Below are 144,179 nucleotides of genomic sequence, written 5' to 3'. Positions count from 1 at the left end.
CCAAACGATACAAATAAAAATCATAATAATAATTAAAGCTGTAAGCAGCATTGATCGGGCCCTCGCAACGTCACACACGTCGAGGGAACTGGCAGGACTCTGGTTGATGCGGCAATGCATTTCTGTGACCATCATACACTGCATGCACAAGTTAGATGATATTTCCTGCGTCAACCAGCAACATAGCAAGACCATGTTGCCAGGTCTTAAGCCTCAAATGTTTTGAGTGTACCTCCGATACAATCATAAATGTAAGCCTGTTAAGATGATTAAGAAAATGAACGCGTGAATGTGCTTCAGTATTTGTAACATAACAGACTGTCAGGTTACTGGGATGGAGTTCAACTCCATGCAGTGTCCTACTGATTGTATTTGGACTTACATGAAAGTTAACAGAACAGCAGTGTCATTTGTTTTTACTTGAACGCTTTAATTTGACACTGTTTTCATTTTAAGCTCTTCTGTAACTTTAGATTGTAGTGTGAAGCATTCATTGTAACATTTAACCTGATTCTCATGTAGAAGCTCTAGACAGATCATTTATACTAATGCCCACTGACATTGATTAACTTTTGTTCTCCAAGCATCTTAGTTTGCACATATTTAGATCAGAGAAGTCTTTTTCTCATGGTGTGCCCACAAACCCTGTTTGGGCCGCTGTTATTATAGAATTCTGTTTACGTCCGTGGTTGCCAGTAGGTGGCGCTATGACTATGAGTTAATATTGGCATGCAGAAGTCCTAAAATCACGACAGCAATTAAGCATGTCAAGTTTGGGGCAGTTTTGACAATGTAAGGTTGAGTTACAAAAGCTTGATGGATGATGGCGAATCATGTAAAATTGCCGCGACACCAAGTCCATGTTATCCGATGAAACATCAAGCTTTTAGTAACTTTTAATCGTTAAGGTCTTTAGGTTGTTCTGACCAAATTCTAAGCTGATCGGATTATTTCCCTAGGAGGAGTTCGTAGTGCAGCACCTGGAAAAGGAAATAAAACCACAAGAAATTCATACAAAATTCAAATTGGCTGACTTCCGGTTGGGTTTAGAGCATGGACCCCTAAGACTTTTTTTTAAGTCTACATGTGATACACCTGCTTACTTAATTTCATACATCTAGGTGAAACATACTGCGAGGGCTGCATCGTCGAAATATTGTAGGGGGCGCTATCGAGCCGAGTTGCCACTCTGAAGCATTAAAATCACATCAGATAACTACATTCAGGATTTTAAATGTGTGTGACAAGTTTGATTTTGTTTTGAGTATTTTTAGCCCCTCAAAAACACCTTTGTTTTTCATGGCGAGGAATGCATCGCCACGGCAACGGCATTTCACGAAACAACAAGCTTTGAGTAACTTTTAATCACAAAGGTCTTTAGATTGTCCTGACCAAATTCTAAGTTGATCTGATTAGTTCCCTGGGAGGAGTTCGTTAAAGTAGAGCGCCTGGAAATTGAAAAGACGACACTAGAAATTCAGACTAAATTCAAAATGGCTGACTTCCGGTTGGGTTTAGGGCATGGCCCCAGGAGACTTTTATTTAAGTCCACATGTGATACATGTGCCTACCAAATTTTGTTAATCTATGTGAAACGTACTGCGAGGGCTGCTTCGTCGAAATTTTGTAGGGGGCGCTATTGAGCCAATTTAACACTCTGATTGAATAAAATCATATTATAGAACTACATTTTGGCCTTGTGATCTGTGTGTCAAGTTTGCTTGTGTTTCAAGCTTTTTTAACCTCTCCAAATGACCATCGTTTTTCACGGCGAAGACTGCATTACCACGGCAACGGCGTTCGACGAAACATCAAAAGCTTAGAGAACTGGCATTATGAACTTCTTACATTTGTGTGGAACAAATTTGATGTTGATCTGATTTTCCAACTAAGAGAAACAAGCCAAAGTATAAAGACTTTAACTTACTGTTGCCAGTAGGTGGCGCTATGACTATGATTCAAAATTGGCTTGCAGATGTCTTCAGGCCTGGAGTTTAATCAAACATGTGAAATCTGGTAAAGATCTGATGATGCGGAGTCGAGTTACATCAGTTTATTCGTTCATGGCGAAGGATCGAAATTCGCAGAGCCACCACGTCGCCACACTTCGACAACTTCCTACAATTTTCACAATGAAGCATTATCAAGGTCTTAAGGCTTTTGTGACAAAATTTGAGAGAGATCCGATTAATCTGTGAGCAGTAGGGTGTCAAAGTACACAACCTATGACTTCCCGTTGCCACTAGGTGGCGCTATTACTATGATTCAACATTGTCATATACATGTGTTCAGGGTCAAGATGTTATGACATCTGAGAAATTTGGAGCAGATTAGGCAATGTACAGCCGAGTTACAACAACTTCCTGTTTCATGGCGAATGGTGTTTTTTTGCCGCCACACCACGGACACATAGTTCGATAACTTTTTGATCTTTGAGTATCGTTTCACTGCCAAGGTCTCAAGAGCATACTGACCAAATCTGAAGGCAATCGGGTTTAATCTCTAGGAGGAGTTCGTTAAAGTACGGTGCCTTGACACGGTCCAAAAACGTCATAAAATTCAAAATGGCCGACTTCCTGTTTGGTTTAGGATATACCTCCTTTTGACTTTTTTGTATGTCCCATCACGTTCCACAAACCTACCAAATTTCATACAGCTAGGTCAAACCCAAAGTTGGGGCTACTCTGTAGGGGGCGCTATCGAGCCAAAATGTCATGCCGCAGCTGGACACCCCAATAATACTGGAATTTTCACCACGATTGAATTTTGTGCCAAATTTCAAAAGATTCCCAGTATCCCAAGCACCTCCTTTTTGCGATGAAACTGGTACGATAATAATAATAATAATAATAATAATAATAATAATAATAATAATAATAATAATTAAAGCTGCAAGCAGCATTGATCGGGCCCTCGCAACTACGCGCACGTCGAGGATACCGGCAGGACTCTGGTTGACGCGGTCATGCATTTCGATGTGCACAAGTTAGATGATATTTCTGCGTCGACCAGCAGCGTAGCAAGATCATGTTGCCAGGCATCATGCCTCAAATGTTTTGAGTTTACTCCGATGCAATCATAAATGTAAGCCTGTTAAGATCATCAAGAAAATGAATGTGTGTGAATGCGCTTCAGTGTTTGTAACATAACAGACTTGTCAGTTTACTGGGTGCAGTGTCCTGCTGATTGTATTTGGACTCACATGAAAGTTAACAGAACAGTAGTGTAATTTGCTTTTACTTGAACACTTTAATTTAACACTGTTTTCATTTTAAGCTCTTCTGTTACTTTAGATTGTAGTGTGAAGCATTCATTGCAACATTTATTCTGATTCTCGAGTAGAAGCTCTGGACTGATCATTTATACTAATGCCCACTGACATAGTTTGAGAACCACTGTTGTCTAACTTTTGCTCTCCAAGCATCTTAGTTTGCACATATTTAGATCAGAGAAGTCTTTTTCTCATGGTGTGTCCACAAACCCTTTTATTAAGTTCAGTGTTCGGGCCGCTGTAATTATAGAATCCTGCTTACGTCCATGGTTGCCAGTAGGTGGCGCTATGACTATGAGTTAATATTGGCATGCAGATGTCCTAAAATCATGACAGTAATCAAGCATGTCAACTTTGGGACAGTTTTGACAAAGTACAGTTGAATTACAACAGATTGATGGATGATGGCGAACCATGTAAAATGGGCGCTACACCAAGTCCATGTTTGATGAATTCTAAACTTTTAATCACAAAGGTCTTTATATTGTTCTGACCAAATTCTAAGCTGATCTCATTAATTACCTAGGACTAGTTCGTAGTACAGCACCTGGAAATGGGAAAAATACAAGAGAAATTCATACAAAATTAAAAATGGCTGACTTCCGGTTGGGTTTAGAGCATGGACCCCTAAGACTTTTTTTTAAGTCTACATGTGATACACCTGCTTACTTAATTTCATACATCTAGGTGAAACGTACTGCGAGGGCTGCATTGTCAAAATATTGTAGGGGGCGCTATCGAGCCGAGTTGCCACTCTAAAGCATTAAAATCACATCAGATAACTACATTCATGATTTTAAATGTGTGTGACAAGTTTGATTTTGTTTTGAGTATTTTTAGCCCCTCAAAAACACCTTTGTTTTTCATGGCGAGGAATGCGTCGCCACGGCAACGGCATTTCACAAAACAACAACCTTTGAGTAACTTTTAATCACAAAGGTCTTTAGATTGTTCTGACCAAATTCTAAGTTGATCTGATTAATTCCCTGGGAGGAGTTCGTTAAAGTAGAGCGCCTGGAAATTGAAAAAACGACACTAGAAATTCAGACTAAATTCAAAATGGCTGACTTCCAGTTGGGTTTAGGGCAACTTTAGATTGTAGTGTGAAGCATTCATTGTAACATTTAACCTGATTCTCATGTAGAAGCTCTGGACAGATCATTTATACTAATGCCCACTGACATGATTTGAAAAACACTGTTGATTAACTTTTGTTCTCCAAGCATCTTAGTTTGCACATATTTAGATCAGAGAAGTCTTTTTCTCATGGTGTGCCCACAAACCCTGTTTGGGCCGCTGTTATGATAGAATTCTGTTTACGTCCGTGGTTGCCAGTAGGTGGCACTATGACTATGAGTTAATATTGGCATGCAGATGTCCTAAACTCACGACAGCAATCAAGCATGTCAAGTTTGGGGCAGTTTTGACAATGTAAGGTTGAGTTACAAAAGCTTGATGGATGATGGTGAATCATGTAAAATTGCCGCGACACCAAGTCCATGTTATCCGATGAAACATCAAGCTTTTAGTAACTTTGAATCGTTAAGGTCTTTAGGTTGTTCTGACCAAATTCTAAGCTGATCGGATTATTTCCCTAGGAGGAGTTCGTAGTGCAGCACCTGGAAAAGGAAATAAAACCACAAGAAATTCATACAAAATTCAAATTGGCTGACTTCCGGTTGGGTTTAGAGCATGGACCCCTAAGACCTTTTTTTAAGTCTACATGTGATACACCTGCTTACTTAATTTCATACATCTAGGTGAAACGTACTGCGAGGGCTGCATCGTCGAAATATTGTAGGGGGTGCTATCAAGCCGAGTTGCCACTCTGAAGCATTAAAATCACATCAGATAACTACATTTAGGATTTTAAATGTGTGTGAGAAGTTTGATTTTGTTTTGAGTATGTTTAGCCCCTCAAAAACACCTTTGTTTTTCATGGCGAGGAATGCATCGCCACGGCAACAGCATTTCACGAAACAACAAGCTTTGAGTAACTTTTAATCACAAAGGTCTTTAGATTGTTCTGACCAAATTCTAAGTTGATCTGATTAGTTTCCTGGGAGGAGTTCATTAAAGTAGAGCACCTGGAAATTGAAAAAACAACACAAGAAATTCAGACTAAATTCAAAATGGCTGACTTCCGGTTGGGTTTAGGGCATGGCCCCAAGAGACTTTTATTTAAGTTCACATGTGATACATGTGCCTACCAAATTTTGTTAATCTATGTGAAACGTACTGCGAGGGCTGCTTCGTCGAAATTTTGTAGGGGGCGCTATTGAGTCGATTTAACACTCTGATTGAATACAATCATATTATAGAACTACATTTTGGCCTTGTGATCTGTGTGTCAAGTTTGCTTGTGTTTCGAGCTTTTTTAACCTCTCCAAATGACCATCGTTTTTCACGGCGAAGACTGCGTTACCACGGCAACGGCGTTCGACGAAACATCAAAAGCTTAGAGAACTGGCATTATGAACTTCTTACATTTGTGTGGAACAAATTTGATGTTGATCTGATTTTCCAACTAAGAGAAACAAGCCAAAGTATAAAGACTTTAACTTACTGTTGCCAGTAGGTGGCGCTATGACTATGATTCAAAATTGGCTTACAGATGTCTTCAGGCCTGGAGTTTAATCAAACATGTGAAATCTGGTAAAGATCTGATGATGCGGAGTCGAGTTACATCAGTTTATTCGTTCATGGCAAAGGATCAAAATTTGCAGAGCCGCCACGTCGCCACGCTTCGACAACTTCTTACAATTTTCACAATGAAGCATTATCATGGTCTTAAGGCTTTTGTGACGAAATTTGAGAGGGATCCCATTAATCTGTGAGCAGTAGGGTGTCAAAGTACACAACCTATGACTTCCTGTTGCCACTAGGTGGCGCTATTACTATGATTCTAAATTGTCATATACATGTTTTCAGGGTCAGGATGTTATGACATATGAGAAATTTGGAGCAGATTAGGCAATGTACAGCCGAGTTACAACAACTTCCTGTTTCATGGCGAATGGTGTTTTTTTGCCGCCACGCCACGGACACATAGTTCGATAACTTTTTGATCTTTGAGTATCGTTTCACTGCCAAGGTCTCAAGAGCATACTGACCAAATCTGAAGGCAATCGGGTTTAATCTCTAGGAGGAGTTTGTTAAAGTACAGCGCCTTGAAACGGTCGAAAAACATCATAAAATTCAAAATGGCCGACTTCCTGTTTGGTTTAGGATATACCTCTTTTTGACTTTTTTGTACGTCCCATCACGTTCCACATACCTACCAAATTTCATACAGCTAGGTGAAACCCAAAGTTGGGGCTACTCTGTAGGGGGCGCTATTGAGCCAAAATGTCATGCAAATATTGGACACCCCAATAATACTGGAATTTTCACCACGATTGAATTTTGTGCCAAATTTCAAAAGATTCCCAGTATCCCAAGCACCTCCTTTTTGCGATGAAACTGGTACGATAATAATAATAATAATAATAATAATAATAAACATTAGAACACAATAGGTCCTCCGCTCCGACTACGTCGGTGCTTGGGCCCTAATAATAATAATAATAATAATAATAATAATAAAAAACATTAGAATAACAATAGGTCCTCCGCTCCGACTACGTCGGTGCTCGGGCCCTAATAATAATTAAAGCTGCAAGCAGCATTGACCGGGCCCTCGCAACGTCACACTCGTCGAGGGTACTGGCAGGACTCTGGTTGATGCGGCAATGCATTTCTGTGACCATCTGTGACTGCATGTACAAGTTAGATGATATTTCCTGCGTCGACCAGCAGCATAGCAAGACCATGTTGCCAGGTCTTAAGCCTCAAATGTTTTGAGTGTACCTCCGATACAATCATAAATGTAAGCCTGTTAAGATCATTAAGAAAATGAAGGTGTGAATGTGCTTCAGTATTTGTAACATAACAGACTGTCAGGTTACTGGGATGGAGTTCAACTCCTTACAGTGTCCTACTGATTGTATTTGGACTTACATGAAAGTTAACAGAACAGCAGTGTCATTTGTTTTTACTTGAACACTTTAATTTGACACTGTTTTCATTTTAAGCTCTTCTGTAACTTTAGATTGTAGTGTGAAGCATTCATTGTAACATTTAACCTGATTCTCATGTAGAAGCTCTAGACAGATCATTTATACTAATGCCCACTGACATGGTTTGAAAAACACTGTTGATTAACTTTTGTTCTCCAAGCATCTTAGTTTGCACATATTTAGATCAGAGAAGTCTTTTTCTCATGGTGTGCCCACAAACCCTGTTTGGGCCGCTGTTATTATAGAATTCTGTTTACGTCCGTGGTTGCCAGTAGGTGGCGCTATGACTATGAGTTAATATTGGCATGCAGAAGTCCTAAAATCACGACAGCAATCAAGCATGTCAAGTTTGGGGCAGTTTTGACAAAGTAAGGTTGAGTTACAAAAGCTTGATGGATGATGGCGAATCATGTAAAATTGCTGCGACACCAAGTCCATGTTATCCGATGAAACATCAAGCTTTTAGTAACTTTCAATCGTTAAGGTCTTTAGGTTGTTCTGACCAAATTCTAAGCTGATCGGATTATTTCCCTAGGAGGAGTTCGTAGTGCAGCACCTGGAAAAGGAAATAAAACCACAAGAAATTCATACAAAATTCAAATTGGCTGACTTCCGGTTGGGTTTAGAGCATGGACCCCTAAGACTTTTTTTAAGTCTACATGTGATACACCTGCTTACTTAATTTCATACATCTAGGTGAAATGTACTGCGAGGGCTGCATCGTCGAAATATTGTAGGGGGCGCTATCGAGCCGAGTTGCCACTCTGAAGCATTAAAATCACCATCAGATAACTACATTCAGGATTTTAAATGTGTGTGACAAGTTTGATTTTGTTTTGAGTATTTTTAGCCCCTCAAAAACACCTTTGTTTTTCATGGCGAGGAATGCATTGCCACGGCAACGGCATTTCATGAAACAACAAGCTTTGAGTAACTTTTAATCACAAAGGTCTTTAGATTGTTTTGACCAAATTCTAAGTTGATCTGATTAGTTCCCTGGGAGGAGTTTGTTAAAGTAGAGCGCCTGGAAATTGAAAAAACGACACAAGAAATTCAGACTCAATTTCAAAATGGCTGACTTCCGGTTGGGTTTAGGGCATGGCCCCAAGAGACTTTTATTTAAGTCCACATGTGATACATGTGCCTACCAAATTTTGTTAATCTATGTGAAACGTACTGCGAGGGCTGCTTCGTCGAAATTTTGTAGGGGGCGCTATTGAGCCGATTTAACACTCTGATTGAATAAAATCATATTATAGAACTACATTTTGGCCTTGTGATCTGTGTGTCAACTTTGCTTGTGTTTTGAGCTTTTTTAACCTCTCCAAATGACCATCGTTTTTCAAGGCGAAGACTGCGTTACCACGGCAACGGCGTTCGACGAAACATCAAAAGCTTAGAGAAGTGGCATTATGAACTTCTTACATTTGTGTGGAACAAATTTGATGTTGATCTGATTTTCCAACTAAGAGAAACAAGCCAAAGTATAAAGACTTTAACTTACTGTTGCCAGTAGGTGGCGCTATGACTATGATTCAAAATTGGCTTACAGATGTCTTCAGGCCTGGAGTTTAATCAAACATGTGAAATCTGGTAAAGATCTGATGATGCAGAGTCGAGTTACATCAGTTTATTCGTTCATGGCGAGGATCGAAATTCGCAGAGTCGCCACGTCGCCACGCTTCGACAACTTCCTACAATTTTCACAATGAAGCATTATCAAGGTCTTAAGGCTTTTGTGACAAAATTTGAGAGGGATCCGATTAATCTGTGAGCAGTAGGGTGTCAAAGTACACAACCTATGACTTCCTGTTGCCACTAGGTGGCGCTATTACTATGATTCAAAATTGTCATATACATGTGTTCAGGGTCAGGATGTTATGACATATGAGACATTTGGAGCAGATTAGGCAATGTACAGCCGAGTTACAACAACTTCCTGTTTCATGGCGAATGGTGTTTTTTTGCCGCCACGCCACGGACACATAGTTCGATAACTTTTTGATCTTTGAGTATCGTTTCACTGCCAAGGTCTCAAGAGCATACTGACCAAATCTGAAGGCAATCAGGTTTAATCTCTAGGAGGAGTTCGTTAAAGTACGGTGCCTTGAAACGGTCCAAAAACATCATAAAATTCAAAATGGCCGACTTCCTGTTTGGTTTAGGATATACCTCTTTTTGACTTTTTTGTACGTCCCATCACGTTCCACATACCTACCAAATTTCATACAGCTAGGTGAAACCCAAAGTTGGGGCTACTCTGTAGGGGGCGCTATCGGGCCAAAATGTCATGCCGCAGCTGGACACCCCAATAATACTGGAATTTTCACCACGATTGAATTTTGTGCCAAATTTCAAAAGATTCCCAGTATCCCAAGCACCTCCTTTTTGCGATGAAACTGGTACGATAATAATAATAATAATAATAATAAAAAACATTAGAATAACAATAGGTCCTCCGCTCCGACTACGTCGGTGCTCGGGCCCTAATAATAATAATAATAATAATAATAAAAAACATTAGAATAACAATAGGTCCTCCGCTCCGACTACGTCGGTGCTCGGGCCCTAATAATTCTTTGAATTACAATAGGGCCTTCGCCCGACTTCGTCGGTGCTCGGGCCCTAAAAACATTCGAATTTCAATAGGGCCTTCGCTGGCCCGACGTTGTCGGTGGCTCGGGCCCTAATAAAAACTCTTAGAATCTCAATAGGGCCTTCGCTAGCCCGACGTTGTCGGTGGCTCGGGCCCTAATAATAATACCCCATACAATTTCAATAGGGCCTTCGCTGGCTCGACGTTGTCGGTGGCTTGGGCCCTAACCAGTACAATTTCAATAGGGCCTTCGCTGGCCCGACGTTGTCGGTGGCTCGGGCCCTAATAAAAACTCTTAGAAACTCAATAGGGCCTTCGCTGGCCCGACGTTGTCGGTGGCTCGGGCCCTAATAATAATAATTCTTTGAATTACAATAGGGCCTTCGCCCGACTTCGTCGGTGCTCGGGCCCTAATAATAATCCTTACAATTTCAATAGGGCCTTCGCTGGCCCGACGTTGTCGGTGGCTCGGGCCCTAATAATAATCTTTAGAATCTCAATAGGGCCTTCGCTGGCCCGACGTTGTCGGTGGCTCGGGCTCTAAAAATGTATTAAATCTTTAGTCATCGTAGGCAATTTAACTTTTACACTTATTTAGTTACATGAACCAACAAGTGATTACCTTACCCTCAGGCACAACAAAAAAAAATGTTTTTTTGTCAAATTAGTATTTATTGACTTCCAAATTTGTATGAACTTCTATGTACTGTAACTGCCCTTTTTCTACTCCATCCTGAATGTGCCAGTTTTCATTGTTTGTGTAAAAAAAGTTTTACGGTAAGTGTGACTCACAGTTAACATCAACATTTAATATCCTGTTTCAGCATGTTGAATAAAGAAACTGCAACTCATTTTGAAATGTTGTCTCCCTCTTTTCTGCACCATAAAGTCACACGTGGTGTAGGAAAAATATAATCTGCTAAAGTCAATGTAGAGCATTGCATTCCTTGATTATTAACACAGTATAAACACCCAAATAACATGACTATATAGTGGGAAGTGAAGTTGCAGCAGGCAGCTGTTTTCAGCAAAATTGCCATCAAAACACACTGTACGCTACCTACAGCCCACAGCTGGCAGCTAAAAAGCCACATATCTTACAGCTAAAAGACAGTGAATATAGCGTGACTACATGCTATCATTAATGATAATGTTGCTGGATGTGCAAATAAGCAACTGTTTGCTAACCAGTCTGCCATATCAACTTACAGTACAAGCTATTATTGATATGTCAATATTGTGCTCACAACTTCACCACAGTTGCAGGTTTAAATGTGCACAAATCAGCTTTTGTTGTTGAAATTTTACGGGATTTATTTTGCACAAACTTCTGTACAATAACAAAAGAACAATGGCTTCATTGGAAACACGTTAAAGAATAGAAACAAAACGTACATCTCATATAAGAAGAACTAAAACTATAAAAAAACAAAGAAGATTTGATTAGAATATAGTTCCCAGAAAAGCCAAAAATGTTTTTTTAAATTTCATGCATGGCAGTAAAGGCGGTGCTAAAAAAGCATTGCTATACTTTTTCAATCCAAAGTCAAACATTTTTACATCACTCAGAGGTAATGAGTGTTTGCGATGTGAAGGTCATATAGGGAGAACTCTGGAGAATGATAAACCTAGTAAGAACTTCAATGCCTGTCAAAAATCCAGGCAGCTGGAGATTTTAGTGTTTCCTTCGTCTGTCTGCCACAGACATGTAGGTCAGATCTCATTGTGAGACTGATCTACAGCTGCCTGCGGCTGCTGGAAGCATGGCCTTTCTTCCCACCCAAAGTTCATAACTCTCTGCTCTGTGAAATCACTGCTTTGACCCGCAACTCATAAAAGTTATTACTTTCATATCTTGTCTAATAATACTGCTGACCTGCTGATTTACTGCTCTGATTGAGAATGTAAAGGAGGTTTAGGCAGCATTGTATTGGAATAGTCACGGTGGTATACACATTATTATGATATCTGGTTACCAAATATGACACATTTATTTAGAAGGGAAAAAAGCCAAATGTTACTCGAGTCTGTATTTGAGTCTAGATATTCTTTTTGAAATAAAGAGGATAATCTAACATTTAATCCCTCTATATGCCTTATTTAGGCTGTTTCATGTAAACGTTAACCTAATACCCTTAATCAATGTGAGACGAAATCCCGCTATAAATGCCCTGAGAGTTAATGTAGGTAAAAGCACAGCTAATCATGGAACCACACGATCAAAACCAGACTGAATCAAGTCTTAGTGACCATAAATCAATTTAGTTTCATGGTATAATAATATATTTTTTTTCCCTGGCTGATAGCAATGTGGAAGCCAAATTGCAGGCATGTGTTTGGCATTGGTGTTGCTCTCTTAACTCCTTTAATTCCAATAATGAATACTCCCTCAAAGAAAAGTGTCAAAATGATGGGATGACACTCATGCATGCAGGCATCCCCTTGGCCTGTCCATGCACATGCATATTCAGGCACACACACATGTAACACACTTCCAGTCATTGATTGTCTGCTGTGGAAAGAGTGCTTCATTATTTGGATATTGAGTGATTTCACTGGCGTAAACAATGAATTACCTTATTCAGTTGTGGGAAAGAAACTCAGGAACTGGAGAATGGAAAGAGCTTTCAGTGAGATCTCCTAGATTAAGATTGAATTTCAAGGGTAAATGAGCCGATTATAGCTTAACCTCTTATTCCAGTGCAACATACAAGATTCACATGTAGTTTGAATGACCTAAAGATGTTGCTCTCTGCATTTATTCAGGCATTGGCATCCTCCAAAGATGATGATAATAAAGACAATGTTGGCCTCAAAAGTGTCCGATCCCGAATCAATCAAAAGCTTATTCAGCATTGCAAACTAACTAATACATTTGTGTAAATGCTGTAAAGGTTTTGTACTGGCGTCAGTGTTGTGTATTCAGCATGTATGTAATCATGTTTGAGAAGGAAATACTACACATTTACTCTTTAGTCAATTTATAGAATAAGGGTTTCCATTCAAACATAAATTCACATAAAATAAGCCAAAACAACATTAACATAGTTTATTAAGAATAAGCTCTCAATGCTGAGGTATATTGATGTCACATTAGGTGATTTGCAAATCCTTTTTGCACTCACTGAGCTACACTTCCCAATGGCCTCTAATTTTTGTGATACAAGGTCTGTTTTTGTCACGTTTGCAAAAAACAAAGATTCTATTGGAAAATCTTCCTCCATTGCTGAATGATCGAAGGTCAGTTTCAAGAAAAAAAGAGTGGAGTCTAGGGATGCACAGATCCAATTTTTTCTCTCCCAATACTGATTCTGATCCCTGAACTCTAGGTCTGATCTGATCTGACACCAGTGCTTTTTCCACAACTTAAAAATTCATCAGCTTGTGATTATCTAATAGTGGAAACAGTGAATTGTATAATGACGAGATAGACAAAGAGATATTAAAAGCAGTGAAGATTTTAAAAAAACTTTATTTAATTATCCCATAATAATATAATCCCGCTGAGATTTTAAATCCTGGTCATGATTGCAGTGTACATAACAAATAAAAATAAAAACGCTGATAACTAACCAGCATATTGCATCAATCAAATAATTTTATATTCCATGTTAGGTAAAGTATTCAAGATGTGAAAAGACTGAGGTGATGTGAACAAGATGACTGAGGAACGTCTTATGGTTCCCTCCCTTAAAAAGTTTGTAAGTAATAGTATCAAGAGGACGCAGCAGTCAGGGAATCTCAGTTGACTCTGCTCCGGCCTGGTTCTCAGGGGCTGACATGTTTTGCACCCTTCTCTTGCATAACCTTGTAGAGTGCGATCCAGTGACAATGAGTGACAGACGGGATGCAAAAACCTAATGCACCCTGGAGGAACAAGAAAATAAGATATCCAAAGCATTTTCTAACTTCAATTGAAAAGCAGGATGCTTTGGCTCTGTTTGTTGCATAAACTCCACTAATCCCCCCAAAGGACACATTTATCTATTTTGGTTGCTCCCGCCACAGAGATCAAGTTCCAGTGCTGGAAAGAGCCACTTTCCTGTTTTAGGACTGTTTGGCAGCATGGAGGTCATTTGTCACAATGACTGTAGGTTTGGAAACTCTGGTCAGCATAAATCCTTTTAAAAATGGAATAGTGAATTCCTGCTGAGCTCAAGGCAGCACTGATTGATCAACTGGGAGCAAAATTCACAGTTGAGATAGGAATTTTTACTATGTGAAACATGACAAAGAAATTATAATTTGGCAAGAAAACCATTATTGACTTGAAGTGATATGATTCATTTTCTCCAGAGCTCTGGTGGAGCTGAAGTCAGGGCTTTTATAATTAATAAACACAGTAAATCACACAGTTTCTTCCCCGATTGACACTTAATTGTTTCTCACAATGGTTTATGTTGGTTTACTGTTTGAAAAAAAGGCACACTGCAAAGTGCAGTCACTAAGACACCCCATGGTGCTTGATGTTGCTGTTGTGGGGTGTCAAAATGAATTATAAGGAGTAATTATGATACTGCTGATAGTGCTTTTGATTGCCATCCAAATAATTAGACACAGCTTTAATTTGAAAAACACGAACTACCACATGCACACACACACACACACACACACACACACACACACACACACACACACACACACACACACACACACACACACACACACTTTCTTCACTTCGTCATTTGAACTCAATGATACTCCATTAACATTCCACCTCTTTCTCTCTCTGAGGTTTGCCAAACATAGATCTGCTCGGGTTTGTGTTTGAGAGGGGGCTGGCTCAGACATGAATGTAACCTGCAGGTGTCTGTGTGTGTTTAGTTTTATGACAGGGAACCTCGCTCTCTTTTTTAAAGTCACGCTTGTGACAAGGAGCAATAGAAAGCATCCTGACTGGAAACATTACAAACTGGCATGGCATGTGCACGGCTCAGGACAGGAGGGCTCCACAGTGGGTGATTAAAACCACCCAGAACATCATTGGTAGCCATCTACCGGGCATCAGTGATATTGGTGAGAAGATGTCCCTGCAAAAAGCCCAAAGGATACCAAAAGACAAAACCCAGCCCAGCAGCAGCCTGTTCAACCTGCTGCCGTCTGGCCAGAGATACAGAAGTATCAGCTGCAGCACCACCAGACTTTCCTGAGGCTGTGAGACTCCTTAATTCACACTCCACCCTCCAAAATTTAATTTAGTTTAGTTTCATTTTTTGTATGATTTTCTTAGCTAACAAAATAGGACCACAAACTGCATTTTGTTGCACAATCCTGTTGTACAATGACAATAAATGAACCTTGTAACCCTTGGTTAACTTTGCACAGGGTTCTTATTCTATTACACATCTGTTTCATAACAGCAATGGCATTTTGATTTTAAAGGAAAAGCAACATTCATAGGCACAGAAGGAGAAGAGAAAATCATAAAAGCAATACAAGTTGTAAACTGATCATTTAAACAAAAATAGAAGAGTTGTTGTGTTAAGCGGGTGTGGATATGTATCTCACATCTGTTTGCTTTGTGTGTGGCACACATCAAACAGGAGAATAGGCTGTAGTAATGAGAAAGCTCTGTTTGCACAATAAATAAACCTTGGACCCCTTATATACACTTTACCTCCGCTGTCACGTAACCTCACTGGCTAAAAATGTCATCACTGTAGCCACACACACTGCCTGCAACAAAACCCAGTGACATGGATGGAGTATGATTTCTGGCATGTGCATATTTCCTCGTAAAGCTCATAAATGGGATGTCAGTTTCAGTGTTTGGTTGGTCAGTGCTAGTATGTCAGAGCTCACCAGGGAAGAAATAAATGTTAGTGAGCATGAACGTACTGAATGAATTGTGGTTTATCAATATGTCATTTTGAAATGGGATGTCATGTTTCAACACGGATTAGCAAAAAAAAATAGAAAGTCTCAATTCGCCCAATGTACATCTAATGGTGTGTATCCATGCTGAAATTTTTTTTCTTCTTAAGTTTCTTTCCACAAATAATTTCTTAATTATATTGGATAATCCCCAGACCTCGCTTTTGACAGTGGTATAAAGTAGTTCCACTGAATACTGTCTCCAATGAGGTGCTGCCCTTTGTCCTAACAAAGACATGTTTCAATGCTGTGAGCACTGCAAAAAAGAATTCCATTAACCTCAGCTGTATTGGGTCGGCATCAGAAATCACCAGATAAGCAGATAAACCAAAATTGTCTGCATTGCTGGAGAGCGGCTGGGGTTAGTGAGACAATATTGTATGCCTTTCTTTGTGGCTATAGTGAAACGACTCTTTCAATCAACATGTATACTCCCCCTACATGTTTGTAACAACATTATGTTTTTAATGAATCACCTTAAGTCTGTAGAGGTGATACTTTAAAACTAATTCTAAAGTTATTTGTGAGCACTGTTGAATCAGAGCCTTTGTGCATATTATACATACCTCACCATTTACACTAACAAATATGACCTTTCACTAAATCCCCCGCACTGTCTTAAGCTTAATATGTGAATCATTTAAAAGTTGTTTTCCCCTTAGGTAAGTTTGAAGTGGATATTCTTACCATAATATGTTGTATCAACTTTGTATAACTGTGCTTTTTTAAAATGAATACTTAAATCAGTAAGTTGAGAACATAACATCAGACCTGGCCACATGCTTTGGTTGTTCTCCAGATGTAAACTTATGGTTCCCCCTTCTGCTTCATCATTCAAAATGAATGAGTAATGATGCTAAGCGGGCCCAGCAGCTGAAGTCTGGTCTGGGCCAGGCTGTTCTGGCCTTGTGTGCTATGACCCGCTTGCCTTACATAACCATCGACAAATGTATCAAATGGGAGCCAATCTTCAAACGAATAACAGACTACATACAGAGCCAGCAATTGCTCAACAGATTCTCAAGAACGGAAGAAAAATCCCGAAAGAAAGTCATTCACGGATATAAGCAGGGAGGCATCACAATGGAGTGTTTTTAATTAGATGTGATGCTTGGATGATGCCCAATTTTAGAGGTTATTCACCAGAGAGTAGTGGTCCCCCCCACTAGCTACAATTGAAACCACAAGTATGTGCAATGTGTTTTGCATTTTGTTACTTCACTTTGAAGCTTGACCTTCTCAATGTTGAACGATGTATGTGTAGAGTATGACACTAGATTTCACATTACAGTTGAAACCAGAAGTTTACATACACTGTGCAAAAAGACATAACACTTTTTTTCTAACTGTCTGAAGTTAAATCAGACTAAACCTCTCCTGTTTCAGGTCCGTTAGGATTACCAAAATTATTTAACTTTTGCTAAATGTCACAATAATGAGAGAGAATTTCTTAGAGAATTTTATATTACTTTCTTTGAGGTCAAAAGTTTACATACACCAAAAGTACTTTGTCTTTAAACAACGTGGGCAAGCCCAGATGATGATGTCATGGCTTTTGAAGCTCCTGATAGGTTAACTGACAACATGTGAGTTAATTAAAGGCACACCTGGGGATGTATTTTAAGGCCACACCTCAAACACTCTGCTTCCTTGTTTGAAATCATGGGAAAGTCAAAAGAAATCAGCCAAGAAATCAGGGAGAGAATCGTGGAGCTCCACAAGTCTGGTTCATCCTTGGGTGCAATTTCCAGATGCTTGAAGGTGTCACGTTCATCTGTGCAAACAATTATACGCAAGTATAAACATCATGGGAATGTCCAGCCATCACACCGCTCAGGAAGGAGACGGGCTCTGTGTCCCAGAGATGAATGTGTTTTGGTCTGACATGGGCAAATCAACCCCAGAACAAAAGCTAAAGACCTTGTGAAGATGATGGCTGAAGCTGGTAAGAAAGTGTCATTATCCACAGTAAAACGAGTCCTGCACCGACATGGGCTGAAAGGCTACTCAGCAAGAAGGAAGCCATTACTCCTAAAGAAACATAAAAAAGCCAGATTACAGTTTGCAAAAAGACACCAAGACAAAGACCTTAACTTCTGGAGACATGTCCTGTGGTCTGATGAAACTAAAGTGGAGCTGTTTGGCCATAATGACCACTGTTACATTTGGAGAAAAAAGGGGGAAGCTTGTAGACCTGAAAACACCATCCCAACTGTGAAGCATGGAGGTGGCAGCATCATGTTGTGGGGCCATTTTGCTGCAGCAGGAACTGGAGCTCTTCATAAAATAGACGGCATCATGAGGAAAGAACATTACCTGGAAATATTAAGGCAACATCTCAGGACATCAGCCAGGAAGCTAAAACTTGGGCGCAAATGGGTCTTCCAAATGGACAATGACCCTAAGCATACTGCCAAAATAGTTAAAAAGTGGCTTGAGGACAACAAAGTCAATGTCTTGGAGTGGCCATCACAAAGCCCTGACCTGAATCCCATCGAAAATTTGTGGGCAGATCTGAAAAGGTGTGTGCGAGCGAGGCGGCCAACAAACCTGACTCAGTTACACCAGTTCTGTCAGGAGGAATGGACCAGAATTCCAGCAGAGTACTGTAAGAAGCTTGTGGAAGGATACCCAAAACGTTTGACCCAAGTCATGCAGTTCAAAGGCAATGCTACTAAATACTAAGGAAATGTATGTAAACTTTTGACCTTGAAGAAAGTAATAAAAAATTCTCTAAAATATTCTCTCTCTCATTATTGTGGCATTTAGCAAAAATAAATAATTTTGGTAATCCTAACTGACCTGAAACAGAAGAGGTTTAGTCTGATTTAGCTTCAGACAGTGAGAAAAAAATTAGTTGTGTGTCTTTTTGCACAGTGTATGTAAACTTCTGGTTTCAACTGTATCTGTTGAAGAAGGAAAGTTTAATACCTGTATGTACGAGCAGTTTTTGTGACGTCCAGTATGCAATTGTGATGTGGAAACTTGAATCATCCACTGCACAAACACTGAGAATGAAATAGCAGACCACTTGGGTCCAGCAATTCAACTTTTTGAACTAAAAAAGTAAAACCTAAATAACCTATTTTAGCAACAAACACATATTTACGTTGATGTTTTATTTTTCTAATTTGAGTGTCACTATATTTCTCTGTGAAAGGGCAGCTTTGAGCTGAAGCTCTGACTTCAACTAGAACAGTCTAAGAATTATGAGCCAAAATCTGTGCATCAAAGGGTTAAAAAGCTGATCTAATTAAGAAGATTAATTGCATTTTTATGTAAATGAGTATTTATGTAAATGAGTTACACAAGCTGCATTTAGGATTCATCAAGCTCTGTCTGGATTGCATCGATTGCATTGATCAAGGAGGCATCCTGATCAGATGCCCACACCACCTCTGCTGGCTCCTTTCAACACGAAGGAGCAGTGACTCTACTCCTTGCTCCCTCCGGATGTCTGAGCTCCTCACCCTATCTCTAAGGCTGAGCCCAGCTACTCCTTGAAGGAAGCTCATTTTGAACAACGCCTGCATCTCATTCACCATCTTTCTGCCACGGATATGGATGGGTCTTTTTCCGAGTCTTCAAACTCTGCCTCCTCCACGGAGGACGTGTTGGTTGGGTTCAGGAGTTCGTTAAAGTGCTCTTTCCACCACTCAACAATGTTCCCAGTATTCTGCAACAGGAAAAAATAAGCTGTCACTGCTTCTAATAACACAGAGGTTTCCTGGTGATACAAATATGCCTGTCATCACAGCAGAGGTGTGTGTGTGTGTGTGTGTGTGTGTGTGTGTGTGTGTGTGTGTGTGTGTGTGTGTGTGTGTGTGTGTGTGTGGGCGGGCCAGTCGCCAGTTGGCAGAATTAGATTGACAGTTACAAGGTGCAGTGAAGGTGGTGTATTAAAGAACACCAACCAGTATAAGCAATAAGGGCAGGGAACTTGTTGCTTTTGGTATCATCACAGGGGATGGTGCTGAGTGTGGGTGTGGGTGTAAGTGGATGCTGCTCTTTAGAGTTTGCACAGTGCCAGGTTTTGGATGTTCAGCGTTTCAAACTAACCCTCTGGAGACACCTAAAGTGCTGTCAATCCGTCGCTTTTATTGCTGCCCCAACACTGATGAGCAGGGATTAATTGGGAATTCCTTTCCTTTAAATCAATCAACAAAACTGTCAAGTAGATGGGATGGTGGAAAAACAGAGAAAAGGGAGGAAGACAGAACAAGGGGAGGGTTGTGCATTAGTGTTTGTGTACATCTGTTCAATGACATCACTGGCAAGCCTGTTCAAATGTCGATGTCTGATTATTCTGTCTGCTGACAGGATAATATTCTAGAAACATCAGATCAGAGGGATGTCATGCTAATTTTTCTGTCTGTTGACTGCTATTCAGACTGACTGACCACAAACTGGCCTTAGTAATTTGATAGATGACTAGAAACCTCAATGAATTCACACAATAATGAAGGCCAGTGCATTAGAACAATGGGCCTGTTTTCTGTCTGACTCTCATTTTGAAGATAATTTATTTGTGTTTTCAAGGACAAATGATAAAAAGCCACAAGTTGTTGAAAGAAACAGCCAGAGGTTAACACAGGCTCAGAGAGCTTCTAGACTTGACGTATGAGGATGAGAACTTTCACTTCAGACTGGTGATTTGTTTTCAGCAAAAGGACATTTATTGACAACAAAAAGAGAGTAGTGCTGCGAGGATAGGAACAACTCTGCTCCTTTATTAGTAATGTTGATGAAAGTTGTTTCAAGTTCAATTCAATTCACTTCAATTTATTTTTGTATAGCCCAAGATCACAAATTACAAATTTGCCTCAAAGGGCTTTACAATATGTACACGCGACATCCTCTTGTCCCGGTGGCCTCCCATCGGAACAGGAAAAACTCCCTAAAAAAAAACCTTTAACGGGGAGAAAAGAGGAAGAAACCTGTGGGAGAACAATAGAGGAGGGATCCCTCTCCCAGGATGGACAGAAATGCAATAAATGTCATGTGTGCAGTTGAGTAAGAGTACTTGAACTTGCTGTGGATAAGATAAGGTGTCACTTCCTCAGTCTGGTCTGTGTCAAGGAAAAAGTCCAACGTGTCAATCCCAGCCCGTAAAACAACGCTTCCCCTCTGGAAACAGATATTTAGCTCAATCCTTTGTCTGTAAGAATGAGTGTCTAAGCTGAACCTCAATGTCATAATTATTGTAAGTGATGGTCTTACACTACAGTATGTGTGCATATTTATGTGTGTGTGTTTGAACGTGAACTGGTTTAGAGGAACGTGAATATTTTATATTTGTTGTGGGTCACTTTTGTAACAAACTTTGTCTCCTGAGCTGTGTGGTGGGCCAAAAAATAAGATAAAAAGCCGGCTGCATGAGATGCAACATGAACTTTGTTTGACCATGAGGGAATGGAAGTAGACATGATTTTGGAATTGACCTTTCTTTGCTTTTCCTTACTGACTTACAGCTAAATAATGATCACACATTGGCCCATGTGTGGTTGAAGTAAACACTGGCATGAATGAATGCACCACTGTTTGCACACACACAGAGGAAAGGCAGGGAGGTGTGTAATACTTTATACAAGCTTTTCTAACTGTTCTTTTCTATTCAAACAAAGATCTTATATATATTGCAAATTGTTTTTTCAAATTTGCAAAGCAATTTTCTACAATCACAATGAACTTCCTTGACTTGTCATGCTGTTTTTAAAGCCAACACATGTGCTGATAAGACCAGCATAACAGCGAGTTAATGTAGACTCCTGGTTTGATTGATTGAGAAGTTGTGTGAATCCTGTACAGAGTAAATACAAAAAAACATGTAAAAGAAGAATAAAAAACTCAATTGGTTTCTGTTTCTGTAGTGTGGGAGGTTGTGTGGACTGTCTGGAAAATAATTTGAGAATGAATACATTGATATTTTTTGCACAGTTTATGTGATGTATTGGGTCCGGGGTTACAGGGGAGTTATAGTTCTCTTAGGAAGGAGTTGAGACTTCTTTTGAGTGGGAGACAGTTATTTGGCTGTAGTTTGGGGCTGGAAAGTTAAAAGGCATTGGATTGGAGTCCAGGTTATGATACTATATGGACGACACTAGGTCTGGGAGGAACAGGTCTGAGTCTGGGCCCTGGGGGTGTAATTACAGCTTAAAGTGATCCTGAGTGGGATTTAAAGGTGGGCGAGTACAGAGCATAAAGGTAGTATAGTATATGTTTCTCAGACTGGCTCTGTGTTAAACTACTCAGCAGTTCATCTGTCTAGTATTTGGAGAGATTCTTTGCTGGAACTTTAATATTACAAAATGTCTACATGCAAGCAGCCCTGTGAGGCTATGCTTTGAGCTAAATGCTAACATCAGCATGCAAACATTCCCACAATGACAATGCTAAGAGGCTAGTATTATTATTAACAGGTATAATGTTTATACCATGTTCACCGTCTTAGTTTATCATGTTAACATGATAACATTGCTAAACACAGGAAAGCTGAGGCTGATGGAAATGTCATTAGTTTTTCAAGTATTTGGTAATAAACCAAAGTATTGATTGGAATTTTGACCTGGTAGTGGTGCTAGATGAAAAGTCTTGCACTAACAAAGTGAATGTAATTTATCCTGACAGGCGCTTGAATGTGCATAGCAAATTTATTGCCAAACAATCTCATAGTTATTAAAATGTTTCACTCAACCACAAATATCAACCTCATGGGGGCTTCTTTAAATGTATTTTAGTCATCCTAACTCTCCAGCTGATCCAAGTCACTTAGTCATTACTTACATGAATTAACATATGTTGATAATCAATTAGTTTATTTCAATCTTCAAAACACCACAAGCCCATGCTTTGCTGCCTAGTGTGGTGGCGGTTTTGGTATGTGTGTGGTGGTGGTGTCATGAGTTGATTTCTCCACTGCTTACATCACGCTATGACCTTAACCTTTACACTGTTTATGGATATTTGCAAAAGACTCTCCAGTGTAAACATTAAGCCTTAGGAAGTTACGGAGCTCTTTGAACTAGGTGTGACTCAACTATTCTATGCTCTGCACGAGGTCCTCATGTCTAAACACACAGGCCCATTTCATGCAAAACACATTTCACTAGAACTTTGGATTTTGTAAATTGACCTGAGCCTCTGGTGCCTTCTTCCTCCTACACACCATCCAAGATTTTTAGCCAGTTAATGGGTTATACAGATTCCCATGACATAAAGTCTTATGGGGTGCAAGTATTGTTTGGACTGTGCCCTAAATAGTTGTTTATGGAGTTATAAATCTCTGTGTATGTTTTATACAGTAAACAAAATGCAACGTTCTTTCTTCAGACAGTAAGCACAGTCTGCTCTTGAGTGCATGCCCTCTCACATACTCTGGGTTGAAGTCTGACCCGTCCAGAGTTTGTTATGTCATAGGAAACACTTTCAGAGAGCTTACGCAGTACATTCAAATCCCATAAATAGAATATTGGCATATGGTGTAAGGGTAAGGAAAGCTTCACAAGAATCCTCATCCTCAAGCAGTGGGGGGAAAAAAAAGCTGAATGCACAGCAATCAGTAGTGCAACAATCCAGGTGGCTTACTGGTGTGTGCAATGCATTATGCAAAGTTTAGGGTTTGATCTTGTCTGACAGCTGGAGCGCTGCAGAGTTTCAAATTTAGCCTTCGGTATTTTCTAAAAGTTAAGTGATTAAATTGTTTCAATAAAGTGGAATTTAACCAGTAAGAGAAAAAATGATTCCCATGTGGAATGACTCATGGCAGACATGCCCTTTCCTCTTCCTGTGTTGCTCTTTGTTAGCCAGCAAATGTTGGCAACAGAGGTCAATGTTGTCTGTGCAGGTGTTGTTTTGTACCATACTCTTCACAGATTACTTTTCTTTGAGTGGGCTTGTGAGGGCTGTTTGTCTGATCAACTTTCAAGTTTTTGGTACCTTACAATAAGCTTGTTGTTTTCTAAAACTGAACGTTTGACTTCTGCCTCACCCGGAGACATTGTTTTTTGCATATGAATGAGGGGTGAACGGACTGCTGTGAACACATTAATCATCCATTCCAGATTTACTATTTTGTGCCATTATCTTGTCATCAACATATTTAAATAAGTGATGTATTTCTGTCTGCTAAGTAGGGCAAACATGGGATCTGTGAAAACCTTACATACTGTTAAAATGCAAAACGAGGTCCATCCATCCACCATAAGGTTTAAACATAAATTACTGTTTTATAGACTGTGGTAACTCATATGAACACTATTTTTTTATTGTTGCCTATTAACACTCTCAAGTAGTCTCCCCAAGAGAAAGTTAACGACCCGAAGAACTACCGTCTAACTAGCTTCTTAGAAAAATAAAGAACCTGTTGGATTACAAGAATCAGATATTGGAAATAGGAATGCATAAGATATCACTAATCAATCATCCCAATCATCATCACTATGTGTGTCCGTGCATTTGAATGTGTGTAGGTGTGTCACATGCACGTGTGCATTTGAATGCCCTGAGCTGTCAGTTCTACAGTGACGTTCTCCACGTCCAGAATGGAAGACAGATTGAGCATTACGGGTGGAAAAATAATCACTGCATTCACACGTGCGTGCAACTTTGCTTTTGTAAGCACACGCACAGAGGCCAGCAACGGGTTGCTCGCTGACTCTTGTCGTGAAGATGGTGAAATAGAATGAAATCATAAACCTTGAGGTGTTTTTGATCTTTCCCAGATGATTGAACTGACATGGTGCAGAAAATAAAGTAAAGGCTAACCTTGTTAATAGCTGCTAAACTTGACCTGGACCTTGTTGAGAATGGAGTGGATGTTACGCATTTCTAGATAATGCTAAGAGCTGCTGCTAGAACATTCAGGTTTTTATCTTTTTATTTATTTATATTTTCTATGGATTTCTGCAACTGAAATACTTTTTAGACTCGTCAGTCAAATATGCTGTAAGTCTGAGGCAGTCTTCAGTGATACAAAAGCAACACAGTTAGTTACCCATCTTCAGTAAATCTAGTAGATTAACTTTAATTTGTTTGGAAACTATAGCTACTTGTGAATTTTGCAATTATTCAGGCATAACATGAAACAAATGATCAATCAAAAGATGTAATTGGTGCAAGTCTATTCATAGTGAATGTTGCATATCACAAGCATAGGTATGATCTTCTACAGAATACATTTGCGATTGCTCTTTGACTTGAAATGGCAAAAAAGTATTGCATATTAAGGATCAAACATTACGTTTTTGCTGCACATCTCATTGTAAAACTGTTTAATTATTTTCATTTTCATTTTCTATGTTTTTTTGTTTTTGTATACAGTGACAGGTGTCATTAAATCCCTGTGGTGAGCTGGGATGATGCTATGTTGTTTCATGATAAAACAGGCTTGTGTTATCTATAAAGTTAGCGTGCAAGGTGTAATTGAAATAAGTACCAAAAAGAAAGAGGACAAAGCAAAGGCAATTGTAAAATTTAGCCTGTAATCAGCTATATATTTTGAATCTGTCCTTTAATTCAAGATGTGTATAGGAAGCAAGAAAAATGAAAGGTCAGTTTGCTTGTGTGTATTTGTATGGGTGCATATGACGAACAAACTAAGTCCTCCACAAGAACTAAACCAAGGTTAGTCTCTACTCACAAAGTACGTATACGTTTCCTCCTCGAGCAGGTTGGCACATGAAAGAGAAACTTCATCTGGGTGTATCTTGCAGTTGTGTTTGTTTTTTAAGGCTTTCATCTGTCAGCTACAAGATCCTGCTATAACGCATTGAGATCATCATCATCGTCATCATCTCCACCCCAAGGAAACAGCTCTAACACACACACACACACACACACACACACACACACACACACACACACACACACACACACACACACACACACACACACACACACACACACACACAGAAGATGTCACCATAATGGGTGAGTGATTTGGCAAGTGTATACCTGCTCTCTCACTCTGAAAATGGAAAAAGCAAACAGGGGAATGTGTGTCTGTTGAACAGAGGTGATGTTGAACGAGGTTCCACTTAGATTGAAGTGTTCATATTGGGCACTTTAAAGGGCCACTTTGTGGTTTTCCAACGGAGTTCCCTAAAATATATTTCCCCACTCATGATAACAGTCCATCCAGTGACGATTAATTTTGTTGTGGTCTTCAAAAGACAAACCCAATATTCAACCTAATTTTCTTCTGTTCTGCAACTTTTGCCTTCTTCAGTTCATAGATGATGAAATTTATCATGGAAGAAATTGTCATGGGTTTTCCTCCTCCAGTCGACTTGCAAGCACTTCTTTAGATCATACTTGGAGAAAGCCTTTATTTTTACTAAGCTGTATGGTGAAATTGATTTTCTATTGGGACTTAAAACCTGATGTAAGTGGAATGAAGCAATTTTATTTGCCAAGTTTAGCTCGAATATTTTCAACAAAATAGAGACTTCCTTCTGTACATGAATGAAAACAGCATCAAAAAGCAGGAAATACTGTCCTTAGTGAGTTCATTAATCTACATTACTGCTGGGTAGAAGCATTTTAATAACCCAACCAGGCTGCAACCTTGGGTTCTGAAAAGTGAAGACAATGCCAAAGTGTCTTCAACATGTATTCTCTCTACTGGCCATCAGAGGACGACTCCTCTGGTTTCAGTCCTATTGTATGAGAGTCTATGAAAAAATGACTCCACTTGTTTCTTGATTTATCTCAGTAAACATTGTAAACATGAGTTTATGGTGTGACGACCCTGTCTGCCTGTTTGGCTGCCTTCCGTGGAGGTGGGTGCGGCAGAGGATTGTCAGGCAGAGTGGAGACACCTGAGGCCATTAACAACACTGGGCCTGTGTGCCAGTGCACCCTTTATAAAAACCCTCTGGATCCTCAGTTGGCCCTCTCTCTCCTACGCGAGACACCCATTTTGGTTTTGGTTCAGGTTATGGTTGGTTTCAACACTATACAACACTGCATATACACTTTCCACACACCCATTCACTTACACTGCTGAAATTACTGACATCACATGTCACTGTTAGTTTATGTTTGTCTTTTATGTTACTTTAAAACCTAATAAATAACTGTTAAACTGATTCATTGAATGCATCTCCCTTTTGTTTGTCATGGCCATTCGGCCCGGTTTGTGACAATGGTCTCAATCACTAGTTTCAAGTCTTCTTAAATACAGCATGATGTTCATTTAGTAAATGATGATCCCATTTAGAGTAAAATAGCCGATAAAGTAGAGTATTCTTTAAAATATGGTCACTTCTGTCTTCTATACAGTCTATAAGCCCAACACACAATCATGTACAGGTGTAAGGTGTCAACTATTTTCATCTTTTTTGCCAAAAACAGATATAAGCCTATTTTACTGATGTATGAGTCTTGAGTAACTTTTTAGTCCAACACCCAGGCCAGGGGACAGGATGAAGTGATGTGAGGGGGCTGTTAAAAATTACAAGGGGGCATTTTTTATCATGAAATAAAATCAATTGATTTAACCATGCAAAAGCCTCAAAAGGCTAAACAACAACAACAACAACATGTTACTTTTTAACATAATCAAAGACTACACTTATTAATCAGAGTATCCACATATGAATGTAAAATTAGCAGAACGCTAAATATGTAATAACTTATGAATGATTCTCTGTCAAAATCAACAGGGGGAGGCATGTCAAAATAGCAATTTGCATCTCTCTCTCTCTCTCTCTCTCTCTCTCTCTCTCTCTCTCTCTCTCTCTCTCTCTCTCTCTCTCTCTCTCTCTCTCTCTCTCTCTCTCTCTCTCTCTCTCTCTCTCTCTCTCTCTCTCTCTACAACCATGAATCAATATTGATCTCAAGGTACTGATATGAGAGCACATGCCTGGGATCAACTGAGTTCAGTTCTGAGACCTTCAACTTACATTCAACTGTATTTGACACAAATTGTACAGAGCAAACCTCCAAGTCAAAAACTTGCAGAAAATAACTGCATGACTAACTGCTAAAAGCATAATAGCTCATACATGAATCCAGGAAACCAATTTGTGTTTCTCCAGGTACTTATTTGTACTTTTAAGATGATATGCATGGAACTCATGTGGATTAATATTACACTACCCACTCTAATACGCTTGTGAATGAGGTCACAGGTTCTTCTGATGCAAGCTCTCATGAAGGAGAAAAACATCCACAAAACCAGACCACTACCACTACCAGCAGTTCAACAACATTACGAAAAGAAGTAATGAAACTATGATGACATGACGAAAAATAAATCATTAACACGGTCAAATTGGTGAGGAGGATTTCTACAAATTTGGCGAGGGAACGTTTTTCACATCAGCAACGGCACTAAATTTTGCATGACATGCGTGGTCATTGCTTCACGTGGACACATGCCACATTCCAGTAAGTAACTCATTCACCTATGATGACCTATCATCTCTGAGATTGGAGTTTGACCTCAAATACATAAGGACCATTGGATCAACTGTCTGTCTGCAGGCAAGTAGCATTACTGTTCCCACTCTTGAACATGGGTAAGTGAATTTCAGAAACATTATCAAGTTGTAATTCGTATATTATATTTAAAAAAAACTAAAAAACACTGTAAATTCTCATTTGTTACACCAGAAGAAACTGTATCTTTTTACAGACCTGACCATAATCCATATTGTTTAGCACAATTCTTCGCTTGTTGAAACTGAAGAGGTTTCTCATGTTTATCTCTTTCTTACATTTTAGGAACCATGCCATTGCATTGTGTGTGTGGAATATTTGTATTCCTCAGTGTATGTCTGATTTCCTTCACACCACCTTGCGATGGAGGAAACATCTTGGTGTTCCCTGTGGACGGCAGCCACTGGATCAATATGAAGATCCTGCTGGAAGAACTTCATGCCAGGGGACACAGCATCACTGTGATGAGGGCATCCAGCAGCTGGTACATCCCAGAAAAGTCTTCTCTCTACACATCCATTACCATGGAAATGAATGCAGGTTTAGAGGACTTTTTTGACGTGTACCTAAAGGAGAATATGAGGGTATGTCATTATGGCTTATGTATTTTCCCCCACGTGGGTCATCTAGTCATTCAAATATTAAGATCATCACTTTTTCACCACTTTAAAAATAAACATTTTTCAGGTGCAGAGAGAAGGGGCTTCAGCACTTACTTTCTTCAAACTCACCAAGGACTTCCTCTCTATGATCTCCATGGCTCATTCATTGTGGACTGATGCCCTCGCTCAAATCTTTGATGATGAACATCTGGTCAAAAGCTTAATGGATGCCCAGTATGATCTTGTTCTCACTGACCCAGCTATAGCACCAGGGGTTGTACTAGCCAAGTATCTCAAACTGCCCATGGTGCTCAATGTTCGCTGGATCCCCAGTGGAGAGGGCCACTTTGCGATAGCCCCCTCACCACTCTCTTATATCCCAGTGCCAGGATCAGGCTTAACGGACAAAATGAATTTCATCCAGAGGGTCAAGAACATATTTTTCTATGGAATTGTACTGTTCCAGCAGAAATTCCTGGTGGGGCCGAGCTATAATGCCATTTGTGATAAATACATAGAGGGTGGATGTGACGTCATCTCGCTTCTTCAGGAAGCAGACATTTGGCTGTTCAGGTCAGATTTTGTGTTTGAATTCCCTCGGCCCACAATGCCAAATGTCATCTACATAGGAGGGTTCCAGTGCAAACCAGCTCAACCTCTGCCAGCAGACCTGGAGGAGTTTGTTCAGAGTGCTGGGGAGCACGGAGTCATCATCATGACTCTAGGAACTTTAGTGAATGCTCTGCCCAAAGAGGTTGCTGATGAAATCGCCAGCGTCTTTGCCAAGATGCCTCAGAAGGTAACACATGCTCATTAATTGACTTTTGCAATGGCATGGCATGCCAAAAAAAGTGAAATTTAAAATTGCTACTTGTTTGATCTAGAGAGTCTTACAGATATTTAGGCAGCAATACATCTATTGTTAAATCCATCACATTAAAAGCAATATTAATCATGAAACAAACAGAGGCATTAATAAAAAACCTTTCCGCATGGAATTTGTCAAAAAAGGAAGTTATAGGGGCTATAAATATAAAATAAATATATAATAAACGTAATAGATTGTGTAAATAAAGGACACAGGGTGCAGCAATGTCAACATCATCATATTGGATATCTGCTGGTGTACAGGTATACAGTAAATTCCTAATGATTTCATTTTCTATTTAGGTGATATGGAGGCATAAAGGGGAGCGTCCCTCTACTTTGGGCAACAACACCCTGATAGTGGACTGGATGCCACAGAAGGACCTCCTGGGCCACCCACAGACCAAAGTGTTTGTAGCTCATGGAGGAACCAACGGACTCCAAGAAGCCATTTACCACGGGGTCCCTGTACTCGGTATACCCTTGTTCTTCGACCAGTATGACAACCTTCTACGTCTGCAGGAGCGAGGGGCCGGAAAGATCATTCAACTAGCTGATGTTAACGGCCACAGTTTTGAGGAAGGTATTCACGAAGTGCTCCATCATGACAGCTACAGACAGAACATACATAGATTGTCAAGTTTGCACAGAGATCAGCCGATGGCACCCATGGATCAGGCCATCTTCTGGGTGGAATATGTGATGCGCCATAAAGGGGCTCCTCATCTGCAAACAGAGGCCTATAAGATGCCCTGGTACTCATACTATTGTTTAGATGTACTGCTACTATTGCTGACTGCAGTGACAGTACTGCTGCTCTCTACTTTGGCTATTTTCAGGTTCCTGTGCTGTAGAGCTAGATGGACGACTAAAAGCAAACAACACTGATTAAGGTCAAATTGGTTTAGAAATATGCTACAATGTGTTCTCTAAAGTGTTTTGTTTAGACAAAACATATATCTTACAGTGTCTAATTTGTATCTATTTATTATTTATGGAGTAAAATGACATATATATATATATATATATATATATATATATATATATATATATTTAATTTAGCCATATTAAATATAGATAAAGTTAAAGAGATGCATCTCCTCTACTGTTTCAGAATGAACTGTCAAATGTAATTTGACAGATTATAACAAAATTGTCATGGGTTTCATCCTCCTCCAGTTGACTTGCAAGCACTTATCATACATGGAGAAAGCCTTCATTTTTAGGAAAATAAATTATTCCATATGTAACATGTTGCTTCTTTATTAATGTGTTGTGTCCTGTTATACAGGTGGCAAAGCCATTTCAGACTATTTTCACCCCAACACTTTGACCTGCACTTTCACCCCAAAAGTGATGATATCTAGAAAAACCCTCTTCGCCTCCAATAATACAATAAATCCAATAATCATTAGCATCAACGTGTAAGGAAATATTTATTGGTGGAGCACCAGACTGCCAGATGGACACCTACTCCACCTAATGTGGAGATTCATTGTGAAAATTTGGTTTCCACCAATCAAAGTGCTGAACATGCACCTGCTAATACAATTGTTTCATATAGAGAGTGATGGAGAATGTGACACTTCGAGATATCCTAAACTATCAGAAACTACTTTTTAGCTTTGTGGTGGAGGTTCACTTTGCTTGTGCTATTAGAGAAACTAGAAAAAAGGGCTGGCTAAAGGACAGTACGCTACTCTGTGTAGATCTTACAGGCCACTCAACGTTACCGTAAGGATACTGACTAAAGTTGCTCCTCCGTGGTTGGAGGCAGTCTTACCAGAAATCATATCAGAGGAACAAACTAATTTCATAATTCATACATTTAAATGCCATTGCCTACTTGCCTTCTTATTTAAACATTTATTTTATTGTAATTAAATATTTGTCAGCCTTACAAGACATTTAAAATTATTGTACTTTATCTATTTAATTAAATGAGGCAGATTCAGCCAAAAGCTACACATTCCTCTGCAGTTCCTGGACAGAAAGACTTTACACATTTATTTAAAGAATAATCAATTGCCTAAATACACTCATTCACACAACTCACACAATTGGTTTCATAAGGAAAACGGTAATGTAATTTGGCAATGCTGTATCAAGACAGAGAGCTAAAACATGAGCTGTAAATTCAAAGTGGAGGCGACCAAGTTGCTGAATAAACAAACTGCAGGGGAGAAACTTCTCCTCATTCATTTGTTCATCTGCTCTTATAATCTGAGTGCTTCCAGGTTTCAAGCCATTTTCTCATCATGCGTGGGGCTGCAGAGACCCCTCACTGAAGCATGAGTCAGACATCTCTGGGTTTCCACATGGTCATTATTCTGTCCAGAGCCCTGCTGAAAAAGGAAAATGGCTTGTGCAGACTGTAACAAAAATAACCCTTCTGATACTTTAATGGCAACTTTTATTTATTTAAACTTAAGCTGTTACATAAAACATATGGCACGGCAGACTTTTGCATGGCTGAGTAGGTTTGTGCTTTAATGCTATTTGGATTGTTTACATTTAGCTGTTAATCATTTTTGAAGTAGTTACTTCATATGAATTATTTGACAGCTAATGATTAACAAAGTCTGGTACTGTGTAGCAGGTTGTTGTTGGGTCTACAGGGTGTGTTTACCTTCCTTGATATGGCTGGGGACAGAATAAACTACCAGAATAAAGGAAACACCTGGTAAAATAAGGAACACAAACTATAAACCCTGATGGGGAGCAGTTTCCTGAAATGTCTGCTCAATGCCCCAGGGGGGCAAGTCAAACACTAGTTTACACGAAGCGATTCTGAGCTATCATTATATTCTCATAAAGCATGCAATTTGTAATGGCAGAGGAGTTGATGGCATCTGTCAAGTTGTCATGTATTTGTCTCTGAAAACAATAAGCAATACATTCTCCAATAAGCTCCAGCAAAAGTAAAGGTTTTTTTTGGCGTCTCACAACATACTTTATCTCTTGCTGTATGGGAGATCTTGGGACACTGCCAAAAAACAGTGTTTCCTCTATCAACAAACCATTAGATGATGGAATTTGTCATTTTCTAAGGGGACTAAACAAAGACTTGATATTACTGGAATAAAATGTTGGTTACATGTCCTGTAGGGTTTGGTACTGAACTATGTACTTTTAATGATACTGACTCAATTGTGTAGGTACTACTTAGTACAGATTTCTGTTAAATTAATTGGTGGCAACTTTTGGTAGCCTACCTGAGAGCATATGGGTGAGAGCGTATAGAGAGAAAGAGAGTCTGCAGCTTGTTAAAGTCACAGTGAGTCAGGGCAATGGTGAGACGAAAGTGGTTGCAAGTATGATTACACTTTTAATAACCTGACATTTACTGCAATATTTGTAATTTGAAATGCAAAGTTGTTGACCACTACATCCATCTTGGCATCCAATGAAAAAGAGGAGTGACCAGGGAATATTGGCCAGGGTATTGGTTTCCAGCACTCCTCCAGTTGATCCACAGCTAACTATAACCATAAACAATGCTAAAGCATTATAAAGATATGTATTATTTGGACAGATTTAAATTTCAGTTGTACACATGATTCTGTTATTTTACATCAACTGTAAAAAAATAAGCATGGAGCCAGTGACTCACTGCCCAGACACTGATTATGATCCTTAAAGTTGTTGCCATCCATTTTCAATGTAACAAAACCCTTAAAGAGTTTTTGCTTGAAACCAATTCAGATGTCACAAAACTAAGAAAGTGTAAATCCCAAACTTGTAAAAAAAGTGCCCACTATATTCTAGACAGCTAGAAAAGACATCTAGACATTCTGCAAAGACTATTAGACCTAATTGAGTAGGTAAATCATACTGTAGTTCATTATCTATTCAGGAAGATTTGATAATGTTAAGAGACTCGTGTGCTTGTTGAAGAGATTGGAAAAAAAGATGAAAACAATCTGTTATGTGTTACAAAAGACAATGCAGTTTTGTTCTTTCAGATGCCCATGGAATAGGATCGTCTGAGAAAAAAAAGTAAATCTCAATATCAAGAACACATTTATCTCTACGAGGATGCCAGAGGCTAATGTTTTTATGCAAAACTTGGCAATCAATTATATCTTGCTTGTTATTCTTTGTATTTATATCAATCCGTATAAATGACATCATCTTCTAAAGTAAAATCAATGCCAGTGAGAAGGTAAACCAAAAATGACCATGGAAAATCCTATAATTTCTGAAAATAGACCATTACAACAATTTCCCTTTCCTAAACAATCCCAAAACAGATGCCTTGAAGCAAGCAGTGGCTGGAAAGAAAAGGCCTCTTTGATAAAGCACAAGCTCATATGTTTTTGGTTGTGAGATGAGGGAGGTTGTTCTGCTAAATCCAACTATTGTACAAGCTAAATTACTTATCATTCGATGATATACTGCTTGAGACTTCTGAGCTTACTGATGATGGAAGCAAAGCCGTGGTAATGTTCCAAGGTACGAAGGCGAAGTGAGGTGATTTACGAACATTCAAAAGAAACAGACGAAGAAAGAAACAGGATTTGTAGCATTGTATAACCTTTTGTGGATCAAATGAACAGGGGTCAAATTTGAATGTTATTTGATGAATTAGCATTCCATTACCAAGTCCCAGTAATTAACAAAAGTAATGCTCAATTGCATTGATTCCCTCATTAACAATCTATAATCGATAGTCAGTGTCATATTTATTAACAAATACGTAAATAATTGTTACAATAAAATACATCGTGATTCAAAGTTGTTGATTCAACACAATTTGATTTTGCTTGGATGGAGTTTCAATTTAACTCAGACAAGATGCAGTTAAGATATTGTAATTCCACATTAATTATAATTATTTTGACTTTGATTTCAATCTTTTATTGACTTGTTGTTGACTGGGACAATACTTATGGTGTGTTTAAATCCACCATTTATCATTGCTGACACATTTTTTATTTTTTATTTTCTCCTCTATTTAGGGCCCGAGCACCGACGTAGTCGGAGCGGAGGACCTATTGTTATTCTAATGTTTTTTATTATTATTAATATTATTATTAGGGCCCGAGCACCGACGTAGTCGGAGCGGAGGACCTATTGTTATTCTAATGTTTTTTATTATTAGGGCCCGAGCACCGATGTAGTCGGAGCGGAGGACCTATTGTTATTCTAATGTTTTTTATTATTATTATTATTATTATTATTATTATTATTATTATCGTACCAGTTTCATCGCAAAAAGGAGGTGCTTGGGATACTGGGAATCTTTTGAAATTTGGCACAAAATTCAATCGTGGTGAAAATTCCAGTATTATTGGGGTGTCCAATATGTGCATGACATTTTGGCTCGATAGCGCCCCCTACAGAGTAGCCCCAACTTTGGGTTTCACCTAGCTGTATGAAATTTGGTAGGTATGTGGAACGTGATGGGACGTACAAAAAAGTCAAAAGGAGGTATATCCTAAACCAAACAGGAAGTCGGCCATTTTGAATTTTATGACGTTTTTGGACCGTTTCAAGGCGCCGTACTTTAACGAACTCCTCCTAGAGATTAAACCCGATTGCCTTCAGATTTGGTCAGTATGCTCTTGAGACCTTGGCAGTGAAACGATACTCAAAGATCAAAAAGTTATCGAACTATGTGTCCGTGGCGTGGCGGCAAAAAAACACCATTCGCCATGAAACAGGAAGTTGTTGTAACTCGGCTGTACATTGCCTAATCTGCTCCAAATTTCTCATATGTCATAACATCCTGACCCTGAACACATGTATATGACAATTTAGAATCATAGTAATAGCGCCACCTAGTGGCAACAGGAAGTCATAGGTTGTGTACTTTGACACCCTACTGCTCACAGATTAATCGGATCCCTCTCAAATTTTGTCACAAAAGCCTTAAGACCTTGATAATGCTTCATTGTGAAAATTGTAGGAAGTTGTTGAAGCATGGCGACGTGGCGGCTCTGCGAATTTCGATCCTTCGCCATGAACGAATAAACTGATGTAACTCGACTCCGCATCATCAGATCTTTACCAGATTTCACATGTTTGATTAAACTCCAGGCCTGAAGACATCTGCAAGCCAATTGTTAATCATAGTCATAGCGCCACCTACTGGCAACAGTAAGTTAAAGTCTTTATACTTTGGCTTGTTTCTCTTAGTTGGAAAATCAGATCAACATCAAATTTGTTCCACACAAATGTAAGAAGTTCATAATGCCAGTTCTCTAAGCTTTTAATGTTTCGTCGAACGCCGTTGCTGTGGTAACGCAGTCTTCGCCGTGAAAAACGATGGTCATTTGGAGAGGTTAAAAAAGCTCGAAACACAAGCAAACTTGACACACAGATCACAAGGCCAAAATGTAGTTCTATAATATGATTTTATTCAATCAGTGTTAAATTGGCTCAATAGCGCCCCCTACAAAATTTCGACGAAGCAGCCCACGCAGTACGTTTCACATAGATTAACAAAATTTGGTAGGCACATGTATCACATGTGGACTTAAATAAAAGTCTCTTGGGGCCATGCCCTAAACCCAATCGGAAGTCAGCCATTTTGAATTTAGTCTGAATTTCTAGTGTCGTTTTTTCAATTTCCAGGCGCTCTACTTTAACGAACTCCTCCCAGGGAACTAATCAGATCAACTTAGAATTTGGTCAGAACAATCTAAAGACCTTTGTGATTAAAAGTTACTCAAAGCTTGTTGTTTCGTGAAATGCCGTTGCCGTGGCGATGCATTCCTCGCCATGAAAAACAAAGGTGTTTTTGAGGGGCTAAAAATACTCAAAACAAAATCAAACTTGTCACACACATTTAAAATCCTGAATGTAGTTATCTGATGTGATTTCAATGCTTCAGAGTGGCAACTCGGCTCGATAGCGCCCCCTACAATATTTCGACGATGCAGCCCTCGCAGTACGTTTCACCGAGATGTATGAAATTAAGTAAGCAGGTGTATCACATGTAGACTTAAAAAAAAGTCTTAGGGGTCCATGCTCTAAACCCAACCGGAAGTCAGCCAATTTGAATTTTGTATGAATTTCTTGTGGTTTTATTTCCTTTTCCAGGTGCTGCACTACAAACTCCTCCTAGGGAAATAATCCGATCAGCTTAGAATTTGGTCAGAACAACCTAAAGACCTTAACGATTAAAAGTTACTAAAAGCTTGATGTTTCATCGGATAACATGGACTTGGTGTTGCGGCAATTTTACATGATTCGCCATCATCCATCAAGCTGTTGTAACTCAACCTTACTTTGTCAAAACTGCCCCAAACTTGACATGCTTGATTGCTGTCGTGATTTTAGGACTTCTGCATGCCAATATTAACTCATAGTCATAGCGCCACCTACTGGCAACCACGGACGTAAACAGAATTCTATAATAACAGCGGCCCAAACAGGGTTTGTGGGCACACCATGAGAAAAAGACTTCTCTGATCTAAATATGTGCAAACTAAGATGCTTGGAGAACAAAAGTTAATCAACAGTGTTTTTCAAACCATGTCAGTGGGCATTAGTATAAATGATCTGTCTAGAGCTTCTACATGAGAATCAGGTTAAATGTTACAATGAATGCTTCACACTACAATCTAAAGTTACAGAAGAGCTTAAAATGAAAACAGTGTCAAATTAAAGTGTTCAAGTAAAAACAAATGACACTGCTGTTCTGTTAATTTTCATGTAAGTCCAAATACAATCAGTAGGACACTGCAGGGAGTTGAACTCCATCCCAGTAACCTGACAGTCTGTTATGTTACAAATACTGAAGCACATTCACACGTTCATTTTCTTAATGATCTTAACAGGCTTACATTTATGATTGTATCGGAGGTACACTCAAAACATTTGAGGCTTAAGACCTGGCAACATGGTCTTGCTATGCTGCTGGTCGACGCAGGAAATATCATCTAACTTGTGCATGCAGTGTATGATGGTCACAGAAATGCATTGCCGCATCAACCAGAGTCCTGCCAGTACCCTCGACGTGTGTGACGTTGCGAGGGCCCGATCAATGCTGCTTGCAGCTTTAATTATTATTATTATTATTATCGTACCAGTTTCATCGCAAAAAGGAGGTGCTTGGGATACTGGGAATCTTTTGAAATTTGGCACAAAATTCAATCGTGGTGAAAATTCCAGTATTATTGGGGTGTCCAGCTGCGGCATGACATTTTGGCTCGATAGCGCCCCCTACAGAGTAGCCCCAACTTTGGGTTTCACCTAGCTGTATGAAATTTGGTAGGTATGTGGAACGTGATGGGACGTACAAAAAAGTCAAAAAGAGGTATATCCTAAACCAAACAGGAAGTCGGCCATTTTGAATTTGATGACGTTTTTGGACCGTTTCAAGGCGCCGTACTTTAACAAACACCTCCTAGAGATTAAACCCGATTGCCTTCAGATTTGGTCAGTATGCTCTTGAGACCTTGGCAGTGAAACGATACTCAAAGATCAAAAAGTTATTGAACTATGTGTCCGTGGCGTGGCGGCAAAAAAACACCATTCGCCATGAAACAGGAAGTTGTTGTAACTCGGCTGTACATTGCCTAATCTGCTCCAAATTTCTCATATGTCATAACATCCTGACCCTGAACACATGTATATGACAATTTAGAATCATAGTAATAGCGCCACCTAGTGGCAACAGGAAGTCATAGGTTGTGTACTTTGACAACCTACTGCTCACAGATTAATCGGATCCCTCTCAAATTTTGTCACAAAAGCCTTAAGACCTTGATAATGCTTCATTGTGAAAATTGTAGGAAGTTGTCGAAGCGTGGCGACTCTGCGAATTTCGATCCTTCGCCATGAACGAATAAACTGATGTAACTTGACTCCGCATCATCAGATCTTTACCAGATTTCACATGTTTGATTAAACTCCAGGCCTGAAGACATCTGCAAGCCAATTTTGAATCATAGTCATAGCGCCACCTACTGGCAACAGTAAGTTAAAGTCTTTATACTTTGGCTTGTTTCTCTTAGTTGGAAAATCAGATCAACATCAAATTTGTTCCACACAAATGTAAGAAGTTCATAATGCCAGTTCTCTAAGCTTTTGATGTTTCGTCGAACGCCGTTGCCGTGGTAACGCAGTCTTTGCCGTGAAAAACGATGGTCATTTGGAGAGGTTAAAAAAGCTTGAAACACAAGCTACCTTGACACACAGATCACAAGGCCAAAATGTAGTTCTATAATATGATTTTATTCAATGAGAGTGTTAAATCGGCTCAATAGCGCCCCCTACAAAATTTCGACGAAGCAGCCCTCGCAGTACGTTTCACATTGATTAACAAAATTTGGTAGGCACATGTATCACATGTGGACTTAAATAAAAGTCTCTTGGGGCATGCCCTAAACCAAACCGGAAGTCAGCCATTTTGAATTTAGTCTGAATTTCTAGTGTAGTTTTTTCAATTTCCAGGCGCTCTACTTTAACGAACTCCTCCCAGGGAACTAATCAGATCAACTTAGAATTTGGTCAGAACAATCTAAAGACCTTTGTGATTAAAAGTTACTCAAAGCTTGTTGTTTTGTGAAATGCCGTTGCCGTGGCGATGCATTCCTCGCCATGAAAAACAAAGGTGTTTTTGAGGGGCTAAAAATACTCAAAACAAAATCAAACTTGTCACACACATTTAAAATCCTGAATGTAGTTATCTGATGTGATTTCAATGCTTCAGAGTGGCAACTCGGCTCGATAGCGCCCCCTACAATATTTCGACGATGCAGCCCTCGCCGTACGTTTCACCTAGATGTATGAAATTAAGTAAGCAGGTGTATCACATGTAGACTTAAAAAAAAGTCTTAGGGGTCCATGCTCTAAACCCAACCGGAAGTCAGCCAATTTGAATTTTGTATGAATTTCTTGTGGTTTTATTTCCTTTTCCAGGTGCTGCACTACAAACTCCTCCTAGGGAAATAATCCGATCAGCTTAGAATTTGGTCAGAACAACCTAAAGACCTTAACGATTAAAAGTTACTAAAAGCTTGATGTTTCATCGGATAACATGGACTTGGTGTTGCGGCAATTTTACATGATTCGCCATCATCCATCAAGCTGTTGTAACTCAACCTTACTTTGTCAAAACTGCCCCAAACTTGACATGCTTGATTGCTGTCGTGATTTTAGGACTTCTGCATGCCAATATTAACTCATAGTCATAGCGCCACCTACTGGCAACCACGGACGTAAACAGAATTCTATAATAACAGCGGCCCAAACAGGGTTTGTGGGCACACCATGAGAAAAAGACTTCTCTGATCTAAATATGTGCAAACTAAGATGCTTGGAGAACAAAAGTTAATCAACAGTGTTTTTCAAACCATGTCAGTGGGCATTAGTATAAATGATCTGTCTAGAGCTTCTACATGAGAATCAGGTTAAATGTTACAATGAATGCTTCACACTACAATCTAAAGTTACAGAAGAGCTTAAAATGAAAACAGTGTCAAATTAAAGTGTTCAAGTAAAAACAAATGACACTGCTGTTCTGTTAATTTTCATGTAAGTCCAAATACAATCAGTAGGACACTGCAGGGAGTTGAACTCCATCCCAGTAACCTGACAGTCTGTTATGTTACAAATACTGAAGCACATTCACACGTTCATTTTCTTAATGATCTTAACAGGCTTACATTTATGATTGTATCGGAGGTACACTCAAAACATTTGAGGCTTAAGACCTGGCAACATGGTCTTGCTATGCTGCTGGTCGACGCAGGAAATATCATCTAACTTGTGCATGCAGTGTATGATGGTCACAGAAATGCATTGCCGCATCAACCAGAGTCCTGCCAGTACCCTCGACGTGTGTGACGTTGCGAGGGCCCGATCAATGCTGCTTGCAGCTTTAATTAGGTGTATTTTTGCTTCAGTTGATGCCTTTGGCCAGGATGAATCAGTTAGTTTGGAAGTTGTAAAGGTTAATGTTGTTGCTTGCTGCAGAGTCCATGAAAGGTGGCCAAAGTAATTGTAAGCTTAAGTTTTTAGTATCTTTGGAAATTGATAATTATCTTTCCACTGTAACTTAACACCATTACAACCCATTGTAACCAACATGAATTCAAACTGACCACAGCTGCCATTCTCTGCCAAGGAGTGAGCGTTTGATACTCAAATGATTGTGTGGCATATTGCCATAAAGGTTATTTTGAAGTATCCATAAACCTCAAACAGTCCTTTCCATAAAAGGGCAAAAGAGTTACAATTAAAACTGAATGGAGTAATAAAATGGAAGAATTGATGCAATTCTTTCTTGAGTGTAAAATCACATTTTAATGACATCGTGAAACCAGCTAAACAGATAAATCTGTCTGTTTATATTTCAACAAAACTAATCTGAATCGGTCCAACAAAATACTCAACTAGAGCTAAACAGGCTCATGTCAAAATGCAATTGCTGAATGTTCTCAATGTGTTGTGGAAACATTCAAGTTTCCTCTTTTCAAGTCAGATAAAACAGTTCTACAAATGTGTTCTGGCAGATAAACTGTATTGTCTTTATTGTCTCAGAATAAATTGCATCATAATCAAGGACAAAGCTGAAACTCAACATTTACTGCAATCCCACTTGTGTTAAAATTCACGTAGCTCTGATTAGCTGCTCACTGCACAACTTTTACGCCTTGTTCTCCACATTGTTTTTCTCCCGAGGGATGCCTCGACTAGTCCAGACAAAAGGTCAGACACCCTAACATCTGCTGTAGGAACAGCCTATACACACAAACATAAAACAGGTGCTGCTCATGTCTCTGTCTTGTCACCGGTTTTAGCAACTGTTACAGAGAGCACACGGCCTTCCTCTCTCTGTGTTTTATCCCTCCCTCGTTCTGTTTTCAACTCTGTCTCTTTTTTGTGTGTCTTTCTTCCTCTCTGATTTTGCACCCCCTGTTTCCTTGGAAAATCCTTCTTGTTATCATGGTTGGTAATGGATGAGGTCACTGTACATGTTCTGTGTTAGATACCAGGCAAAGATGGACTGTGAATGCAAGGAAAGCAGATCCCTTTGCATCATTAAATGCTGAACTTTGAATATGAATGTACATTGGCAAAATCAAACCTAGACAACTGCCTAATCATAAAGGAATGACAAAGCTAAAGAATTGAGAAAAAATATCCTATTGTATTTCATTGTTGTAGAGAGAAAGTATTGCTACTGCACCTTTTTAAATTTACTGCGACTGCAGTGGATATTCTGAAACTGGAAACAAGGAATTACAGCTGGTATTTGCCTTCATTTGCTTGGATTCTGGGCGGCATCAAACCTCTGATTTGACCTAATCTGACGTTTTTATTTATTGACCTCGCTCTAATGATCTGTACTGAAAAACATTTAGGATGTTAAGTGCCATCATTGTCAACATTACTTGCACTCTTAATTTGCTAAAAGAAATAAAACAAAAATAAAATAAATTTAATAAATTAGCTGCTACTACGCAAACATTACTTTTCTGCTGGAATACGGCAAAATCCAGCTAGTGTTATTGTGTCAAAGCTTAAGTTTGTGTGAGTGAATTGTACAAAGCTATATTGCTCCATGCCTCTTCTCGTTTAAGAACACTGATGCAGTTTTGCACCTTTTTCTCAACACACACACACACACACACACACACACACACACACACACACACACACACACACACACACACACACACACACACACACACACACACACACACACACACACACACACACACACACACACACACACACACACACACACACACACACTCTTTGGCTTGTGACATCATTCTCTCCACAGATCAGATGAATTGCTCTCTCTGCGGAGGAACTACTAGCCAGAAGCACAAACGAATCCGCTGATCTGCACAGCAAATCCTGCTCCGCTTCATCCGGGCGTTTGCACATGTTGCTGTCTGTTGAGTCTTGAAAATCATAGTCATACTTCAGCTATGTGAAATTTTCCCATATAGAGCACATCATCCATTCCACTTGTAACAGTGAAATATTATTGTGGAAAACTTATTGTAATATCATGACAATCATTGCAGAGGAAAGACAAAGGTAAAAGCAAAGATAGGCTCTAAAATATGAATAATGTACGTGGACATAAAATGTCTGTGTGCATGTCATTATGATTATTTCATCATAAGATCACTTTGACCAGAGGTTGCTAAAGTCTGACATTTACTATCTGATTTGCAGGTACAGTTGTGGTCAAAAGTTTACATACACTTGTAAAGAACATAATGTCATGGCTCTTGAGTTTCCCCGTTATTCCTACAACTCTGATTTTTCTCTGATAGAGTGATTAGAACAGATACTTCTTTGTCACAAAAAACATTCATGAAGTTTGGTTCTTTCATGACTTTGTTATGGTTTAACAGAAAAAGTGATCAAATCTGCTGGGTCAAAAATATACATACAGCAGTGCTAATATTTGGTTACATGTCCCTTGGCCATTTTCACTTCAATTAGGCGCTTTTGGTAGCCATCCACAAGCTTCTGGCAAGCTTCTCGTTGACTCTTTGACCACTCCTCTTGACAGAATTGGTGCAGTTCAGTTAAATTTGATGGCTTTCTGACATGGACTTGTTTCTTCAGCATTGTCCACATGTTCTCAATGGGATTTAAGTCAGGACTTTGGGAAGGCCATTCTAAAACCCTAATTCTAGCCTGATTTAGCCATTCCATTACCACTTTTGATGTGTGTTTGGGGGTCATTGTCCTGTTGGAACACCCAACTGCGCCCAAGACCCAACCTTCGGGCTGATGATTTTAGGTTATCTTGAAGAATTTGAAGGTAATCCTCCTTCTTCATTATCCCATTTACTCTCTGTAAAGCACCAGTTCCATTGGCAGCAAAACAGCCCCACAGCATAATACTACCACCACCGTGCTTGACGGTAGGCATGGTGTTCTTGGGGTTAAAGGCCTCACCTTTTCTCCTCCAAACATATTGCTGGGCATTGTGGCCAAACAGCTTGATTTTTGTTTCATCTGACCACAGAACTTTCCTCCAGAAGGTCTTATCTTTGTCCATGTGATCAGCAGCAAACTTCAGTCGAGCCTTAAGGTGCCGCTTTTGGAGCAAGGGCTTCCTTCTTGCACGGCAGCCTCTCAGTCCATGGAGATGCAAAACACGCTTGACTGTGGACACTGACACCTGTGTTCCAGCAGCTTCTAATTCTTGGCAGATCTGCTTTTTGGTGGTTCTTGGTTGACTCTTCACCCTCCTGACCAATTTTCTCTCAGCAGCAGGTGATAGCTTGCGTTTTCTTCCAGATTGTGGCAGTGACAAAACAGTGCCATGCACTTTATACTTACAAACAATTGTTTGCACTGTTGCTCTTGGGACCTGCAGCTGCTTTGAAATGGCTCCAAGTGACTTTCCTGACTTGTTCAAGTCAATGATTCGCTTTTTCAGATCCATGCTGAGCTCCTTTGACTTTCCCATTGTAGCGTTTGTGGGCGTTTGTATCCAATGAGCCCTATTTAAATGGCCTCAGAGAAGTCACCAGCTGTAGTCACTCATAATCACTCACAAGAAGTTAAGAGGCCATGCTATGAAGCTCATTTCATTGACACAACTTTCTAAGTCACCAAAATTGCTAATTCATGTTGCTGAATGTATATTTTTGACCCAGCAGATTTTGTCACTTTTTCTGTTAACCCATAATAAAGTCATGAAAGAACCAAACTTCATGAATGTTTTTTGTGACAAAGAAGTATCTGTTCCAATCACTCTATCAGAGAAAAATCAGAGTTGTAGAAATAACTGGAAACTCAAGAGAGCCATGACATTATGTTCTTTACAAGTGTATGTAAACTTTTGACCACAACTGTATGATGTAGATTATTGATTACAAAATATACACAATGTCATAATATAGATCAAATCTGAAGCACTATGGTTTACTAATGCATATCTATCTCTTTTTACATAGTTCGCTATAGAATCCAAAATCCAAACACATTGTCTGAGATCAGTGGAAGTGACATATTTAGAATGGTTTGGAAATGTTTCTCACAGTACATCGATCATGAAGTGAAACCTCAATGGCACTTTACTCTTGTCTCTGCAGAGACTTCCCTCAATCCCTATACATTTCAGATCCATAGCTGTGGTCAGCTGGTTTTGATTTAGAGTTGGTGCACACACAACGGCGCTGTCTGGCACTGAAGGGAAGATCAGTTAAGAGTTTGGGTCAAATCCTGAGAGGGGATACAGTTTTCTAAAATGTGTCCAAAATATGTATTCATCGGGGGAATTAGTGGCAGTAGAGGAACCACTTCTCCCTAAATATATATACTATATGTCACAAGGTCACGGTATGGTCACTAAGAGGAATGATAATATTTGCTAAAAAGTGGTGGAAAAAAAGGAAAACATAAAGGAATAACCCCCTCTGCTATAAAAGCATTACAAATTAAGTTTGTGTTTTTATTGGGTAGCGAATTGTAAAAAATAAGCTAAACTACAAAAAACATTACAGAGGAATACAAACAATCCGTGTCACATGCAATCAATATTAGTTTAGTTTTCAAACACATATCTGCAAAATTATTTTGAAAAGTTAATATTCAATTCAATAGACATATTCTCACTTGCAATTTATTCATTAGGTTGATTTCCATTCCTTTTTATTTACTCATTGTACTCCTTTATTATTGCAAAGATCTGTGGAGGGCTGTGAGTTCATACTTGGCCAAGATTGGTTCCTGGAGGAAGATGACATGATCTAAATCACATCAATTATTCTGGGTCGAATGTGACTTTGTGAGTTTCTTCCAACGGTTATATTTCTTTGATTGTTCGTGACAGAGTGAAACAATGAGGCAATTCTGTCATCCCTAGAATCTTCACAGGGAGCTATTGATTTCAAAATGTTGGCTCCTGAAGAGAGAATTGAGACAATGTTCATCTGATGTTAGTATTACTCAAAACATGTTAGGTTGTGTTTGTAATGATAGGTGAAGCCTGAGACACTTAACCCAGTGTTCAGCTATCAATTATCTTTATTTTACAACTTTTGGAACCTAATGATTGAATAACCTAAGGGCAATTCAAGGATTCATACTTGGAAAGTTGATTTACTTGCTGATTATGCGCAGATTTACAGCCGTCTCTCTCCCTATGTAAGTCTATGGAAAATGGTATTTTTGGGCCTATGGCATCACATAACAGACCGGGATTTGTTGAAATGGCTTCAATACCAAGCACTCTTAGAGCCTTATCAGAGTGGTGTTAATCAAACTCTCCACCAGAAAGCATTCTCAAACTGATTTCCCATCCTGACTTTGACAAGTCTTATAACTGAATGGAGGCAAAGAAGAGCACACCATTTGCCTTTTGCATGTTTACATAATTCTCATGTAAGTCACTGCTGAAGTATAAAAGCTTACATTTCTTAACCAAAAGTTATAAAACTAGCATTATTTCTCACAACATGATATATCAGAAGCATCTTAATTCTAAAATTGTCATCAATCTACACTCAGTACCCCATAATGACAAACATATCAACCTCATGGCTTGGATTTTGCTCCCATATGCATTGTCTGTGAGGCCTTATATAGACAGGTGTGAGCCTTTACAAATCATGTCCAATCAATTGAATTTACCACAAGTGGACTCCAATCAAGGTGATCAAAGATGACCAAGCAAAATGGGAGGCACCTGAGCTACATTTTCAGTGCCACAACAAAGGGTTTCAATACTACATTTATGTGATATTTCCTTTTTTTTGTCTTTTTAATGAATTAGCAAAACAATCTTATATCCTGTTTTCACTATGTCATTACTTTCTAAATGTACTGTATCTAGCACCTGTATCTAGTACCTTTAAACATAAGAGACATAGTTATATTGTTCTACATATCTACAATGACTACAACCACCAATAAAACAATGACTCACAGTCTCACTTTGGAGATTTAATGAAGAATGCCAATTTGCATTTTTAAGAGGGCAATGGATAAACGAAGAACTAGATGAGGCGAACAATAAACTTGCCAAGACTAAATCAGCAGAGTAGTTAATAATCTTTGTGTTGACTGTTTCATTGGAAAATAATGCAAAGACTCCAAGCTTCTGTACCCATGTGCCTCATGTGCACACCTAGTAGCTGACGTCCTATCATGACCTCTTTTCGTCACCTTTTTATCAGCACACTGACGTTAAGCCAGCAGTCCTTGTGCAAACTTCAACTCCCCTCTGCTGCAGTTAACTCCCCTCGGCTGCTGCTGCTGACCTGGAAGAGCTGCAATGGATCATTTTAATGATCTTGCAACAGAGCTACACATACAGTACTATTTCTTAATTTTTGTCGGACAGTCCCATGCTAGTTTTTTTCTTAGAAGGAAAATATGTTATGATAAACTGCGGGATAATATGAGTCACACATGAGATGCACACTTTACTGGTAAATAGAGGATTGTGTAACTGTTATGTTGTTCTTAAATTCTAGCCTGTCGTTGTGTACAATGTTTATGAGCATATTCTCACCATGCAGATACCTTTTGTTCAGGAGATGGATACAAAATAATAATAAATGGATGAATCAAACACAATATTTCACCCAGAAGACCTGAGTTCATCTCCCGGGTGAAACCTAAACGTAATTGAGAATGCAGTTTTGAAATGGCAAAAGCCCCATGAGTGGTTAAAACATGATAACGTTGATACACAGATTTGAGATAAACTAATAGCTCACTGTTAGACACTAATGTTGTTCTATATTACATTTTTACATATTTTTTTGATGTATAAGTTTTGACTTTGTTTGGTTCCATAGCACGTTTAGCTACAACAATAGAAAGATAAGATTAATGGAACACATATTAGTATTCTGAAGTCACTGCGCAAATTGAATTTAGCACTTTTTTCTTGAGGTAAAAAAAAAAAAAGGATTGTGAAGCATGGCAACATATCCTCTTATAATGGGTCGTATGATATCTTCATGTTATTTCTTGTCTTTTTGTGCATTTTCCTACGTATATGCAGCAACTAACTACTTGGTTAGGTTAAGGAAGAGGCTGTGGTGTGGTTAAAATAACTAACTAGAAGTGGAGTTACTTAAGTATGAAAATCATGTTACAAATAAGTCAATGTTGACTTCTGGGTTTCACACCAGCGGCTTCCTTGGTAAAAGATAAAAGGTGTTTTTAGACCCTCCCATCCACCCAGACCTCCTCCGTATACTTTGCTCCACATATCTGGAACAAAGTCCCAGAAAGCTGCAGGTCTGCTGAGACCCTCAGCTCCTTTAAATCCAGACTGAAGACGTTTCTGTTTGCTGCTGCCTTTGATTGAACCAGATTGAAGGATATTAATAAATTTCTGCATTTTACTACTGTATTTTATTTCTTAAACTGCACAGCAACTATTATACTATATTGTATTATACATACTGAGGTCAGGCTTACATTCAACAGCATGAAACATATTGATTTTGTGGAGTAAAAACAGTCATGGAAGCTTGAAAGAATTATTGAAAACTGTATACAATTTAATTGTATTTTTTTAATCACCATATGATAATTTACAGAGGTTCAGAACAGCATCTAATGATAGCACTGTTGCCTTTATCATATTCATAAAAATTGCATTCATTGTACAGAATGCAAGCACCATAAAAAGCATACAAAAATCTTCCCAAGACATCTGTTTGCAAAGTGAAATGATTAAAAAAAAACTTTAAACACAATGTCTCAGTGGTAGAACATATCTCACCTTACAAACCCCACGGCATAAGTCCATATTTCCCTTGCACACTTACATGATTTACAAGGTAATAACTGCTATTACACATCATGCCTATCACACACACAGTGGTCCAGATGGAATAATAAACAATCATTCTTACTGGTGGTTTGGACAAAGAAATAGCTAGATTGATTAGAGCTCTCCCTATTGGTCCACAGTTTTTCAAGCACTCAACCAGGAGCACTGGAGATGCATTCAGTCTCTGCGGTGAGCCCGAAGGTGTTTCCTCTCTGTTGGATTCACTGCCTTGGCTTAGGGTGACGCCTGACTAGCTTTGTTCTCCTCCTTCTCATTCCAGCTGTGGAAGAGGAGTTAAGAGTTAATGGAAGGAATTAGAGGTGTGAATGAAGACAAGGACAAAATAAAACATGTCAAGGTGGAAAGATGTGTTGAATAGGTGGAAGCACTCAAAGGTAGATAATGGAAAGTATAAAAGTGAAAAGAGTGAAAGTAAAATCTAACAATGATAATTGTTAGATTTTAAAAAAGAGTTGACTTTTGCTTTGCATATTTTCCAGCAGTGATTATGTGGTTTTTGGCAAACTCTTTTTAGTCTGATCCAAGATTGGTGTTGATGAATGTGTCATCAACTAACTATGCTCTCACCTGGAGCTTTCCTGGCAGCAGCGAATCCACCTCCCTCTGTGAAACAAAGAAACAAAACAGTCAATCACTGCGTTCAGGCACACACACACACACACACACACACACACGCAAGTGAAATTCAAAATTTGAGCAGATCAGATACAGTTCTGAGTATTTACCTTGAATGAGTTTGGTAATTCTCTCCGATTCCTCTTCGATCAGATTTGGGTTGCCGTGGATGGTGGTGATCTTAGAGAAGTCCGGGCCTGACGTTTATAACAAAACCATTAGATCACAAAATACTGAACAATTTAACATATAAAATCAAGTATGGAGTTACATCAATTCAAAAAAATACATCTCATTCTCTTTTCCACCTTGAAGCAACCACTAATCCTGACCGAATGCAGATTGATAATATGATTATTTCAAGGAGGAAAGGAGAACCAATTAAAAGAAACCTGTTTGGTATAAAGAGTTTGTGTAAGGAGATCCTACCCTCAATGATAAAAGGCTCATTCGCCGTGGTGTATCTGGCTCCACCTTCAGACCGGCAGCGGAGAAGGGTGTCGAAAGTCATGAAACGACTTAGCAACGACAGACTGACAGGTACATACACCCCGCAAAACACCTCCTCCGCCACCGCCAACACAAAGTCAAGCATATTTGTGCAGTATTTATGAACACATACACGCATTCTTAGCCCACAAACTAAGCTGCAAAACACGTGTGAAGCAGTTTTAGGTTAAAACAGCTTAAAGCTCACCTGCACCCACACCTGCTATTGGCCTAAAGGTCTGAGTTGGGTACCATAAAAGCCGTTTCATACCAAGTACGGATTTTCATTGGTAAAATTTGCACATCATTTCATATAAATGATTCTTCTTATGAATGCTTGCACACCCCTGCGGAATATTCGTGCGTGGCAAAAAATATTCAGATGGACCTCGATTTCCACATGTGTGAATATATGGTTGACCAGTGAAATCTTTTGTTCAAACTGATCTCATTAAAAATATCATCATCATTCTGCATTATAATTAGCCATGCACTTCTGTTTGTTGCAAGGAGAGTGTGTATTTTCAGAGCAATAGACTTTCTGAATGATAGGAGTTAGTTTTCGGGGTAACGAACTGTCGGACAAATGAGCGCTGACTCTGATGGGACATTTTTCAGACTGCTGGTGTCTCGGATTAATGTGCCTTCGGAACAATGGGTAGTCCCTCTCTCAACACCCAATAATGTACAACAAACACAGCAAAAACTACCTCAACAACCAAATTGAGGACAATATATGGCTTGAGATTGACGAGCAGCTTGGATACGATTAATTTGGTAATGTGGCTGATATGCACATGCTAACGTTATATGTTGGTCACGGAACGGGGCTAGCAACAACAGTTAACTTAAGTGTTAGCATAAAATTTGGGGTCCGAATAGTTAATGTATTATGTGGTTTGGCACTTAGACATTCTATGACTGGATAGATTTTTGATGGCAATATTTAGGAAAAAACTCATTGGGACTCGAAAATGGAATACGGCAATGCAGATCATTTGCAACAGAACCGAGGAGCAAAATTGTCATGTGCAAATTAAATCTTATCGCACTGGTGAGAAACAGTTTTAACATTGCACATTATAATTTGCATACTGCTGTTCACATATACACATCACAGCTGTATTAGAGAGAGAATGGGTGATTGGATGGTTTTCTTGCCTGAGAGACAAGAACAGTGATGGAGAGATGAAATCAGATGGGTAAGTGGTGAGATGGACAGACACCCAAATCACGTTGCACCATGGGCAGTAGAAGAACTTGGCTTCATCTATATGTTGTGATGTGAGCCTAACCAGAAAATGGACTGTCAAATCAACCTCATTCCTCTGTAGCATCATTACTGAGCCTACACAAACATAAACCAGAAGGAACTTGTGATGTTTTGAATGGTGGCTGGCCGAAGCTAGTCGTAATGTGCAATTCTAAAGAAAATAATGTTTAACAGAGTGTTCTTTGTTTAAAATATGTCTCGCTGTCCATTGCAAAATATTATTACAGAAATTTTGTGTTTCTCCCCTCAACATCACAGCAGCCAGGAAGAAACATAACTTCTTCAGCTAGACCAAGTTAATGTCTGACTGTGATGAGGTAGCTAGGACTGGAGGAGTGAGTGTAATCATAATCAACTGTTTTTCAACATGATGATATAAAATGTTGGGGGTTACATTCTTGTTTGCTTGATCTTGGTACACTTAACCTTAGAGCCTTTAGATTTAGCTTCTATAATTTAGTTTATATAAATGTAGTTTATGGTGCTGTTAGATTGCTGCCACACCCAGGTGTTAATACAGATGTGGCCCTCCTTTTGTGTGCTGTCAAGCGTCCCCAGGAGAGAAATTGTTGTTCATGAAAAACTTAATGCCAACAATTATGAATTGAATCAGAATATTGTACTTCACAACTCTCTGGAGTTAACGGAACAGCTTGGATCACACATATTGGAAAGGCGGTCAAGGGCTATCAAAATGGCCACAATGCCTTAAGCAATATTAGGGCGCTTCTGCCTATGCCAAACACTCTTTTAGTGGGTCATAAAGGAAGATTGAGATTATGTTAATTTTTTAGTCTATACATTGTTTTCCTTTTTTTTTGAGGAAAATCCTACTCATTCTGCCTAAAAGGCTACAATGGTGCATGCCATGAAAATGATGTGTCTGATGACTTAATTGATCATTAGATGATGATTCACAGTTAACTGCGGTCAAGAGGACCGCAGATGTATTTGTTAAAAGAGCTGTTAGAAGATGCATGAAAGTTCTTCAATCTAGACTGTTTTAGCTCTTCAAAGGAGGGAACATGTTAAGAGAAACTGACCTTTTTCATCCGTATCACGATTTCCACCTGTGGTAAATAAATCATGTTGTGTCATCACATCTATGTTAAAACCTTTGTGAAGACACAATTTTATCATCTATCCTATCATTTGCACTCAAAACATGACTGATTTAAACATTCTTCAGGAACTTACCCTCGATAACTCTTGTAACTTTGGTAATGGTGGGTTTTCCCTCAATGACTCTGGTTACTTGTTTGATGGAAGGCTCTCCCTCAATGACTCTGGTTACTTGTTTGATGGAAGGCTCTCCCGCAATGACTCTGGTTATTTTGGTGATGGAAGGCTCTCCCTCAATGACTCTGGTTACTTGTTTGACGGAAGGCTCTCCCTCAATGACCCTGGTTACTTTGGTGATGGAAGGCTCTCCCTCAATGACTCTGGTTACTTGTGTGATTGAAGGCTCTCCCTCAATGACCCTGGTTACTTTGGTGATCACTGGCTTCTCCTTGACGACCACCTTTGTGATTATTGGTTCTGTCTCAATGACTCTTGTGACCTTGGTGAAGGTAGGCTCTCCTTCAATGACTCTGGTCAGCTTGGTCACAGATGGCTCTCCCTGAATCACTCTGGTCACATTTGTTGCATCAGGGACTGTAGAGAGGGAGTGGTCACATGAGTATACTTTAAGAATGATAGGAAGAAAGGTTATCTTTTTAACAGATAGAACAAATAGAGGCTAATGTGTGTAGGATATTAGGTTGCATTTTAATAACCGCTGCTGTTGCACTCCATGGTCCGATGAGCTGCTCCCAATGGACAGATTTAATTTTGTCATCTGTTTGTTGTGTTTGAAGAATCACGTTTAAATTTTATACAACATTTACACGTCTTGGTATTTAAAGAATCAGTATCTACTGATTTAAATAATGCTAAAGGAACTCCTCTTTTGAATCAGCTTCAACAGAAACTTATTCTTTTTTCACTTCTTTTTATATTTTCTGATTCTGAGCGATGATCTTTTAATGTGACATTATTTTTTTTACTTATAAAGAGATGGAAGCTTACAGATTTGTGTTTGTATCCTTCTAATCTTTGGCCTTTAAGTCCCTTGATATGTGGCCGAGTCCAGTAATCAGAGCCAAATTCATGTCTGTCTTTCAAACAAAGTGTGTGTGTGTGTGTGTGTGTGTGTGTGTGTGTGTGTGTGTGTGTGTGTGTGCATATGTGTATATAACAAGTGTGAATGAGTATTATGCATGGTTTTACAGCCATGTGTGCAGTTGATCATTCATAAACAGGTTTTATTATTTTCAAAGTTCTGTAGACCAAAACTAAAACTTTTTGGAATCTGTGCCATTTTAATTCAAACCTCTCAATATACAGTATCATAATATGATGAATAATTTTTTTGCTTTACAAAGATGAATCGCTCTTCTCTAAATTGTAGCGTAAAATTGCAACCCTTAAAAATGAAACGCCCCTGAGGTCCAAACCTTCAGCTCTATAGTCCATGTCATGGGCCTAATTACCTTTGAAATTTTTTTAATTCATCTCTCCTATGTTACCCAATATATGAAGTCTCCCATCTGTGTGAAAGTGCACTGGACTATGCCCAACTGAATGAGCATCATCCAAGAGTCCTCCATGGTCTTTGACTCTGTAATGCTTTGACAGCCTAATTACCTCATCCCTAAAGGAGCTGATTAAATATGCCAAGAGGTCCAAGTGAATTTGTGCAATAGTGAGAGTGAATAATCAGAGGAACAACTATGGAAGAGGCCTGAATGGAGCGATGACATGCAAGTAACATGCTTTTAGCTTCAGATTGGATTTCAACTGAAGAATGGTAAATGGACTATACTGTACTTGTATAGTGATTTTCTAGTCTTTCCGACCACTCAAAGCGCTTTCACACTACTTGTCATCATCATCCATTCACACACTGATGGCAGGGGCTAAGTGCCACCTGCCTATCAGACTAACTCATTCCTGGGGTTAAGTGTCTTGCTCACAACATCGACATGCGACTAGCGTAGCTGGGGATCAAACCCTGCTCTCCACTTAGCCACAGTTGCCTCGAAGAACAGATGCACATTTTTGGACAAAGGACATAAATTTGTTTCATAGGCAGTCATGCCTTTTATAATCATCACTAATGACAAATATAGGCTATTGTATGATCATGACAGATTCAAAACTTGTCTTTTAATGTAGTTAGTAATAGGGGTCTTACCTGTTTTAACATATGTAGTTGTGATGATCCTCCCTGTGAAGTAACACAAGTAGTTTTAAGTTGTTACAAATATGAGTGAAATATGAATGAGTATTCATATTCATATTATGTCATGAGTGCTAAAGAGACTTACTGATGAACGTGAGTGGAATCTCATCATAAGAAAATCCAGAAACAAACTGAAGAATAAAAAGCATAGAAATGCATAAGACTCACAAAATAATAGAAAGATTTGCATTGATCTATGAATATCCAGACTGTGTATTCTATCTTCTATCTACCTTTATTTGGATGTACTTAATGAGCTTCTTCAGGAGGACCAGGAGGTCCTGACGGCCCACAGGAAGATCTGTAAGTAATATACATCATCAAAATAGCATAACATAATCCATCCCAGCACAGTGTGCACATTGCATGATTGCATAATAATGTCTGGTGTACTCACTTGCAGGATAGAGAACATTCTTCACCACATGGATCACACCATTGGTTGCCATCAAGTCACTGTCTGGCACATCCACAGAATTGACATGAATAGAGTTGTTTACCTGTCAAAAACAGAAAAAAACACTATGCATCAAGGGTATCAATAAACACATCCTTATTTTGTGAGCTACTGCCTAAAAATAATTACCAGACTTAAAGATGTACAATTTTATGAAATGGTTTAACTTGAGAGGTTTAAATATCAGGTGAGACTTAATAGGAATCCCAAGCAGTGTGCTGCACTGTCAGAAGTGAGATCTGGGCATACCTTAATTTTTGGCACTTTAAGGTGGAGGTTACTAAAGGTGGACATGCTGAGTCAGTAAGGGATATTTTTCCCTTCTCCTTTGGCTCCTCTGGCTCTCTCTCACCCACCAACTTGAGCCAGATCTGTAGTTTTTAAAAGCCTAACCACATGTTTAAATGAATCCCTGTCCCTATGGGAAATTATCTCAAACAAACTTTCCTGTGTCCATTAAGGAAGTCCTTGGCTGATAACCTGATCAGCGTGATAAGAGAAAGAGGGAAAGCAAAATTGAGGTAATGGGTGAAATTAAATGACGTGAAGACTGAAGAGCAGGAGCAAGGCAGACAGAGAATAATGGCCGGTGGAGGACATTAGATTGGGAGGTGGGGAGTGGTGGGTGAATACTGAGAGTGGGCGTTGATGGAAACGACAGAAAGCCAGGTTTTATTACTTCTGGCCTTTCTCCAGAGATATCCGGCTTTGAAGTAATAGATTAGCACTGGCTCTTTGATGCTATTGTTTAAATGAGAATGTGGGGAAAAATTAGGCTTAGCTTCACAATGGAGGCTTTGAGAAAACATGTGTGGTAATTTAAAACTTAATACCATAATACAAAATATGTTCTTAAAGGAAAAAATCAGCTTTTTCTTCAATTGACAATTTACTACATTTCCCAGAGTTCCTTTTTGTAATCAAACCTGGGCAGGAATTGAAAGCTAGATACTAGTTTGTGGGGTATAATCATGGTTACACATCTTACTCAAAACACTCTCTTGATGTGTTGAATTTATTGTGCTGAGTCAACCTACAAATGATGTATCACTGTTTGATTGTTGAATGACAGATTCAGGAAACCAGTTCTGTCTCTTTGACTCTGAGGACACAAATACACATTTAAGTGATGTATTGTACATACAGACATAACTTGCAGGTTATTGCCCTGGAGGGTTTTGAGCAGATTGGTAACTCCTCCCTCTAATCCTCCATTGATGAAGATGCCATTACTGACGTGGTACAGCAGAATGATCCTCAGAGCATTCAGATCACCTGCCAATGACAGCAAAAGGCAAACATGATTTACATACTAAGAGCTAGCATTATTCATTATTTTCTCCCCTCATCCCTGCATTGTACAACTTTGAATCAGTACAAACTAGCTTGACAGCAATCCCCAATCTTACAAAGGGACATTTGTAAATGAAAGGATGTGGATGTGTGCTCATTTCAGTAGAGGACTCACTTTTGAGCAGAGCAAAGTCCTCTCTACTGAGATTAACAAAGGCATCGTCAGTTGGTGCAAAGATGGTGTAGGAGCCTTCCTGCTTCAGCAGATCAGTCAGACCTGCTGTCTCCATCAGTGACAGAAAAATCCTACATTTGTAAAAAGAGGAAAGTCAATTCACACAATCACCATACAGAACAGTACTGCAGGAATGAAATGAAGCCTACATTTAAGAGCATGCGCATGTTCAATTTTTACTCTTTTGGGTTAATGGAAATGATAATGACGTTGATGTTTTACAATCCAAAAAGGCAGCAACAAAATAATAAAAGTATAGATATTTTGTGCTAGTTCTGTCAATTTCAGTTTTACATCACGGTGAACTACTGTGATTCTGACTAAACAAACTCAGGACATCAACTTTCTCCGCAACGAAAAGAACAGTTCTGGAACAATAAATCCTAAACTCGGATGAGACCAGATTTTATGTCACGTTTGAGCCAAAAACCTTTGGTGTTTTTCATTTTAGACAGGAGGATTATGGTTTTGGGAATGTGACATGATTGAGTTTGGTTTTGAATTTAAGTGATACTTGTGTGGTCCCATTCACGCATCTGCTTCTACATCTGATTCATCATCAACTTCTACTGGTGCCAATATCTGTCGCAGAGCTAGAAAATGTGAAATGTGGATGGTGAGGCATTGCAACTCACGGTTGCAAAATATACTGTCAGGAAAGAATATGTATATATATAAAAACAACAACAAATAAACAACGATTGCATTCAAAACAAGTACAGCAAAACAATCCGTATAATAAGTTCTTACTTAAACCGCCTGTCAGCGATTAGGAGCTCGTAGGTTGTTTTCTCGGGCGGTTTGATGATAGTCCTCATAACATGCAGGGCACTTTTGCTTCCCTCTTTACTGCCACGCACCATACATGCGTTTTCTATGCACACAGCCTAACAAAGAAGAAGAAAATTCAGAGAGCAGGGTAACAGGCCTAAAAGTCACTGTACAAACATGGTAACTATTTAGCGAAAGGGGGGCTGCCACACTGTCCTGTTTGATTGCAATCAACAAAAAAGAAGAATACAAACTTTTCTGTGAGGAAATCAAACCCAGCTGTTCCTAATATATGAACCACCAGAGCAGAAACACACTTCATCTGCCAAGAGCTGGACTAATTACCTGTTTTATTGCATTTGCTTTCAATTGAAAGATTGCCAGATCATGTTAACACTTGGTAAGGGGCCCAGTAATTTCTTTCAGATTTGCAGTATGGAAGCCGACCCTCTCCATTGTCTTTCCATAACTTCTTTTTCTCTCTTATTTTCCTGTTCCTTTCCGACTCTGTTTGACTTTCTAATACAACACACACACGCACACACACAAACACAGTTCTCACAGTGCGGTAAATGAAGACTCTGAGCAGTTTGCCAGCCAGTGTTTCCAGCATCTGTCCATTGTAGAGCTCACTCAGTGTAACTTTCAGCTTCAAGATGTGGTTTTCCAAAATTAATTTCAGCAGGCTCTGCTCTGTTGACATCACCTCAGCTGACAAACAGAGAAAAGTTACAGATTTAAAATGACTCGGGTAATGTTACATGTAAGTCCTTATGAAACATTTCTTCCTCTGGATGCCTTAAAAACTTCTAGTGAAATGTTTAAAATGAGTGAGACAACATATGACTTTTCTTTTCCATTCTTGCTCAAGATCAATCCTCTAAATCCCTGTGTGCACCCACAAGAACTTGTTTGGAGATCAACTCACGTGTGAAGGCAGAGTTGACAGGAGCAAGGAGTGTATACTCTGTCTTCGGACCCATGGCAGCCGACAATCCCAATTCAGACACCATTTCATTAAAAGTGCTCTGGGAGTCCCCCATCAGCTCCATCCCATCCTTGGCTAATATGAATCACATGTTTGTGATCACAGAGAAACAATTTAGCCAAATGATTTGAACAGATATCAATATTTGCTGAGGGAGAATAATTAAGATGTGTTTTACCTGAGTCAGGGATGAGCACCTGGTCGATGAAGTGGATGACGCCATTGGTGGTGACAACGTCCTTCTTCAGCACCATCTTGATTCCATTGACTGTCAAACTGTCGCCATCACAGCCGATCTCTATGGTGCTGCCCTCTGTGGTCTCATACACTGACCCTGCCATGATTGCTTCTGAACACTGGACACTGTTCAACAGGTGGTAGTTCACCAGGGCTGGTGGGTCGAAGTGTAAGAGAGAAAGATAGTGTTAAACAGAAAAAGTTGCTGATGTTTTAAACACTTTGTGGGTTGCCCGTAATTGTTTTTGTAATCTGGTTGTGCAATCCGAGGTTTACAGTTGTGATTCTTACATCCACACTGACACATCATTTCAGCTCTTTTAGAAATATTTAGCCACTTCTGTTAACATTTAGATATGGGATTACACATCCGACTGAGTCCAACTGTCAAATTTAGCAATGCCTGGCCTGCAAAAGCAAAGCAATTACAACATGAAAAACCATTCCAAATCCACAAAACTTCAAATGCAATTGGTGTCGAACTGCAGGCCAAATCACTCTTTACTTCCTTTTTAGACCAAGACACAAGGCTCAACATCATCTTTACTTTGGAGGCTGTTCTTCTATGGTTGGTCAGTAAAGCCTGTTTGCCAAGTGTCTGTGAATTTATCTGAGGTTATACAGTGTCCCCTGAGGGAGCCACTCACTGTGGACAACGCAAACTGGCTTCATGCTAATAGACGTTCCTGGCACGCCAGTGATAAGCTGCAACTGTGGAGACATGAATTTCCTGCTTTCATTGTGTGGTTTGCTTTTTTTGTGAGTGTGTGTCTACTCTTTACTCCTGAGAACTTGATGGGTAGCCCAATTAAGTTTTGACACGCTTTTGGGAGGAATTTGCAAAAATGGTTTGGAAGATGGTTTCAGCAGTTTTGACATTAACCTGTCAGCATACATTAAGCATTAAATATTCATCCTGAGGAGGACATACATGCCTGCACCAAATGTCATGGCATGGAAGATATTTCACTAAACCAAACCTCTCGTTGGCACTTTGGGGATCCACAACTCATTAGGCTACATTAACTGGGAATGAATGTACAGCATTTTGTGTCAATATATCTGGTTGCTGTTGAGTTATTTTAGTTTGGAGCAAAGTGGTGAACTGACTGGTCAGCCAGAAATATCTAAGTGCTCAAGAAGTTTGCACATCAAAATCAACCAAAGCATGGTATGTTAGCAGTTTCTGTCATCATTAGTGTGTACCTGCAATTACAGCCTTGTCTCCCATGATACGCTCCAGGTAGCCTGGGCTCAATTTGTCAAAGGCTTCATCAGTTGGAGCAAACAGGGTATAGTGGCCAGGCTGGTCCAGCTTGTCCATCATACCAGAAGCCAATACTGAATCCTGGGAAACAAGAAGACAGTGTGTCTCACATTTTGTCATTCTGAGATAAACAAAACTGGTTCAAACACACATCAGAGTTTCTGATTTATACTATTTTAAATCAGCGTTATCATTTTACACACATTCTACTTCCTGCACATTCAAATGTAACATTGGTTTTGTAGCCCATTTTAAGCTTAGAGTGCTTTTTATATTACATACTCTGAAGGTGGAGAGCTCATCGGTGACGTCCAGGACTTCCTTGATGTTGTTGCTAACACTGTTGATGACCCGGTCAATGACATGCACCACACCATTTGTGGCTACCTGATTACCATGGATGATCCTGGCACAGTTCACTGTCACAATCTTCACGAAGAGGAAATGTTATATTAAGCCAAGACCATCATTACGGTCAGAAGTCCTTTATAGACATAATTCAATCATGTGTTCATGCAATCTTGTGCATTTCAACAAACTGACCCCATTTGAGTAGTGGTTGATGTAGAGCCCCAGGTCATTGTACATGGAAGTGAAAGTCATGTCGTTCTTCATGTCTTTGGTCAAAATCCTGCGGTTCACCATGTGGAAGTGAAGAGCGTTGTACAGCTCAACGTTTACGTTGCCCACCAGTGCAGACCGTACATTCTAAGGAAATCACAACATTAAGGGCAGCAAGTGTGAGTAATATAGTAGTATATTGCATTAATTTGTATTCCCTTAGAAAAGTTTGAAACCTCCAGTCCACTCACAGATTCTACCAGATCCCAGGCATCATTGCTAGGTGCAAACATGGTAAAGGAGCCTTTGCCTTCAATTTCCTCTCTCAGCTTGGACATGTCAGAGTATTGCTGTGTGGTTGTAGCCTTTACGAGCCCCAGCGTTCCATAGACATGGTCAATGGGAGCCACTGGGGGGAAGCAAAGGAATTGTTCCTACTCAGAAACAGACCAGTCTATAGTACGAGTGAATACACATTTAGAATTTACCAGAAAAGAAGATAAAAAAGGGGCTGTGGTGAGAGTCACTTACCAGCAGTGCATCCTCTCATACCCTCCAGCTTGATGTACCCAGGACAGCATTCATATAGGACCTTGCTTTCAAAAGAAAAGCACAAATATGTTAGACTTGTGATACAATAGATTAACTAATCTTGATAAACATAAATTAATGATTATCATACACAGACTGTGAACATGAATGAAAGTAAGAAAAACACCCTTCAGAGCTGTAATAGGAGAGAATGACGAGCGCTTGGACTAAGAACAGTGAGGACATTTAAGACAGAAGAGAACACAGAGACAGAATCTTACTCACCAAATACAAAAGCCAAAATTGGGCAAAGCACATTTAAAAGTCAAAGCAGAAAAAAGTGACAGTGTAAGAAAACATCTAAAAAAGCAAGCAAGTCATACAAAAGACAAGAAAAACACCATTAACATCAAAATGGTCCATTAAACACGCAGAGGGTGCACTACTCTCAGCAGGCCAATCACAGAGAAAGGATAGAATGAACTCAATAATCCCAGCAAATGAAAAAGAAAACATCCCCAAATGGAGATGGGGATATCAACATGAAAACCAGACAGGGGTGTCTGGTGCCCCCCAGCTGCTCTTTCTGTGTGCCAGTAATCTAATTCCCAAGGAAGTCTACAAGAAAAACTGAATCTTGATATACAGTCGACTTCTCGTGAACATAGGTTGAGGCTTTAGGGCGGAAGGAGCAGCTTCTGTGAAAACACAACTCCAAAAAGTAGAAACTTCATGGCAGGAAGCTGAGTGGGCCTCCTAACACTAAAAGGAGCTGTGCAGTTGACTCTTCAAGCAGTCGTATGGTTTACAGGAAATCAAACTGCATTTCATTGCAATGTTATGAATGACATAATGAGGTGTGAGAAGACTGACAGTGTGAGCCACAACTGAGTATTCTATAAAATTAAGGTTTAATGGAGGAATAAATTATGTTTCTCAAGTAGAGTTTTACTGAAAATGAACCGTGGACGGTAATGAAATATTTGATTTGGACTGATCCCAGGCTAACACAAATCTTCTTAGAAACAAACTAGCAGTGAGTCAACATTGGATGCTCAACAATGATCCATCAGATAAACAGCCATGGAGTTCCTGAATGCTGGAATAAGTTTAATTGGGGTTTAACCCTAATAACTTCATGAGTTCCAGTAGGAGCTTTTTGAGTGTTTGCTAAAGAGGTTTGCTTAGAGAGGTTTGGGGCAGAGTTTTAAGGTTTCCTGCTTTCTATTTTCCCATGACAACACTTTCTATATGAACTCTCTGCTTTCTCTGCAGGGTCCAAAACAAGAAACTGTTTACTTTCCTTCCAGAAATTGAACAGAAGTGATATATTATGCAAGAGAAAAATACGCCCTTCATAACCACTTCAAACACTATCACACACACACACACACACACACACACACACACACACACACACACACACACACACACACACACTCTCTCACACTCACTCACTCACTCACTCACTCACTCACTCACAACATCCCTCACTTTTTCCCTTCAACTCCCTTAAATGACTCAAATGTTTTGGCAAACCCCTTTAATCCACTTGAATCAGCATTTGTGTGTTTATGTTGTGTGCAATGATACTGAACGGTGAATGTGCAATTCTTCTGCACACGGCCATGCCGCTTGTATAGCAATCATTTTCTGCGTTGACCCTAATTGTTGTAGTGTAAAGTACATAAATATACATGTACAGCTGGCTGTCAAAAAGCTATGAAGTCATCGCTCTCCGACTGTGCTCTGACAGGATAATGGATGCAATATTGAGACAAAACTAGCCAGCACACTGCAAACTAGGCTTTTGGCAGTGTCACTGCATGAACTAGTTCAATGTGACTTCCAGATGAGCAGTTGTGGAAACGCCGCATGAATACACACACTAACAGACATACACATAATGGACTCACACAGAAACACTAGGTGGGGTTGTTTGGCATAAGATAAAATCATTACAGTTTGTTTCCTGTTATGTAATTAACAATCAACAGTGTCTCTTGTGTCCTCATCAAGGGACTTTTTTTTCTGCAGTGCCAGTGACTTCCTGAATACTTGCCAACATTTTCCATTTCTATACATGGGAATGGGCTTTACCATTTCTCTGACACTATTATGATTTAACCACAAATTAAGCACTTGTCCTCTACTCCCTGCATGTCACGTTGCCTACAGCACATTACATTGAAGAAAATCGCTACCACCTGACCCTCCGGCAATGCACCTCAACAGTTCTTTGTGTATATTGAAGGCATCAAAAAAAAAATATGGTATAATTTAACTTATATTGAGAATTAGAAAAAACAAAAGTGTATGTTAAATTCACACCAGCGTAATTTGTTCTTTGCGATAGTGCTTTCTAAGAGAATCAGGCCAAGTATTGCCTCAACTGCTGCACCCTCACGACTTGTTTAAACAGGAGCTTATTAGCACACCAGCTTGCAATGTACACTGGAACATCCAAATAGCCATGCTATAGATTTAAACAATCTTTCCTAATCTCTCATCAACACCAAATCCCGCTCAGACATAATCACAGCTGGCTGGATTTCCTCCACTACTCCTGAACAATGTCCTCACTGTGACCACAGACAGAGGGAGAAAGAGAAGCAAAATTTAGCTGGCTTTGCTTAGGTTTATGTCTGTTTTCTTCATTGTTTTTTTTACTAATCTTTATTTGCTTGCTAATGGAAACGTTGACATCCTTTTCATACCAAACCATTGTCAGTTTTATTTGAACTAAATAAACTTGTTTTAAGCACTTTACACAAAGGACAGAGATATTATGTCAGTAGAAGCCTTCGCTGTACGGGAGAAAATGACTCACTTCTGGACTCAATCCGTCTTTTATCCATTCTCTCATCTCCTTATTTTCTGGCTCATCCTGACACAGCAGCAGGTATCACAGCTGACTAAAAGAAGGTGTGTGTGTGTGCATGTGTGCTCTTGTACAGTCTGTGCATGTGTGTGTGTACAGCTCCATCCAAGCCTTACGCTCCATAAACACATAAGTGGCTATATTTCCTATTATCACATATATTTTGCTGTAATATCTACTCATTCAGCACGTCATGGCACAAGAAAATATTGGACTGACATAAATCCATCAACAACATGTTATATGTCCCGCAGAATCTCAAATATCTAAAGCCATTCATGCACTCTACTCTTTTGCTCTTAATCTAAAATTTTGGCAAATTACTATCTTTATAATTGACATATGTAATCCAGGAAAAATAAAGTTTTTCCCTATTTATTGTGAATTCTGAAGCACATACATCACCTCTGCAGTGGGACAGAAAACTCTTCACTTAAACTAGCACTATTAAGAACTCTCCCTCAAAGATGGCTAATTTGCCTCAGAATAAAGAGTTTCAAAACTCCGTATGAGACACATACACACATTCTTCTTGCATGCACACATACAGCACAAATCAAGTACCCACCAAATCTGTTGAAACTAGAGCTACAATATATCCTCCCGTTTTGCCAAACTGCACACACACACTCTAAAAGCATATGGGCAACATTTTTCCTGAGCACCTGCAACGTGTCAGAGGGGAAGTGGGGCACCAATCACTGTTAAGCAGAGTTTACACCATCAAGAGGCCCACAATAGAGCGAACCCCCACAGGCTACACAGCATGTCCAGACTTGAGAGTTGGGGTGGGCTTGATCAGGACAAAAATAAATACTGTATAAAAGAGAGATAGAGGGAGCTCTATGCTGCAGCTTGGTTCTTTTCTCTCTTCATGTTTAAGAAACCCCTAAAATCCTTAAAAAGACATCTTCAAACTGTTTGCAATTTAAAAGCTCAATCATCGTCATCATCATGGACCCTCAGAGAAGAAAGTGAGACAGCTACGTGTTAGGGTGACTTGAAGGAGACGGAAAGAGCTTGAGGGTCCAGACAACAGGACTCATACAGAGCTGACCTCTACGGTTCATAAAGAAAGGGCCAGGCTAAAGAGGTAAACACAGGGGTAGAATCCACATGTATTATTTGACTTGTTTGAAAATTTGGAAATATTCCTGTATATGTGAAGGATGTGTGAAAGCTAGGAGTGGTTTGCACTTTGATTAAGGTCAATTCTGGTCAATTCAAGGTTCTGTGCAAATAATAATAATACAAAAAAAGATCCAATCACTCTTTTGGTAAAGACTTACGTCTTCTTGCCACAGATGGAGCCTTTGTACCAGTTCCTACATGTGCTGAAGTACTTCTTTTTAGACCCTTGGAACTGTTGCAGGGCGCACACATTGGGTCTGTAAGAGAAGGGAGGGGAGGAGGTGATGAGGGAGTGACAAGGAAAGCAAGAACCGGGGGTAGAAAAGGGAAGTTGAGGGAGGAAGTGGGGAGAGGAGAGAGACAGTTTTGTCTAATCTTCTTAAGTCAATTTCAGAAAGCAAGGAAAGATAATTCCTTTAACTTAAATTAAAAATTTCAACTCTGAAAAATTGGGCACATTATTAACAGCAGAAGAGTGAATGAATGTGCCAGACGATATTGAATTTTCCATAATGGCTTAAATCAATAATTTCATCAATATGGTCTACCTGTTACTCAACTCATGATCGAGTGCTCTTTGTGATAACAAAACCACCTTAAAACATAGCACGGATATAAAATCTGACTTACATATGTGTACATATCTGTCGGCTTACTACTGATACTACAATTACTGTGCAAATATTTGTTCTGCATACAAATGCAAACAAGTTGACCAGGGCTGTATAAATTGCCAGTTATCTGCAAAATTAGAAACTGCTGCATTGTTCTTTTTGTCACCTCTCTCTCCCCTCAAACAGTCTTTCAATTCCTCCTTCCCTTCAATTCCTCCTTCCCTCCCTCCCCCATGTCCCATCTCCTTACCCTTCTTTCCTGGCCCGTATGCGACTATGGGTCACTATCTTATCATAGGCGGAAGTATCCACACTGCCTAGAGAGCAGAGTGCCACCAGCACTGAGGTCACCACGAGCAGCTGATGCATCCTGGGGAGAAATCAGTCCTCAAGGGCACAAACACACACACACACACACACACACACACGCTCCAGTTGTCTTGTAAACACCCGCACACCCCAAAACAATTTGGAGGAGATATGTGAGTCTGAATCAGAGAGGGAGCCTTTATACCAACTCTCTAACACACACCCATACCCACCCACTCTCTTTTTACTCCCTCACTGTGTTTTCCATACCATTACATCCTGCTCTCACCCACACACACTCTTCCAAAATCCTCCCTCCTGCTTTGACTCAAAGCTTATTGTCCCCCCCTCCCTCACGTTGCTGCACATGGATTTCTCATGAATTTCATTACCACCATCACATCCCAGACCACCGAGGACATCCTGTACCTCAAACTTTACATCATTCTACACTCTATAATGATTATAAGTTTTATATTCCATCTGTGGATTGATTATTTTTCAAGAATATATTGTGTTTTGATCCCCATCACGGTTAAAAAACAAACAAGTAAGACAGTGACTTATTCAAAGTCATCCTATTTCTCAAACACACAGGCAGAAAGCACACCTCTGAAATTTGGCAGCCAAATATGTGAATTAAATTGACTGAAATGTTTATAATAGGCTATGAAATGAGGCTGTAAATCAAACTCTAAGACCCGTAGTGATATATCTGAGTAGATAATGGGTTTACACTTTGCTTGACAGAAGCCTTAATATACTTTTACCATCCCTGCCCTGGGATACCACTCTCCTCATTACCTTCACTATGTGGATTCAGCCTTTCCTCCCCTGAACTCCCATTTGCGCTCCGGCTCCTCTTCTATCCCCTTCATCCTCCCTGCTGTCATGTTCATCGTTTATCAGTTTCTCCCCAGTCCCAACTTTTACAGCTGTCTCCGTCTGCTATGTTGAAGCCAGATCTGATACTGCTTCAAAGGGGAAATAAAATATGGAAAAGGCTACTCGTCATGTACAGTCTTGACTTGTGAGCATGAACAAGTATCCATCTAAACTGAGAAACATGTAAGAAAGGACACTTTTGATGATGTTGATTCATGGAATTGAGAGCTAAATCTTGTAGTTTACACCTCAAATGTGACCACACACACAGAGGGCACCATGGTATAGGTAAATGTTTAGTTTCTTATATTAAATATATATAATGCAGTAAAGCAAACATAAGAAAGTTTTCACTGAGGTGTCCTTGGCCAAAAGTAATGAACAGAGGGAAGAAATGAGGATTGTCTTCTTTGAATGATTCATTGAACTCACTACAGCACATCACATATTTACTCACTCTTTCTGAACTGGCATGACCCCTCGGATCCCAGGGAGGACAGCAGCATGCAGGAAGCTGAGCTGTCTCCATCAGGGTATCCTCCCTTTGGAGACAACTTCTTGTCTATGATGATATCTTAGCATTTAAGACAAACTTTACAGACTGGGAACACACATATTCAGCCCAGTCTGGAATTTACAGCAATCTAAACCTTATTGATTTCCTTTCCTTATTTCCTCTTACATCCCTACCCACAGACACATAAACAGACAGACACATGGTACTTAAACGATAACTTAGATTAAAGTGAAAAAATAAATTGAATGCCTCTCTTTCCTTTGTCTCTGTTCTGTCAGCTTTCCATTATCTAAGACAAACCTTTAAGAGGAATTTAAGTCCTGTTGAGCGGTTGCTTCCCACAAAACTGCACCACAGTCCTCTCCAGTTTGCAGGTGGTTATTTTGGATCTCAGATCGTGCAGAGAGATATTGGCAGAGGAAGCCGTGATCAGGAACCCCAACCCTATAACGCCATCCCCCCCAAGTGGAGAGGACTTGTCAGTGCAGCCATGTGTGAGTCTTCCGCAACTTGTTTTCAAAATCAATTTACATATGTAACAACAGGAAAAACTAAAGTTTACGTTGGCTCTATTCCTGTCTCACAAGGATTTGTATAACATGTCTGCTTTTACATATTATTTGTTTGTTTGGGGGTTCAAAAAGTGTGTGCATGTTCATTTTCGCACATATGTGTGAGTCTCCAAGCTATTCACATTAATAAATCTAATTGGAACTGTTCATATTAAAAGTTATCTGGAGGTTTAGAACTAATCAGTTTAGTCATAATTGAAAGTCACACATCATTATTTTTTATCAAATATGTAGAATTAGACAATATTCATATCACTGAATAAAATGTAAGCATTGTGGGAGCATGTTTATATGCTACTGTAAGCGCTTTCCAATTATGCGTTTCTGCATCTGTGACAGTCTGGTTCAAAGTTGGCAGGTCCATCACAAACCCTGGGGCATTTCTATGCAGCCGTTTGATCACACATGGAGCACAGTTTCAACTGTTGAATATTTCAACTCTTTTTCATTGGCAGACTCACTTCTTGCCGATTGAACTCATTAAAGTACAAATAGGAAAGTGAAAGAAAACAGCCAAAAGATCAGCTCAGAGAAAACAAAAATGTCTAGTTTGTGGGAGAACACACAGGGCAGTGTGACTGGTTTCTGGTTTAAACAGTACAAATGTGTTGTAAAGTTGTTGGAACCTGAGATTTCTGCTTTCTTATTCCTATTCTTTGTAGAAACTATCTTCCTTGTCCTTCTCTTGATTTTTCTCCACTTACCGAAAGTCATTAAGCATGGTTTGGCTTCCTGGATTGAATATTTATTTCCAGAAAGTGAAAAAAAGAAAAAAGAAATACTCACAAGGTCCTGATTGTTTCTAAAATTGAAAGAGTTCAGACATGAAGACCATTTATGTTTGAATAAATGAGACCTGAAAGATTAATGCAATAACACACACACACACACACACACACACACACACACACACACACACACACACACACACACACACACACACACACCTACATACACACACAAACACACAGAAGGCCACAAAGGAACACAATGGCTACTAATTCTTAAGCGGTAGAATAATGATAAGGGTTGATGGTTCAACTGTACACATTTGAGTAACAAACTCATGCTCTTCATAGAGCTGAAGAGTTTTCAGTGGCAGTTCAAGTGGTGGAAACATTTGGGCAGTTAAAGGACACATGCTCTCGTTGTGTGGTTCTGCTGTACTGACTGTTAATGGAGAGACATTAATGGGTCGTTAAAGGGCAAACTGTGTTGGATCAAGAAATAAAAAGCCTGCTGAAAGCATTCAGTTATTCTGTACAGAACTTGGTCTAACTCCTTTAATGCACTCGTTATAAGGCATTTGCTTCTGGGATTCACACTGTTTAACAATACCTCCATTCAAAACAACTCAAATAAACAGGTTGACATATAAAGTTGAATGTGTTATGTGTTAAAAACAGTATGGTATATGTAACCGAATGGAACATTTTGCAACACAAGCAGACTTCAAACTAGATTATTTGAATTGAAAAATGACTCTCAACAATAAATTAATTTATAAATATTTCTGGTCTGACAGGCGGTTCATTAACTGATGATGTGCCCATGGAGAATTGAGAATCCAAAAATATAGTGGTGATTACCTGGGGCCTGTTCTACAGGCTCTGCACCGTCCTTCATTATAAATGTATGCGTTTTTAATTTGGAGCCCTGGGAGTGGAAATCGCTTTTTTAAATGAAAGCCCAAGCCAAGTTAATGACAGTGTCTGGTAAATTGTCATCTCGCCAAACAAATAAAAATGTGTAAACTGCAAGTCAACTATTAACCCCATTAAGTATTAGTATACGTGCATCATCTTCAGTGGCCGGTTCATCACGTTTGGTACTATGCTGTTACGGTTTCATGGCTTTAAAACTCTTCTTTTTTTTAAAGAACATAAACATGTTCTTGACACCAGATTGAATCCACGTTATTTCTTTTGAATACTTCACTGTTTGTTTTTTTCAGAATCGAACAGCCTTAATGAATGAATGACTACAAATAACTTACAAAACATCATTATTGTTAAACTGTAAACACTTACTAAGCAGCAACATAAAATGAAATAGTGTCTGCAAAAGTAAAATCCTAACAAGATGAGCGAGCATGTCACCATCTGTCTGTAATCTGCATCGAACAAAAGAAAAAAGACAAATAAAGAGATCTATGTTTTAATTTCTATAACAACATTCATTCATTCAAACTAACATGACATCTAAAAGTTATCAGTTAAAAACAATTTCTCAAAATAACAATTTTCTGTGGGAGTGATAAAACATCATAATATGTTGCTTTAGGGTGTGTTCATATGGTGTAGCTCCCATTATTTTTCATCGGCCACGTTCAACTTTACGTATGAGAATACTTGTCATGACCTGTCACTGTTAATTGTACCTCTGTCCTCCAATCCCAGGTTTTGCATAGAAAAACATTGACAGAATTGTTGTTGCATGATCCGACCTTGACACATCTTTGAAATACTGTATGCCAGTGTAAAGTGCAGAAACAGACAGAGTAAGGCAGAGAGTCGGGTCTAAAACAGAACACATCTATTGTTCTAGTGAGATAAGGATGGGAAGAGTTAAGCGGTGTAGAGATAAACGGGAAAGGAAAAGAGGTAGAGAGAGACTGATGAAGGAACTTGAAAAGAAGGACACATGTCAGGTAAGTGACAGGGAGAGAGAGAGAGAGAGAGAGAGAGAGAGAGAGAGAGAGAGAGAGAGAGAGAGAGAGAGAGAGAGAGAGAGAGAGAGAGACGTTAAATATGATCAGTTTCAGGAAATAATTACTTTCCAACCAGTGGGGATGCGATAAGGTGACTTTATCCTAAAATCTAAATCCTTGCTATGCTCACACAGAGCTCAGTTTACCTTTGCTGCATCTCCACTTCTAACATAACTGCATTTAAAACACTTAAGCCAAAAGCCTCTCTGAGTCTCCAAAGATCAAATCTGATCATTAGTTTGGTAATAACTGGAAAAGTTAAGACTATTTGCAAAACAACCTCACTTGAAACTCACATTGATTGTCTCTCTCTCTTTCTTCAGTCCAGCATTACTTGGCCTTTAGTTATATCCACGTATCGTCATAGCTTATGCTTCTTCTCTGGACGACACTGACAAACATCCACCAGCTACTGAGGATAAACTCTCTTTGTCCTTTTTCTCTTTTTTTCCACCTACATCTGAGCTATTGTTGGCCTGCGATACATCGTTGTTTTCATTTGGGGCCTCATTTACTGCAGCTTCCTCCTTCTTTTCTGTCTGCAGGAGTTCTTTTTCATCCTTACCTCTTGCCTGATGCTCTTTGTCCTGCTGCTCTGCGTCTGAGCCCCCGGACTCCCCTGCCTCCTCTGACAAAGAGTACATGTCTCTGGAAATCTCTCCTGCACCTAATGTGGCTTCATTTCCACTCCAGTGGCGTTTCTGGAACAAGCCAAAGTCAGTGCTATCTTTGGGGGAATTTCTCCTCTGGCTTTTGCTGGAGCTCTCATCAGAGACCACGAGTCCGTTAGGTAGACCGTTGGAAGGTTCAGGCGGCCTGGGTGAAGCTGTAGAACCGCCCTGCTTGAGGATGGATGCGATGATCTTGAAACGGTTGAGTTTGCTTTTCACCTGGCCACACTGGGGGGAGGGAGAAACCTTGAGCGAGGCGTTGGGGTAAGCAAGACTGGACTCCGCTGAGCTCCCACTGGCCTTTGCCCCCTGTAGAGCAGGCTTCCCTGTCTTCACCATGCCCATCACCTCATAACGAAAACTGGAGATGTCTTGTTTCAGCTCCTGGGAGAGCAAAGCAAAAAGTGAGTTCCCCTGGTAAATTAATGAATGCTTTTTTCATTTGACTATATTAGCCTCAGTAGCTGTTTTTTTCCAGGCACTCTGTAGAGTATTGATTACATTCTAACTCAGTCAATACTAAGTGTAGAAAGTGTAATTCATAAAGTAATGATACAGCAATTTCGAATATGAGAAGTTTTTAATGGCAATTCCACATCTTAGAAGATCAAAATCACAGTTGACAAGTACTGACAATATGCCTTAAAAAGCCAAAAGTCTATACTGATGAATAATGGTTGATTTAAATCTTTTTGTATTTTGAAAATGCCATTGTATTTTATTGCTGACTAATCACATATTGCAATTCAAACATCTTTAAATCTGCAGTAACTTATTTGTTAGGCTACTTAAGGGTAGCAAACACTAACTTCATTTTAAGCTGGCAAACTTATCAGTACACAGTGGCCTATTTACCCACCCAGCAGTTACAGAGCAACTTTAAAACTACTTTTGTGTTGACTGTGTCGACCTGATGAATGTGTCTAATATTCACTCTTCTTTTACAGTAGTTCAGGTTTTGGTCTCTACCAACTCCTGAGGGAAATATCTGGCTTTTTAGAAGCTAAATGTTCCACCATGTTCACCAGCTCGTTGCTATCTGTGTCTGTCTATCTAACAGCAAAATTGTGGGACGGAAAACCAAAACAGCGACCTGAACTCTGACTGCTGAGTCGGCTGAAAATTCTCTGTGGGTCGTCACTATGAGCAACCCTTTACAGTCATGTGATCTATTGTTAATATATATTGATTAAAGACGCTTATTCTCTGCTCTGTAGGAGCTGTGCCTACCTTGAAGTTCTCTTCAGTCAGGCCTTCCTCTGTCTTAGCATCTCTGATCATGGCGGCCACATAACGTTTCACCAAGTTCCTCAGCACCTCCTACATCCGTGAAACAAAAGGCAACACGACATCCTCCAATATTGAATGAAAGTATTGCTTCAATACAAAACTCACAGTCAGTGAGTCAGAAAAAAGATGACAAATATATACGCACAAAAGGGAACACATTTCAAGCTGCATCTCATACAAAAATGCTTCAATAACCACCTGCAGATATGGGCAAATAGGAAATCCTCTGCAGAAAATGGTGATGAACATCCCACTGGGTGTAATTGTTAGGCCTATTGTGTGAGACATCGCAAAATCATTCTATTGACAGATAGAAATTGAAAGTGTAGAAAGGCATCGAAGAGCAGTGTGATCTCTGTCTCTCTCTCACACACACACACACACACACACACACACACACACACACACAGACAAGCACACACTAGCAGAGGACAGTAATTGTTTTCAGCTTGCTTTGAAAAAGACTACATTTACCTGATACTGATGGTTTATCCTCAGGTTCTCTGCTGCTCGCCTCTGCACAGAAATCAGATGCCAGAGAGCACGAGTTAGTAAAAGAGTGGGAGATGAGAGAAAGGGCATATTTACTTTTCTTCACGGTATCACACATTTGTATTACACTTTGCTGTCTGTGGGTCTCGCTGCATATGGCCCCTGAGTGTTGCAGCATAAGACAAGAAAGACTTGTGCTATAAAAAGATATTTATGGTTTCTACTTTGAATTGATAGCATTGACAAGTATCGATGAAAAAAAACAGACAAGCAAACTCTTCTTCTTCATTACCTCTGTGAAACTCACATAAATGTGTGTTTTAGTATTTGACACCTGACTTACTCCAATAGTTCCAAAGGTTTCAGGGCGCTTGTCTCTGGTCCTCTTGCACACTTGTCTCTTGATCCAGCATATGAGGTACCAGAATGATTTGGGGCTGGGGATGATGTTGAATGGGGCTGGCAGAGTGGCCCCTTCTTCAAAGTAACTCATCCACAGCTTTGTCCTGGCAAACTTCCACTCGATGTCTGCATGATCCTGAAACCAAGATTAGGGCACATGAAAGGCACAACACAAACATCATCTATTCCACACACTCGTGCGGCTTTTTGTTTGCAGTGTGTTTCATCTGTGCTCACAGCAATGTGCTGGTAGGAGTTGTTCATCATGGCTATGAGCATGTTCAGGAGCACCACCAGTGAGATGATGTTGTAGGTGCCGAACATGGTGGCGCCGACAAACTCAGTGAACTGATGGTCAGCATCTACGTTGGTCACATACAGGCTGATCAGACCAAAGATTGACCAGAAGAGAGACTGCAGTGTCTCAAATAACCTGCAAGGGAAACAGGGAAATATTTGTGTTACTCAAAGTCTGCAAAAACATCAGTTCCTCTTAGCACCTGTTTTCACACATTTTTCAACCAGTAACAGCAATATACAGAGATACACAACTCTCTCTTTCTTTGCCACTTAATTTCACAACATCACACATCTAGACTACGCATGCAAGCAAGTTTGGATTTATGTGAACTCACGTGGAGAAAGCGTTATTCTGCTCCACACAGCGGATGCCTTTGCATTTTCCCCTCTCATCTGAAGCCTTGGTCTCATAGTAAAAGTACAGCTGGTTCAGCCCGTTAGCAAATGCTAGTAGGACCTGGAGAAAGAGAGAAGAGTGTGTGCCAAGTGGATGCAATTATTTCAGCCAATCCATGTGTTTCTGTATGCATGACTACATTCCCGTCTGTGTGCAAACGTTTGTGTGTTTACCAGACAGTAGATGAAGAGGAACTTCAGGATGTCCAGCAGCATTCTCCCCAGAGAGATCTGCAGTGGCCCCAGGTGAGAGTTGGCTGTGAACAGCGAGATGAGGCGCAGGGAACTGAAAATGTTTGCAATGGCAAACACTGCCTCAGCTACTAGTGTTGGGTGCCACATCTCCCACTGGTTCCTCGGTTTACTGCCACTGTACTGAACAGGACAGAGGATGGAAACAGATAAAGTGAGAGCACTATAATGTTACACTGCACCTGTCTATTTTACTTTTTACTAATTGGTTACCTTAGTGTAGGCTACAATCTTTAGGGAGATGGTGGCCAGGTACAGAGAGTTCATGACAAAGTCCATCAGGTTCCACCAGTCGTGGACGTAGTCTTGGAAACCACCATCCCACATTTGTTTGATCTCTGCCCAGATGAAACCTGGCAATACAGAGATTGTCAGATCTAAATATCCTCATACCATACTGATTGGCGAGCAGGTAGTATTTCGAAAAGTCATTGCTGCATCCAAGGTTGTGCAAATAAAAGTCACGTTTATTTCCTGCATAGACATTTTCAGGGGAGTGGGAGTTAAAGCTTTTTCAGTTTGGATGGGCATGGATTATATGAATGCATTATAATTTGATTAACAAGACACAATGACACTGTTAACATGCTGATGTTTCGCAGGTATAATGTTTACCAGGTTCACCATCTCAGTTTGGCATGTTTGCATGCTAACATTAGATCAGCACTAAGTGCAAAGTACAGCTGAGGCTGATGGGATGGATGTAATTACTTGTTTAGCTATTGGGTCATTAACCAATGTATTGGTAATGAAACCAAATTCAAATTTTGACTTGATGCTGAAGCTAGATGAACAGTCCAGGGATCAAAAAAGTAATGACAATTAATTCTGCGAGGTCATTTTATGGCAATCCAATCAATAGTTGTAGAGACGTTTCCCTAAAAACCACAAATGTCAAGCTCATGGTGGCGCTGGAAGAAAAGTCTGGGGATCATTAAAGTCAATAGGATGCATCAGACTTCACTTATTTTACTCACCCAGCACCCAGGGCAGGATCATCCACTCCACAGTGGTCGGTGCAGGGCCCTGTCTGTCCTGCCTGTCCTGCTCTGTGGTGACAATGTGCTGTGAGGCGAGGAGCAGCAGGAACAGAAAGGTCAGGTAGGATGCTGTGTGGCAGATGAACTTGATGAAGGGCTTGCGGATGAAGAGGCCTTGGCGACTCTTAGGAGCGATGAGGTACCAGAGAGCAAACACAGGATAGAGGAGGCCGATGAAGACACAGGTGAAGAACTTCCCGGCCCAGTGGCGTCGTCTCCAGCCGGGGAACTCATCATACCACCGGGACGCCAAAAGCTGCTGGCAGTTTGGCTGAGCTACAAACTTAAAGAAATAAGAGAACAGTTATACTTTTCTGTTTGATCTAGGGAGATAAAAAATAACTCCTAGCACTCTAATCTAAGGTATGATTCCAGCAGGGAGACAGCATGCTCAGCCTGAAGCTATTGAGTGGTTTTACACGGAACATAATGCCCTAGTGACCACTTGCCAGAATTAGCAACTGCAGCAAGTTCCAGTTCAGAGCATGCAAACGTAGGAGTGGGATGTGTTGGTGGTGTCAAAATGTAAAGAGTAATCATCGACACACATGGATATTTTAGAAGGAAATCAAGTAAAGGCTGTCTTGACAGAAAAGGAACCTACAGGCTGTGAGGTCAGTAAAAAAGAATCTACAAGAAACTAGAGAGTCTTGTTTAGAGGACTGCATTGCATTTCTCAATGATTTTCTTGAGATAAAAACATAGTACTTCTTCCCGAGATGTCTGAATAAGATTGAAACTTATTTTAAACAGACAACATTTCATCTCCCTTACACACAAGGTTATTCAAAATGTTTGCAAAATGATTAAACATGTGGAAAATATGTTGTGTTATTGCATATTTGAGATGTTGTGGGATCAATACCTTATGTGAGGGCTAAAAGGAAAAGAATAAAGGAAAATTTTGTCTAGGTCATTGCCATGCTTTTCTTGGGAACTGCGTACAGGTTTGAAATGATCAGTGAGACCAAAATATCAATGCATCAAAACTCATCTAGACGTATCTGGAATACATTCCCGTTAAAGATAACAAACAAACAAACAAACTCATTGTGTATTGAGTGAATGAGTTTAACAGCATGGGCACATGCAAACACACTTACAAAGGCACAAACAGCGTTGTGAAATATCACGTTGAGCCTTTATACCAGAGTCAAAGTGTCGACCGGCATCGTTGGGTGCCGATTCACCAACTCTGCAGCCTTGTTACCATGGGAACCAGAGATCCCTAACTGTGTTGGGGTCTGGAGTAAAATTGCTCATATTTCCATACTTCAACTACTGTGTTGCCACAACACTTAAGAGGAAATGCAGAAGAGAGGGAATATAGGAGATGGATTTCATGGATGTGTGGAGAAGAGGAATACTTTTTAAAAGAGAGAGAGAAAGAGAGAGAGAGAGAGAGAGCGAGAGAGAGAGAGAGAGAATATGATCAATGATACAGCTTCAACTCTTTGTATCACCAACACATCAACATATTCTGACTGGAAAAATAAAGGAAAAAAGGAAAAAGCTCCCCTGTTGATTTTCTCTTTTCATATAATTCCTTTGAGCGTGAACCTTATTATAGACAAGATGGCTAACCTCGTTAAGTTGCAACCAAAGTCTGAAGCAGACCCATGGGTGCAGGCTGAGTCTTGTAATGAAGTACTTGATCCCAGTAAATAATACAATAAAAAGAGCCATTGTTTTAAATTCTTCAGCCACTATAGATAGAATTGTTTCCATCTAAAGATAGTTTTTTATAGTTTTATCGCACAAGCGAGTGGCCCATTCATAATTAAAAATGTTCCTTTGTAGCTTTCATCTTTCACTTCTTGTCAGAACATTATTCCTAATTAATGATAGTAAACAAAAGGTACTTGAGTTGCCTGAGATGTCTTGCCTTAATCAGCATGATACATTAAACACTGACAGCGATGCTAATGAGGTCAGAAATTAAGCTAATTTGCACCATAATTAGGAAATGTATCCATGCTGTCTTGGCATATGAGCTGCAATAATAATGTAATCTCCAAAAGGAGATTATGTACCTTTACAAGATTCATTTTTTTGTTCACAGTATTTGATTTTATAGAACGCAAGTGGTAAAATGCACTGTCCTCGTATAGATACAGGTTATTATTCTTTCCTTGATTTACGCTGCTGTAACATTTGAATTACTTCCATTCATTAAGAACAGCTTCTTTTCCAATACAAACCTCTCTTTATATTCCTCTTTTCTGGTGAAAAAAAATGTCACCATTCCTTTGTCTGTCACAATCACTTCCAGAACTCAGCTGTAATAAAGTGTCATGTTTGCCTGAGGTGGCATGTTCACACAACTCAATCAGAGTCCCTCCTGGTCTTACGTCCCATTGAGAAAGTGCATCTCTACACCCTTTCCTGCCTCTCTCCACTGTCAACAGCCCAAAAGTGCCAGGACAGTGATTAAACTATCAATGTTTGAAGGGTGTTTTCTAGCTCTATGAAGACAAGTTCCCCTGCAGCATTACCAACATAAAAGGTCTGCTGAGACTCTTCTACTCCGCTTTCACAGACACACACTGACAAGCATACAACTTACAGCTGGCTATTTTTTAGTTGCGATTGGCTTTGATAATAGTTGTAATACAAAAAATGCCAAGATCATCTACACAATCACCTTTTCTTGTATGGTGTTATTTCATAGGTTTCCCTGTAGGATATAGTTATCATCCATCCATTCATCATTTGTCACAAGTTACCTCACCACGATGTACGTAAACTTCTATCTGACAAAAAGGATTTCCGAATCAACCCACACACTGATGGTCATACTGTCTGTCACCTTTAATGCAGCTGAACTGGTCTCAAGCTTACACAAAAACAGGGTGTCATAGCACAAAGGCTGGTGCTGAAAGTGTCCACCTATAAAATGTAAATACCTATATATATATATATATATATATATATATATATATAGTTCTGCAGTAACAATCACATTACAAAAAGCACGACATCCTCCGAGTGAAAGTCTGACTATAATATGAGGGAGATTATTATAAATACAAATAATACAATAATACAAATATATTGCGTGAGTATTTTTTGCATTGGGATCAAGTGGAGTTCTATTTCTTTTGTTTTAACAAAACAATCTGAAGGCTGAACATTGCTCAACACTGAAGACTGAACTGGGAAGACAGATCTTTCTGTTGCAGTGAATAAGTGCTGAGTGTTAATGGTCCTTCACTACATAACACTTATTCCTCTTACTGCAATTTTAGCTCCATTTAATGGAGGCATTAAAAACATCTTGAAATATCGTATTGCAGTTTTTACGACATATCACAAGGGGGCAACGTCAAACTACAGCATGTGCCTCTGACGAATTCAAACATTAAAGAGGCAGTCTGGCGTCGCTCTCACTGTGAATCTTCAATGTACTCACCTACATTTTTGCAAGTACATCAGTACAAATGAGAATAATCCACTGCTGAAACCCTCAGGGAGGTAGAGGGGATAATCTGCACTTTATTGTGTTACTGATCATATTTATCTGATTTGGCCTCCCGCTGCATCAAAGCGCAGACTGCTCTGTTTGCTCTGCTCTTTAGAGCGGAGGCCTGTGGAGATTTCTCTTCAGACCATTATAAATTGCGTTTCTAAACCCTGTGAGCACAGCAGAAGCAAAACCGAAAAACACACACAGATGCAAGAATAAATACTAAAAACCTAAGCGAGCGTGCACGCTAACGACACACATAAGAGGGTTAAGAGTTGAAATGTCCGTCGTTTTTTTTCCGTTGAGGGTCAAAAACATGCTCCCTGTGACTCAGTGCAACACTCAGTCACAGCCAGTACAATAATACAAAATAAAAAAAATCACACATTCAGGCTGAGTGTCATGCCAATTATAAGAGCTTGAGTGTTTGTCTGGAAAATTGCTGAAAGAGATGAGTTTTGATCATACCGCAGACAAAATGCCCTAAACACAATGACTGTTCTCTGAAAAAACAAGCCTTTCAAGTCCAACTAAGCGTCCACATAACACTCGATGCCTCGCGGGGGGCAAAACCCAGTCTGGCTTAAAGATCATCTGTCACAGGCACAAAGCAATCACTTTAAATACCTCTGTGAGTGTGTGTTCATATATTTACTCTGAACACATTTGACCTTCTCAGGTGACTGCAGCAGAAAACATTGTGATATTGACAGATCTACTAAACGATTTCCACTGAAAATTCTCTTTTGGGCTGCAATTTTATGGTCAAAATCTGATAAGCTACGTAACACTTCACACATTTTACACACTTCAAACTTTGCTTCTCTCTGACTCAATGAAGTATTTACTGAAGAAATAGCTCACAAAATACTACACCTTTTGGCACAGCGCTGCCAAGACAACTGTTATTACTGTTCATGAAATATTTGCTTGTGTGGTTGAATTTATATTAAATCCAGTTTCACACAGCCTCCATTAGAGTATCTTCACTCCACAAACTACAAAGGTAAAACCATTACCTCCATTACTACATATTCTGCAAGAAATCTGTAAATCAAGTCATCAAAATAAGTGCAGTTTCCAACAGAAATCAACATATTAAAAGGTGTAATTTTTTAAATGAGAATTAGACTTTTGAAAAAAGAAATAATAAGGCAGGTAGCTTTATTAGAATGAAGACAATGTAATTACATTTTGGGAATTAGTTGAAACAGGTTGAAAAATGTTAAAATGCTTTTGCTGCAATGTCTGATTTTCACTTGTTGACTTTACAAAGAAAAATTTGCTTCGGAGATTTCTACATTTAATACACTATAGTACTCTATAATAGCATTTCTAACAGAATAACTCCACCTTGAAATGATTGCTAACCAACTAGGCTGCTGAGACATTTATCATCTAAAAAGGACAGCTGGGTGGATTGTTACTCATATCATGAGACACTGTCCTCCATCAAGGTCCCGGTTCAATTGAAGGGTGTTATAGATAGCACGCAGGAGAAGGGCATATTGGGACATCGTCTGAATAATTAAAGAACCCCTGGGGAAAAGGGATGTGTGGCAACAGTTGTGGCACCAACAGCAGGAGGGGATGATTGCTTACACTTTTGTGAAATGAGGGATTTACAGAGAGGATGGGTAAGATGACAGGGGACTGTCCATCGTCATGTGCACCTGTTGCACTACTTTCAATTGTCCTTTTGAGACTCAATATGCTCACTCACCAACCTGTGTTTGATGCGCAACAACTGGATGGATGAGGGGGGAAAGAGCAAAGTCATAAATCAAGACGCCTCCAAAAGTGCATCTGCTCTGAGCAAAGACAGACAAATGAATTATAAAACGCTCCTGGGAGTAATGTGTCGGCTCTCACATAATTTTGCTTCACCTTTATATTCAGCGGAACACTTATTTGACCTCTTTCTTGTTGCCTGAGGAAGCCATCAGCCATCCCATAACTTAGCAACGCTATAACCGGGCTTCCTGCATCCTCATTACATCCCATTAAACCCAGAAGAACAGCTAATGCATCAGTTAGATGATTTTCTGGTAACCCTTTTATGTTCCCCCACAGCACTAAGCTTTTAACAGGTGCAGAAAAATTAAATAATTGTAAAGTGATTAGAGCCATAACTAACTAATTACAAAAGACTCAGTATGCAGATGTATGATCTTGTATTCCTCACCAGTAACAATTCTAACATTTTTGGGGTGTTAACAGTTTACCACCATTCTAGCAATTGTTCCTGGATCTACCTGACAAACATTTATCACACAACAGAAACAAAAGCATGAAATCAGTGGACTGTAAAGGGAATATTGCAATGGAGTTATCAGGTTTGAACCATTTCCCTCATAATTATTCATGTGTGTTTAAAATGCAACTGAGGTCCAACAGAGTTGCTGAATAAAATAGTCCAATTTATTGGGAGGCTTCAGGAAACTGAAACTCGACTGTGAAAGTAATTATCACTTAATTAATGCCTGTTTGCCTGCGCATTAAACCCAAATGTACTGTACATGTTCTGCATTAAATATCACATTTAGCAACAGGCTAATGTCTTTTCAGTGACACAATGACTGACTTGATTTGAATGAATAAATACCATCTTTGTGTTATTTTAACGAAGTAGACATCCTGAATCAAGATTGCTTTAACATGAAATCAAGAGTTAACTTGTTAAACAGTTTTAATGCTTTGGTAATAAAATTCAAGCTTTGCATCTCTTCAGCTGCCAAAGCTAAAAAAAAGATACAATCCTAACCAGTGTCTGGCACCATCAAAAAAAGAACCTGATGCTAATCTAACATCACTACACCAGCTTTTATTGGCTGGCAGTAACACCTGTGAGAAGACATTGGCTTGGTGCAGCAAATACAGCAGGCTTGGCAGTCTTACCCTGGCAACATTCACTGTATGTTGCCTGGAGCATGTGGCATTGAAATCTAACAACAAGCTGTACAGTAGATAACGTAGCAAACAATACTGGACAGAAGGGAAAAAAACGAATACTAGAGGAAAAGCCTGAAAAAACACAAGATGATTTCTTATATGCAGAATTTTACAGGCTAAAACTGTAATATTTATTTCTCTGACTCTCACTTGACTGAGAGGCACTCTAGTGTTCGAGATAATTTTGTTGATAGCCAAGAGGATGATATTATCTGCTTCCTTCCCATTACTTTCTATAAAGTCTTTCATGTTTTGTCCTTCGAAAACTATTGAGTTCTCGTGTTTTAATTGTGATATAATAGCAGGGTGATTATCAAATAAACTACAGATGTCACACTATGGCACTCACTCACTTAGCCTTGATTCTCACAGCCTTTGCCATCTGATCCAGTTAGAAAGCTATGAATGCCATGTACTGTACCTATACACAAATAGTATGTATCTTGCTTACCTCTTTTTGGTGGTACTTGATAGCTAGTTTGAGTCTTGCCAGGTCGGTGTTGCCCTCTTCATCCAATAAGTTGATGTCATCTCTGTAGTTGAGGATCATCTCCAGCTCTCTGGAGCTTCTTGTCTGGTCCAAGAGGTCCTTGGCAAACTGTTTACACTGCTGAGACAGCTCCTCATACTCTGATTTGAACTCATTCTCCACCTTAAAAAAAGTGTACACAGAATACAGAAATTGCTAAACACCAAGAGTCCTGCAAGAACCTTGCAGCTGAAATGTAAGTCAATATATTATATTAAAAATGTCTGAGTGCAGGTCTAAGAAGTGGTGTTTCTAAATTTAATCTTGAATCTGGGGATTTTGTGTCCTGAAAGCACCTGGCATTTTTAGCTTTATAAAAACAAAAATGATAATGAACTTTGGGTTTTATATTTCATCTGGAAATATCACAAACTATAGCAGGCAAGGATCCAGTGTTTGCAATTATTTATGTGAATTTGCATCGCTGACCCTTTTCATTATTTTTTCATCAGATGACATTTACCGAGAGCAATTTATATTAATGCTGAGCTAATAAATGGACAAGCCATTGAATGCCACATAATGGTATCATGAGAGGGCACAGAGAGGTTAATTAATGCAACATAATCAAATCCCACGAAAGGACGTTCCTCACCTTGCTGAGCTCCTGCAGCTCCCAGCTGAGCCTGAACGCAGTGAGGAAGGGATCCTCGCTGGAGAGCGCAATTAGTGAGGGACTTGACAGCGCTTTGTAGATATTGAGGCGGGAACGCGAGTGCCGCAGGCTGTCCACGTCTGAACTAGACACACACTCCACACAGTTACAGCGCACCTGCAGCATCAAACAAAGCATGGACACATGTTAATGAGGCTTCCCAGCATTTAGTAATAGATCAGGCTTCGGTCCTGCAATGCAAGCACTGTATCCATTATGTCAACTATACTGGATATGTTGTTAGACATTAAAGGCCCAACCAACGAGTTTTTGACCTTATAAATTATTTACATATTTACACATTATATTGAACATTTTCACTTTTGCTTCTAAAGTGATCTAATCTGAAAACCCCTGGGCTTTAACAGAATCAATAGACATCAAGTTGGTGTCAATTATTTGATAATATCTTATAAATAAGATCCTAATACAAATACTTAATGACATGTATACTGTAGTGTATACTATGTAACTACCTCACTGAAAATACAAATTGCTGCTGTTGAGTAAATATCCAGTAGTGTATCTTCTGCATCATCTGAATCGATTATATTTATTGACTCATAAAACACTTTCATAACCCCACTGAAGTAGTGTCAAAACTGCCCTTTAATCCTTCTGCACACAAGACTTTTGTTTGCTCCCAGAACGTTTGCTGATATCTTGGTGATACAGGGTTTCACGTGGACAATACAAAATTACAAATGGTATACCCACCTCATGAGGCTGCGGCATAGACACACCTTTCTGCACCAGAAGCTTGATAATTTCATAGTTGTTGGTGTGTGCAGCGAGAATGACGGGAGTGATGTCAGGGGTGAAGTCAGAGAACTGCTTGTCCAATAAGATCGGAGGAACCTTTCAGTAAGAGCACAGAATAACAATCTTTAGACCACAAATATATTGAATGAATGGCTTTGGCCATTATGTGATGTACCATCAATTTAAAGACCTCAGATAAATTTTTCCTTCTGTCATGTTTGACTGACATGCTCAGCGCACAGTAGAAGTACAGTAATTGGTTTGGCTAAACTGTTCTCCCCTCAGAGAACAGTTCAAAGGGCTTTACAGCAAAGATAAATGGAATAAGCAACAAAAAGAAAAATATTACAGCTTTTGGCAGCTGCAGTGAAAACAGTTCAACTGTCAGCAAGAAATGGTGCCTTTGGTCAAAGTCACAAACAAAATGTCTTCCATATCAAGACAGCTGTAAAGAGTGTAGGCCAAAATGTAATATAAAGCATCAGTATTTCACACATTTCACAGGGAATCATTATGCTCAGAAAAAAACTGAGTCCACCTATTCCTCTTATCACCCACTCCAGCTAAGCCCCTTTTGCTATTCCCATGTCATTCAGCGGCTGCAGGCTGCAGACGAGTAAGCCGGCCCTTTTCACTTCTTTTAATTGAAGTATACTATTATCTGATCCTGCGGTGAGGGAGAATGGGGGGAGAGGATAGTCAGAGAATTGTTGGAGGATAACTGTGTGATAGGTTAGGACCTATTTAGCAAATTGATGTAGACAGAGGAAAGATATAAGGGGATAGTGTAGTCAGAGAGCTTTACTCAGACTAATGTCCTCTTTAAACTACTACTTTTAACTACACAACCACGGAAGTGTATCAGCTGTGTTACTGTGTAACAGTTTGATAAGTTGTAATGTCAAATGTCAAAACTTTACCTTTAAACTTTAAACAGTTTACTCATACACTACATTAACTCACATATTACAATTGTCATATGTCCTTATTAATAATAATAAGGGTTTGTGTTGACTTAAACCCTTGATAGCAAAACTGACTGTATTAGTGTATTTCAAGGGACAGACAGAAGGTTTGGTAAACTGGCAAAACTGCCAATATGCTGATATCTCAGAGGCAACCAGGTGTTCTCATCTGATAGTACAAAAAAATCGGTAAGCAGCAGGAGGATTTCTACTGGCAGCTTTCTACACGAGAAGCCATATGTGACAGTAAATCACTGTTTGGTGACAAGGGACAAGTGAAAAAAAAACCTGTGAGAGCTTTTATTTGAGTCTTACTATGAGTGGATCCACTAGGAAAGTAGAGTTGAAACAGTGCTGTAAATCGATATACAGCACTGTTTCCTGTATTAATCGATTTATTAGGGATACACAATAGTTACTCTTCTCATTAGCATGAAAAGCATGAAATAACAAGACTTAGAGTGTACAGTCATGCTAGCCTCTCTGTGACACATCAGTGCTTTGAGTTAATGGTGACATAAACAAGCTCAGAGAGACATTTAAATTAAAGAAATACAATGTGAGCCTCAAAGTGGTTTTAGAGGGAAAGTCAGGGTATCACCAAAGTCATTAACATTCATCCTCTGGAAGTCATGGATATCTGTAGATTTTGTCCCATTTGGTAGATGTTGAGAAATGTCCCTGAATAAGTGAAAACTTTCACCTGCTGGTGGCACTAGATGAAATGTAAGGGGATCACGGAAGTCATTCAGATTCATCTTCTACGCACCACTGTAATCTGTGACAAATTGCATGGCAATCCAGCAATAGGTTGAGGTTCTTCGCTTGAAGGCAACTATGTCAATGTGCTCATGGCGCTATAAGAAAAGTCAAGGGATCACCAAAATCTTTAGAATTAATCCTCTGGGGACCATGAAAGTCTCTACAAAATTTCACAGAAATCCATCAAACAGTTATTGAGATAAGTCTGAACCAAAGTGGTGGACTAACTGACAAAGCCCCAATAGAGCCATTTATAGAATATAGATTTTGTTTGATTCTAAAATAAATGACTGAAAGACAATAGATGTGAATGCACAAGTCTCATTTAAGACAAGATCTGAGGTTTATTGTACCGTAGGCTGTTTGAAAAAAGTTTCACTTTAAAGTAGTCTATCATGACTAGAAACAGGAATAATATCAGTGAAACTCTCTGAGAAACAACCTATGAAGAATTGTTACCCAGGGGATTGGTTCATTTTCTCATGAAGATTGCATCATCCATATTGCATCCAAAAGTCATTTAACATGTGGAAACTAACTACTTGTGTAGTTTACTCTCAGAGCAGTCACAGTGCAGCAGCAACTACAAAGAGTGGCACAAAGCCACGTCTGAGGGTCGTCATATTTCGCAGAGGAGGGGGATCTAATAAGCTATATACTCTGTTCTCCGAGTGGGAGGAGGAGGGACATCAAATAATCTACATCAAACAGCCTTGGCCTGTGCCCAAGCACGTAGCAAGAGGAGTGCAGGCTAGATGTGGAGTTATGATAATAATGGAGAAAAGAAATGAAATTATAGCCCACTTGTCCATGTAATGCATATGTGTTACTTATGTTAGAATGAGGTATCCACTGTCACCTTGTTGATTAAGATAAGCATCTGCAAAAGCACAGTGTTTTTTTTCTTTTCACTGTGCTAATTTTCCAGCCTCCCTACTGGCTTTCACCTGTCATTCTACAACATCACAAACGCTGTTTAGATCAAGATGGAATAAAGTAGGACACTGAGCAGTCCTGTTTTTGAGTGACACTGCAGAAAACAAGCTCAAGTCTTTGTGGATTCAAGCAAGTGTGATTATGGTTATTGTGTTCTATGTAAGAAGGAGAGGGATTTCCTTACGTAACTATCTTTATGTGCACATGTAGATTGCAGAGTAACCCATAAAAATGAAAAGACTGACAAAAACAACAACACAGAAGCACCCTAAGGCCCTTATAATTGAGAAACACTGTGAGCTCCAGTGTTTGTGCCTCTGACAGATGCTTATCTGTGCTCAGAGGATAATACATGAAGCTGTTTAAAACGCTGATATCCAGTGCACTGTTCAGCGGAAAACAAATAACCCAACACTTGTGAGATTATTACAAACACATCATTCAGACAGCCTGCAAAATGGAAAGATAAATACACACAATTCCAGCAAAGCATGAATTAATCTTCTTACTAATAAATCTCAGAAAAGACAATGGCAACGGATATAATGTAATGTTTTCCCAGACAGCCTTTTAATATAATCAATGACCTTCTCTTGAGGAAATTTGGTGTGATCTATTTTCACAACCAACTCATGTGATGGGAAAAAGCATAGGCGCCTGAGCAATCGAGCATGTGGAGCAAATGCATCCCCACTATTCAATTAGGGGGAGCAGAGTTATAGTTTCGCTGCGCCACATTTTGTTCTGTACTTTCACCGAAATGTCGAGTCAATGTTTGCCAGCAAGCCCACCAATCGTTACCCCACTGATCGGAAATGATTCTCAAAAGAGCTTAATCACAGAGTCGGCTCTTTTAAGTGTAACATGGCTATTTTGCATTAGTGATGTTGGTAATATTTTTTGGGATTACTTGGGATGTAGTGGATAAACACATAGCAAAGTGTATCCATCTTTTTCAAATGTAATTAATTAACCTTATTGCACACTGTCTTTACATCCCAACAGCAATCATTAAATCAAATGGTTTGAAAAAAAAGAAAATCATTCCAGTATCTGTGGCAGTCGCAGTACTAAGCCCGTCCAATCATTTTCTTCTGCTATCTTCCTCCCCCCACACAACAGCCCACTCACCTAGAATGTCAAAGCACCCTTAATCTAACGAATCTTTTCTGGGTGACGGCCCCATGAACCCCAACAATTACGTATTTTTCCAAGTTTGCTCCCTTATTTTAAAGCATAACCAGGCACTCACGAGAAGAAGCCCTATCTCACAAAGACATTAAGCGAAATGCGGCGGCTGATAGATGTCACAGCTGAGGGGTTCGGATGGATATTTTTGGCCTCTGTATCTCATTCTCCCTCCGTCTCTCTCCATTTAACAAACAAGCCTGAGCCATCTCTTGTGCTCTTTTGTTCCCTAATATATGCTTCCTTTCCCTTTCATTCCCCCCCCCCCCCCCCACTATTTCACTTTATATTATCAAAGACAAACGCAGCTCTTACAGAACCAGCAATAACATCCCCCCTTCAGTTGATTGATGAAGCTAAAAACACCTGTACCTTTGTGGGTTCCAGTTTGTACAGTATGTACACAGTGCATGTGTGGCAGGGACAAGAACAAGAAAATGCTCCTTGAGTAGAGAGCAATCAGTGCAAAGGAGTACCAATTTGCAATTAATTACACTGTATTTTGTTTTGGATTATAGCAATAAAAGCTTTAAACAGGCACTTCTCAAAGACTAGAGGAAGGCTTTGTTAATGAGCAGTAGTATTCTGAATCCTTACAAGATTCTTTTTAAATAAATATACTGTAACTTTGGATAAAATGTCTACATCTTACTTGCTCTCAGTAAACATACTCATTAAATGTCTTAAATGTAAGACCTGTTCATTTTCCAAAAGACAGAAGAAGCCTTATTTAGCCTTTTGAAGTGTCAGCTTTTGTTGTTTCCAACTATACTGGGTCAATTATTTTAGATGGTATAAAAAGTTCCAGGCAACTGCATTCAGCTTGCAAGCTACACAATGAGAAGCAGTTTTGTTACTGCATTTCATACCATTCAGTGATTTGGTATTGAGGCCACTGTGCACTTTCAGCTCATTGTTCTCATTGTTGACACGGGAGTGTTTGTTATTAATTTACTTTTATAAATCACTGTTCATACTTTTTATGATAAACAGTACACGTGGTGTGAGTTGTGCATCTGTCCAATGTCATATTCGGTTGGATAAAAGGTTATTATACCTTTTACACATAAAACTGGCACAGGTCCCTTCAAACACAAATAGGATCACTACAGGTGATATAAATGTATCAACTACAAAAAAAGAGAAATAAATTAGTGCTAAAATTAGCAAAACATGATTTGACAAACTGGAAAAAAGAAATGCATTTTTTCTGGAGAGAAAGTAAACGTCAACAATCCTAGTTTCTCTGCTAGTGTCCCCCAGCCTTGTCAGCAGCTCACTGCCTTTGCACTGACACACTCCTTCCTCACGAATAAAGCACTCTTAATTTAAAACTCCTTCCATCCCCCTCATTCCCCTCCTCACCTGCATGCCACCACTAGGCTTCTTGTGATTTAGCAGCAGTTCCACAGCTCCCACCACTTCCTTGCGGATCGCGTGCAGCAGGGCATCGCCGACGTAGACGTTAAAGCTCAGCAATAGTTCAATAATTTCCAGGTTCTCGTTCTCAATGGCAATCAGCAGAGCTGTGCGGCCGAGAGGGTCGATGCAGTTGATGTTGATCTTGAAATAGATCTCAGCCTCCTGGCAAAATGAGGTTGTGATTGAAAGTCAGGGTTTGTTTCAAGTGCTACTCTGGGACTTTGTTTGATAGAATATCAGTGATTATAAGGGAAAATAGTAATTGACAGAGAATACACATTGATTTTTGAACGGAAATGTTAACACCTCACACCTTTCAGATCTGACAGAGAAACTCCAAGTCTACAGAATTTTGCTCTGAGAGAGCAAACACGTACCCACAGGTACTGTGGGACTACCAAACAGCTGGTGTCTAGCAATATTCTGTGTCTACTAAATGTCTGACACCTGTCAAGGTAAATAAATGCCCCTGATGTTATTGTAAATGAGTAGAGGATAATCATGGCTGCACATTTTACCCATAAATCTTCTAATATTTTCTAAATCAATCCAATTAGATTAAGGCTTTAATTCCCATCCATCCATCCATAATTTAGAGGATCAGTGGCTGTGTTTATCACATTATCCATTCTTCCATGGACTTATACACACAGATACACATACCTCCAGAGCCTGTTTGACACTAGCATAGTCTCCCTTCTCCACAGCTCCAAGGTAGGCTTTCTCCAAAGGTGACAGCTCCGACTCGGCCCGCACAACTCTCAGCGGGATGCGATCCCGGTACGAGGAGCTGTCAGTCCGCCGGTAGTACAGCTGTGACATCTCCCTGGGCTTCAGCTTACCAGCACTCTGTAAACACTGCTACAGCTGCTGCCAAGCTGGGGGAGGTCACACTAGAGGGGACCGGAACAAAGGTGTTAAAGGAAGAAGACACATGTTGTTAGTATTGACTTTCACAAAAAAGAAAAGATGAGAAGACGACAGGAGCAGAGGTGAAGGGATTATATAGACAGAGAGAGATGAAGGCTTGAAGTGTTGCAGCTCAAAATGGATGATAAGATCTTTAATTCTTGAGTTAATGACTAAAATGTCATTAGTGATGCTTGCTAATTGATTGACATCAACTGACTTAGCACTGTGCAGCTTCACTGAGCTCACAGTGACAGTGATTGTTTCCTAAGGCACAGGTCAAGATCTCTGTAATATGGCAGTGGTGAGATCTACAAACACACTGTCATAATTAAATACTGACCATGAAGAAAAGACGGAAAAATTGTGTTCATAATTACATAAATAAGTAGCATTTGTAAATCTGTTAAGTTAATCCTAAAAATAAAGTAACCCTTTGGATGTCCTCAGACTATGCAACCATAATAGTGAGCTCATTCTAAAACAAGTATCAGTAGTGAGTTGACTATATCCACTGAGCAGGTGCACAAAAACATGAATACAAACACAAGGGATTGGCCATTTTCTATTGCTCTTTAGAGGATTTAAAACCACAGGGGACTGAGAGGACAAGAAAACAGGAGGTGCAGGAGATGGAGAGGGTGAAGAATAAAACATTAAACAAGATAAAGTCTAAAAGGTTACATATTACTAAATATAAAAAAGGAGTTCAAGTAGCTGGTGCGTAATGCCGCCTGTCTTTTCACTGTCTTAGGATAACTCATTACTGTTCACCTCTGTGTGCCTCTATTCATTAAATAATGAGTGGATTCACAGCAGCCCAATTAGTTCATGAGAACAAGAAGAAGAACAGCAATGCAATTTATAAAAATGTGTAAAAGCACGGTTTTCTAAAATAACACATTTTAAGGATCTATCTTGCTTTCTTGCTGAGTTAGAAGAGATGATTGATGCCAGTCTTGTGTCTGTACAGTAAATATTAAGATAGAGCCAGCATGGGTTTGCTTAGCTTAGCACAAAGACTGGAAACCTATCCAAGCTCAGTGTGAGACATTCCAGCCAACAGCAACTCCAAAGATCACTAATTAAGAGGTTATATCTTGTTTGTTTAATCTGGACAAAATAAGAGTAAAAACGCCATGTTGTGATTTTACGGAGGTTACTTTCTTCACTATTTCTTGGCTGGCGCAGTAACTTGCTGGAGTCTCCGCTGGTTGACTGGCAACCTTGCGGTGATGACAAGACTTCAGGAAGTTACTCCCAGCCAACATAACTTCCTGTAAAGAGTGGGAGAGGTTCAGGTTTTGAACTAGCAACTCTAATATGGCCACATTCTGATGTGCTGAAAGAGCAGGAATTTAAGACGGCTCAAATGCAAGCTAATACATAACACCAAAGTAATGGATATCAAAGGAACATCATGCAGTTAACTGTCGACAAGTGTTCCTAAGCAACATCTTTTCCCCCATTGTCACCTGTCATCTCCTCTTACACTCAAGGTGGCACTTTAGGGATGCCCTAAGGTGCCTCTAATTTTCCTCCTTTAAAGAAAAGAACTTCATCATGAAAAGAAAGATTTCTGAGATCCTGGGCATTAGTTTGATATTGCTATAGCCCTTTGTTTAACATTTCCACTTTGACTGCAGTGCAGTCACCACCACTGAATATCTATCTTGAGAGGGTAAAGTGAAAATCATGCACTATGCTGAAAACATGCATGCACAGTAAGAAAAGTCTGTTGATTCTACACATGTTTTAACAACATAAGCCCTCTCCTCAGCAACAGCGTTAAACATATTCTAAGCATAAAATAAATCAAAATATTATTTCAATAGATTTGAATATTCAACTCTATTCAAAAATATATATTTTTTTAATTCTCATTTTTCACTGCTAGTCATGGTCTCAATAGCCTATTTGTGTCTTGTGATTTCTGGATTCACTGTTCCACTAGGGAATATAAAGGATAGACAGAAGTATGTTTTAGTGTTTGTTTGACAGATGTCTTGTAGCCTATATCAGGTAATATAGCATTTATTTTTGCTGCGCTTATAACACTGTTGTGTCATTGTAATTTGGCTTTTGCCAATAAAAAAAACACTGAATTGATTGTGAACTTTGGACATAATTTGCCACAATATATATATATATATATAGACTGCCCACTGAGCAAAACACCAGTACCAGTGGATTTGTGGATGGTCTGCTGATATCACTGTGTGCTATTATTGAAGACACACATGCTCAGCCTTCTGTGCAGAGGGCCCTTTTTCTAGTCTAATCACACTTTCCTGGAATCGATACATGATTTGGAAATAGAAAATCGAAGCGGTTATAGAGTGCAGCATCACTCAAGCGTAGAGGCAGGGAATATGATGGGCAAATGTTTTCTTATTCTGAAAGTATACCATTTATTGGACAGCACAGAATGGATAGTTTAGCGTTCCAGCAATCCAAGAAGCCTATTTACAGAAGCATGCCCTGCGTTTACAATAGCAGTAAAACAACTATAAAATGGTCCAGCATGCATTAATTAACGACAACACTCCATGGGCCATTTCCAGTGAATGGCGCCATGCTTACACTCACAGGTGAGATTTTGACATTTTTATGTTTGTGCGTGAGAAAGCTTACAGGAAATAGCATGGATGGAAATAAAAATGGTTGCGAAAATGAGAGAGGACTCTTCTTCTTGCCTGCTGGGGTCCTCCGCCAATTACAAACTGAGGGACATTAAAGGCAACAAGTTGCATCTGATATCTGTATAGTCTACTCCCGTCTGGCGTGAAAAGCCTTTTATAGACAAAACATGCGAATTTTCAAGTAGCCTTCATTGGCGCAAATTACTAACCTTTGGTATGTTGGGCATTAAACTTCGCTCACCGAGATCAACGTTCTTCCTTTTGAAAATATCCCGACACCACGTGAGGACTAATACAACAGATGTTTCAAGCTTAAAAATATAATTCGCCTCAACTTCCTGATAGCTTACCCCAAATGTGAAAACTGCAGTGTGGATCTGCATGAAGACCGTTAATGTGTTGGTGCCTTGTGATGCCAGTCCGTCTTTCTCTTGGTTTTCAGTCTAGTCTGCATTCTCCCATCTCATTTTTGGAGACTTGAACTGTCCCACTGTCCATCCAGATTTGGTCAGTTTTCATCACGACTTCCATCCGGTCTTATTTTGGGGGGGTGAAACGCAAACTGGCGCACTCCGCATTCAGCTCACCGCGCAAGAGACGAAAGCGATAAGTTTCCTCGGTGGATTACACCTGCTTCAGCAACGCGTCCAGTTTTCCCCAGGGCGTATTCTCACAGATGTTCTTTCCCACTCGTCTTATTCACCTGTTGGGGGATGATTGAGCGAAAAGCAGCGAATCCAAGAATAAACGCGGAACAGCCAGATGCCTGGCGAGCGGTATGCGGCGCGCTGCTGCGCACTTGGAGACGCATTGAGCACTGTGGCACTGCAAGACGGGGGGAAATCATCTAAACAAGCAACTCAGCCAGACATTCAGCCTCTCCTACAAACAAATGAAAATCGCACACAATTCCAGCTTCCCATTTAGTTTTTCTTATTTAAGAAATGACAGCCAGACATAGCGGATTATTGTAAGAGCATTACCTTTGATATTACTTAATCTACCATGGTTATTTTTTTTAACTAAATAGGGCTAGGTTATAAACACAATTCTGCAATCAACAATATGTAAGGCATAGTATTTCACTTTGAATTGATGGTCAACCAGTAGAAAAGAACAACATATGTCAGTTTATACAGTAAAGCTAAATTTACTGATAACTATAAGGCTTCTTGTGCTTATTTTTTTAAGATTTAAAAATATGTCAGTTTTACAACCTAAAACAACAGGGTTAAATCTCAGAAATTGTATGTTTATTACTTAATCAGGCTTAAGTTCCATCCAGTTATGACTTATTCATCAGTGATGATCATGATGTTGGAGTCAGGTTATATATCAGGGTTTGCCCACTAATTTCTTCAAACAGCTTATCTGATCACTGATCACTGATCATAGTTCAAACATAAATACCCCCCAACCCCCTCTCTCACTCTCTCTCTTTTTAACTTATAGACCTGTTGGTGCTGTAAATTCTTCCTAATAGTGGATAAAGCTGTTCAATGTCCCCTGACATGTTTACAGAGTCTCCAGGCCAGATTCATTCCTCATGACTGTCTGTATGTTTGTGTGTGAGTTTATGTTGGCAAGACCTGCATTACACTGCAGGTTCCAGTCACAGTGAAATGCAACAGATTTCTGCTGAAGATGAGTCTGTGGGTTTGTACTACTTATACTATACTTATATACCAATTTAGTTATTATAAGAAAAAGAAGAAGAAAAAAAACTCTCCTTCGTTCTTTGCACATTTGGCTGCCTCTTGAGGCATTTCTAAATGTACAAAAAAATAAGGCTTGGTGTCCCTGCACAGCTTATTTCTTTGATGCTCTCTATAGACTCATTAAATGGCTGTATGCCCGTGGGATAACGAGGTTTGGCCTGAATCCCACATGGAGACTTCTGTCTGTGTCTATCCTGTCTTTTTTTATCTGCTTCATTCACAATTATGACCATATTTCATTATAACGATGAACACCTCCCTTTGAGGGTCAATAACTACTATAACTTACTTCATCCAACTGATTTAGGAACACACTCACAGACACGCAAAGCATTGATCATGATAGGAAATTGAACTAGATTGAAAAGAATGTGATATATTATGCCTCTAACCTGTACCAGTGAATCAACGACATGGTAATCAATGGTCAGTTAAGGTAAGATGTCAATAACTCTCTGCTGGTTCTTTTCCCTGCATGTGCTTATAAGCAAGTTTTCAAACAAAAGCTAGAGTAGGTTCAGGAGTATGGCCCATGGGAGCCCATTTAAATAATCTCCGTCTGTGTGGCGGACAGAAATCAGAAAATATTATTGGTTCTAAAAATAGTCCTGCAGCTAATTCTTCTCCCATAAAAGGGGATTAATTGGAGCGGACATTTAAACAACATCTGATACGATGTGGAGAGGGAATGCAAAACAGTAGATTCACTTGCCTCACTAACAATAATTTATTCACTTTTCTAAAGCTGGCTCATTACAGCACAGACACTTTGTTATAATGAAGGTAGCGTTTCTTGCACTGGTTGGCAACATTCTGCATCAAGGGGAAGAACACTACAACTTCTGCAGCAGGGGGATTTAGACACAAGGGGCTCTTCTTCTATTTTTTCTTAACAGTTGCAGGATGAGGGAGAATTCCACTTATCAGACATGCAGTGTAGTTTTCATTCATTTCAGCATATTGCAGAGAGGGTATAAACACCCTGTTATTGCTTGTTGTTAAGACATTACGTTGCAATCTATTCGGCTGCTGCAGCACATTTTTTAGCTTTTGGGCTTGTTGCTTCAGTACTCTCAGTTCTGAATTGCAGCACAATACCCTTTTACACCAAAAAATGTTTTTGCAGATGTCCATTTATGAACAACTGGCGAGCTGCCTTTAAGAGTTGCATGAGTTTTAACAGATGGTGTTCTTATCAAGGTAAGAGGAGACCTAAGAGAATGTGCAGCAGGCTGTCGCTGCAGCTACAAAGCAAACAGGCAACCTCTCTGTCTGTGAAATGTAACCAGCCCACTATTCTGATATGAACATCCAGTTGGCAGTGATCTCCCTTTGCAGCGTCCCTTCTAACCGTCTGTCTTTCCCCTTTTTCTTGCTCCTATCGCTGCCTCACACTCTCTCAAATCGCTGCAGGTTAAACTAGTTGAAAGCTTAACAAAGAGTTGGTCAGCTCTCTTTTACAGAGGTGTGTGTGTGTGTGCCTGTTCCCTGAAATCTAAACTTGTGCTCTAACCCAGAGGTTTCTCTTTTATCTCCATGGAAACACAGTGCCGTCCTCATCCTGTCCTACGCTTCTGAGAATAATCAGTCACCCTTTCATGAAGTTACACCGCGTCATGTATAGAATCAGTTTTTGAAAAGGCAGCGACCCCTGTCAACATCACGATTATATAAGTCACAGGTTTTCATAATCCCTCTTTTTTTCTGCTGGGTGTATCTGTGGGAGTCGTGCTATATTTTGTGTCTGTGGCGCTCTGGGTTCCCGGAGGTGAGTGTAGCTATCTGAGCTGTTTAAATCCCCATTACTCTCATGCTCTCTGAGACACTACTTAGTAATTAAAATTGATCTGTCTCTGTCCTCCCTGGAGATGCACTGAGGCAGTGACTACCACCCTGGCTTCCCAAAACACAGTTTATATTTGAAGTGAACAAAAATGAGCAAAAATAAACATTTCCACAGTAATGCACAATGAAGTGCAAGGATTTACTTTTTCTCATTGTTGATACCTGCACTGTATTTCATTTCCTAACACGTCTTTTTTTCGCAAAAGAGAGGAGTAACAAAACAAACTGCTTTTCATTGTTTAGTGTTCACCTGAAATTTCCTTGATACAAACTAATTTGCTTTGCTAAATATATTTTGTTGGGAATGTAAATGCTGCTTGGATTGTGTTATTCTATAATCCAGTAAGTGTCACTGACAACAATGCAGCATCTCCCAAGAATCCTCCGAAATCAATGGCAAGACCCATGTCAGTAATAAAGAGTTATTGGAAAGAGCCAACATGATGCTGCTGAGTGAGGATGACAAGTGGTGTGGAGGGAAGATGATCGGACAAATACTAAGGCAGAATCAAAACAACAACTGCAACATTGCAATGAACTGGGTGACAGAAGACAAAAAAGAAGAAGAGAAAGACCATCACTGAGGCACATAGCTGAAAAAGGCCTGATGCACCACGAGACACGAAAAAGATGGCTAACGGGTAACAGGAACAAAGTCTTTATGAAAACAGTTTTATTGAAATGTAATTAAGGACGTATTATTTTTAAAATAAATCCAATTAATAGGCTATACTTCTACGCTTTGTGGGTATGTTTTTGGGGAGGTTAAATTCAGCTGTGCACTGTGTTAGTGTGCATTTTCTGGTTGAAATTATGATTATTTGTTTAGGTTAAGACTTCGCTAGTTTAATATGAAAACACACCTTGGATAAGTAATATCCTGCGAATGAGTAATAGCCAATTACTCTTGGACATAAATGCAGTACAGTGAGTATAAATTCCAGTGAATTTTGCAAGCCGTTTTCTGTGTAATGTTGATACACTTTTTACTCTCCACTCACAGGAGTTATGTGAATGTTGTCAAGGTCGAGTAAACAGCTCTTCCAAAGAAACTGCAGGTTGCAGCAGCAGAAATGGCAAACTCTTCTCGGTTATCACTCTCCAGACCCCAGAGAGAATAAACAGATTTGAGCAGAGTACGCACATGTCTTCTGTAAGCACATCCTGAAGCTCTGGGCTACTGTGCAGGATGTTCACCAATGCTGACCCTTATTGAAAGAACAGCTTTGACTCTGCTGCAGTGATCTGTCAAGGACATAGCAGTTATCTTTGGCTTACATAATATCAAATGCATTACTACATTTTTTCCCCTTTCTTGTATGCAGGCACATGTTTCCAGAGCACTGTGTGATATCCTTTTGATGTTTTTATTACAGAGCTTTTTAAAGACCACCACTAGCAAGTTTTATTTAGGTGATTAAACTATGATAGACCAGGGTCATTAATGTCGACTGTTCAAAGGAATGTTTTATGTCTGAATCCTTTAAAGGCAATGGCAGATTGTCTTGTCATCTCAATTGGCTGCTCTTTTGGTTGTGCATGCTTTTATCATGAGGACTCTGAAATCTCAATAGTTTTAAAAACAACATTATACATATGCCCACTTTTCCTTTCATCTGTCACCCTCAGCTGTCCCTTTGAGAGAGCAAAATGACCTACTAATTCAAATGTCTACTACGTTAAGCCCAAAGCCTATTTGTAGGCCTCTCCTCGATTTTTGCAACCCATAGTAAAGAGAGTGATTTTCGTCTAAATATAAGGTGTATTTTAATAGTTTTTATATTTTAGAAAGCTGACCCTTGTGAAATTTGTTCTGATTTGTAAATATCAGTATATATGCTACTGGTTAAGAGAACATTAAGATGGAACACAGCACAAATTGAAATTCTTTATCTCCGATTTAAAATTAATCCAATTTTGATAAGATATTTTTTTTTATGTTGTAGTTGAAAGCTCAAACCTCTCCCAGATCATAGCCCAATGGGTTGAGAGTCTCTCTGCACAATGTTTTCTTTGATAAAGTGAAGCATTCAAGAGCTAGAGAGGTCTCAGTGCAGAGATTTCAGCCGAGGTCAACCAAAATTTGGTTCCAGCTGTTCCATTGTAATTTTATAGAGTATATAATTATATATTTCACTTCTTTTATGACTAATAGTGTTCAATCTATCATATGCAGCAGTTTGGCATCATTTAGAGAGCCTGGATCCTCTCTGAGCCTGGTTATGTCTGTCATCCATGGGATTTTCTCATCTGGCTTCCAGCCTAGGTCTCCTAGCTCAGCCTATGTGTTGGTCGATTTCAGTCAATGGACCCTCCTTAGAAGCGTCTGAGTCCTGGCTTTTTAACAAACACATTGTGATTTTGATTGACAGAAGCGTTAGCCAGTAGGGAGTAAAACCGTGGCGCGTCACCTGAAACGTGTGCACAACATCGCCGAATTCAAACCCATCCCCCCACGGTCCCTTTGTTAGATGGGCCCTTGTTTCTGCACGGGGACATTTCAGAGACGCACCGGAAATACGTAGAAATATTGTTGATGGAAATAAGCGGAGATTTACAGCAGAACAACGAAAAGGTAAGGAGCTTTGGATGATTTTGAAGGATATTACGCATTGTGTTTCTGGTGTTTGTTTGCTCACAGCCTTGTGAGGGTTTACCGGAGAGATGATCTGATGGTAGTTCTGGAACCTGTGTCGAATGCTCGTGCTTTTTGCTATCTCTGCTAACCGTTAGCTTTGTTATGCTAACTCGGAGAAGAGCGAGTTATGGCTAGAAATACGTGATTTTGTGATAAATCTTTTATTTGCGTACACTATTTGGGTAGAATGGTGTTTGGAGTGTGTAAGAATGTCTTAGATTGTTTGTTTTACCCAGATTTAGATTTTTTTTCATATTCATAAATACATGCATAAATTGACTTTTTTGGACGGTAAATGCTACAGCGGACCCGAATTTGGGTCCGTCGGGCTTAACAGGTTTTAAAGCTACTTTGTGAAAGAGAGGGGGCTGTATTTTAACATTATTCAGTTAACAGTAATCGATTTCAAAGCCTTTCCCAGTTGACAGTAAAATAACTTAATGGTGAATAATCAAAGAGCAGCCTTTAATTTGCAGAAATGTTCTAGCACACCTTCACACACTGAAGTCCAGAGTGCATCACTTTACATCTTCAAGACATGATAGAGTGCTACAGTGAAGTGTCATCTGATAGCCTTCATTCTTACCATAGTTTTATATGGGCTATAGCGCTCCACTTGAAGCCATAGACTGTATAGATGGACGACGCATCTCCACGTCCTCCCACTCTACAAAAAGTGAAGCCAAAATTCTCAGATACAGGAGCTGCCAACTTGAGATTTTGACTTCATTTGGAGTCTACGCAGTGATTTGGGGGGCTGGAGCCGTGAAAATAAGGTTTTTTTCTTTGGCCTGTATCCCATCTGCTTACATGGAGGGAGCGAGATTTATGACCTATACTGCAGCCAGCCATCAGGGGGCGATCAATATTTCTTCTTTTTTCTGTCATGTCATGTCCATCTTTTTGACGCATGCTATGGTTGCGGCACACTCCTACTTGTACAATAAGGGAAATTAGCTGTTAGGCTTTAATTAGGTTCAACTGTATCATCTTAAATCCATTTTTTTCTCTGCTTTTTAAGTACAAGTTTTGCAATTTCTGCTTTTTCATTTTGCCTTAATTGGTTTATAGTTGGTATGGTTTAATTATGGTCTACATTTCATTGTCTCTACTCTTAATAACTAAGAAAGCCAGTTCTACACCCTGTAGTCATTAAACATTTCCAGAAAACACAAACACTGATGATATTGTAAGATAATGTCCTCCCAAGAAAAACAACATCAGTCATTTCAGTGAGTGCCCCCTAAAATGATGTATGTGTCTGTTCAAGTGACAAAGCCCTCTAGCTCCTGTAGCAATTATGAGGAAGTCAGGTGATGTTATAACAGAGCAATAAAGTCTGTGGAGGGAGTAGGTTGGACGCATGGACAAATGAGTATTTTGTCATTTGTTTAACTTGTTAACGCCGCCTTGCACCAATTGAAGTGCAGGGATCCAAACAATATATGAGTATATTGCAGCGAATTATCATAACACTACAAAGAGAAAACTGGTTTGCATAACAGTTGACTCCATCACTTGAAAACATTTTCAAAGTTTGAAAAAGTTAAGCAGATAATTCAGGCAGTCGGTGCTTTTACATTGTCACTCTGTATTCTTCAGTTCAGTATTCAACAAATCACTGATTTATCATCATAGCATCTGAATACAAGAAGATGAAAGGGAGGATTACTCCAGCACTTCACTGCCCTTCCCTAATGTTGGAAGACTTCTTCATTACCCTGAAGAAGATGTGTTGACATGTCAAAATGTTGATAAATTATTATTTATTTTTTTCATCATGGCTTCCAGTGTGTGACTATCTTCCTTCACACAAGCAGACTTCTGAGTGACAGATTTTTTAAATGTTCAAAATTGATGCCGCAGGGACTGACACATCTTAGCTTTTAGTAGTTAGTAGTATATCCCATGACATATTCACTTCTCCACATTTATTTCCTACTTCAAGAACTATGTCAGTGTTAATGATATGTTCAGTGTGTAGTTTCTATTTGCAAACTGTCAGCTTTTCACTGACACATTCCAGCGCTGGAAAAGCTTTCAGGCGATGCCAATGTTTGGGTAATTCTGAAAAACAGGAATAGTCACCAAATGTATTTCTCTGGCGGCACAAATCTCTGTTCATGTCCTGAGCTTTTGTGTGGGTTGCTTTCATATCAGCTCTGCAGCATCAGCATTCAAACGATTCAGCATGGCAGGCTGCATGAGCACTCGGCCAAATGTAATAATCCCAACTATATGATGATCATCAGTAAAACTTTTCTACTTTTCTAACCACTTTTCAGGATTTTTTGTTGCAATTCAAAATATTAGACAGTTTTAAGCTTCGAAAGATAGCTGTATGGTAGTTTGCATTTAAATAAAAAGCTGTATTGACAAGTTATTAGCCAGTATTTATTGTTCAGAATATTGAGAAACACCTGCTGTTTTACTTGTTGAGACAAAGTTAGGAGCTATTTCCTGCCTCACCTTTAATTTGAAGTTTTGTCTTTTGTCTGAAACTTGAATCAATAACCATTAATACTAAGTGAACTGTCCGTGCAGGGTCTTGCCTCGAGATACTTTGAGTAGACACACATACATTAGCCTCTGCTGGTATCAAGCCCTCATTAGACCTAATTTACTGAGCGTCCTTACTCCTTCTTTCTGTCATCAATTTCTAGTACTGGGTCTATCATGCACTGCCCACACAAGGGAACAACCACTGAGGAACCACAGAGGAACCACTACACAATGTACCACAAAGAAATCACTCAGGAGCGGTTAATGAAGCTACATGTATAGGGAACCAATATGTCTTGCAGCACTAAACACACAAGCCTGCTCAATGCACTCTCAACAGTTGTTTTTTATAAGGTTGCTAATGGGATATTTCAGAAGCATGACATGTCTTTAACTGACCATTTAACCATTTAATAGACATTCTGCAATTGAAGTTCAAAGAATGTCAACCAGTGGTTTGATTTCCCTCCTTAACAGTATTTTCTCTCTATCTTGGTGCTAGTTAACATTTGTAGAAAACAATGCACCATTTCATTTCGGTTTAACAGCACCACTGCAGGTGTGATGTCTATTTTGTTTTTCCTCCCAAATCTCAAAAATATGCAAGTCAGTGGAACTGGAGGCTTTAAAACACCCACATTATGTATCATCCCTTTAATTGACGAGAATGCAGTCCAAAGTATTTTCATACAGAGCAGCAACAAAAATCCAAGGACTTTTTTTTTTAAAAGCAGGGAACCACTTTAAGATATGGATTGATCTACAAATGGCAATCACTCTGAAAAAACATCTTGTACAAATGCAACGAAACATCTCAGAAGAACTATTTAACTCCCTCGGTATTTGCAAGCTGGCAATTATGAGATAATATAAAATCAATATCAGCAAGTTAAAATTCTAAATTGAAGCAGCACGAGCACAATGATACGGAGTGATAAAGTCTTGAAAGGTGATTTTTTTATCTTGTGTACACAAGTTAATAATCTTGAGGGAACAAATTATTATCGTTAATTATCTTGTGCGCACAAGATAATAACTCACAGCAGTACTGATGTAAAAAAAATATGTTACGGGAATTTAGGTGCTCCGTATACAATGTAGAAATTACTTGCAGAGCACAAATGTGAACTATGTAGGAATTTGTAAAAACAATTGTGTATATTTTCTTAGAAAGTATTTCATGAATATGATTTTTCAAGCATGTGTTCAGAGAAAATGTAAAAATGAGGGAGAAACAACTGGCACAGTTCCTGTTGCTAAGGCTGTTGTCGCTCGAGATGCAGCTTAGTGTGTTTAGCTGTGAGGGTGTGCCCGTATGTATGCTTTGAGCATCAGTGCGTGTGCTTTAGATTTGGTGACAGATCCTCTCACTTCAGTGAATTAATGTGTGAGCCTTTGTGCCCCAAGGGAGCTGGTGGAGAGCCAGGTGTTGCCCACTGTGTGACCCCCTCTATCAAGGGGACGACCAGATGGGGGAGTCTAAAGGCCTTTTTTGGAAGAAATGCTACTGAACAATGTCCTCCAGCAACAAGGACACCTACACAGAGATGACAAAGAGTGAGGGTGTTGACATGTCTGAAGTGTAGGAAAGAAAGAGGAGGATTATATATATATATATATATATATATATATATATATATATATATTCCCTCTGTGATGTGATGCTTTTTGCAACTTGTCCCCGTCCTCCAACTAACACAACAATAATTGATTTTTGTGATTGCCCTCTTCCCACCTTCCTTTCCGCTTGTCGACTCAGATTTTCACACAAGATATCATTCTACTTTTTTAACATCCTTCATGTTCCAGTCAGTGGCCACTGATTTACTCCAATCCCACCGCCCTGAAGCCTAAACAAAGCATCAATTTACCACACAAAGCAGGGGATTTAAGAAGAACTCTTTTAATTTGGCATGGTGGGCTGTCTGCCAGGCTGTTGATCACAAGGTTTCTTGTATTGATCTGGAAATAGAGTAGTGTAGAGTAGAAAAGAGACTAAACATAAAGTGGAGAAGAGTGGATTCTAGTTGCGACGCATTCCCCAAACACATGGTTAATAACGGGCCATTCTGCAAAACCCCATTTACCGAATAACGTTTCCACTGATTATTCTCACAATATCTGCACATGGCAATTACAAAACAGTTAAGGTCTGGCAACTAAAATACTTGGTTAAGCAGAGATCATCAGGTGTAATGTGATTTGGAGGATGATTCTAAACAAGCTCATATTAAGTTGTTTTGCTCACATCAGGTCTTCCCCAGCGTTGCTTTTGCAGCTGCTTTCCTTGTTCTGCTTAGCTGGACAGCATACACTATGCTTGACATGAGGATATAGTTTGTTCAAATTACGCAGACTGTTGTTGCTGCCCTTGCCTGATGTGTTTTCACCGATCTCCATCTGTCCGACTGGCAAACAACATAAACATTCACTCCGGCTTTAGTTTTCTGTTGATATAGTTTTACATTATTTCAACAAAAGCTTTTAACTATCCCTTGCTTGTGTGGGGAGATTACGAACAGGCTGAACAAATCTTAGGTTGCAGTGACTCTTTGCTTTTTCTTTTGTTTTTGCATCAGTGTTCATGCAGTCGCTGCCAAAATGTTCAATATTGCAGAGAGCTCCCGCTGCACATGGTTAATAAGAAGGACCTTATGAAAGCTCTGTTCAAAAAGTAAAGACAGTGCCCTAGATGCGGGCATACAGAGGCATTGCTTTGGTTTCTGGTCCCTGTGATATTAGGCTCTCAACTTTTCCAAACTTTTCAGGCAGGTAGGGAAATAATTGGACAGAAGTGAAATATTCATGTCTGACATGTTCAAAGTTGAAAGATGACTTGTTACTTGATTTCAATAATTCAGATATTTTCATAAATATAGAATAATTTTCACAGATATCAGCACGGAAATAACCTACTAACATACACATCATTAAGGTTTTAGATACTGTATATAAAACAGAGCAATATTTGTAAATGTAAAGACAGCTCACTGTCTTAGAGGTTTTGATAACTACTGTGTTCATTATAGTGGTCCCAACTTTCATGAAATTAAAGTAAAAACCAAAAGAAATCTATGCTTCAATCGTTATTTTTTCTCTACTTTTCATGTATCAGTGGTTCATATTCACTGTGCCACTGCTTGTTTAAATATAAACACGTCTATGTCATGTCTGCCATAGATGAAATGTGACTCATTATTCTGTTTCCTTGTCATGCTATCCCTCCTGAACCTCAACCAAAAAGTTGCATAATTGGCCATATTTTGGCAGAATTATAAGTATTTTTAGCATATAGAAAATACCAATGGATAGTGGAAAAGTGGAGGCTATTTTAGTTTTAAATCTAAACCTTATTGTCCCACGTTTTTGTGTTTAAGTGACTAATGGGGAGAACAATTTTTGAAATTGGTCCAGTATTGAGTGAAAACGCTGTGGCCAGCAGCCACTCAGGGCAATTCTGCATCTTCAATGTACGTCAACTAAGAGGGCTTGTTTTTGCCACTGACAGTCTCAAATTGTTATTATGAATGTCTGACAACATTATGGAAAGGACCCTACAGATAAATAAAACACTTTTATTTTGTGTTGGCGTGCAGAAAGTGTTAGTGTTATCAAAAAGATTTTCATTGTCATGGCTGAATATTTAGGTAATTTCTACAATGTGGATGTGACGCATTATTTCAGAACGAGACTTCTCTTTGTCAGACACTCAGAAAAAGCAATCCGATCCTGTCAGTGGCAAACACAAGCACTTTTAATAGACGGAAATTGACGTTGAGGAGTTGCCCTGAGCGATTACATTACAGCCCGTTTAACGGCTGCCGTCTGCAGCGTTATCGCTCAATAATGGACCAATTTCAAGAATTGTTATCCCCATTAATGCCTTACACACAAAAACATGGAATAATGTCCAGGTTGATTCATTCCTTATGCAGGTTCAACAAGGACACTTTGTACTGTGGATGCTGGCGAAACTTGATCTTATCTCCTTGATAACAAGTACCACAAGTTTAAAGGAACAGTGTGTAAGATTCAGTGGCATTTAGTGGTGTGTTGCAGATTGCAACCAACAGACTCCATGCAAGAGGACCTGCTCACTATGCATATATAAATAAAACACACATTTCTTAATTTCAGGTGATTATAAACTGATTAAAACAATAATTGTTGTGAATATTAGATTCCATGTCTGCCAATTAATCCCCCTAAATGTGACACACAGTTCCTTTAAAATGATACTCCCCATCACTGGCACTGCTGCCATAGGGTTAATCAATAAATCCACTCAAAGTCAGCTGTGATCATGTGTATGAGATTTAATCATTTGAGACAACCCTATAGGAGAGACTTCTTGTTTCTTTTTCTGTTCATGTGTTCACACATTGCAGTGTCCCTCCTCTGTTTTATTCCACAAAAATATAAATTGTCTTCTTTGTCTTGTTATATTCAAATTTCAAGTTCAAATCGCGACCTTACTGAAGCATTATCGTCACCTTCTGCCGAAGAATGAAAATGTCACTAGCTTTGATATTGTGTGGGAAGGCTGTCAGTTAACATGGTGATACCACAAATTTGTGTAAACATATCAAAGTTAATCAGGGAAAAGGGCAAACAAAGAGAAAGAAGAAGAAACCTCAGTAACAGTCTGTGTTAAAAACTGTTACTTTATTTTATATCCTTCTTCTTCTTATCATTATTAGGGCCTGAGCACAACGAAGTTGGGTCGAAGGCCCTATTGTTATTTAAAGAATTATTCTTCTTATCATTTTGCCTCTTAAATCGCATTTTTCAGGGCTTTATCATACTCAAAAAACTCCCCAAATTTGACAGGCGTTTCAGGGCTGCGTGAAAATTTGAGATTTTACGGGTCTCATTTTCGTGGTATGAAAAAATGGCTCACTAGCGCCTCCTACAGCTTAAGAGACCACGCCCTTCACCCGACATGTCCGATTGACTTGAAATTTGACACACATGTTCACTTGAATTTGCTCTATAATCAATACACTCTAATCATGGAGCTCCGCCCATTCAGATTTCCGCCATTTTGACTTTTGTGAAAAACACATTTTTGCAAACTGCTCCTAAACACTGTGTCAGATTGCTACCAAATTTGATGTGGATCATTATTCATTCAATTTCATCAAAACCCCCCAAAAATGTTGTTGATAACTTATCGCGTTAAGACGTTATGGACCAATGAACTTATAAGGGGCGTGACTCTGTACATCGATCAACCTAACTTTAAAACCATTGTGCCTATCATCACAAGATTTGAGGCAAATGTCCACATAGCAATCTGTAACATACCTTCACATTTTCATTTCCTTCAGCCACTAGGGGATGCTACAGTAGTTACTTTTAGTAATACTTTAGTAGTACTTTTTGACCATTTTTCCCGTTTTCAGGCTTTGTATTTTCACGAACTACTCCTACAGTATTTATGCGATCGGTTTCAAATTTGGTCAGCACGATCTTTATAATGAAAGGTGACTAAAATCATGAGTTTTCATGAAACAACCATGGCTAGGCGTGGCATCCATTTTGGTCAATTTTTCATGAAAATTGAAGTTGTTGTAACTCCAAGGTACATTGTCAAATCTGCCCAAAATGTCTTAAGCAGGATGCTAGTCCAGGCCTAAAAACATTCCCATGCCTCAATATTCACATAGTCATAGCGCCACCTACTGGCAAAGGGAAATGTCAAGTTTTACACTTTGATGTACTCCTCCTAGCCATTTCACCAGCTCAACCTTAAACTCTGTTGCCGTGGCAACGCTTTGTTTGCCATGAAAAAGCAAGCTGATTTTTCTGTGATTTGGGATACTCAAAAACTCATGAAACTTTGTACATATGTCGTAGGTGATGAAATTAAAGATCTCATGTGGATTCTTGGCTTGGTTGTTATAAATTGTCTCGATAGCGCCCCCTGCAGATTTTCAACAAAGCAGCCCCAGCGCCTCGTTTAACCGACATGTATGAAATTTGGTTTGCACATGTATCATATGGAGACTTAAAAAAAAGTATCTTGGGACCATGCTCTAAAATTAACCAAAGGTCAACCATTTTGATTTTTGTGTGAATTTTCCCTTGATTTCTAGTCGCTATACTTTAACGAACTCCTCCTAGGGACTTTGTCAGAGCCACTTCACATTTGGACAGTACAATCCAAAGACCTTTGTGATTAAAAGTTATCAAAAGCTTTATGTTTGATGGAATGGCGTAGCTGTGGCGTTCATTTTATGCGACTCCCATTAAACTACGTTTTCAGGCTTTGTATTTTAACAAACTCCTCCTACAGAGTTTATGTGATCAACATCAAATTTGCTCAGGACAATTTAAAGACCTTTGTGATGAAAATGTATCAAAATGGTGAGTTTTCAATGAACGACCTTGACGTGGCGTGCGCCCACTTTGCTCACATTTTGTGCCATTCGCTATGAAAGAGGGAGTTGTTGTAACTCCAAGGTACATTGTCCAATCTGCCCAAAATTTGATTTGTTATGCATAATAATAACTATTTCAGGCTTGAGCACATTTCCATGCCAAAATGTTCTCAAAGTCATAGCGCCACCTTCTGGCAAAAGGAAATGACACGTTTTATACTTTGATGTACTCCTCCTAGCCAGTTGATCTGATGGACCTCACATTTTCGGATGAAAACCTTAAGACATTGATGATACTTCATCATGAATTTTGTGAGTTTTCATTAAAATATGTTGCCATGGCAACACATTATTCACCGTGAAATGGAAGCTCAGTTTTCTGTGGCTTAGGATGAACAAATAGTCATGGAACTTTGCACAGGTGTCATAGGTGATAACCATAAATAACTAATATGGGGTTTTGCCTTTTCTTTTAGAAATTGCCTTGACAGCGCCCCCTACTAGTATTCAAAAGAGCAGCCCCAGCGGTACATTTCACCTAGATGTATGAAATTTAGTAGGCACATGTATCACACATGTAACTCCTCCTAGGGAATTTTGCAGATCCACTTCAAATTTTGTCAGTACAATCTAAAGACCTTTGTGATTAAAAGTTATCCAATTCTCTACGTTTTATTTAATGGTGTAGCTGTGGTGTAGCGGCCATTTTACATGACTCCCCATGAAACAGCAAGCTGATGTATCTCCACTGAACTTGTTCAAATCTGTCCCAAACTTGCCATGCTTTATACCAGTCATGGCCTGAGGATGTCAACAAGCCAATTTTCCATACAAGTCAAAGCGCTACCTCATGGCGAAAGGAAATCTGCGTTATTTGACCAACAATATCCGATTCACATGTCATTTACATGATGTTGTCTACACTTGATATAGACCCTAAAAGAGCACTTGATGTAGAGCAACATAATGCATGTTTGCATGTGTTCTCTAGCGCCACATAGTGGATACAGGAACTAGTAGAATATTGGTGTAGCCCTTGTTAAAAATTAATTCAGACATCAGGATATAAATAGTTTTCTAAAACCAAGTTAAAACTGTACAAGTATGGGTAAAAATAGATATGGGAGGATAAAATGTATTTCAATAAGAGACTCATAATCTTTACAGTTCAAAAGTTGCAGTTCATGCAAATAAGTATGTCACGAGGTGTGGTGGGTTCTCCTAGGGAGTTTTTCAGATCCACTTCAAATTTGGTCAGTACAATCTAAAGACCTTTGTGATTAAAAGTTATCATAAGCTTTACGTTTGATTGAATGGTGTAGCCGTGGCGTGGCGGCCATTTTACATGACTCTCCATGAAACAGCAAGCTGATGTATCTCCACTGGACTTGTTCAAATCTGTCCCAAACTTGCCGTGCTTGATAAGAGTCATGGCCTGAGGATGTCTACAAGCCAATTTTTCATCTAAGTCAAAGCGCCACCTAATGGCGAAAGGAAATCAGCGTTATTTGACAAACAATATCCGATTCACATGACAGTTACATGATGTGGTCTACACTTGATATAGAGCAACATAATGCATGTTGACGCACATTGTTTAGTGCCACACAGTGGTTGCAGGAAGTGGTGGACTATTTGCAAAGCACAATTTCCAGGGTGAAATACTCTAAGCAGGAAGAAAACGTCTAACTCGTGGTCGCGTTGTCCGATGGTCGCAGACATTCTTGGCCACGTAAGCTGAGGTCTCGCAAGTACCCTCAACGTACGCCAAGATGCGAGGGCCCGTTCATCGCTGCTTGCAGCTTTAATTATTATTATTATTATATTGCCCTATCAAATTGTAACAAAAAATTGCTATATTGTTTAACACATGTTGGTGTTTGTTTCTCTCAGCTTTTTACAACATAAAGCTTTTCTGGTGTTCTGGAGTCATTTGATTGCAGATGTGATTGTGATCTGTTGTTCATACACTCGCACGCACATGCCAGCTTTAAGACATCTTCACTCATGCTTGGACTAATGCCTTGGGAGGCTCATGGTAATTACCCTTATCGACCTCTCCAGAGGTATCAGAGTCATCGCTTATCAGACAAGGGATCCAATCACAATGCAAATAAAGGTAAGTTGAGCAGACTGATGTAGGTCATGTTTCATGTTTCCCTCTTCCTCTTGCCTTAGGTGATAACCTTAAAGAAAACCCAAGAGAAATCGAATTATTAGCTCAAACTGCATTGATTGTGTTGTCCCTTAATAGGGTATTAAGCAACCCCAGAAGGAAAAGACAGGCACTGTCTGCCTCAAAAATAATAGCTTGGTCTGAGGATGGAGGGAATACTTTTGTATAACAACACAAAGCAATGGCTTTGTGAATGTCTGTTTCATCTAATGAAACAGACATTCTGTATTCTCCAATGCCTCACTGAACCTGCACCTTTGATTATCATTCAACAGTTGAACCAGTTATGCAATTATACCTGCCACATGTGACAACTCACGTACACCATGTGTGCACAATAAATCAAACGCTTACTGTAAATTGCACATGAGCAACAAAAAGCACAAATAAGTCCTAAATGAGGTTTTGTGACATGTCGGTGGTGGGTCGTATGCAAGGATAACAAGCCCTGTGTTGACCACCCACATCAAACACACAACTACAGGAATGAGAAAATCCTGCCACACGTGTGCTGGATATTAATCAGTTCATCATCTTCATGGCCTCCTGGGAGATGCATTGAGGAGCAGGAGGTATGCATATCCACATAGCAGGAATGAAAAAAGTGCGAGTCTGACTGTGAATTAAAAACCAGTCATTAAAAATCAATCATTGTACATGTCTTTGTGTGTCTGTGAATAAGTTTGTCCCCATTTGTCAGCTGTCCATCATTGTAATATGAAATGTACTATAAAGCTGTGTAGGCTTTGCTTTGTTGGAGTAACATTTCTGTTTCTCACATTCATGCCTATCTTCTGACAACAGCTTCTGCTAATTTTACTGGTCTAATTAAATCTCCTGAATGGTCGCGAATACAAGTACTTGACAACTTTTTTCACATCAAATAAACAGGTGGATGTAAATGCAACAGGACACTAAAGTGATAATCTCAGTGTAATCTCATAACTTATTCATTTTTAATGGAGATCAATCATACTGTAGCAAACACCTTTTTATGGTGTATATGTAATCTTTAAATTACTCATGTCCACAACATGGAGTCTACATTTCAGACTTTCATGAGTGTTGAGGGTTAAGTGCCTTGCTTGATGACCCTTCAGCTATAATTGGTGAAGGAGGGGAGCGCATTATTCAACTATTCAAATGCTGGTTACATAGGAGCAGATGAGAAGGACAATACTGCAAAATAATAAGGCAGAGAACTGAGAAACACAGCATTGTACTAATGATTGTTCATTTTTGGTCACATGTAACACATTTTCAGATGACCTGTGGAGCATGGAGACAGCATAAAAATGGATTTATAGTGGATATTTCAGATAAGAAGTGCATCATTGCAAAATTATCTTTTTTATTCATCACAGTTATGAAGACTTTCCCTCCTGAGTCAAGCTTGATCAGTACAGAGTGCCGGCTGAGAGTTTAAGTGTGCCCTGCTGGTTTTGCTTCTTTCCCTCATGCCTCTTCCATTAAAACGGCATACTTTTCATCTTGCCTGATAGGTAGCTGCTTTTACTGTGTAATCACAGCGGGTGGGTACAGAACGATAGCAAATTGTTCAAAAAGGGTAATTTAGCACCTTGGGAGGAGAGAGCTTTCTAAAGCCTCTCGAAGGACACCATCACCATGGAAATGACCAGTCTCTGAAAAGAAAAAAAGAAAGGAAATCATCTGTGTGCTGTAATTATAGGTGTAGAACATGCACTCCATAATTTACTTGTCACTGTGTTTTCTCTTTAGAAGGGCTCTGCAAGTATGAGTAACGTGTCAAAGAAAATACCATGAATGGCAATGAATGAATACAGCATGAGTTGTACGTTCGTATTTTCAAGATAAATCTCAAAGTCCTTCACCAGAATAAATGCAACATGAAAACAAGACAGACATAATGTCATACTGTTTGATTTGGTTGTTAGTCCAACATTAATTATATATTCATGACATTCTTATTAATGATTGTATTGTTTGACTGTAATGACTGTAGGATTGTTACTGCTGTGGCAATTAGGGATCTTTCTTTCTTCTTCAGTTTCTGAGAAAACAATCACCAAACAATAGCAACACAGCGAGTACTTGCTTCAAATGTATTAAACTTTTCTTCTACAAATGCATCATAAATAATCATCAGGAACAGAGCTTATCAGCAAATTTGTGACTTTGGTATGCAGGTTGAGTATGCAGCATTTTTTGGAGGCGGAAAGCTCTATAGTTTGACGCATGGCTGTCGAAGCTGCAGATTTAAAATCAGCCGGTTCTTAGGGGCCTCTTCAAGCAGTATCCTGGGTAGCCTGTCAATTGCCCCTGACCATTATATCTGTTTTGTCCATATTTATCTGCAGGAAATTAACAATCTCGTCAATGATGTAAGTAATGAGATTTGTGAAATACTCAACAGGGTGAAAATAAAGTGGTCTGACAGACATATACAGAAGGGTGTCGTCTGCATAACAATGAAAACTGATGCTATGATTGCAGATGATGCTGTCATTGACGCATTGAAATGTCAACAGCAGATGATAAACATGGAGTGATATCATTTAAAAAAAAAAAAAAATCATATTGGCTTTTATAATAATTATCAAACTCTAATTGAAAGTCAGTTCACTCCTGCCATGGAGCTTTGTATTCATTTTGATTTGAGGGCTTTTAACATTTTCATCTCATCCCTTTGAGTGGTTCCTGCTGTCACAGTGTGGCAGTGTCAAAATGAACTGCTGTTGCCTTGATATTGCATGTTGTAGGTAAAAAAAAGTATAACAAGGCTTTAAAGGTTTCAGTGGTTATCATTTAAGAGACAGTGACAGTGTTTCTGTATTAGCTACTTCTTCTATTTAGTTCATCCATTAGCTTATTTGACCTATTTCTTCTTGTGCTTATTCTGCTTATTCTTTTTCCTGCTTATTCCTTATTCAATTTGGTGGCTTCTACGGAGATACAACATTTAATTATTGTATTCTCCCTGCAGAGGTAACTGTTTAAAGGTTTTGGATCTAGATTTTGTGATTATTGTGAGGCATTAATAGAAATGAGCAAAATGGACATTTAAAAAACCTAAAGGTATTGCCTGTTGTCACATTGTGTATGTGTGTCTATATAACCAAAGCAAACCAAAAGACCAATAGCCCCACTGAGGCTTGATTCTTATAACTGACAAAGGAGATCTTCGGGCAATGCTAAGAGGTCAATCTTACACTGGTTATCCTCTTATACCTGCATGAACAAACTGCCTGACGGTGATTCCAGGGACAAACCGTGTTTAGATTCTTAGGTTATTTTCCTCATGATAACAGACGGTAATCTTTCACCTATCCTGTCAGTTTGTCATGATGACCAGCAATTTAATGAAAATGAAGAAAAAAAAGTACAATTAAGACGGGACATTGATTTGATTATTGTTCACATGAGGTGAACTGGAACTTTCAGCAGCGTCATTCCAAACTGCTGTTAACATCATCAGGTTAATGGACTTGTCTGCAGGGAATGAGGGTAATGGGTGAAGAGAGGACACATGACAATTTGTGAATAGACAGTAGCTGAGTGAGGTCACACTAAATGTCTGCAAGTATTTTATTGCTTCAGCTTCAAGTGGGAAAGAGAACTCTTTAGCCCCTGGAGGCTTAGCCAGTGAATGTCACAGCATTGAGCTACACATCCATCTTTTTATATACTGTCTGTGAACAGTCTGGTCTCTAAAGGGTAAGATACAGTACAAATTTCAGTCAGAGAAACAGTAAAACAAAAACAAAATGAAAAGAGGAGAGTGTAGTGAATGTGATAAAAGATATTTATAATAGAATTTGTTCTGATGGTTGTATATACATTTCTATTTCCATTTTTCATTCATATGTGTTCTATCACTTCATCTCTCACATTAGCCTGTGGGGCTGTTCTTGTTACCTCAGTGGACTGAAGGTGTTAGAGTGCTTGCTGTGCTCACTGAACCACATGGGAACTGGTCAAGTTAAATGGAATACAACAGACTAAGGGAGTAAAATAATGGATTTCAGCAGGTATAATATGTTTGAGCATATCATGATAATTGGCTTTTGTTCACATGGGGTTAAGCTTATTACGCTGTGATAGAGTACGTATCTTATTTGTAGGAAGGAATGTATTTTAATCAGCTGTATCATGGAGATACAGAGAGAGGCAATCAGTTGAGAACTAGAAAGAGAAATTAAGAAGTTTGTCGTCTTATCTTCTGGTTTAATTAAAATGACCTCATAAAAGATTTGCTGTTGCTATATGTAGAAAATGAAATATCTCTGTAAATCATATAAAACCACTCACAAATTGTAATTTGAAGAGATGCATGTGCATTTACTTGCTATGTCAGATTCATGTTATACAGTATATAGATAGATACAAAGAGATGGAGAGAGAGAGAGCTCATAGTTTTGTTAGAACCATTAAGGCTGAGAGCATTTTAATCAAGGCATTGAATAAAACACCACAAGAAATCTGTGCCAAAGAAAAAAAGGCCACATAAAGGCAGCAGCAGGGCTCGTTCAACATGTAAAAATTATAAAAATACTGATATACTATTTATTCAAATAAAATACTTTATTGTTTTGAATTCAAAACAAGTGGTCGATTTAGAAATCAGAGAAAAGTGAAGTTAAATTATCCTGATACTGTTTTATTGTATTCGTGAATCAGAATTTTGCCTCCGGTCACACATGTGACAGCACAGCATTTGACAGCCACGTAAACTGAATGGTGCTCGGCTCCAAAACAACTGCACAGTTTCCATCATAAAATGATATCCTCATTAGGATGTTTTTGCTTGTTGCTGCTACTGCAGCATCTATGCACACGCCTTGTATACTTGTGATGAATGCCGCACTAGTCTAACCCAAAATGTTACTAGAATGCACTATTCAAACATTGTGTGTAAATACCCATTGTCTGGTGAGTTGTGGAAATAGAATACTACAATTCAGAAGCATTCAAATAAGCTGTTATGGATTACACTTTTCACAGTGTTGAATAATCAAGAGATATTTCATATGCTGAAGAGTCTAGTGGCTTATGGTACACTACAACTTCAAGCTTTAATCCTTAGCTTGTTTGACTCGGCATATTCAAACACTGAATACTAACAATGGGCAAATCTCCAGTACTTTAACTTGGCATCAGCTATATGAAAAGACAATTTTGACTCACTCATTGTTTGTAATTATTTGTCGACACTTCAAGCTGATACAGTAAATGTGACAGCATTTCTGCATTTTAAAAGTTTGAAAAATGATTGTCTTGCCTGTAGTTTTTGATGTCAATAAATAAACAGAATGTTTATTAATTCATATTGTCCACTATTGTACACATCTGTTTCCATGATCATAAATGTATTTCATTTAAAAAGTCATCAGTTTCCTTCAGTGGCCTCAGAGATAGGTGTGGATATTAATGCCTTGCTATGACACTGGTTGCTCATTTTGCTCATAAAAGTCTCTCTGTGTGGCTAATAGCACAGCAACATTAACTGTCTCTTTGAGGATTTCTATCTAATTGTAAAGTCCATGTTTCAGACAATGAAGTACAACATAACGAACTTTGGGTGCTTGTCGACATCAAATCAAATGACTGAATCCTTAGTCAAATCTTGACTGAGGACTACATGTGTGAGAACGTTCATCTTCATGTATGATGGCAAAAAATAATCTAAAACAAAATCTTACTAGATGGGATGTTAATATTTTCCCAATAAGTTATATTTTACAGTAAGATAAAAATAGATCAAAGAAAAGCACTGATCGCTCAAATTAAGATTCACTATTTAATAGCCTGAAGGGTTTGTTATACAGTACTGTCTTCTCTCAGAATAGATAATCAATAGGTCAGCTGATGGAGGAAATGGTGGAGCCTTCTTAAGGGGATCTAGTGGCACCACAGGACCCTGACCTCTCTTCAACTACAGTTTATTATTAGTGATTTAATAGGTCAGCTTTGCTGTCTTTCTAAACTCTCCCCTCTTAAACAGCACAAACTGCTACCAATTGATACATTTATCCAGAGATTCTGACTGAAGTGTCATCCATCATATTGTCTGCATTTCTTTCTTTTTCTTTTTTTTACTTCTACTAACAGTTGATCAATACTGGAACCTCCTCATTTATCATCCTCAGGCACTTGAGCGACTGCCCGGATAATAAAGCCATCACTGTTTCCTTCCAGTAGGTTAATTAAGATGTTTTCTATTTTGTATTATAATAACAAAAAATAAGATATGAAGTAAAAAAAAAAGAACAAAAAAAACTGAAATGGTAATTTTGTATATTTTTTTGTCAATTGTATATCCCAAACCCCAAAAATACTTAAAAGAAAGCCCATTTGGAATTAAACGTTTATCAGATGTTTCCCAGAACTAGCAACACTTGGTGGGTCATTACAATTGTGTGTAAGTGGGTTACTGAATTAAAGCCTCCTGGACTTGACAGCTCTTTGCTTGGCCACACTACTTTTGTTTCAAAATAACATTGTCTTCTTTTCACACAGTTACAATTTGCCATGCATTTTGATAGAACCATGAATATGTAACATATTTGCAGCTCAAAAGGATAGTTGAAATGAGATATTGTTTATTCAAAAAGTTAAAACAAGTTAGAGTAAATGACACAAATATCATCATAGTGCATGGGTACATTGATAAAACACAGTAAGGCCAAAATATGAATCCATTGGGCTTTGCAGATATGGAAAAACAAGGTAATTGCAGTGAAGTGAATTATACGCCTGTGAAATAAAGAGATACTTTTTAAAATTCAAAGTAACATCTGTCTTTTCATGCACCACAGATCAGATGGTGTTTCAATGTATGGTTGAACTATAAAAGCAAAGACTATAGAGATATACGAGGATATGAAAACATACAACTGCAGTTTAGGGAGATTTTAAAGTTGATTGATCTGTTTTTTTGAAAAGGCTAAATGAGGGTAGGGTTGCTGTACACACTCTCCCCTCTGTGTTTTCTAACATCATTATGGCAATACAGATCACTGGCTGTACGTAACTTGAGCCCAACCATTTGGTAAACATCCCCGCTTTGTCTGAAGAATAAAAACCTTCTGAGGAAGAAATCATTGAATTAGATTTGCTCTCCATCCGGCCGCACTATCTTTTAACTCAACACCACCAAGGCCTAGTGTTTGAAACAGCAGGAGATCATTGTTATCATTACATTTTACATAGATCATATACTTTTTGTGTCTTTGTGTAACAGTGCATTAGTTGTGAGATACCCATAACAATATCCTTGCTCTTACGCTAGTCACATTCTGCTGCCACGTCTTAATTTCTCAGGAACAGACAGTGCAGCAGAAACTTTTGACACTGCATTCAACAGAACTGTTGAATCAGAAGATAAGATTTGTATTCATAAGATATGTACCAGTCGCATTATAACACCCCATTGACTACAACTGCTTTCGAAAATACCCATAACTTTAGACATACACTGGGGAGAAAATACCCTTTGAGTGGACAGACTCAGTTGAGCTAATCTGACAGTACATGCAGTATGATGTCAGGAAAAGTGTTGAGTTGCCACTTGTGTCGACTGTGGGAGGAAGCCAGAGAACCCAGAGAGAACATGCAGAACAGGGCCGTCCAGCCCGGGAATCAAACCCAGGCCCCTCTTGTTGTGAAGTGTCAGTGCTAGCCACCACACCACCGTGTCCCACAAATCATAACCTTTAAGATATTTCAGTTTGGACCGAGGTGGTAGACTGACCCACAAACTGACAGATTGCCATTGCCTTCAAGTTCAAAATGTTGAAGTCCCAGAAAAGATCAACAGATCGATTTCAACTTTTGTGTTTATTACTCCTCTGGAAATGAATCAAAAGATTATATTTGAACTGTTGAAAACCATTGAAGCTTCAAATAAATTGTTGGAGGGTATGTACAGTATTTATGTTATGCTATTGATAAATAAATATTTTGATATGTTAAAAGTTCTTGTCTTGTGACAATTGAGTCACAGGTAGTTCAGGAAAAAGGGAAAGGAAGACAGTAAAAGGGCTACTATAATGTGAGATCACTCTTGCACATATTAACCTTACAAACGGCAAAGTAGTTAAATGGAGCATCAAGGATGATTTCAAACAGAAACCATACATTTGTAACATAATGTCAATATTTGACTAGAACTGATGAATTCATTGTAAGTGCAAAATTTTGTTAAAATGACTGCAGCTTATGCTAGCATCAGCTCCCGCTGTGGAATCACATTGATAAGGTGACCTTTCATAGTCTTTTTATTAAACGTCAACTGAGCTCAATGGGAGACTGATGTTATTTGTTGCTTTACCTGAGACGGAATAGAGTTTTTGAAAGTCCTGTGCTAATAAATATTCAGCTGGTGACATTTCAGAGCTGATGCCAGGCAGCCAGAAATCCATCATATAATGTGGCTGACTCCATAACAATATGGCCCAACAAATTATTGTTCAGTCTAAAGGTGAGTTAAGACGATCCAATATTGAGAATTATGCAAACAACATCAGCAAAATAACATTAATCTAAAAAGGAGAAAAGGTTAGAATTTATTTTGTCTGAGGCAAGCAGATTTATTATTCGGAGGTGAGCAGATTTGAGCTGCATTAATCACGTTTATCTATGAAACTTAGCACCCTATAATGGTCCCCTCCGTTGTGTGTTTGCACTTGACCACATCAGCGATGATTTACTTCACTCAGATATGCTGCTCATATCTTTATGTGGCTTTTATTTGGATACATTTCACAATACTTTGTCATCATTGCTGCTCATGACTGAATTGGCATGGCATCCTATTATCACTATAAATGTCAATGGGCAATAGTCAGCAGACTGAATCAGGTCTCTGGTCACGTTGCATAAAGATGTTCTAAATCTCACCTCTCATAGACAGAGTGTGTTGAGAGATGCAAATTACATTCAAACACACCCACCAAAATCTGAATGAACACTTGGGACAAATGTCGGTGTCATCAAGCAGTGCAGAGTTGTCAGTTGAGGTATCAGCACAAGGGCAGATAATAAATGTTGTGATTTGTAGCAGAACGGAGTATGAGAGTACTGCAGCAATAATAACATATTTTATGTTGAGTCGGGGAAAGGCAATGGGATGGCTGTGCACAAGGTTGTGTGTTTGTGCGAGTGTGCATGTCATTTTCATTTTCCATTGAGTATTTTGAGCTTTGACAATATTATACGTAAATCAGGTGGGCGTGCTTCACCGTGTGTTGGTTCACTGCACTCTGGAGTGCCCTTCTCTTTTAGATGAGGGCACCAGATGGGGAACCCTGGAGCCTGACTAACTGCCCAGTCTATGTAGCATCAACACCTTTAGATAGTCAAAACACATTACTTTATCACCCTGACAAACTACTGACTCACCGGACACGTAACAAATTCCAGTGGGTGACTAGATGTGGCTTGATAGGTTTACACCACAGAACCTCTGCACTGCCTTCAACCTACACTCTTGTTGTGAAAGTAGCTTCAGCAGAACATGGGTGATTCTTGGCTCTGTAAAGACGTCTTTTAGTTTCACATATAAGTTATTATAAAAATTAGAATGCCACAGAATGTAAATTAATCCTCAGATCAATAATGTGATTAGAGACATCATCTTAGATTTTGGATATTGTAATATCGCATAAGTGCCTTTTTCTGGGTTTAAAAGCTGCTTTACAGTAAGTAATGTAATTTTCTGAACTTACCAAACTGTTTTAGCTGTTCTCTTAGTTGACTTTACCCATTAAAACATTATATCCACATTACTGATGACTATTTATCAAAAACCTCATTGTGTAAATATTTTGACCCTACAATATCGTTGTAATATTGATAGAGGAATTGGGTCAAAAATATTGTGATATTTGATTTCCTCCATTTCGCCCGGTCCTATTTCAGATCAACGCAGGCTTAAATTGCAGACACGTTTCACATATTTCACAAGTGCTATTAGCATCCATATAGTCTTGTTTTTAAACCATCTTCATCTATTTTGTAAACACCTTTAACCAGCAGCCCATACATATGGTAATATTGTCTTGGATAAGATCATCAGCTTAAATTGTGTCCACCCCAATAATTACATTTAAAGTAGTAAACATATGCTTCCTCTGCACAAAGCTACATCAGTTCTGCAGGTAAGAGGCTGTTTCTACAACAACTCTTCATAATGTAGTCCCCCCCCCACACACACACACACACACTGTTAAAGTACCATACAACGACTACCAAAGAAGTTAAGTTAGTAACCACAGCCTGTCCATTTACACTGTGCACTATTGACTGTGCTTTTCACCGCGTACCATTCCTTAAAGGGCAGCATAGAGGATCATGACAGTATCTCACCTTTCTCTTACAGTAGCTTACAAATTACCTTTTCAATAAAAGTGCAGCAAAAAATGTGTATATTTGCACTATATTATCTGAATAATAGTTATAAAAACGATTTGTCGCTGCTGTTCTTGTACTGTCATTCACTTAATATTGGTGTACATCAAGTCCTGTGTACAAACAACTTTAGAATCCGAGTTAATCCATAAACTCTATGTAAATTCTGGCTCCATGTCATAGTTTAAAATGTCAGTGCATGCAGCTGTGAGATTAATTTACATTTGACCTTTACACAAAGCAGTCAACTCTTCCATGATAAAAACTGATGGTACAAAAATGACTGATGTTTCCTTGGCGATATAAGTGCAGTGGAAATAGACACGACACTTGTTAACATCTGGGTAATATTTGATGTTACTCACTCATCAAAATATTAAATTAGTGTGCATGACCTCAGAATACAGTGTGCTCCAGTACATACTATCTATAAAACAGGTGTATCTCCTTTATGTTGTCAAACACATGGTATCTGTTCTATCAGACATTTCTAGACAAACTTATCTTGTCTGACGTATTGCGGTGAGTTTGCCAAACTATATTTCACTTCTCTCACTTCCTACCCCATATTCTTTCATCTCCTGGGGTGGCCACTAAATATAAGGAAAAATTATTCATCCTCAGACAATGAGCCAAAACTTGTCTCCATGGTTACCAGGTGTGCTAGGGATAATGTCAATAGCTAGCTGGTGTCTTACCTCTAAGCTGTCTTAATGGTGTGATCCCTCACTTTCTGTCTGCATATCTCAGCTTCCAACCACCTAGTGCAGGGTGCAGTGGTTTGGGTGTTCACTGCGGTAGATCATGGAAGCCACTGTGGTATCGATCAGGTAGACACGTCCAGAGTGTAACCGTGCATATCGGTTGTATGATGACTTATTACTCTGTACGGATGGAGCCTCGGGGAGGGAGTCTGTTCAAAAAAAGATTAAGGATGGTAAATGAGCTTTGTTCACAATCTATAGTGCTCCCTGTATCTCTATATCTGCATTATCTACTGCAATATCCATTAACCTCTACCCTTATGTGCACACACACACACACACACACACACACACACACACACACACACACACACACACACACACACACACACACACACACACACACACACACACACCCTGATCTGTGGTTTCTCTCAAGTGGTTATTAGTCTTCCCCCAGGGCAAACGGCATATAGAGGCACATTATATCAGAGTGCTTGTTAGGTTTGCAAAATCTTTTTGTGTATTGGAAAAAGGGACAAACAATGAACTCAGTCACTGCAACGTTGTGAACAAAACATGGCTGACAAAAGCAAGGAGGCCTTAGGGCATTGTGAATCTCTTAAGCTTAAGTTGTCACAGAAACTGCATTTGGCTCTTCAAAGACTCAAAAATGATTAGACATAAATATGTTAAACAGGCAGGACGAAAGGCATTGCACACGTGCAGAATAGAGGATTAAAATAAACAGTTAATAGCCTTTAAAAAACAATGGATTCAAAAATTAGCAAGAATAAAAATTAACCAAACAAGTAGGTTCGGAAAACAAGCCGTGGCCTCGAGCATCATACACCACCATCATGCAGCTGAAGACCAATTCATGATCAACAAGTAGACTGGCAGGTAGCTTAACAGACAGGTGCGTAGGACAGCAGCCACTTAGCCTAACAATCAGAAACTTTCACATGATGATGACGACTGCAACAGAAACCCACAGATGGCTCATTTATATCAAATAATACAATTTTTTGACTCCTTGTTCCAGACCTAACAGCTAAAATTAGAATAGTGCAACTTCCTATTGAGAATAAAAGACCTCTTCACTTCATGGCTTGATTAAGTTTTTTACCTAATCCAATATTGATTCACTGAAACAAGTTTAGCACACCTTGTCTGCATATAACTAGCAAAACCAGAGGAATGTGTCATCATTAAGGCCATATTATTGTAATAATTGACTAAAGCTTTCAGTAATTGACATTTTGACTATAATAAGTCAGCTTGGTTGACCAGAGGGCCAAGGTTTGAAAAATCATGTATTAATAAAAACTGCAGCCATTTGTTTACTGAGTTACTCCGCTCATAACAAATAGTTTATATTAGAGCCAAGCTGGTGCCGTGGTGGACCGCAGTGACAGCTTTGCTACAGAATTGGCATGTAACAACTAGGTACCCTCACTGTTGCCACTTAATGCAATAATATTGTAATGAAGCATATATATGTTAAATGTAACATGGTTCATAACAATAGTTATACAATTGATAATTATTCATACAGCCACCTAACAATGTTTTTTTTGTCTTGCTTGGAGCTACAGTATATTGATATCAGGCAGTATCATAAACATCAAGAGCTGGTAAAGTTTTGAATAGGATCTGGTTAGACATGCGTTAAGCTAATAAAAATGGCCCAGGCTTACTGGTGTAAGGAGTCTTGATGAGCAACTAGGCGTTGCAAGCACAAATCGTAGACTGTCTGACTGTCAACAGAATGCGCATGCATCCCACCAAAATGCTACTTTAGCTGTGCAAAATGCTGCCATCCACCATGTGCTCTGCTAAGCTAATGCCCAATTGTCTCTGAAAGATCAAGTTGTCCTCTGGGGAACAAAGCTGTTTGAGATCCAACTACCCATCTGTGTGTATGTCTGCTTAAGTGTGTGAGTGTGTGTGTAAGACAGGAACATCCTGAGCCAGACCTCCATTACTTCAGTATAGTGCCTGCAGTTTCCCAGGCCAGTCATCCATTAAGCCCCTGATTGCTGCAGGAGGCCCTGGTTACACACTGTGCTGACACCCTGGTGCCAAAAACAGCAGGCTGATCTCGACCATCTTCACAAAGCCATAACTGCTTTTTATTCTCTCACTATCTGTTAAGTTTTAGCATAAGTGTCTTATTTTTGTCCCTGCATTATATTGCACTTCGGTATGCACAAAAGAAGTGCAAAGCAGGAAAACTGATTGATTTCAAAGCTGCTTACTTATCTGCAATAACGCAGACAAGCTGAGCTAAACTGATGACATGTTTAATTAAGAAGGAACTGTGGTTTAGAGGATCAGTAATGGGAAATGTTTCGCGGATGTTAAGAATTTAAGTTTAGAAGCATGTTTAGGATGATTAAAAACACACCTTGAGGAATGTATTAAATATTACAATGTATTAAAATGTCACAGGATATTGATTTGTGGAATGTATTATATGTTTACAGTATATTTATTTGAAGAAGATAGTATATGTGTATCATGTGTTTACCTATTGGATGTATGAACTAAATGTATAGTGATGAGCTGTGAGGGAGGATTTTGAGAGAGGCTTTACAGATACTACCGTGACCATATGGTGATGAGTTTCAAGAGGCCGACTACAGGAATGCTAAAAGGTGTGAACACAGCAGGGGAAGGACAAGCAGAGATGTTGAGGAACACAGCCCTATGGAACGAGGGGCGGACCAGGCCAAGGAGGTCAACCGAGAGTGGACACTGTCCGAAGCCAGGAGGGGACAGTTGGATTTCAGCCAATCACAGAGCTGATAATGGACTTTTACAGTTTCAGGAGGAAACTGTAGAGTATAAGACATTGTTGCCGAGGAGTTCTCTGGAGTTATCGACGCTGCCATTTTTCAGTAAACCAGGGGACTGGGCGGCTGGGTGGAGCGTGTTTTAACTCTGATCTGCGGAACATATTCTATTGATAGTGTACTTCAGTTTGTAATTGTTTAACTTCTGTTAGTTATTAAATATTTTTGATTGTAAATCGGAACCAGCTGGTTATTTGATACAACTCTGTTGACGAAAAGTACAGTAGAGAGCGTGAGCTGCGGCCTTCCATAGCGAGAGAGGTAGAATCCCAACACGGAACAAACTACATTACAACTTGAACCCTTCTTCAATAAGGTTTTATGTAGTTTGTGAATAAAATAAATAAGAACTGTAATAATCAAACTGCTATGGTTGCATGGAACTACACTGAAATATTTAAAGCAGGGGTTGTATGATATAATGTTAAATTGATAATTTTAAATCCCTGTCCCAATGGTATACAAGACAGCTGAGGGCTTGAACGCCAATTACTGACCATTATCTTCTGTTGTACACATAAAAACTCATCTATGCAACATCATCTTTTTCCTACGAATCATATCCCCATCTGCCAAATCCTACTTCTCTGCTCCCTCTGGCAATGAAATCCTGGGTTGCACTTTGCAAGAAGGGACACAAACTCCTAAATAGTTTCCCTAAAACGTGTAAGGCCCAATTTAGGAACTACCTACTGATAAATGAATAGCTAACAAACCAACAGCTGATTGGTAATAAATACGTTTCTGATTTTGTTCTTTTTGTTCCTTACAATTTTTTTGGTAATGCCTCAGGCATTGTACAACTTATTGTACCTCATTCTGAAGTATAATCTGCTGTTTGAATTTTTCCATGCACTTCAGGTGCTTTGTGTAATTTGTAGTAACAATTTGCAACACAATGTTTTGATGTGCGCTTTGAACTACATGCTTGACACTGCCTTTCATCTCTGTTTCAACTTCTATATTAGCTGGAACAGAGGAACTCTGCATTCACGTTTCTAATTGTGTCTGTTAAATCAAAACTCACCACAGCAACACTTGGAACTGTCATCCACATTGCTGAATTTACAATAAAGCAAATGTCCCCCCCCCCCCCTTCCTGGGCTGCATCCACAGCAATAAATTATCTCTGACAGGGCTACAATTTAGGCTTTCCCCACCTGAAAATCTGTAGCTCTGCCACATGTTAACTGTCAAGAATTACATTCAATGACAGCTCAGACAAGTCGTCCCCCCCACCACTAACAATTTGGTGCATGATGTCCTACAAGAACCATATTAACTTTATGTGTCAAATTCAATAAATGTGCAGTAAATTACCTTGGTTGCATTAGCGCAGAAAAATATTACTCGATCACATGGCACCACATTCCAAATTGAAAGAGAGGACAATGGGAAATAATATAAAGCAATGAGGATGCACACATTACATACTGTATACATTCAGCATTCAATTTCTATGTGCATTTAAGCAGCATTGCCATGTACAGTATAAAGGCTGCAGCCAATGCAGAGCAGGCGGACTGAACAGAATGACATCCAGGAAATGAATTATGAGCATGACAGCAACATGGAAATTATTATGAGTGGTAGAAAAGCATGTGCTTATATGGTTGTGAGTGTGTGTTTGTAAGAGATATCTGGAGTGTGTGAGACACGACACTGCCATCTGCAATGACTGGCTAGTGTTTTTATGGCAGAGGACGGAGAGATGTTAGTGCCAGACCGATTAGAGCTAAACACGGCTACATAGCCATAAGATGTAGTCACTAGTCCATCACCACAAATACTGGACTGAAAATCCATCTGACAATTAGCACACGACCCCTACATAATTTCTCTGAAGGCCTTTAATTATATGCAGTGAGCTGATGCATAATAAATGTTATGAAGAAAGAATAAATAATGTTCTCTTTGTAATGTTCACATCCTGCATACGCATCTTTTAAATTTGCAGTTCTCTTATCTGCATATATGTGTTATCATAGAAATGTGTTAATTATGAGATATCTCTGAAACCAAAAGGATTCTTACTAATTAGCACCTTAGACCATATTGTATTGTAGTCAGTGTTGTTGTATTTTTATGCTGTAACAAACCAACATTATTCCCCACGGAGACCATTATGTTTTTCATCCAATCTGAGTATCAGTTCTCAAAAGCAAAACATAATTGAATGGCTGTAATGCACCAAAATGCTCTATCTGTCAAGCAAATGTTTTAAGAGAATCATTGTGTCAATGTGGAGAAATGTCCTGGCAAGTTGAAAAAGGCAGACTTATTAAGGAATGAAGCTCTTAATCAACCTTTTTCCACTTTTAAATGCCACTGGCACCCTGCAGAGGAGACTGCCCTTTTCTTTCACTTCTAAAGGCAGTTGTGTAATTAAAAGTTGTTTTGTAGGGCAATTTTGGCAGGTTTAGACTATGGCCACAAAAAGCATGCCCAACTTAGTTTTCACTGATTAGACAGAACTGTCTTGAACATAAACCTTTGAGAAAAAAGCTCCTTGCTACATAACAAAGATACCCACTAAACAGATTAGTATTGATTTCACAAAGGCTATCCGCTCTCAAATTAATCTGCTGAGTCAGGTAAGTACAAAAACATCAGTGATGCAAATGTTGCAACTCCTATTGATTTTCTTCATCTAACTACAAAGCAAGGAATCTCTGTCTGCATGTGTGTGTGTGTGTGTGTGTGTGTGTGTGTGTGTGTGTGTGTGTGTGTGTGTGTGTGTGTGTTCTTCACATATTTCAAGAACTGTTCATCTGATCTACTTCACAGCTTGTGGGTGTATTGCTGGGGACCTTGGACAGTGCCTTGTGGAAATTGGTCCAATTTGGACACGCGACACAGTCAAAAGTTGAGTATGTTGCCTCTAGCGGGCCACTCAGTTTTGCTGCTGGATGCTGGATAGACCAAAGTTACAGACAAACTTTTCTTCACTTCTCTGGAGCAGTTCTTGACAATGCTGCAAGCAGCACTTCTGGGGACCAAATAATCGGCCTGCTCCGAACGGCCACACCCTACAAACGGCCACGCCCTGAACAGGCACTGCACTAGTTTAACATAAATTGAATGATCATGTGCATTGGATGAATTCTGCAACCCTTAGGCTTAAAGGCACCTTCCTTAATCCAGTGTATAAACTGACAACAATTTATAACTTTGGCTTCAAAATACCTACATACCTTATTAGAGATGCCAATCATGCACATCCCGGACTGATTGAGGTACAAGTTATTTTGGCAGAAACTCTGATTTTCCTTGTCTAAATATAGTTGGCTATGTCTGGAAGTGTGTGAGTGACAGAACAAGGGGATTGAGGGGTAATCATGGGCACTCTAATTAGTGCTTTAGGCCTCATTTTCTGTAGTGTAGGCAGCTGAGGCACAAATAGATGCATGGCTCATGCTTAATCGCATTCACATACACACACAAATACATAATATCCATGCAAAAAAAACAATAATGGATCAATTTGTGAGTTGCCACTGCTTCTCAAAACCTCTGAGAGCTATCCGCCATATAAAACGGTTTTAGTTATTTGTATTGATTCTGTAATTGTTTTTGCTCTTGGTAAACCTTTAGAGAATTTGAGAATCAGCAAAACACAGGTAAAGCTACCCTAATACTATTACCTTTGACTGCGATGGGAGGCTGGTTTAACTGTCAGTCGCACGTTCAATTCCAATCTTTGAGGAAAGACACGTGTGACAGAAAGATGGTAAATGACAAATTGGATGCAGACTTGTGAAGATGAACAGAGACAGGAGAGGAGAGTGCTGCTAAATCTAGAAAGCCGTGGCAACGCATCAGTGAGGAAACTTGACAAAAGGGGGAGAAAAGAAGGAGAGGAGCTGGAAAGGCGATGATGGTGGGGGATAAAGCGACTGCAAAAGAAACAAAACATACCATATAAAAATCACATTTTGTACATTGCAAACACATTTGTGTAACTTGTGTTACAGTATATGATTAAAGACTGCGATGAGGCTGAAACAAAGGATGCTGCTAATTATCTGTCTGACGTGTGGATTCGTCGCCAAGACTGCACACATACAAACACATACACACACACCACAACCTCTCCACATTTCCACCACCCTTCTTGATGTCTGACTGCTGCCTTCTGTTTCCTTCTCTTGCCTGTCTTCTCTGCTTACACTATCTTCAGTTTACGCTGCCTAAGCTTCACATTGTTTTTCGTCAATCTTCTCGTTACTTTAGGCTATTCATGCATCTTTTTCCGAACCGGTCGGGAGATCTTCCTAGCAACATCCAATCCATTCTGAGTGAAGCATGTAATTAAAATGGATGCTTGTCTGCTCTTGGCTGCTGCCCTTTAATGTGCTTCTATCTGACATCACATTGACAACCCTTCTACTTCTGCCTGCTACCTGAGCACCATCCTATCTGTAGAAATGTGCTGTTGACTACAGATTTTAAATATACACTGTATATGAGAAGTCGGGGCTACCCCGTTAATAAATATCTTTTTGTACAGCGAAGATTTGTCAGCCATCGAGGGCGTACATAAGAGTACATTACTAATGAAATATGTTTTTTGAATGAATCCACAAAAATAAATAGTGTCTTTTTATTTCCTAAACCCACAGTGCAAACATCTAACAAAATGATTCTGTCATGCATCATTTCATGTTGGTTACTGCATGTGAGTTTTAATGATACACTGTATATGTATCTGGCCTCCCACTTGATCTGTGATTCATTTTGTTTGAGCTCAGTGTGCCACCAGGATAATGACTTGTTTCCTGAAGATTATTTAGGGAATCCATCAACAACAGGAAGGTTAAATACATCAATCAGAATGTGGGGCAGTGTGGTATATCTGGGAGTTACTGTATACAAAAAACATGCCATGTAACTGTGTCTTTGGCACTTTGCTTATCATGCCCTCTCATTGTCAACACAGCCCCTCAGCTCAAATTTAATTACAATTCAGTATGCTGGAGATTATGTAAAGTAAGAAAACATTTGAAGAGTGACTCAGGGGATTTGTCTCCTGAGGTCTCTTTGCAATAGTTTTCGCAGATGATTTTTCATCATCATGTTTGATGATAAATTAAGGAGGACTAACTTTTTGTTAAGGTTATCTGTTTAGTATGGATCATCATGGTTATGTGCCCAATTATGGTACATCAGTGTGATACTTATATACAATACATCACATAACTAATACAAATATAATTATGTCAAACAATGACAGTTTCATATGCTCTGCTACGCACACAAGTCATTACTCAAACAGACTCAGCTGAACACAGAACTTGACTTAGAGGCTCAGCAGCAACAAGTAAAAGTGGTGTCTACATGGCAGTTTTGGAGGATTACATGTTTTTCCAGTGTTAAATCAGCCAGTTAACACAAATGCATAGAAAAATTACCACTAGCATTATGACAACTATGAGAAGATCATTTGTGTTAGATATGGTCATGTAAACCTATTGGACAACAAAATAACAATAAGTGCTAAAATATCTGAGTTGTATTGTAAACTTTTGATTGTCAGAAACTGTCGTCTGTGGAAAGCATGTTACATTTCTGTCACTATGAAAAATTATTTGTGGAGAGATTATAGCGTTCAAGTCAGCATGAGCAACAGAGAGGAGAAGGAGGTATATTGTCACATTTATTAATAAATATTGTGCTGGATCTGTATAAACTGGAGTCATGTCTATAGGAACAGTAACCATATTTTAGTGACATATTTAAATCACATTGGCCCCATTCACCAACCTTAAAACACACTTACGCAGTTTTCATAAACATTCTGACATTCACCAATGTTTTCATATTTGTTTTTTGTTGTTCAGTAAGAACAGAATCTACGGACACTTACACACATTTGAGTGCTGACATATTTGTCCAAAATGTTATTGTATATACAATATAGTTGTATAGTATAGGATTTAAATTACAATAATATTTGTAGCATTTATACTATTTATTTTACATTATTTTATGAAGCATTGTGATTTTTTAAAATAAGTAAACACAACATTATCTTTTTTTGTGTTTATATCCACTATTAATGCTACTAAATATGACAGCTTGTTTGGCATTCCTGCAGAAGTATTCCTGTAGAAGTATTTTTTTTACATTTGGTGCTGCATTTTCTTTAGACTTCAGTTTGAGCATTTTTGGCATAATTCTGTCAACATTTATTTTCAATTTTTGTTTGCGCACAGCCCTGCAGTCTCGTGCCCGATTATGGTAATTGGCAGAGCGTTTACCTGTGCTAATTAGGATCAACTGGCACATGCTTTCAATTTACAAGGACAATGGGATTCATAAGATCACAGGTGCAAACAATTCCCTCATTTGAGAACACGTCATGAATCTGACGTAGACCTTTCGTTGGTAAGAAATATATTTGTGGATGAGGCCCATTGCTCACTGCATATTAATTTCCTTGTAAAAGCATAACACTGAGGGTATATATTAATATTTGGGACTTAAGGACTTAATTAAGCAGTGTTGTTGCTATGAACACTGCCCATTGCTAAAATGAAAAGAAACTGCCCCTAATAAGCAAAAGTAAGAGTTTGTCCTAATAGTCCAACAACACAGAGTGATTGTAGGTAATCCAGTATGGATTGTAAAAGCTACGATCCATTAGGCAAGCCAGGGGAAAGAAGCAATGATAGTGACAGCTTTTTAACATTTAGTTAATGCTAATACTTGATTTTCATCTTATATATACTATTTCTAGAAATTTGTGACTGGCACCGATTTCTCTTTCAAAAGGTCAATGAATTGTGAAACGGTTTGCTCTCCTGATGACCCTTTGCTCCAGAGTTGCAGGTACTGTTTGATAAACTAAGCCTGGGCTTTAAATCCAGTCTTAACCTAAGAGGTTAGGGGCTCCTTATTTATTATTAAGGCATTAATTATGAACTGCCTCTCTGTCTGGAGCAGCAGACTTTGCTTGGTCTATATTTTAACAGAAGGAAAAATCGAGGGATCAAATGGGTGCTATAAACTAACACAAGCGATTGATATGAGGCTTATCAAGCGGGCCTCCGTCAGAGTGGGGAGAGGTGAGGTCAGGAAATAAATGAAAGCATAGTCTAAGCTTTTCACATATCTACATTGTATCTTGAGTATTGATATATCTCTCAGGTCAACTAAACCGATTGAAAAGCTATCTACATGAGCCATGCTGGCTGATTTTGTGCGGCCAGTAGAAACACAAAACACAGGAACATAAAACAGCTGAATCAAAAGTGGCACACAAAAATCCAACAACTTGGAACTCAAAAGGATTACTGAGGAGGTGTTGCAGAGTATTTGTAGCAACAGAATGTCCTACATATAAATAGAGAATGATATGTGTTTGTAAGTCAGACATCTCAAACAGTGGCTGTAAATTTCATTTACACACTGTGCAATACTTACCAATGATGCTTTGTTTTTTTCTTCCTGAGTCACCATGTCTGTACCCTTTCCCCGAGGGTGAGAGTATTCGATTATTATTCGACGCTGTGGGACTAATAAAGGATTAGCGTATCTAATCTTGTGTCAATATTTCTGTTGATCCAGAGAGAAATAATACAGATGGTTCACCAGCAGTGACATTTTTGTATAATAAAAAGATTGTTGCATGCATACAAGAACATGTATTATGCATGCACTTTACACCTATTTCATAGTGCACATCTGTCTGTTTGTGTGTGAGCGTGCACATGTTCGCATGCATAAGCAGCAGTATTAGCATTGATTACTGTTATATTTCTGCAGGTAATAGCAATTTTTCTCTCTCTACCCTGCTTTTGCTATGATAATATGTTATTTCAGTAGAGGCTGCTCAATGCACAGAGTGCAATCATTACATTTTGCATTTTCAACGCACTGTAAGGGCTTCTTCAAAAGGATGATGGACAGCTGTCATATCTTTGTCTAGCCTTTATGCTTCAAAGCAACTATTGTTTTACGACAATGATGGATTAAGAGAGTCTGAAAATCAAGAACCTGATTATGCAATTCTCTCTATGAACAAGGAGAGTAAGATCAGGCAAGAAACTTCAATCTGACTACTTAATTGAAATATTCTACTGTGTCCTGAATATGCTGAATGAAGTCACTATTTTAATGGCAACTGTAAAACGTGAAATAAAAGAAAATGCTCAAGGGATCTTGTCTGCTTTTAATATATTCAGTGTCGAACCCTAAACATTATCTATAAAAATAATGTACTTGCAAACAAGATTCTACAAGATATATTTTCTCATTAGCGTACATGCTTCAGACTCCACATTCTTTTTTTCATACGCTCTGTAAAAGCGGTCTACCTTTGTTCTGTTTTCAGCCCGCCGTCTTCCTCTGCATTTGTACTTCTTACTGGGGAAGACCCACCACTGAAATCCCAGAGGTGTGCGCCTGAGTGTCTGCACTATAACTCTGAGTCATCAAAATAAGTCTGCTCCCATTCTTTGCCAGTTGTCGTTCCACTGCCTACACTGCATCATCATCCTCTCTCTCTCTCTCTCTCTCTCTCTCTCTCTCTCTCTCTCTCTCTCTCTCTCTCTCTCTCTCTCTCTCTCTCTCTCGATGTCACAGCGCCAAGAGTGTAGCTCACTCAGGTATTATCTCTGAAACATGGGCTCGTAATGGACATTTAAATATGCATGTACGATTTGTCATATTTTTCGTAGATTACCAAATTGTATAATAACAATCAAGCTAAAAGACCCACTTACTAGCTTTCAGAGGTTTCAAGCACATTTCAAAGTCTTCTTCAGTGAACGGAGCCAGTTTCGTTGTCATCATGATCTATGTGTAGGACTTCAGTCACATTGGCTTTCTTGAACCTTCTCTGGCCATCCACTGATTTTGATGACCGTTGACCAGTTCTCAGTCGATGCTGTGGCCGGTTTTGTTCTTCACAGACAGTTGAGGTTTTCTGTTTCTGATGAACATTCAGTCACTTGTCCAGGGTCATCCTCATACTTATTAAAACAAATACTTCAACAATAAATGGAATATACCATATACAGTATGTGTTTTTTAAATACTCATTCAATATGGGTCTGAGCAGAAAAGTGGAGATCACACAAATCGCCTAATTGATCAGACTAAAGTGCAAACTTGCATTCTGATTAGACCAGCACAATCCGACTTAAGAGCTATCTGTACAGTCTGCACTACTCCCAGGATAGACTTTCTTCTGAACTTCCAGTAAGTTCACATGCCCATCCATCACTATTCAGATGTGAAATCATTCCAAGCAAAAATATAACTGAACAAGTCTGGTTAATGCGTTTTGTTTGGATTGATGAGAGCAGTGAACAGCTTGACGTGGCTACTGAGTGATACTCAGGATTTTCACATGAATGTGGAGCCTCTAGAAATGACACCACTTGGATGCTGAAATGCTGCCACTGTGGCCCGACAATCCAGGCATAATGACATAATTTGGCAAACTCTCTGCGTTTACTTTAGCATCAACCGGGTTCAAATACTTGGTTCTGGATGCATATTTGCCTTGTTGCGCACACTGTACAGTGTTGATTTAAGTTAACACTCTTTATTAGAGGACTAACGCCAAGCGCGTCTTCATCAGAGTCAAATAGTACAGAAACCAGCATTCTCTTAGAGACAGTGAGCTGCATGTAGGCAGGGTTCACAATAATATAATAATAACAAGAGAAAGGGAAATATATAAATTGTTATTTATTCATGTATCAAAATATAAGTAGGGCTAAGATTAATAAATAGCTTATGAAAACGATAAAAATGTGTCCATTCAATATCTAAATATCTTACTTAATATCTCAATACCACTCCCCTAATAACTCCCTATGCTATACTGGGAGAGAGGGCAATAATTACTATTCAAATTATATTTTTGGAACATTTTAATGTTTACTGATGCAATGACATAAATAGATATTTATATATTTTCTTTTCTCTTTTTATCATTCTATAACTGTGAACCCTGCCTACATGCACCTTATTGTGCCCTCCCTATTTTTCCAGCCTCTGCTGAATTAGATACTATTTATGGGAGGTTATTTAATTAAGAGAATGCGAGTCTCTATAGCCCTACTGTTTGACGCTGTCACACTTGAAGTCTCATAAATTGTGCTGCCTTAAATCGGTTTGCTCCAAACTACTTTGAACCAAGTCTCTGAAGTCTCTTTCGATACAAGACTGCCCTTTTATGAGAGCACTTACCCGGCCTGCTTGTGAAGCGGTTGAAACGCAAAACCTCTTCCTCCATTCAACACATTGATCGATGGTCTCCAGCAAGTTTCAAATCATCAAACGCATTTCCACACGTCGGTGTACGGATAGCACATGCAGTTTGTAGGAATGCACACTGTTTGTAAAATTAATGCATCTTTTCCTTTGGAAATATATATATATATATATATATATATATATATATATATATATATATATATATATATATATATATATATATATATATATATATATATATTTTTTTTTAATGTTACATTAGGTTTACCTGAGAGAGGTGCCATACAATCTCCATTAACATTAACGCGCACAAGAAAATGGCAGTGCGCCTTCTGTTGTCAATTACGGTGAAATGTTAGTCGTTTGATATAAATGCCTGACAGTAAATACGACGGATAATACCATACATGTATTTTATAATTATTCCACAATCTAGAACAAATATTGCCGTATTGAAAAATACTGCAATACTCTTGAAAAGATTAAACATACTCAGATATGTGTCAAAAAATAGAACTAAATGGATGACGTGTATGTAAGGGTCCTTCCGACTTCCGGGTGTGTATAAACAGATTGAAAACGGAGTCGCCTCGCCCAAAAGATGTGAGTTTCTGCCCTTTTTTGATGTAATTTTCTCTGAATACATTTCATATTCGTTAGCCAACATTGCGGTGCTAATAACGGTGTTTGTATCCTCTGCATTAGGTCTAAAGTAACGTTTAAAATCACTCTGACGTCGGACCCCCGGCTTCCATACAAAGTGTGAGTACAGTTTTAAGGGTACAGTCAGTTGCATTTCAGTCTTTAGCTTTTTATTTAACATTTAATCTTACCGTTGCAGCAGATATCGGTATTCCATGCCGTCGTGGAAACCTTTGCTGGTGTGTTTAACTCTAGATACAGAGAACGTGGTCAGTGAGACAACATATGTTAGTGTAAAACTGTGATTCACATGCTGATACTGAATACCAATGTATACTAGCCAACAGCTCCGTTAAATTCCGTTTTACACGTTATATACAGTAAAGTTATTATGGCTAGCATTATAGCATTGTTTTCAGTTCTATTTTGAATGAAATGGACAAGCATCGTTAAACATCTGGTCTTGCAGTGGTCTTCATTAATATAAACACACAGTGTCCCTGAGCTCATTATTTTGTGAGATGACAGACAGGAGTCATTGACAAATCCCGAATCTATAAATATGCAAAAAACATTATTCATTTCAAACATTTTACCTCTGGACACAAAATGTCTCTGACGTCGCTGTATACTCAATTCTCAGTGCATGTGTATAGGAGGCGTCAGGTTTCCACATCACACGTGTGTAATGATTCCAATTTGTGACGTCACAGAATTGTGTTCGTGCTTTACTTACACAAGTGTCTTAAAATCAGATTTAAGTGGCACACAGAAAAAAACTTTCCCATCCAGTAGATTCATTTGATAAATGCCTTTTTAAAGTCAAACTCTGCACTTGTCAACAACATTACAATTACATTTTGATAGTTTGAATTATATTCCCGTCACTAAATTACTCTAATTTCCTGCTAGTTAGAACAGTGATCATCATGAATATGGTCCTAGGATGTGGAGCTCCTATCAAATTACATTACATTACATTACAGTCATTTAGCAGATGCTTTTATCCAAAGCGACTTACAATAAGTGCATTCAACATAGGTATTCAAGAGAACTACTAGTCACCAGAAGTCATAAGCACATTTCCTTTTCCAAACAAGCATCTAAGAGCATGAAGCAGAGCATAACTCAGAGCCAAAGTACAGTGCAGAAACAAGAAAAACAGTTAGTGCTATAAGTAATACGAATACAATAAGTGCAACAAGCTAGTATGAATACAATAAGTGCTAAGTGGAAGGCTCAGGGTAGCACTTCCTGAAGAGGTGGGTTTTCAGCCTGCGCCGAAAGATGGGCAGCGACTCTGCTGTCCTGACGTCAGTGGGAAGTTCATTCCACCACTGTGGGGCCAGGACAGAAAACAGCCGTGACCGGGTCGATCGGCCGCCAGGACCTCTGAGCGACGGGGCAACCAATCGCCCCGAGGCAGCAGAGCGAAGTGGTCGGGCGGGGGTGTAAGGCTTGACCATGGCCTGGAGATAGGAAGGAGCTGCTCCTTTCACTGCCCTGTAGGCTAGCACCAGAGTCTTAAACTGGATGCGAGCTCTTACAGGTAGCCAGTGTAGAGAACTGTAGAGAAATGAGAAGTGCTATGATTTTGTGCAGTCTGAAGTAACTGTCACACCATGCTTTGCACTCATCTGTCTATAATATTATCTTTTGCTTTCCATTGTGTTTGTTGGTGGATAATCACTGTGGGAATTCTAAATGTAGATTTTTGTAGTTGAGTTCTATTGATGATTTACACTGTGTGTGAGATTCTGGAGGAATTAGTATTAAATGACGTGTACAGCTCTGTCATAGCTGCTATACTACTTTAGAAGGGTGTGATTTTCTTTCCACATTTTCTGTTCTAAAGCACAAAAACACTCTCCTGATGATTTATTTAGCAAATTATGTGATGCTAAATGTTAGCAATAGGTTTTTAAATCCCTGTTATTTTGCATTGTGTTGTAATTTTCATATTTTGGATCGCTTGAATTTGTCTCTTTTGCCCCTATAGCCATTTTTTGCCACATAATGCATGGTCTAATTTCCCAACAGACCTTCACGTTGAATTTTCTAGCTTGAGTACTTGCAAATAAGTTCGAGCAAACATACTGAGGCCGTGCAGAATATTCTAGCCTCAAAGTGTTGACAGGAAGTCGATTCTCTAATGAGGTCAGACAAGGTCTCGCTGCAGCTGTTCAAATTCAAGTCTTGGCATGAATGGAGTGATAATAATGACGGTAAATAAGGCAGAGGACTGAACTTTAACACACCATCAATCCACGCAGCTTACTTTTATAATCACCAGTCACATTCAAACACATTAGCACTCCCTCTCAGTTAAGGCAACATGGTGGTCTTTCGCTCTCCATCATAATGGTGAAGCCGCTGCTTATAGTTTGCTCGTCTCTCGGCTACTTGCTGCTGTACTGACTATGTCAATTATTTTTGCACCCCACAACCTCCGCTCCTTCTGTACTTCCTTAGTTGGCGACTGCATCTCTAAGCTTGCAAGTTTTTTGTTTTCTTTTTTACCATTTTAACATCTCAGAAAATATGTCTGTTGATTTCTGTTTTGTATAGCCCTCAGCCTGCCGGATTCAGAAGCATCCAACTGAAAATGTATAACTGTCTATACCTTACATGGTTTTATATCCTCTGACAGAAGTTAGTGTTACACTCAATTGAGCCCTGTTAGGAAATGTTGCTTTTGTTCTCCTCTTCTCCATGGAGGTCAAAATAAATGGTCAGCTTCAGAATTGCACTTTTGCAGCTGTTAGGTGTAAGTGACTTGCTCCACAACACTAAAGCGGTCCAGGCACTTGTCGATTGAAGCTCAGGTGAAAAGTTTAAGAGATGATATTTAATCATGTGGTACTATGTGGTTTTAATATTTAAACAGTAAAACAAAGGCTGGGTTTTAGGGTGTTTTTAAAATCCAGTTGTTTTTTTTTTGGTTTTTTTTACAGACTAAGTGTCCCCGAAAGCACACCATTCACAGCAGTTTTGAAGTTTGCAGCTGAGGAGGTAAGCTTACTGTTTGTGCTATTCTATTAATATGTCTAGTCATCAACAGGGAGTGATACGTGAACTGGATACAGTATAAAAACTAACGATAGTCTGCACTGCACGAATTTCATTTAGCCTTAGTGTCCAATAGATTTATATGTGTTATATATGCTAATATTTATTTGCAGATAAAGAAAACACTAACATACATTCACAACAAGACTCAGCATCGACTTAAAAGGTGAAATCTTAGAAGGTAAAGGCAGGAAAAATAAAATTGTATAAGAGGTAAAAAAAAAGAAAAGGAAAAAATTATATGTTCTAGTGAGCAACCTCTAAATCTAGAAGTATGTTCTCCTCCTATACATACACAGAAGGATTTGTTAACATATTCTACAAAGTCATGTTATTTACATGCACATCCAGTATATGGATTAAGATCATTTGTTAATATCTATTATAATGTGAGAAACCAATAGCAGCAGATAAACGATTATGTTTTTTTTCCTTTTCGTTTTTTTTGGTTATTAGTATTGGCTTCAAAAACTAGTATCGACCAGGCTTTATTTTCTATATGGCAAACAAAGTTGACTTATTAGTAATCATACATAACATTTATTAAACTAAAAGTCTTAGTAAGTGTCAACCGACCGACTGTCTGGTAGAACAGCTTATGTGTACGCTTCTATTATACCTGTAATTAGCAAGGTTGAATTTTGAGCTTTGCCTTCAGTGATCATGATATCAGTGGCTCATGTGTTGGACAGAGACATGAACAAAGTAAAGACATAACTGGAAATATAAATTATCGTATTTAATAATTACTCAACAGTCTGGGATTCAAACTATATTTTCTCCTCCAATTTTATGCTACATGAAAGTGCATCCCTGAGTGTATTTCATGTTTCATGTGTACCGCATGTGCTACCTGGCCAGTAGTTTGGTGAGCAGCATTTCTCTACCCTTATCTCCCCGGTGACAGACTGCCCCCTCTATCCTCCTCACTGCAAATCTCAGCATCCCACATCCTCCTCTGTCCAACACTGAAGTAGGACATGAATTGTGACCACGCTGAGTGATTTTCTTCCAAAAATTCAAGCGTGGCTATCTTTCCCCCTAGGCTCTCTCCTGAGAGAGAGAGAGAGAGAGAGAGAGAGAGAGAGAGAGAGAGAGAGAGAGAGAGAGAGAGAGAGAGAGAGAGAGAGAGAGAGAGAGAGAGAGAGAGAGAGAGAGAGAGAGAGAGAGAGAGAACACTTGTGTCTGTCAAGTATAAAAGTGCACTATACACAGCATTTTCTTTGTGCTTGTTACACCAAGTTTGTTTCTGAAGATATCTTGGCTCCAATTTTGAAGTTGTCACCCAACAAAGTCAGTGTATCTCAGTGCGCTGACTCGGTGAAAAAAAGCTTTTTCTTCTTGATGATATATTCACACGGAGTCTTCAGGCTAAGCAGAATTGGGTTGCAACATGTCTCTTGTTTACTTAACCAAAATACTTCAGTGCTGCTGAAATTTCTTAAATGTCAATGTTGTGAATTTCACTAATGGGGATTTTCTCTTTTACAGTTCAAAGTGCCATCAGCAACCAGTGCAATCATAACAAATGGTGAGTTTAGGGGAAAAGTCTTTCAATTCTTTTTTTTTTTTTGTCTCTTCAGCAAAAGGGACATGTTTACCAGCTTGACAGTTATTAGGGACTATCTTCTCATTCCTTAGAAACTGTGTGTTTTGACAGATATGTTTCAAAACTTCAACCACAAGCTGTGAGAATTTAAAGAGCGAGATACGTCTTTTAACAGCAGTGTGATGCTGGTGAAAGAAATGCTGTCAAATCAGTCCTGCTCTTCCTTTTTGGGTTCATTTTGCTTTAATGACCCGCCCACTTATGACATGCCTACTTACTAAAAATCAATAATTTTACACAAAATATTGATTTAAAATTGATTATATTACTTAAGCTAAAAAGAAAATAGTCCTCTTGCTGTGTACTGATTCAGAACTTCGTCATAGTCGGTTATTCTTAGCCGCAACTTGTTATTAAATACAATTAAAAGGTTGTAGAATGCGTTAATTGACTAATCAGTGTTGAGTATTGAACAAGGCCGCGGAATAATATAATATATTATGAGCTTCCTTTTTGCATGTTTGTACAGTATTAAAACTGAAAATAATGTTCTTAACATTCACAGAATGTCTGAAACATGTTACCTGCCAAATCCAGATAAAATGCAGTCTCACAGAGAGGATAGGAGGTATCATCCGTAACATTACACAAGCACCATGTGGAATTTACAGCAAATGTATCAATGTACTTTGAGTCAAGTTTCAAAGGAGAAAATTGCGGCGTTTTATTCACTTTAAACTCCCAGAGTGTGCAGCAATTGTGGCCATCAACCCAAGAGAGTACAAGCAGTGCTCTGTTTCTGCTATTACTTCTGTTTAAGAGGCATTACGTGATCTATGACCTGTATTGATCTGTGTTGATCTACCAGCAGGAATTGCTGGATCTCAGCCCCCAGAGCCACACTAACACACACTGACCTATGATCGACACATTTTATCTTCACACGAGAGACGAGTTCATAGCTAATTAGAGCTTACATACAGCAGAAATTATTATTAAATATGTACGATATTGCAATTTTTAAAAATCACATCTTACTTGATATGCTGCTACTAGTATTGCTTCTTACTCAATTACTTCACTTACAACATGATGTTCTGAGGCTAAAAGTACAACTAAATCCAAGCAGTTTGAACTTGGATGGAAAGGGTTTTGTTGTTACAACTATCCAACAGATGCGTGTCTAAATTAACCTGAGCCAGTAAGAAATAAAAAAAGAATTAGCTGATTCACCCTTGTAACCACAGTTCTAGTAATCACCAGAACAAATAACAGTAAGTGGTCTTTGTGACGGTTAGAAGGAAAATTGTTGACTCATTCATTGTTTCCCACCAATTAAACCATGCGGCGCCACATAAAATCTGATTATGTTTTTGTTTACCTCTGCTCTGTACGGACGGTGTTGGGAAATTGAGAAAGTGAAGTCTAGAAAAAGTCTGCCTGATGTACTTTCTCATAGAAAGATGACGTGTGGGAATGATTGAACAAATGACTGTTGCCAAATAAGATTGAATGAGATTTGTGTTAAAATGTCTGAGATATGTCTACCATGTCAAATATGAATTTTTGTTTTATCATTGCAGAATTAATGGCTGCTCTGTTATCATCCAGATGGAATTGCCTGCTGCTGAGGCACACTCTGATTTATTTATTTGTATATCATTATGGTTAAACTGAGGATATTGTAAATTAGCTTTCTTTCATTTATGTGCTGATGTCATTTGCCTGACAATATATTTCGGTTTACATTGGGTTGTTTTTTCTTTCATGGTTGCCTTGTAGATGGAATAGGAATCAACCCTGCCCAGACCGCAGGTGAGTTTATTTTAAAAAAAAAAATGTTTTTATATACCTCGACAAAAGCCACTCTAGATGGGGCTTTTCATTTCATTCTAATATATTTGGGTAGACGGATTCATAATCTACCTTGGGGCTTTTTTTAAGCTCTTTGTCACTTGTCAATGTGCTTTCTTCAAAGCGGAACTTGAATACAACATGTTTCATAATGCACTTTGGTAATGCTGGAGGCATTGTGTTAATAGTCTTACACATTAATTTGATAAAGCCCTCAGCGGCAGTGACTTATGTGGGTGGTTGCACAAAGAAGGCAAAGAAAAGTAAGGCGTAATATGAAAAAAAACCTTACTGGAGGTAATGTAACAAATCAACCTGCAATCAAGCAGTCCCAGCCAATATAATCTGGGTTATTTAAATCAGATTTGAAGGGTGTAATTTAACTGTTCTTATTGGATGTAAAATACAGGTCAAGGATGTCTAGCAGTGGTCAATGATTCACATTGTAAAGGAGAGAAATCTACAGTATGATAAATACAGAAGAAATATTTTGAAGAAAAAAAGCAAAACACTTTTTTTACGAGCAGGGGAGTCCAGGCAGACTCAGAAGGAAGTTTTGAAAATATTTATTTGTAGAGTAACTTCACCCAATCTGTCCCAAACCCAAGGGTGATGTAAGATTGCACCATAATGCAAGGGTTACATCACCATTAAGCACGCTTAAACATCCAGCCACATTTATATTGGTGCTAGATAAGCTTTAGTCACTGAAATAGCCCTAATTTTCCTCACATGTCTGTGTTGGAGCCGGCCACATTGTGTTTACTGGTTCATGAATATAGATGCAGTGCCTCGAGAGGCAGTATTTAATGTTAAATTAAATTTAAAAATGACCTCGAACTAGATGCACCAAGCTGTTTAGTCAGAATTCACTTGACTTAAGATTCCCACATTATTGCCCGGCCCTGGTGAATCACTTTTCCTCTCTGTCAGCCGCCTTGGTGTTTCCCTGAGGTTCATACTGACTGTTGGCTGGGTAATGGATGACTGGGTTTTCTGCATAGAGCAGGAGAAGTTAATGCCCGCTTTGACCGAAGGCAGCATTGGGTCTTTTCTGCTAAGAAAGGAAAGAGTGGTGGGCATTGACAACCGCTTTTTGTCTGCGTAACATTCAAGCTGTGTGCTGCCAAGAATAGCCTCAGTTCAGACACCTCTGTCAGGTTGCCCTTTTCACCCACTGCAGCCACTCTGCCTCTTGTTCATCGGATTGAGTACACGGTGGAAACTGATCTTATGTCATTTTACAATCTCTTTTATGAAGCTAATAACATACATTTCCTGTGGCATAACAGGAATGAGTTGTACATATATGATCTCAGCATGATTGATGGTAGAATAAACAAATTAATGACTGACTTTGCTATCCGTTGTTTTCGTCGTGCAATATTATAAATCATTCAAATGAGTGTGTGTGTGTGTGTGTGTGTGTGTGTGTGTGTGTGTGTGTGTGTGTGTGTGTGTGTGTGTGTGTGTGTGTGTGTGTGTGTGTGTGTGTGTGTGTGTGTTCGTGGTCGCCTAAATCCACCTGATGTCTCATTAGCTGGCGACTGTTGAGGGACAAATGTGCCAAAAATAAGATGCAAGGAAATAATTTAATCCTTCAGTTTAGACACCTCTGAGCATGTTGTGAACCTTTACATTTAATCCAAATGTTTGTGTAACTGCCCAACTACCCGACAGTAAAATCCCTTTTTTAAGAACAGAACACAGATTAATAACTGTGATTTTTTAATATGGTGCTTTGTCCTGTGTTGCAGGAAATGTGTTTCTTAAACATGGCTCAGAGCTTCGCATCATTCCCAGAGACAGAGTGGGAGGACGAGGAGACTGATGCTGCTTTTCCATGTTGACGACATAATGACTCACCCGGCAGAATCATATAACACTTGAGACCCAGGAAACACCTCGGCGTGTGTCATATTTATCTTCTGGCCCACAACTGACAGTGACTCACAAAAGAATATGTATATTTAAACTTGATGATGAAATGCACACAAACTTGCATGCTCCCTTACTTCTTCATTCTCAGTTGTTTTTTTTCGGTAAGCGTAGTTGCATCAAAAGATTGGTGTGACATCTTGAGTTTCCCGAGGTACTGAGTCATTAATATACACAAACACAGCAGATGGATCATGGAAATGATTTAGCTAAGATTAACAAACTGATCAGACTCAAACTGAACAGTTCTCGCTTTTGTATCTTTGTAAATGACAATAAATCAGTACAACTAACAACAACACATGCCTATATTGCAATGTTTACTTTTGTCTTCATCAGCATTGTGAATATGGTAAAATGAGAGGTTCAAATATATGTACAACATGCTTTGAAGGACTATTGTCGTTACATTAAGTGGCTGTTGATGTGCAGGTAAATTGTCTGTTCACATATTTTGATATATGATATTTTTTGTCAGGATATTGTCAGAGTTCCTCAAACACAAGATGAATAAAACTTGCATCATGGTTCTGTACTTGTATTGTGGAGCAGCTCCTTCCATAACTCAAGGAACATTTACTTTTTCGCTAATATAAGGACGGACATGCTCATCTGTCAATCGGTGCAGACAAGTGAATCTTTGCTGCCCTCTGTCAGGTTACACTTTAACATCAGTTTGTACTCTCCAAAATGCCTTGTCTCTGTATTTCAAGCCATGTATTAGGCCTCATCACACAGTAAATATAAAAAAGACTACATTGAGTAATAGAGAGAATAGTAGAACTATTTAATATGCGCTGCTAGCTTAATCAGGAGCTGAGGAGCAGGTGGTGAGAAAACGAGGCAGGCATCCAAAAAGCTTTGATTTAAATATGGAGGCCCCAGAATGTGTCACAATGGCTATCAATAGCTGTTCATCCCACACTGCCAAAAACATAGGTTTTCATCTGGAAATAAATTCACTGTTTAATTGCCAATTTTGCTCCTGTGTCTTTTCTTATAGCAGGATCTGCTTGCAATTTGAAAAATCAGTAAATAGAAAAACTACCTTCATATTAAGTCTCAAAATGATTATCATCCAAAACAAAATCTTGACTAATGGGTAGACCAGTAGTTTGTTCTGAAATGTGCTTCATTGTTTCTCTGACTGATTAATGAGGGAACGGGGTTGATTATCCTCTTCGCATTAATCAGCTTTATTGGAGAAGGTCTGAGTCATTTGTTTCTGAATTGGTACCCTTTCGCCACCTCGGAAAAACAAAAATGCATACTTGGTAAAGAGGGGGGGGGGGATTTTTCATTTTTATTTTTTATTTTATTTTAATCAAAGTCTCTGCAGGGTACATTCACCAGAGATTTACTCCTGAAGTGGGAAAAGACCACACAGTGCCCTGGATGCAGCGGATGCAATCCACTGTATTGCAGTGTTGGCCTTAAAACATTTTATTGTTGCAGTTGATTGCAAAATATTACAAATATGTATAAGCACTATGTGTTCCTGGTTAAATTAAAACTTAAAAATCTTATATTTTCATTAAGGATGGTTGCTTTCAGGCTAGCATACATATTTG

General features: G+C 39.1%; 4 protein-coding genes across 8 annotated transcripts; 2 read left to right on the top strand and 2 right to left on the bottom strand.

Annotated features, from left to right (window-relative positions):
- The first annotated feature begins 28,242 nt into the window (after positions 1-28,242).
- On the top strand, positions 28,243-30,712 carry ugt5d1 (UDP glucuronosyltransferase 5 family, polypeptide D1). Its single transcript, XM_068716509.1, has 4 exons — positions 28,243-28,320; positions 28,526-28,824; positions 28,928-29,641; positions 30,013-30,712. The coding sequence occupies exons 1-4, from the start codon at positions 28,317-28,319 to the stop codon at positions 30,595-30,597; spliced, it is 1,602 nt and encodes a 533-aa protein (XP_068572610.1). The 5' UTR covers positions 28,243-28,316; the 3' UTR covers positions 30,598-30,712.
- A 17,446-nt stretch (positions 30,713-48,158) lies between these two features.
- Positions 48,159-65,612, bottom strand: LOC137876426 (periostin-like). Of its 2 annotated transcripts, XM_068715980.1 has the most exons (23): positions 65,340-65,612; positions 64,634-64,732; positions 60,464-60,528; positions 60,184-60,341; positions 59,915-60,079; positions 59,654-59,800; positions 59,311-59,452; positions 58,046-58,258; positions 57,808-57,942; positions 57,442-57,590; positions 56,859-56,995; positions 56,049-56,179; positions 55,725-55,855; positions 54,521-54,623; positions 54,357-54,424; positions 54,209-54,254; positions 54,076-54,108; positions 52,035-52,493; positions 51,881-51,907; positions 49,505-49,549; positions 49,186-49,272; positions 49,028-49,063; positions 48,159-48,719 (listed from the first exon to the last, which is right to left on the bottom strand). In XM_068715980.1, the coding sequence occupies exons 1-23, from the start codon at positions 65,456-65,458 to the stop codon at positions 48,661-48,663; spliced, it is 2,754 nt and encodes a 917-aa protein (XP_068572081.1). In that variant the 5' UTR covers positions 65,459-65,612; the 3' UTR covers positions 48,159-48,660. The 2 variants fall into 2 exon arrangements, with proteins under 2 accessions (XP_068572081.1, XP_068572082.1); XM_068715981.1 differs by lacking the exon at positions 49,505-49,549 and having other exon boundaries at positions 65,340-65,604.
- A 3,901-nt stretch (positions 65,613-69,513) lies between these two features.
- Positions 69,514-92,912, bottom strand: trpc4a (transient receptor potential cation channel, subfamily C, member 4a). 2 transcript variants are annotated; one of them, XM_068715976.1, is made up of 15 exons: positions 92,464-92,912; positions 89,226-89,455; positions 88,506-88,724; positions 83,245-83,385; positions 82,468-82,644; positions 81,795-81,995; positions 74,863-75,208; positions 74,099-74,238; positions 73,808-74,008; positions 73,573-73,694; positions 73,175-73,370; positions 72,879-73,073; positions 72,518-72,559; positions 71,984-72,073; positions 69,514-71,137 (listed from the first exon to the last, which is right to left on the bottom strand). In XM_068715976.1, the coding sequence occupies exons 2-15, from the start codon at positions 89,382-89,384 to the stop codon at positions 70,451-70,453; spliced, it is 2,916 nt and encodes a 971-aa protein (XP_068572077.1). In that variant the 5' UTR covers positions 89,385-89,455; positions 92,464-92,912; the 3' UTR covers positions 69,514-70,450. The 2 variants fall into 2 exon arrangements, with proteins under 2 accessions (XP_068572077.1, XP_068572078.1); XM_068715977.1 differs by lacking the exon at positions 92,464-92,912 and adding an exon at positions 92,323-92,451.
- Positions 92,913-134,085: 41,173 nt separating this feature from the next.
- ufm1 (ubiquitin-fold modifier 1) lies at positions 134,086-143,585 on the top strand. Of its 3 annotated transcripts, XM_068715973.1 has the most exons (7): positions 134,086-134,159; positions 134,262-134,318; positions 137,153-137,210; positions 138,759-138,798; positions 139,382-139,444; positions 140,599-140,631; positions 142,428-143,585. In XM_068715973.1, coding segments are annotated over exons 1-7 (327 nt in total). In that variant the 5' UTR covers positions 134,086-134,157; the 3' UTR covers positions 142,502-143,585. The 3 variants fall into 3 exon arrangements, with proteins under 3 accessions (XP_068572074.1, XP_068572076.1, XP_068572075.1); XM_068715975.1 differs by lacking the exon at positions 139,382-139,444; XM_068715974.1 differs by lacking the exons at positions 140,599-140,631; positions 142,428-143,585 and adding an exon at positions 140,400-140,590.
- Positions 143,586-144,179: the final 594 nt, after the last annotated feature.

The sequence above is a fragment of the Cebidichthys violaceus genome, unplaced genomic scaffold, assembly GCF_023349555.1.
Source record: "Cebidichthys violaceus isolate CVI_PGR_0920_01 unplaced genomic scaffold, fCebVio1.0.p SCAF_20, whole genome shotgun sequence".
NCBI classification, from domain to species: domain Eukaryota; kingdom Metazoa; phylum Chordata; class Actinopteri; order Perciformes; family Stichaeidae; genus Cebidichthys; species Cebidichthys violaceus.
The sequence above is the reverse complement of the archived record's forward strand: the minus strand, read 5'-3'. Positions and strand labels throughout refer to the sequence as shown.

Excerpts from the sequence above, each read along its gene's own strand:
- LOC137876426 (XM_068715980.1), bottom strand. The coding sequence starts at position 65,458 with ATGCATCAGCTGCTCGTGGTGACCTCAGTGCTGGTGGCACTCTGCTCT. Across the intron at positions 60,529-64,633 it reads TCCATCTGTGGCAAGAAGAC|CAAGGTCCTATATGAATGCT; the intron begins GTAAGTCTTTAC and ends TTCTTTTGAAAG. Across the intron at positions 57,591-57,807 it reads TGTCAACTCTGCCTTCACAC|CTGAGGTGATGTCAACAGAG; the intron begins GTGAGTTGATCT and ends TCTGTTTGTCAG.
- ugt5d1 (XM_068716509.1), top strand. Across the intron at positions 28,825-28,927 it reads ACCTAAAGGAGAATATGAGG|GTGCAGAGAGAAGGGGCTTC; the intron begins GTATGTCATTAT and ends AACATTTTTCAG. Across the intron at positions 29,642-30,012 it reads TTGCCAAGATGCCTCAGAAG|GTGATATGGAGGCATAAAGG; the intron begins GTAACACATGCT and ends TTTTCTATTTAG.
- ufm1 (XM_068715973.1), top strand. Across the intron at positions 134,319-137,152 it reads CCCCGGCTTCCATACAAAGT|ACTAAGTGTCCCCGAAAGCA; the intron begins GTGAGTACAGTT and ends TTTTTTTTACAG. Across the intron at positions 138,799-139,381 it reads CAGTGCAATCATAACAAATG|AATGTCTGAAACATGTTACC; the intron begins GTGAGTTTAGGG and ends TAACATTCACAG.
- trpc4a (XM_068715976.1), bottom strand. The coding sequence starts at position 89,384 with ATGTCACAGCTGTACTACCGGCGGACTGACAGCTCCTCGTACCGGGAT. Across the intron at positions 75,209-81,794 it reads TCAAGTACCACCAAAAAGAG|TTTGTAGCTCAGCCAAACTG; the intron begins GTAAGCAAGATA and ends TATTTCTTTAAG. Across the intron at positions 73,371-73,572 it reads CAGAATAACGCTTTCTCCAC|GTTATTTGAGACACTGCAGT; the intron begins GTGAGTTCACAT and ends TTTCCCTTGCAG.